Source organism: Bufo bufo, chromosome 5 (genome assembly GCF_905171765.1).
Source record: "Bufo bufo chromosome 5, aBufBuf1.1, whole genome shotgun sequence".
In the NCBI taxonomy this organism is placed as follows: Eukaryota; Metazoa; Chordata; class Amphibia; order Anura; family Bufonidae; genus Bufo; species Bufo bufo.
In genome coordinates this window covers 503,391,962-503,536,140 of record NC_053393.1, presented here as the reverse complement: position 1 = coordinate 503,536,140, position 144,179 = coordinate 503,391,962, and the positions used below count along the sequence as shown (strand labels likewise).

Sequence of the window (144,179 nt, the reverse complement as noted above, 5' to 3'; positions counted from 1 at the left end):
ATGTAGTACTGTGCAGTCTATGGAAGATGTCTATAAAATACAAGCTGACTTGAGTGATTGGGCATCAACTTGGCAAATGAGGTTCAATGTGGATAAATGTAAAGTTATGCATCTTGGTAGTAATAATCTCTGTGCTTCATATGTCCTAGGCAATGTAGCACTGGGAGAGTCACTTATAGAGAAGGATTTGGTTGTCTTTGTGGATGGTAGATTAAATTACAGCATACAATGTCAATCAGCTGCTTCTAAGGCTACCAGGATATTGTCATGCATTAAACGAGGCATGGACTCGTGGGGCAGGGATGTAATACTACCACTTTACAAAGCGCTGGTGCGGCCTCATCTGGAATATGCAGGTCAGTTCTGGGCACCAGTCCATAGAAAGGATGCTCTGCAGCTAGAAAAAGTACAGAGGAGAGCGACTAAACTGATAAGGGGCTTGGAGGGTCTTAGTTATGAAGAAAGATTAAAAGAATTTAATTTATTTAGTCTTGAGAAGAGACTTCTAAGGGGGGACAGGATTAACCTGTACAAGTATATAAATAGGCCATACAAAAAATACGGCAAAAAGCTGTTCCATGTAAAATGTGCTTAAAAGAGGGGTGCCATATACCTTCTTCCACAAAATACTGATTGATGGCTGCTATTGCTATATACCTTTTTCCACCAAATACTGATTGAGGGCTGCGATATACCTTCTTCCACAAATACTGCTCTTCTCTACGGACTTAGGCAGAGGGTAATTTTGAAAATGACAAAGCAGAGGAAGAGGCAGACCGTTACGCAGGGGTGGTAGGGGTCAGGCAGGTGCACCAGGCCGGAGCCTAAGTGGGAAATTGGAGAAGGCGCGTGCGATAACTTCAAAGGGCGCACCAGAGTTGGTTTAGTGGTTCACTCAGCCTTCCGCTTCTGCACCCTCCTCATCCTCTGTATCTGCACCCTCAAAGACACCACCACCATGACCATAGCCCCTTCACTTGAGTCACAGGAATTATTTTCCCATCCATTCCCAGACCTTACTGATGCGCAGCCATTCTTGGCATCGGATCAGGAAGAGGACGTAGCAACGGCCGCCACCCAGCGGTCTGACGACAGTACCCAGATCAGCCCAAGGTGGGTGGTCCTCACTGTTGCTGCCTACTCCGAGATCTCCAATGTCAGTGGTGGTGAAGGTGACGAATCCGATGATGACCCGTCGATGGACGTCACGAGGGTGAGAGAAGAGGAAGAGGAGGGGAGTTCAGAGGGAGAGACGGAGCAGCAGATAGGGAGGAGAAGGAGGAGAAGCAGGAAGAACTCACAGTGCACAGGAGGCAAAAAGCAGACTCCAAATGTATATGGAACGAGCCATCCACCATGCACGGTCACATCTTGCGCTCCCAGGACGCTGGCACATGGCTCCGCAGTGTGGGCTTTTTTTAATGTGTCAGCTGCTGATAATAGTGTTGCCATCTGCAGCCTGTGCTGTCAACGCTTGAGTCGCAGTAAGCCCAACACACACCTAAGGACGACCGCCTTAAGAAGGCACCTGGCCTCCCATCACCGAGCCTAGTGGGAGCAATGCTGTCAGAACCCACAAAGTCACACTCCACGTCCTACCTCTTCTCCTTCTCCTCCCATTTGTCCTCCACCTTTCACTGTGCCGTCGTCACGTTCATCTGGCACAAGGCAGGCTTCCGTGGCCCAAATGTTCGAGCGCAAAAAAAAAAAAGATGACGCTGGAGAATCCTCTTGCCCAACAGATGACCGCTGGCTTGTCGAAACTGCTAGCCCACCAACTACTGCCATATAAATTGGTGGACTCGGAGGCCTTTAGAAGATTTGTGGCCATTGGCACACCGCAATGGAAGGTCCCCGGAAGGAAATATTTCTCCCAGAAGGGCATCTCTGAACTATATGGCCACGTTCAGCGGCAAGTGAATGTATCTCTGGCACACAGTGTCGGTGCCAAGATACATCTGACCACAGACACGTAGTCTAGCAAACACGGGCAGGGAAGGTACATAATTTTTACTGCCCACTGGGTGAACCTTCTGACGGCTGTCAAGCATGTAACCCGTTGCTCCCGTCTGGATTTGGTGTTACCGCCACAGATTGCATGCAGGCCTGCCTCTTCTTCTCCTCCTCCTACTCCATCCTCCGTCTACTCCTCGGCTGACTCCTTTTCCGCTGCTACTTTCTCTTCTGCTGCACCCCACAAGCTCCCCAGAACCTATTCGATATGCCAGGTGAGACATTGCCATGCTGTGCTGTGGCTGTTGTGCCTGGAAGCCAAGAGGCACACCAGTCCTGCACTCCTTTCAGCTTTGCGGTCACAGGCCGATCAGTGGCTAACCCCGCTGAATTTGACAGTTGGTAAAGTGGTGTGCGACAACGGTGCCAATCTGCTGAGCGCGCTGAAACAGGGCAAAATGACACACGTGCCGTGCATGGCACACGTCCTGAACTTAGTCGTGCAGCGAATCGCAAATACCCCGGGGTCCAGGGCGTCTTGTGGCAGGCTAGGAAAATCTCTGCCCATTTTAGAAGATCTTACACGGCCATGGCTCGCCTTGCTGACATTCAGCGGCGACACCACTTGCCCGTCAGACATCTGATTTGTGCCTGCCCGACGCGATGGAACTCCACCTTGTATATGCTTGATAGGCTGCTCCAGCAGAAACATGCTGTTAACGACTACCTGTACGAACGCTGCAGCAGGACAGGTTCTGGGAGCTTGTTTTTTTTTCACCGCGCCAGTGGCTGCTCATGCGCGACGCATGCAGACTTCTGCGGCCATTTGATGAGATCACCAAACTGGTCAGTCGCAGCCAGGGCACCATCAGTGACATCGTACCTTACGCCTTCTTTCTGGAGTGTGCATTGCGTCGTGTCATTGATCAAGCCATCGAGGAGCAGGAGTTGAAAGATAAGGATGTCGCAATGCTGAATGAATTCCCAGGGGCTACTCCTTCTGAGACAAGTCAGCAGGAGTCTGAAGAGGAGGCTGGGGGGAGGAGTAGGAGAAGAAAGAAGAGCAGGCGCTAAACTTTTCGGGGATCCCTGGTGTTGTCCGTGGCTGGGGGGAGGAGACCGAGAACAACATTCTTCTGGGTGATGAGCAGGAGCCAGGCCGCTCCACCGCTTCCAATTTAGTGCTCCAGTGTTTGAAGAGGGACCCCCGTATAAAAAGCATAAAGGTCAAGGACCTGTACTGGGTAGCAACGTACTTAGACCTCCGGTACAAACACAAAATAGCGGACATGTTACCAGCATCAAAGAGGGCTGTCAGAATGCAGCATTTCCAGGCCTTGCTGCGAGAGATGCTGCATTCTGCTGTTGCGGGCACAGGCAGAGGAATTTCCACCCACAGAGAAACAGGTGCAGGTACCAATCCTACCGCGCCTGCAAGAAGAGGGCGGTTTGAAGATGTGTTGGTCACTTCGGATATGAGATCATTCTTGCAGCCAACCCATCAACAGCCGCCCTCCATATCCAGCCTCAGGAAACGCCTAGACCGACAGGTGTCCGACTACATCGGGTTAATGGCTGATGTGGACGCTCTGAGAAGCGATGAACCCCTGAACTACTCGGTGTGCAGGCTTGACCTGTAGCCAGAGCTGGCACAATTTGCCATAGAAATCTTGGCTTGCCCCTCGTCGAGTGTCCTGTCCTAAAGGACGTTTAGCGCAGCAGGGGGGATCGTGACCAATAAGCGCACTCGCCTAGATCACGACAGTGTGGACTACCTCACATTTTTTTTAATTAATGAGGCATGGATATCGGAGGAATTCAACACCTGTAATGACCACGTGTAATTGAATTTCCTCATGCCAGCCCACACATATCCGCCAACACCTAGAACAAAGAATGGTCCTTGCCTTATGTATATACAGCGGTGAATGCTTAATTTTTGGGGCCTGTACTGGCCGACAGTTAGATATTTATCCTGTGACTGCCTAATGTACCTCCAGCCATAGAATCCAAAGATCTTTGCTGTCAGGTGAATGCCTATTGCCTAATATTTGGGGTCTGTACTGGCCGACAGTTAATTTTTTTTCTCTCTAGCCACATAATCACACCCCTGTCTCACTCCTCTGCCTCTCATTATGGTGGCGTATAAACCACATTCACCATAAGGACCTTCTAATGTCACAGAGTCATGTGACTGTGCCCCCCACCCTGTACTGTGCTCCTCACCCCGTACTGTGCCCCCTTATACCCTGCATGTGCCCTCTTACCACACCCTATGCAGTGCCCCTAGTCATTCCCTGTACTGTGCCCTCTTATACCCTTTTATCCGGTCACGGAATGGCGGTGTTATCCGGTCACTGTACAGAGGTGTTATCCGGTCAATGTATGGCGGTGGTATCCTTTTTTAGACCTGGCTTGAGCGGGAAAAATATGCAGATTGCGGTGCTAAGGACATTTACGCCACAATTTGTGTCAGAAATACACCTAACATAAACGTATTTCTATATAATTAATGACCACCTAATTGTATTATTATTCGGGGGTAGGGCTAATATCTTTATATTATATAGATTCTAGTGTATTATACAGTGCCCTGTATTTCCCAATAGAAACTGATCCTTGGGAAGCACAGTCCTCATCCCTGACCACCAGGACCAGGTAGCGCTCTGTCAGTACATGGCGGCCTCCCCTCTCCGCCACGCTGCTCCGCTGTGTACTGGTGCTTATTCTGACACTAGGGCTGGGTTCACATCCTATTTTTGCCATCCATTTAATGCATATCAAAAATGTATGCATTGACAGATGCCTCAGACTGATGCCGTACAGTGGCGTCCGATCACCATACAGTTCCATGGTAAAAAAACATATACGTTAACGTATGCATTTTTTTAAATGGACTCTGCAGGATACAAAAACGTGGAGTGCTGCACATTTGTATACATCAAACCGATAGGAAATAAAATCTTTCTAGGCTCCAGCAGGGCACATTTTTAAGAGTTTCCCTTTAAGACGCATAAAAATGGCCCCTGATTAAAATTTATATTTTTTGTGGGAATTTTTGCCATTGATCCCCCTCTGGTATATCACCGTCCATGTTGTGGGAATATCTGTGTACTTCTAGTAAGTGTTTGCTGGCTCGCCTGCCATTAAAGTGAATGAGGCCCGCGTGGTTCGCGAACATTTGATCGCAAACTCGTCCATCACTACTGGCGCCATCTGCCCTTCTTCTTGACTGTATCCCGGACAAGTGTGATAACCAGCATTACACTCATTGACAATGGGCTGCCACAGGGGTTGATATTGGGCTTTGCTCTTTTTAACATTTTTTATTAAAGGGTTTCTATCACTTCGTATGCCATAATTAGCTCTCAGACACTAGCGATCCGCTAGTGTCTGCTCTGGCCAACCATCCTAATATAAGAGCTTTTTGGGCAGCCGTTTTGCTAAAAAAATAACTTTTATAAATATGCTAATGAGCCTCTAGGTGCTATGTGGGCGTCATTAGCACCTAGAGGCTCCGTCTACCTTCATACACAGCCACCGCCCAGCGCGTCCCTCCAGCCCGCCCATCTCCTGATGAATGCGATCCTCCGTGTGACGCAACGGACGAACTCTCGCGCATGCGCCGTGCGCGGCTGTATTCGGCGCATGCGCAGAGAATGTCTGACCACTTCCCTGCTCAGACATCTCCACTGCGCCTGTTCCTTGGAGCACTATGACGTCATCGGCGCAGGCGCAGTGGAGATATCTGAGCAGGGAAGCGGTCAGACATTCTCTGCGCATGCGCCGAATACAGCCGCGCACGGCGCATGCGCGAGAATTCGTCCGTTGCGTCACACGGAGGATCGCATTCATCAGGAGATGGGCGGGCTGGAGGGACGCGCTGGGCGGTGGCTGTGTATGAAGGTAGACGGAGCCTCTAGGTGCTAATGACGCCCACATAGCACCTAGAGGCTCATTAGCATATTTATAAAAGTTATTTTTTTAGCAAAACGGCTGCCCCAAAAAGCTCTTATATTAGGATGGTTGGCCAGAGCAGACACTAGCGGATCGCTAGTGTCTGAGAGCTAATTATGGCATACGAAGTGATAGAAACCCTTTAAAGGCAAACTTCTATCATTGTTTTTTCACATAATAAAGGGGGTTTCCAGTTACACACCAAAAAAAAAAAAACATGACACCAACATTGAACCTTGCTTTATTATACCTATCAGATGATGACGTTCTGGGTGCATTTTGACTCTTTCGGCATAATTGCTATCTGTGACCGGCACCCTGTGTTTGCATCCCAGCGCAAGACTCACAGGGAGTGCCTGTTGCATCAGTTCCTCTCCTTCCCTTCCCAGCTAGAACATTACAGATCAAAGCAGCCTCATAAGTATTCACTTTAGTGGATATGGATTGGGGGAAGGGCCCTCTTCCAGCACAAAGACATATACTAAAGAAATTATTTAGCAGGTCTTCATCATGATTTGAACCCCAAACCTTCTGTATGGCAGGCTGAAGAGTTACCATTACACTAAAGCCCTGCTCTGTTGGAAGGGCTGAATTTTCTGTTCTTAACCACCTCCGGACCGCCTAACGCAGGATCGCGTTCCGGAGGCGGCAGCGCTGCGCACAGTCACGCATATACGCGTCATCTCGCGAGACGCGAGACTTCCTGTGAACGCGCGCACACAGGCGCGCGCGCTCACAAGAACGGAAGGTAAGAGAGTTGATCTCCAGACTGCCAGCGGCGATCGTTCGCTGGCAGGCTGGAGATGTGTTTTTTTTAACCCCTAACAGGTATATTAGACGCTGTTTTGATAACAGCGTCTAATATACCTGCTACCTGGTCCTCTGGTGGTCCCCTTTGTTTGGATCGACTACCAGAGGACACAGGTAGCTCAGTAAAGTAGCACCAAGCACCACACTACACTACACCCCCCCCCCCCGTCACTTATTAACCCCTTATTAGCCCCTGATCACCCCATATAGACTCCCTGATCACCCCCCTGTCATTGATTACACCCCTGTCATTGATCACACCGCTGTAAAGCTCCATTCAGACGTCCGCATGATTTTTACGGATCCACTGATAGATGGATCGGATCCGCAAAACGCATCCGGACGGCTGAATTAAGCCTTACAGGGGCATGATCAATGACTGTGGTGATCACCCCATATAGACTCCCTGATCACCCCCCTGTCATTGATCACCCCCCTGTCATTGATTACCCCCCTGTAAAGCTCCATTCAGACGTCCGCATGATTTTTACGGATCCACTGATAGATAGATCGGATCCGCAAAACGCATCCGGACGTCTGAATGAAGCCTTACAGGGGCGTGATCAATGACTGTGGTTATCACCCCATATAGACTCCCTGATCACCCCCCTGTCATTGATTACACCCCTGTCATTGATCAACCCCCTGTAAAGCTCCATTCAGATGTCCGCATGATTTTTACGGATCCACTGATAGATGGATCGGATCCGCAAAACGCATCCGGACGTCTGAATGAAGCCTTACAGGGGCGTGATCAATGACTGTGGTTATCACCCCATATAGACTCCCTGATCACCCCCCTGTCATTGATTACCCCCCTGTAAAGCTCCATTCAGATGTCCGCATGATTTTTACGGATGCACTGATAGATGGATCGGATCCGCAAAACGCATACGGACGTCTGAATGAAGCCTTACAGGGGCATGATCAATGACTGTGGTTATCACCCCATATAGACTCCCTGATCACCCCCCTGTCATTGATCAACCCCCTGTAAAGCTCCATTCAGATGTTTGCACGATTTTTACGGATCCACTGATAGATGGATCGGATCCGCAAAACGCATACAGGCGTCTCCCTGGAGCCTTCCAGGGGGGGTGATCAATGACCCCATATAGACTCCCTGATCACTCCCCCTGTCATTGATCACCCCCCTGTCATTGATCACCCCCCCGTCATTGATCACCCCTCTGTAAGGCTCCATTCAGACATTTTTTTGGCCCAAGTTAGCGGAATTTTTATTTTTTTTTCTTACAAAGTCTCATATTACACTAACTTGTGTCAAAAAATAAAATCTCACATGAACTCACCATACCCCTCACGGAATCCAAATGCGTAAAATTTTTTAGACATTTATATTCCAGACTTCTTCTCACGCTTTAGGGCCCCTAGAATGCCAGGGCAGTATAAATACCCCACATGTGACCCCATTTCGGAAAGAAGACACCCCCAGGTATTCCGTGAGGGGCATATTGAGTCCATGAAAGATTGAAATTTTTGTCCCAAGTTAGCGGAACGGGAGACTTTGTGAGAAAAAAATTAAAAATATCAATTTCCGCTAACTTGTGCCAAAAAAAAAATATTTCTATGAACTCGCCATGCCCCTCATTGAATACCTTGGGGTGTCTTCTTTCCAAAATGGGGTCACATGTGGGGTATTTATACTGCCCTGGCATTCTAGGGGCCCCAAAGCGTGAGAAGAAGTCTGGTATCCAAATGTCTAAAAATGCCCTCCTAAAAGGAATTTGGGCACCTTTGCGCATCTAGGCTGCAAAAAAGTGTCACACATCTGTTATCGCCGTACTCAGGAGAAGTTGGGCAATGTGTTTTGGGGTGTCATTTTACATATACCCATGCTGGGTGAGAGAAATATCTTGGTCAAATGCCAACTTTGTATAAAAAAAATGGGAAAAGTTGTCTTTTGCCAAGATATTTCTCTCACCCAGCAAGGGTATATGTAAAATGACACCCCAAAACACATTCCCCAACTTCTCCTGAATACGGCGATACCAGATGTGTGACACTTTTTTGCAGCCTAGGTGGGCAAAGGGGCCCATATTCCAAAGAGCACCTTTAGGATTTCACAGGTCATTTACCTACTTACCACACATTAGGGCCCCTGGAAAATGCCAGGGCAGTATAACTACCCCACAAGTGACCCCATTTTGGAAAGAAGACACCCCAAGGTATTCCGTGAGGGGCATGGCGAGTTCCTAGAATTTTTTATTTTTTGTCACAAGTTAGTGGAAAATGCAGATTTTTTTTTTTTCATACAAAGTCTCATATTCCACTAACTTGTGACAAAAAATAAAAACTTCCATGAACTCACTATGCCCATCAGCGAATACCTTGGGGTCTCTTCTTTCCAAAATGGGGTCACTTGTGGGGTAGTTATACTGCCCTGGCATTCTAGGGGCCCAAATGTGTGGTAAGGAGTTTGAAATCAAATTCTGTAAAAAATGACCAGTGAAATCCGAAAGGTGCTCTTTGGAATATGGGCCCCTTTGCCCACCTAGGCTGCAAAAAAGTGTCACACATCTGGTATCTCCGTACTCAGGAGAAGTTGGGGAATGTGTTTTAGGGTGTCATTTTACATATACCCATGCTGGGTGAGAGAAATATCTTGGCAAAAGACAACTTTTCCCATTTTTTTATACAAAGTTGGCATTTGACCAAGATATTTATCTCACCCAGCATGGGTATATGTAAAAAGACACCCCAAAACACATTCCTCAACTTCTCCTGAATACGGCGATACCACATGTGTGACACTTTTTTGCAGCCTAGGTGGGCAAAGGGCCCATATTCCAAAGAGCACCTTTAGGATTTCACAGGTCATTTACCTACTTACCACACATTAGGGCCCCTGGAAAATGCCAGGGCAGTATAACTACCCCACAAGTGACCCCATTTTGGAAAGAAGAGACCCCAAGGTATTCGCTGATGGGCATAGTGAGTTCATGGAAGTTTTTATTTTTTGTCACAAGTTTTGGGGTGTCATTTTACATATACCCATGCTGGGTGAGAGAAATATCTTGGCAAAAGACAACTTTTCCCATTTTTTTATACAAAGTTGGCATTTGACCAAGATATTTATCTCACCCAGCATGGGTATATGTAAAATGACACCCCAAAACACATTCCCCACCTTCTCCTGAGTACGGCAATACCAGATGTGTGACACTTTTTTGCAGCCTAGGTGGGCAAAGGGGCCCATATTCCAAAGAGCACCTTTCGGATTTCACTCGTCATTTTTTACAGAATTTGATTTCAAACTCCTTACCACACATTTGGGCCCCTAGAATGCCAGGGCAGTATAACTACCCCACAAGTGACCCCATTTTGGAAAGAAGAGACCCCAAGGTATTTCGTGATGGGCATAGTGAGTTCATAGAAGTTTTTATTTTTTGTCACAAGTTAGTGGAATATGAGACTTTGTAAGAAAAAAAAAAAGAAAATCGTCATTTTCCGCTAACTTGTGACAAAAAATAAACAGTTCTATGAACTCACTATGCCCATCAGCGAATACCTTAGGGTGTGTACTTTCCGAAATGGGGTCATTTGTGGGGTGTTTGTACTGTCTGGCCATTGTAGAACCTCAGGAAACATGACAGGTGCTCAGAAAGTCAGAGCTGCTTCAAAAAGCGGAAATTCACATTTTTGTACCATAGTTTGTAAACGCTATAACTTTTACCCAAAGCATTTTTTTTTTACCCAAACATTTTTTTTTTATCAAAGACATGTAGAACAATAAATTTAGAGCAAAATTTATATATGGATGTCGTTTTTTTTGCAAAATTTTACAACTGAAATTGAAAAATGTCATTTTTTTGCAAAAAAATCGTTAAATTTCGATTAATAACAAAAAAAGTAAAAATGTCAGCAGCAATGAAATACCACCAAATGAAAGCTCTATTAGTGAGAAGAAAAGGAGGTAAAATTCATTTGGGTGGTAAGTTGCATGACCGAGCAATAAACGGTGAAAGTAGTGTAGGTCAGAAGTGTAAAAAGTGGCCTGGTCTTTCAGGGTGTTTAAGCACTGGGGGCTGAGGTGGTTAAAAAGCTATTTTCTTCACAAGCATAATAACTATAACAAAAAAGTAGTATATTACTGTAGTGAAAGAAACAAAATTGCACCATTTACAAATCACCATAAATATGTGTTAACGATCAGTGATGGTCAGTTCGCAGTGTTGGCCAGCGAACACATGCGGGCTGCCATCTTTAGTAAGGTAGACTCACCTGTCCGGCGATGCACAGGTAAGCCCTTACCTGTGCTGGTCTGAAATCAAACGCAGTCATCGGGAGCTGGCAGTTCCGAGAACAGCCCGATGAAGGCCCCCGGCGACTGTTCTCGGAACTGCCAGCTCCCGGTGACCACATTTGATTTCAGACCGGCACAGGTAAGGGCTTACCTGTGCATCGCCGGACGGGTGAGTCTACCTTACTAAAGATGGCAGCCCGCATGTGTTCGCTGTCGATCACTGTGAACTGACCATCACTGTTAACGATATTGTACAGCGTATTATGATTACAGTGATACCAAATACTGGGGCATATTTATTAAGACCAGCGTTTGAGACGCCGGTCTTAATAAAGCCCCATAGCTGGCGGAGGATCCGTCGAAGTTATGAAGAGGGGCCGTCCTCTCCATAACGTCCGCGCACCCAGGGCCAGTCTAAATGTAAGACAGCTTCCGAGCAGTCTTACATGTAGACCATTTTCTATGCCTAAAATAGGTGTAGAAAATGGTAAATCAGATGGGCCTGCTGGCCCGTGCCCTTCCCCGCCCACAATTTTATAGCTGGCATGAGCGGGGAACTGGCGTGGCCATCTACGCCTGAAATACGCCTAATTTAGGCATATTTCAGATTAGTAAATGACCCCCACTGTTTTGTGATATTTAATACTACGCGCCCCCTCCTATCCCTTGGTTGAACTTGATGAACATATATCTTTTTTAACCGTATTAAAGGATAACTGTGGTATTATTTTTTTGAAGTATTGGATTGTGGTGATTAATATCACCTTGGTGGCCCTATTTCAACTTTTCACTGTGTATTCAATTACCCCTTAATTCCACATTTTTGTTCCCTGTACTGCCTACTTTTACCTCTGCTTAAAATAGGGTTGCTAGGCATGGTCCGTCTATTTGTTGAAGGACGGAGCACGCAGCGTGCAGGGTCACATTACTGACAGCCAGGGACTGTAAGTAAATGATTAAAGCCAGGTCCTCCCCAGCAGCTGATAACAGTGCCTGGGCTGTGTGCACTTCTCCCTGTCCCTGCACTTGGCAGACGCTCCCTCACTCAGCAGAGCTGGAGAATGCAGAGTTGGTCCAGCGCAGACCAGGGAAGGGAGATCTGCCGTCTGCTCAGTGTATAAATGAAAGCAACATGTGGTAAGAGGACCCCTTTGTGCTGCAGGAGATTAACCCTTTAGGGGGAGGGCTCTGGTTACTGACACTTTTGGGGGGCTATTGTTACTGGCTAGTGAGGGCAGGCGGGATTAGCCTCAGGGTGAGGGCAGTGGCGGCCATCTTAACTGAATAGTGAAATTGCAGTTTTATGCAGACTGGTTGCTAAGGGCTGAATCTTATTAAATATGGGGTAAGTCAGTCTAATAGTGACGGATTCTGGAATATCATGTTATTAGTAACTACATATATGAAAATTTTAATTAGGGTCTAAATGTGACAGTTATCCTTAACTATATCTAACTATATTAACTATATACAGTCCTGATCAAAAGTTTAGGACCACACCTCCAAAAAAAACTAAACCCCCCCAAAACAGAAATCCAACTTCTAAACATGAACTCAGTAATGAGTAGCTCCGCCGTTATTGTTTATCACTTCCAAAATTCGTTTCGGCATGCTTGATGCAAGCGTTTCCATGAGGTGAGTGGGAACATTTCTCCAAGTGGTGAAGACGGCCGCACGAAGGCCAACTACTGTCTGGAACTGTTGTCCATTTTTGCAAACTTCCTTTGCCATCCATCCCCAAAGGTTCTCAATTGGATTTCGATCAGGGGAACGCGCAGGATGGTCCAAAAGAGTGATGTTATTCTCCTGGAAGAAGTCCCTTGTCCTGCGGGCATTGTGTACTGTAGCGTTGTCCTGTTGAAAAACCCAGTCGTTACCACACAGACGAGGGCCCTCAGTCATGAGTAATGCTCTCTGCAACATCTGGACATAGCCAGCGTCCGTTTGACGCCCCTGCACTTCCTGAAGCTCCATTGTTCCACTGAAGGAAAAAGCACCCCAGACCATTATGGCGCCCCCTCCACTGTGGCACGTAGAAAACATCTCAGGTGGGATCTGCTTGTCATGCCAGTAACGTTGGAAACCATCAGGACCATCAAGGTTAAATTTTTTCTCATCAGAGAATAAAACTTTCTTCCACCTTTGAATGTCCCATGTTTGGTGCTCTCTTGCAAAGTCCAAACGAGCAGTTTTGTGGCGTTCAAGGAGACGAGGTCTTTGAAGACGTTTTTTGTTTTTGAAGCCCTTCAGTCTCAGATACCGTCTGATGGTTATGGGTCTGCAGTCAGCACCAGTAAGGGCCTTAATTTGGGTCGAGGATCGTCCAGTGTCTTGACGGACAGCCAATTGTATCCTCCGGCTCAGTGCTGATGAAATTTTTTGGGGTCTTCCACTTGACTTTTTTGTTCCATAACCCTCAGGATCATTTAAGAAATTCCAAATGACTGTCTTACTGCGTCCCACCTCAGCAGCGATGACACGCTGTGAGAGACCCTGCTTATGCAGTTCAACAACCCGACCACGTTCAAAAAGGGAGAGTTTTTTTTGCCTTTGCCATCACAACGTGTGACTACCTGACAGAAAATGACAATGAATCCACATCTTTGCACAGATTTGGCCTTTTAAAGGCATGTGGTCCTAAACTTTGGATCAGCTGAAAAACAGCCTGTTTCAGTTTATTCGGTATTTTCAATTAATTGAATGCTCAAAAAATGTTTTGTCTCACTCCCATTTCTTCTTGTTGCATGTTGAAGCTCTACTTGGAACCTTGTTAAGATCCAGCCATGCTAAATAGGATTTTTTGACATTTTTCAAGTAGTCTTAAACTTTTGATCAGGACTGTACAAGTATATATTTTAAAAACTGTAATGGTTTTTGCTTCGTTATTTTTATAGTACCAATAACTTTGCAGAAATTTGTAACTTGTAACATAAAAAAAAGCCAGAAAGTAACAATTATATTTTTCTGCCATAACGTTTACTATAAAGATTATTTTACAGGTGTCAGTGAGAGAGCACCCAAACCTTCTGTACAGTAAACAGCTGCCTGACCCACTCCTCTATAGAAAAGCTCTGCTGTAAAGATCAGATCATCATAATAACTAGGGATGAGCAAATCAATTTCGGATGTAACATCCTAAGTCGATTCGCATAAAACTTCGTTTCAATACTGTACGGGACGAGTGATCCGTACAGTATTAGAATGTATTGGCTCTGATGAGCCGAAGTTGTTACGTTGTGAAGTCTAGCGAGACTTCGCATAATAACTTCAGAAATTGATTTATACTGTAAAAAAACATTTCCTGAACTCGGGTTCGGTTCCACTTGAAACAGAACCCAAGTTCAGGAAATGTTTTTTTACAGTATAAATCAATTTCTGAAGTTATTATGCAAAGTCTCGCTAGACTTTGCAAAGTAATAACTTCGGCTCATCAGAGCCAATACATTCTAATACTTTACGGAGCGCTCGTTCCGTACAGTATTGAAAAAAAGTTTTATGAAATTCGCTTATCCCTAATAATAACCCATACAATAATAATAACCTGTCTAATGTAGTGAACATTTTATTTATGGTGATTGGTAATCAGAGTAAATAAAAATGTTGTGGGTGTGTGAGTGAGGGGGAGGCAGTTTGCCTTTATGGAGCCATAAAATTCCAGGTGGCAGCCCTGGATCCAAACTTGTTTAAAGGATAACTGTCATATTATTATTTTTTTACTAAAGTGTAGGGCAAGTGAATAGACTTTATTTAGCCAAAACTGGGGTTGAAATGGCCCTTGGCAGCGCTCTTCATAACCGTCATCTCATCCCGCAAAAATCATACCCTACCCAAGATAATCGCCCAAAAACTGAAAAAACTATGGCTCTTAGACTATGGAAACACTAAAACATGATTTTTTTTTGTTTCAAAAATAAAAATATCACATGACCTAACCCCTCAGGTGACCACCGTAAAAAAAATAAAAATAAAAACGGTGTAAAAAAAAGCCTTTTGTCATCTTACGACACAAAAAGTGTAATAGCAAGCGATCAAAAAGTCATATGCACCCCAAAATAGTGCCAATCAAACTGTCATCTCATCCCACAAAAAATGAGACCCTACCTAAGATAATCGCCCAAAAACTAAAAAAACTATGGCTCAGACTATGGAGACACTAAAACATGATTTTTTTTGTTTCAAAAATGAAATCATTGTGTAAAACTGACATAAATATATATTTTTTATACATATTAGGTATCGCCGCGTCCGTGACAACCTGCTCTATAAAAATACCACATGATCTAACCTGTCAGATGAATGTTGTAAATAACAAAAAAAAAACGGTGCCAAAAAAGCTATTTCTTGTTATCTTGCCTCACAAAAAGTGTAATATAGAGCAACCAAAAATCATATGTACTCTAAACTAGTACCAACAATACTGCCACCCTATCCCGTAGTTTCTAAAATGGGGTCACTTTTTTGGAGTTTCTACTCTAGGGGTGCATCAGGGGGGCTTCAAATGGGACATGGTGTCAAAAAAAATAGTCCAGCAAAACCTGCCTTCCAAAAACCGTATGGCATTGCTTTCCTTCTGCGCCCTGCCGTGTGCCCGTGCAGCAGTTTACGACCACATATGGGGTGTTTCAGTAAACTACAGAATCAGGGCTATAAATATTGAGTTTTGTTTGGCTGTTAACCCTTGCTTTGTAACTGAAAAAAAAATATTAAAATCGAAAATCTGCCAAAAAAAGTGAAATTTTGAAATTGTATCTCTATTTTCCATTAAATCTTGTGCAACACCTAAAGGGTTAACAAAGTTTGTAAAATCAGTTTTGAATACCTTGAGGGGTGTAGTTTCTTAGATGGGGTCACTTTTATGGAGTTTCTACTCTAGGGGTGCATCAGGGGGGCTTCAAATGGGACATGGTGTAAAAAAAACAGTCCAGCAAAATCTGCCTTCTAAAAACCATACGGCGCACCTTTCCCTCTATGCCCTACTGTGTGCCCGTACAGTAGTTTACGGCCACATATGTGGTGTTTCTGCAAACTACAGAATCGGGGCAATAAATATAGCATTTTGTTTGGCTGTTAACCCTTGCTTTGTTACTGGAAAAAATTGATTAAAATGGAAAATTTGCCAAAAAATCTAAATTCTGAAATTTTAACACCATTTGCCATTAACTCTTGTGGAACACCTAAAGGGTTAACAAAGTTAGTAAAATCAGTTTTGAATACCTTGAGGGGTGTAGTTTATAGAATGGGGTGGTTTCTATTATGTAAGCCTCGCAAAGTGACTTCAGACCTGAACTGGTCCCTAAAAATTGGGTTTTTGAAAATTTCTCAAAAATTTCAATATTTGCTTCTAAACTTCTAAGCCTTGTAACATCCCCAAAAAATTAAATATCATTCCCAAAATGATCCAAACATGAAGTAGACATATGGGGAATGTAAAGTAATAACTATTTTTGGAGGTATTCTATGTATTATAGATTGAAACTTGAAAATTTGCAATTTTTTGCAAATTTTGGGTAAATTTGGTATTTTTTTAATAAATAAAAATGAATTTTTTTTACTTCATTTTACCAGTGTCATGAAGTACAATTTGTGACGAAAAAACAATCTCAGATTGGCCTGGATAAGTCAAAGCGTTTTAAAGTTATCAGCACTTAAAGTGACATTGACATTGGTCAGATTTGCAAAAAATGGCCAGGTCCTTAACCACCTCCGGACCGCTGTACGCAGATTCGCGTTCCGGAGGTGGCAGCGCTGCGCACAGTCACGCATATACGCGTCATCTCGCGAGACGCGAGATTTCGCTCCAAGCCGGCCCGCGCATGCGCATCGCGGGCCGGCAAAAGTTAAAGAAGTATTTCGTCACCAGCCTGCCAGCCACGATCATTGGCTTGCAGGCTGGCGATTTTTAAAAAATCCAATCACAAGCCATATAACAGATCATATTAGTAAATATGATCTGTTATATGGCTTCTCTGCTCCTCTGCTGGTCCTTTTCGTCGGTTGGATCCAGCACAGGAGCAGACTGAACTGTGAGTACACCAAACACTACACCTTAGCCCCAGATCACCCCCCTGCACCCCAATTAACCCTTTGATCGCCCCTGTCAATCACCAGTGAAAGGAAAAAAAGTGATCAGTGTAAACTGTCACTTTTTTTTTTTCACTAGTATTGGCTGTTAGGTTTTAGGGATAGTTTAGGCCCCTTGGTTAGGTAGTTAGCGTCAGTTAGCGCCCACCCCACCGCACCGCAGTCACTTTTATTCGCTGAATAGCGTATCGCTAATCAGCATTTGTACTTTTATAGTATCTGTAAGTGATCAAAACTGATCACAGTCAGATCTATAATAGTATTAGTGTCACTTTAGTTCGCCCTCCACCCAAAACGCAGTGTTTGCCCGATCAGGCCTGATCGGTCGCCCACACGTGCGTTCACCCACGCCCGCCCCACCGCAGTGACAAAAAATATATATTTTTTGATCACTGCACATTCATTTTACACGCACTGCGGCGATAAAAAAAATCAGTTTTGATATTTTTTATCAACCGCAGCGGCCTCCGGTACTTCGCTAGCCTCCCCTTTGTAAGACAGGCTTGCTTTTTTTCTTGGGTAGTCTCAGGGAATACCCCTAAATTTAGTAGTCCAAAATGTCAAACAGGGGGTATTCTTCTGAAGAGGCCTACAGGATTCTGATCCAGTCGGATGAGGAGTGGGAACCCTCATCTGATGAATCTAGCGGGTCAGAATATGAACCTGTGGAAAGCAGTGGCTCTCTGACCCAAAGTTCGGACGAGGAGGTGGAGGTCCCGTGTCGCTAGACCACAGGTTATGCAGGATCCGCTTCAAGAGCAGCAGAGTGGGGCTGTCGCTGCCGGATCACGTGGTGAGGCATACACCAGCAGCGCAGCCCTCCCTGGACCTAGTACCAGCACTGCCGTACAACATGGTGACGTGGCGAGCACCAGAAGGGCAGTTGAAGCTGGTACGGTGGCACGTGCAATAGTTACCCCGTCGCAGCCACCGCACAGACAGGCCCGTAGAGCCCCTAGAATCCCTGAGGTGCTGGCAAACCCTGTATGGCAGTCACCAACTTCAGACGCACCTGTAGTTCCCCCTTTCACCGCCCAGTCTGGAGTTCGGGTTGAGACGGCTCAAATCGGTTCGGCCCTGGGATTTTTTGAGCTGTTCTTGACTGCGGAGCTCTTGGACCTAGTCGTGGCAGAGACCAACCAGTATGCCACACAATTTATATCCGCCAACCTGGGAAGCTTTTATGCCCAGCCTTTCCGGTGGAAACCAGTCCAAGTTTCCGAAATTAAAATTTTTTTGGGCCTTCTCCTCAACATGGGCCTGACAAAAAAGCATGAATTGCGGTCATATTGGTCAACGCACCCGATTCATCACATGCCCATGTTCTCTGCTGCTATGTCCAGGGCACGATTTGAGGCCATCCTCCGTTTCCTGCATTTTAGCGACAACACCACCTCCCGTCCCAGAGGCCACCCAGCTTTTGACCGGCTCCACAAAATTCGGCCCCTCATAGACCATTTCAACCAGAAATTTGCAGATTTGTATACCCCCGAGCAAAACATCTGCGTAGACGAGTCCCTAATACATTTTACCGGGCGCCTTGGCTTCAAACAGTACATCCCAAGCAAGCGTGCCCGGTATGGGGTCAAATTGTATAAGCTCTGTGAAAGGGCCACAGGCTATACCCACAAATTTCGGATCTATGAGGGAAAAGATCAGACCCTGGAGCCGGTCGGTTGCCCTGACTACCTGGGGAGCAGTGGGAAGACAGTCTGGGACTTGGTGTCACCCTTATTCGGCAAGGGGTACCATCTTTATGTGGACAATTTTTACACAAGTGTGGCCCTCTTTAGGCATTTGTTTCTAGAACGGATTTGCGCCTGTGGCACCGCGCGAACTAGTCGCGTGGGCTTCCCCCAACGGCTTGTAACCACCCGTCTTGCAAGGGGGGAGAGGGCTGCCTTGTGTAACGAAGAACTGCTCGCGGTGAAATGGAGAGACAAGCGTGACGTTTACATGCTCTCCTCCATTCACGCAGACACGACAATCCAAATTGAGCGAGCAACCCGTGTCATTGAAAAGCCCCTCTGTGTCCACGACTATAATGCGCTCATGGGAGGGGTGGACTTCAATGACCAGATGTTGTCTCCGTATTTAGTTTCCCGCAGAACCAGATGCTGGTATAAGAAGGTGTCTGTATATTTAATTCAATTGGCGCTCTACAATAGTTTTGTTCTCTACAGTAAGGCTGGGAGAACACGATCTTTCCTCAAATTCCAGGAAGAGATCATCGAGAACCTCCTTTACCCAGGAGGTTCCGTGGCCCCATCCCCCAGTGTAGTTAGCCGTCTACACGAGCGACATTTCCCCAGTGTCGTTCCTGGTACCTCAACCCAACCGTCACCCCGAAAAAGATGTCGTGTCTGTAGCAGGAGTGGAATAAGGCGTGACACCCGCTATTTCTGTCCTGACTGTCCGGACCACCCTGCCCTATGCTATGGAGAGTGTTTCCGGAAGTACCACACACAGGAACACCTAGCATAGGGATTGCATCTCACAGGACAGGCACACAGGGCTATTAGGGCCCTTTTACTCTCAGCTGCTGCAAACCTCTCCTTTCACCTGGGATAAAGTGCATAACGTACTTCGCCACATCTTTGGGCGATTTGCGCTTTGCACATTGTCCCATGGGGAAGGAGAGGTTTGTTCTATAAAGGTAAAAAAAACTAAACAAAAAAAAAATTACCGGTAAGTAAAAAAGTTAAAAAAGTTTAAAAAAGTTAATATGTTCTGTTCTAAAGTTAATAAAGTTATTGCTTTGCGGCCTGGTTTTTAATTTTTTTTTTTTTTACCTTCCAGGTGGACCAACCGATCGACCAGCTGCAGCACTGATGTGCATTCGGACAGAAGCATTGCGCTGCTGTCAGATTACACGCAAGTCGGTGTATGCGGCGCTGCAAGACGAGATTTCTCCTCTGCAGTAAAAGATACGTTTGCCGAGGCATATGAGCTGAGGAGGTGGCGGTGTTCATATACTTTGGCAAACACTTTGTATATATAAAAAAATAAAAATCCCGGCAATGATTTATTCATCCACATCGATTGATGTGAATGGAGAAATCGGGTTTGCCAGGGCATACGAGCTGAAGTGGGTATGGATGTTGGGCGGAGGTCCTATGTCCTGGCAGACGCCTTTCCCCTCCTTTTTCTTTTTTTGGCAGAGATTTTTTCATCCACATTGATCGATGCGAATGAAGTTATCTGTGCCGTTCATTTTTTTCTTTCAGCCCAGAGGCTGAACGGAAAAAAAAAATCTCATTACCCGTATGCTCAATATAAGGAGAATAGCAGAAACTCCTAATGCTGGGCATACATGTAATGATTGCGGAGACCCTCAAATGCCAGGGCAGTACAAACACTCCACAAATAACACCATTTTGGAAAGAAGACACCCCAAGTTATTCGCTGAGGGGCATATTGAGTCCATGAAAGATTGAAATTTTTGTCCCAAGTTAGCGGAAAGGGAGACTTTGTGAGAACAAAATCCAAAAAATCAATTTCCGCTAACTTGTGCCAAAATTTTTTTTTTTCAATGAACTCGCCATGCCCCTCATTGAATACCTTGGGGTGTCTTCTTTCCAAAATGGGGTCACATGTGGGGTATTTATACTGCCCTGGCATTTTAGGGGCCCCAAAGCGTGAGAAGAAGTCTGGTATCCAAATGTCTAAAAATGCCCTCCTAAAAGGAATTTGGGCACCTTTGCCCACCTAGGCTGCAAAAAAGTGTCACACATGTGGTATCTCCGTATTCAGCAGAAGTTGGGGAATATGTTTTGGGGTGTCATTTTACATATACCCATGCTGGGTGAGATAAATATCTTGGTCAAATGCCAACTTTGTATAAAAAAAATGGGAAAAGTTGTCTTTTGCCAAGATATTTCTCTCACCCAGCATGGGTATATGTAAAATGACACCCCAAAACACATTCCCCACCTTCTCCTGAGTACGGAGATACCAGATGTGTGACACTTTTTTGCAGCCTAGGTGGGCAAAGGGGCCCACATTCCAAAGAGCACCTTTCGGATTTCACAGGTCATTTTTTACAGAATTTGATTTCAAACTCCTTACCACACATTTGGGCCCCTAGAATGCCAGGGCAGTATAACTACCCCACAAGTGACCCCATTTTGGAAAGAAGAGACCCCAAGGTATTCGCTGATGGGCATAGTGTGTTCATGGAAGTTTTTATTTTTTGTCACAAGTTTGTGGAATATGAGACTTTGTATGAAAAAAATAAAAATAAAATAAATCATCATTTTCCACTAACTTGTGACAAAAAATAAAAAATTCTAGGAACTCGCCATGCCCCTCACGGAATACCTTGGGGTGTCTTCTTTCCAAAATGGGGTCACTTGTGGGGTAGTTATACTGCCCTGGCATTCTAGGGGCCCAAATGTGTGGTAAGGAGTTTGAAATCAAATTCTGTAAAAAATGACCTGTGAAATCCGAAAGGTGCTCTTTGGAATATGGGCCCCTTTGCCCACCTAGGCTGCAAAAAAGTGTCACACATCTGGTATCTCCGTACTCAGGAGAAGGTGGGGAATGTGTTTTGGGGTGTCATTTTATATATACCCATGCTGGGTGAGAGAAATATCTTGGCAAAAGACAACTTTTCCCATTTTTTTATACAAAGTTGTCATTTGACCAAGATATTTATCTCACCCAGCATGGGTATATGTAAAAAGACACCCCAAAACACATTCCTCAACTTCTCCTGAGTACGGGGATACCAGATGTGTGACACTTTTTTGCAGCCTAGGTGGGCAAAGGGGCCCATATTCCAAAGAGCACCTTTCGGATTTCACTGGTCATTTTTTACTGAATTTGATTTCAAACTCCTTACCACACATTTGGGCCCCTAGAATACCAGGGCAGTATAACTACCCCACAAGTGACCCCATTTTGGAAAGAAGACACCCCAAGGTATTCCGTGAGGGGCATGGCGAGTTCCTAGAATTTTTTATTTTTTGTCACAAGTTAGTGGAAAATGATGATTTTTTTTTTTTTTTTCATACAAAGTCTCATATTCCACAAACTTGTGACAAAAAATAAAAACTTCCATGAACTCACTATGCCCATCAGCGAATACCTTGGGGTCTCTTATTTCCAAAATGGGGTCACTTGTGGGGTAGTTATACTGCCCTGGCATTCTAGGGGCCCAAATGTGTGGTAAGGAGTTTGAAATCAAATTCTGTAAAAAATGACCTGTGAAATCCGAAAGGTGCTCTTTGGAATATGGGCCCCTTTGCCCACCTAGGCTGCAAAAAAGTGTCACACATCTGGTATCCCCGTACTCAGGAGAAGTTGAGGAATGTGTTTTGGGGTGTCTTTTTACATATACCCATGCTGGGTGAGATAAATATCTTGGTCAAATGACAATGCCAGGGCAGTATAACTACCCCACAAGTGACCCCATTTTGGAAAGAAGAGACCCCAAGGTATTCGCTGATGGGCATAGTGAGTTCATAGAACTTTTTATTTTTTGTCACAAGTTAGTGGAATATGAGACTTTGTAAGAAAAAAATAAAATAAAAAATAAAATCATCATTTTCCGCTAACTTGTGACAAAAAATAAAAAGTTCTATGAACTCACTATGCCCATCAGTGAATACTTTAGGGTGTCTACTTTCAGAAATGGGGTCATTTGTGGGGTGTTTGTACTGTCTGGCCATTGTAGAACCTCAGGAAACATGACAGGTGCTCAGAAAGTCAGAGCTGCTTCAAAAAGCGGAAATTCACATTTTTGTACCATAGTTTGTAAACGCTATAACTTTTACCCAAACCATTTTTTTTTTATCAAAGACATGTAGAACTATAAATTTAGAGCAAAATTTCTATATGGATGTCGTTTTTTTTGCAAAATTTTACAACTGAAAGTGAAAAATGTCATTTTTTTGCAAAAAAATCGTTAAATTTCGATTAATAACAAAAAAAGTAAAAATGTCAGCAGCAATGAAATACCACCAAATGAAAGCTCTATTAGTGAGAAGAAAAGGAGGTAAAATTAATTTGGGTGGTAAGTTGCATGACCGAGCAATAAACGGTGAAAGTAGTGTAGGTCAGAAGTGTAAAAAGTGGCCTGGTCTTTCAGGGTGTTTAAGCACTGGGAGCTGAGGTGGTTAAAGGGCTTCTGTCACCCCACTAAACTGATATTTTTTTTTTTGTGTACTTATAATCCCTATCATGCGATATTGCTATACCTTATGTTATTAATAATTTTCGTTCAGTAGATTTTGCAAAAAACTCATCGCATGATAGGGATTATAAGTACACAAAAAAGAAAAAATCAGTTTAGTGGGGTGACAGAAGCCCTTTAAAGAGGACCTTTCACCTGTATAAACTATGTGAACTGAGTATGCTGCCATATAGAGCGGCGCCCAGGGATCTCACTGCACCTACTATTATCCCCGGGCGCCGCTCCGTTCTCCCGTTATAGGCTCCGGTACCTTTGCTTTTTAAGTTATAGTAGGCGGAGTCTTCCCTTGTCCTGTGGGCGTCTCCTTCTCCTAGGCTGCAGCGCTGGCCAATCGCAGCGCACAGCTCACAGCCTGGGAGGTTTTTTTCTCCCAGGCTGTGAGCTGTGCGCTGCGATTGGCCAGCGCTGCAGCCTAGGAGAAGGAGACGCCCACAGGACAAGGGAAGACCCGCCTACTATAACTTAAAAAGCAAAGGTACCGGAGCCTATAACGGGAGAACGGAGCGGCGCCCGGGGATAATAGTAGGTGCAGGGAGATCCCCGGGCGCCGCTCTATATGGCAGCATACTCAGTTAACATAGTTTATACAGGTGAAAGGTCCTCTTTAAGGTGAAATAGGGCTGAGTCCTTAAGGCGTTAAAGCCTTGCTGGAAAACCACTCGCCCTAAGACACGGCATCATTGCTGACATCACGCCTACAGATTAGGGTCCAGGAGAATGAGCAGGACACCGCCTTGAGAGGCAAATTCATTGATGATGTTGTGTCAACAGGGAACAGTCTTACAAGTCTTGCCATGCCTCAGATGTCGATGTGATGTCACCAGGATAGAGAACCAAGACCGCGGAAAATGTCACGTGACTGTGACGGAGTGCAGGAAAACGGGTCATTACAGTTAAAAAATGACTATTAGTAAGTGTTGTTTCCTGTCAATTGCTGAAAATTGCTAAACTAGAATACCCCTTTAACCACTTGCCGTCACGGTAACGCCGATAGGCGTCCGGACCGCAGCGCTCTCAGGTCTCAGTGACGCCTATTGGCGTCATCTCATGAGACCTGAGATTTCCTGTGAACGCGCGCTCACAGGATTGCGCAGAAGACAAGTTTAACTACAGCCTGCCAGCGCTGATCATTGGCTGGCAGGCTGTAGATTTTTAAAATAACCAATCAAATAGGTATATCACACGCTATTTTGTACCTGTTACCTGGTCCTCTGGTGGTCCTTTTTGCTTGGATCGACCACCAGAGGACACAGGCAGCTCTGAAAGTAGCACCACACACACACACACACACACATTACACCCCCCCTGTCACTTATTAACCCCTTATTAACCCCTGATCACCCCATATAGACTCCCTGATCACCCCCCTGTCATTGATCACCCCCCTGTAAGGGTCCCTTATCACCGCCAGTTAGTTAGCTACTTGTTAGGTAGTTAGCGCCCAGCCCACCGCACCGCACTCACTGATTAGTCGCTGATTAGCGTCATCGCTGTCGCTAATCAGCACTAGTACTATATAGTATCTGTAAGTGATCAAGACTGATCGCAATCAGATCTATATCAGTACATTAGGGTCACCTTAGGCTCTACAAAAAACGCAGTGTTCGCCCGATCAGGCCTGATCTTGTGCGCACACTTGCGTTCAGTCCGCCCCACCGCAGTGACAGAATTGTTTTTTTTTCTGATCACTGCAAAAACACCGTAAAATCGCTGCGGCGCTATAAAGATCACTTTATTAGCGATCGCAGCTTTACTTCGCAAGCACTCCTTTTTACTAGGCAGGTTTGCTCTTTTTCCTGGGTAGTCTCAGAGGAATACCCCCTAAATTTAGTTAGCCCAAAATGTCAAAAAAGGGGTATTCCGCTGAAGAGTACTTTTAGGATTTCACAGGGCATTTTTACGCATTTGGATTCCAAACTACTTCTCACGCTTTAGGGCCCCTAAAATACCAGGGCAGTTTAAATACCCCACAAGTGACCCCATTTTGGAAAGAAGACACCCCAAGGTTTTCCGTGAGGGGCATGGCGAGTTCATAGAAGATTTTTTTTTTTTGGCACAAGTTAGTGGAAATTGATTTATTTATTTTTTTTCTTACAAAGTCTCATATTCCACTAACTTGTGACAAAAAATAAAATTTTACATGAACTCACCATATGTAACAATGGAAAAATGGGCGAGCACTCATACACTTGGTAACCAAATTGACATATGCAGAAAATATTTATTATTAAATCCCCATAAAATTCAAGTAATAAAAATAATAAAAACAGTGTATTATAGCAATGACATATAAAAACTACAATCACATAAACTATAGTAGATATAATAGTATAGTCGATATTTTATTGAATGCTAAAATATATGATAATAAAATGTTCGATACTAGTCTATAGTCGATAAATTCACTGATATAAATCACACACCAAAAACTTCAAGTATTGTCCAGGTCTTATGTATGCTGTTATTGTGAAGGGGGAGGTAATTCCTCTGTGAATCTATCTCAGATTGGGAAAATGAGTGTCACTTCCCAATCTGAGATAGATTCACAGAGGAATTACCTTTCCGCAAAACTGCGGAACGGGTGTGGACCCATTATGCTGAGGTGTGAATGGACCCTTATTCTTGAAGTCGCGCAAATAACTTCGGTAGTTGATTTTTTAAGTGAAAAAACACTTTAAAACTTGGAATGGAACTCGGCTTCGGTTTCCGAGGTACCAGTCAGATCCGAAGCCGAGGATTTGGGTACGACGCGGTTAATCGCATACCTCCCAACTTTTTGAACGGTCATAGAGGGGCACTTTTGGTTCACCGCGTGAGAGATCCTCTTTTCTTGCTTATTTATATGACTCGATAGTCTTCTTTTACACACTAGCGCAAAAAATTTGCAGAATAGAGAAATTCGTAAAATCCAAATTTCATCAAATAATGAAATAACATACAAGGCGGCTCTAATACACAGAGAGGAACCAGACAGGCACTTATCTGGAACAATATTGTACGTGCAATAAAGGATCAAAAAGAAGGACTTGGGTCAAATGACGGCCACTTCGGAGGGCTGTAAATCACTCATTTCCGGTTTTGTCTGTGAGGTTTAATAAAGTTGTCAAGACTTTAGAATAAAAAAAAATAATAATAAATTACACGTCATTGCCGAGGCGCGTATGGTACGCATGCGTCTTGACGTTTCTAGGCGGTGCTGCGCTTGCTCCTTGGGAAGCTGGGTAAGGCGGGGCAGCGCATGCGCGTTCCTGCAGCCTAGACGGGAACTGTGGAGTGCGCGTCCCCGAGTGTCTGCGCAGCCGCTGCCGCCGCCGCTGTGCCGTCTGTGTCTGTGTGTGCAGGGGGGGGAAGATGGGTGACGGGCCCACGCCCCATTAACGTTCACAGTGTTACCAGTAAACCCTCATAAGCCCGAGCGTGTGTGTACAGTCTTCTAGACTGGGGCCTTCCCCCGATCACCGTGCCCCGGTACCGCGCCCGCCGGTGGACGGGTTACTGTTGTCAGCGGCCCTCTCGCGTCCACACCCCACTCACACACGGCATTGATGGTAATGTATGCAAGGAAACAAGCGAGACTCAGTGATGGGTAATGAGCATTCCTCGTTCTTCCTCTTCCCCGTCTCCTCCTCTTCTCGCCGCCATTTTCCCTGCCCCCCCCTCCTCCCAGTGACGGCGGCGGCGAGAGCTCCCCCCGCACCCGCTCCTCCGCACCCGCTAACCCGCCTTCTGTCTTCTGTCTTTCAGCTGTCACGACCGAAGGGACTCCCAACCCTACCAGGTATATACGGAGCGCAGCGGCTACTCCAGGCAGGCTTCGGCCTGCGCATTAGGCCTTAGCTGCAGTTTGGGGGTTGCTCTCCGCAGCCTGTGGCCCCGTACTGCAGGCTGTGGCCCCTGCTACATGAGCAGGGCCCCCCATTGGTGTATCTAGAGTGATTTTTATTTTTTATTTTTTTTATTTATGTGGGGGAGGGGAGGCTGTGGTATCTAGGGGGGGGGGGGGGCACTTTAGAGCAGTACAATATTATATTTGCTCCTCTGTAGACTTTAATGGACGGATGCAAAAGTCGGTATAGGACTCCATGCATCGGGCAGCCCGTATGGCGGAGACACGTATTTTGGCCTTTTTCTCCCCCCCTTCTATTGACGTCCATGAACATACAGCCGGCCACACTGTATAGAAAGTCTCCCGGCTCCAGGGGAGGTCTCCATAAGCGATCAGCCCCCCACCCCTGGATTATTGGTGGTCTGTGACGGCTCCTACAGGCAGAACCCGTCGCTTCATGATGATCAGGGGTCACCTGACCGCACTAGTCAGATGGGAGTAATTGTTCTTATCAGAGATGGTGGGGGAGTAGTACAGTTTCTGCATGTTATAATGCTGCAGAGGAAGTTTGGTATTACATGGCAAATGAATGATGGACCGTGGATGGACCAGAATCGCTTTCTACAAAATCTGTGTGAAGGAGGGGCAGCCCCCCCCCCCCCCGTAAAGGGAACCTGTCAGCATAGTAGTAGGGAGAAAGCTGTCAGCGAGGAGGACTGCTGCCTCGCAGCGCTGGGATGGCACCACTACAAATAACCTGTAAGTTCTAGAGGACCAGGAGTCACAGAGGGCCGCATGAGTTGGAAATCTGCGCATGTCTTAGTAGTGGTTGCGGAGGAGTCCCCTGAGTAGCTTGGATGGTAGGATATGAGGAGATTTGCAGCTAGACCAGGGATCAGCAACCTCCAGGACTCCAGCTGCTGTGAAACCAACTCCCAACATGCACTTTTACTCTGCTGTTCTTGTAACCTCCATAGAAGTGAAAGGAGAACTCTGGGAGCTGGAGGTTGCTGACCCCTGAGCTAGACGGTGCTTGATTCCACCCAGTTCTTCCACTAGGCCAAAATTGCAGATTGAACCTGGTACTTTTTTTGGTACCACATCCAAGGAGATTCCAAGTGAGCGAAGGTTGTACCACTGAAGGGAACCTGTCACCACAACAGGCAGCAGGTTATCGAGCAGGAGGAGCTGAGCAGATTGATGGATGTTTTTTTGTGGGAAAAGATTCAGGGAAACTTGTTATTTAGGGAACTTTCACACTTGCGGCAGAGGATTCCGGCTGGCAGTTCCGTCGCCGGAACTGCCTGCCGGATCTGCCAATTCGGACGCAAACGGATGCATTTGTCAGACGGATCCGTCTGACAAATGCATTGCAATACTGGATCCGTCTTTCCGGTTGTCATCCGGAAAAACGGATCCGGTATTTTTTTTTTTTCTCCATAGATTTAAAGGCCTGCGCATGGCGGACCGGAAGAATGGATCCGTCAATGTGGAAATTTTAATGCCGGATCCGGCACTAATACATTTCAATGGAAATTAATGCCGGATCCGGCATTCCGGCAAGCGTTCAGGATTTTTGGCTGTAGAGAAAACTGCAGCATGCTGCGCTATTTTCTCCGTCCAAAAAACGTAAGAGGGACTGAACAGATTACTCTCCATTCAGAACGCATTAGGATAAAACTGATCAGTTACTTTCCGGTATAGAGCCCCTGTGACGGAACTCAGTGCCGGAAAAGATTAACGCTAGTGTGAAAGTACCCTTATGCAGTCACATCTCAGCGGTTTCTGAGCTCAGGACGGCACATTCAGCTGTTATCGGTCATTGATGGCTTTCTCTGTATGTGTATACACAGATAGTTAGGACACCCCCGTGTACAACCAGGCACAGAAAGAGCAGAGATATAAATTATACGTTTTACGGAGTCTCTTCCCACAAAACTGTAGATGAATCTGCTCAGCTCCTCCTGCTCTAACATGCTACCTGCGAGTTATACCGTTTATGGTGACAGGTTCCCTTTAAGGTCAGGTGACCACACTGCAGACTAGTGATTGGTCAGAGCCGTCACTGCACTGATACCAGCCACTTTGAGCGGGTGCAAATCCACACTGTGAAAATAACTACCCGGTGAAAAACCAGAGTGGTGTGGAGCTGTATCATGGAGTGGAAAAGTGGCTTCTGGTTCACCCCATGTGCAGACCATACACATTAAGATCTCTGGACAACCTCCATCCATTAGTAGGAGAGCAGATACACGTTGTGCTCTTCAGTAAAAGGTGAGTGCTCACTTACCTTTCATCCTCGTGTGTATTTGTTAAACATTATTCTGATTACAGCAGAAGATGTCTGAGCTATTTTATAATGTAATGGGCTCATGTCCAAGGTTTGTTGTCTTGAGAATTTTCCTCTTAATGTGTATGGTCCCATGGAACCATTATGTAGCTGTGGAGCGATTTGTGACAGTACTGGCTGGTGGAGTGCTGACGGCTCTGCTGCCACCGGGGGGACCTCAGGCTCTCTAAAGCTGGAAATAGACATCCGAGTCAACCCTGCTAGAACTCCTTGGTAAGATGTTTTCAATCCAAAGTTCAGCTTGAGATGGGTCTTCCAGTTCTTGTAGTTTCGGCAGTGGTCAGTTCAGTCCTGTAGCAGAACACTAAAGACCTGTAAGGCTGCCTGCACACATTGCGGGAAACGCATAGAAATCCGCACGAAACGCCAGACAGATTTTCTGTTTTTAAATCTGCACTCAAGTGCGAGTAGCCTTAAACAGACTGGATTACATCTTGGCGTCAAGCCGCAATTTTCTCCCCAAAACTTTTTCTTTGAATAATAATAGTTATTAACTTCAGATCAAGCCCTTAACATCTGCACTAGGGAGGAGCGAATCGACTTCAGATTAAACATCCCGAGTTGATTTGCTTAAAGCTTTGTTCCAATACTGTACGGAGTGAGCTCTCCGTACAGTATTAGAATGTATTGGCTCTGATGAGCCGAAGTTATTGCTTTGCAAAGTCTCGTGAGACTTTGCGTTATAACTTCATAAAGTGTACTGTAAAATACCATTTCCCGAACTTGGGTTAGTTTCCGAGGTGCCGATTAGAACCGAACCCGAGTTCGGGAAATGGTTTCATTACAGTACACATTAATTTGAGGTTATTACGCAAAGTCTCACGAGACTTTGCAAAGCAGTAACTTCGGCTCATCAGAGCCAATACATTCTAATACTGTACGGAGCTCCTGCTCCGTACAGTATTGGATCAAAGTTTTATGCGAATCGGCTTCGGATATTTCATCCAAAGTTGATTTGCTCATCCCTAATCTGCACTATGTCGTTCCCCAAGGTGTAACTATTAATGGGGTGTTCCGGTTATAACATAATATATCCACAGGCTAGAGGATAACTATCAGATCATTGGAGACCCCTGATGGAGTGGCTAGTCGGGAAAGCATGCCACCGCTCCATTTCAAGCCCAGGAGCGACCCGAGCTCTGTACTCTGCTTTATCCGATGCTCCCATATAAGTGAATGGAGTGCATTTCTGACCAGCTGCTCTGTCTGTTTCAGGGCGCTTCACAGGGTAAGAGGCCCCCTTTTCATGATCGTGGGGATCCCAGCAGTAGGACCCCACTGATTTGATAGTTATCCCCTATAGCCTGTGGATAGGGGGTGTATTGTTATAACCGGAATACCACTTGAAGCATTCTTGCAGTGGTCTCCAGCCTGTGGTTCTCTACCTGATATACCAGCATTCCCTACTTTAGTGCAAGGATCCTGTGGTGTCTTACATTTCGGCCGTTGTCACATAGTCCATATTTTTCTGGTTTTGGTTGCAAATCTGGAGGGATGAAAAATACGGACCATGTAAATTAAAAAAAATCTGGAATAGGGATATCCAGCACTTCCGTTCCGATTAATGATTAGTGTAAAGGGATATTCACATGAAAATCCGTTCATCTGAATGTGGTTGTTTTGACCACATCAGATCTACCATTACCATCAGATCAGTGACCCTCCTATAATCAGCTAGCCATTGAAGCGCATAGCAAAACTGAGCACCCGTTCTTCATCATACCGCTGTGACCTTCTATGTTTTAAGATGTTTATTATAATCCTGAAATATGCTTATTCTTTTATTTCAGGCTCTTAAATATTCAAAGGGTCACCCAAGTAGCGGTGATCACCGTCATGACAAGATGCGAGATTCTACAGACCCGTCTCCCCCAAATAAAATGCGTAGATCAGATAGCCCTGAGAAATATGCTGACGGTGTTGGACATGGCAAAGCCAAAAGTGTGCACGTTCACAGGGTGCGGGAGAGGGATGGAGGTAAGTCACAGCCTGAAAGTTTCTCTTCCTTTTTGGATGTGGGGTCTCTGTCCGGATGATGCGATTGTTGAAAAATCTTCTTAGAGGTTGTAGATGTAATTGTGATCTGTACATTCGGTTGAGGCAGGTGAATTTAGCAATATCCGTGAGGCCACACATGCAGATTTTTTGGTGCAGTTTTTGAAAACTAAATCAGGGGTGGATTTAACAGAGAAGAGGTAGAATCTGTCCTTGATGCTTTCTCCCCTTTTATGAGCCACATTTGATTTTGACCGGTAACGTTTGGTTCACACTAGCGTTCAGATCCTGCAGCCTGGCGTTAATGTTCCAGCATTAATGCCAGGTTTTGGGCGGAATTTATGTCGGAAAGCAGCCGGATCCCGTTGTAGTCAATGGGGATCTAGCGGTGAATGGCAGTATTAAGCTATGCCAGATACGGTGAACTCTGCCAGAACAGCTTGCTAGATTTTAACGCTGATGTGAGTGTACACTAAGACTGCAACAAAAAAATCCTAAACGTGTGGCCGCACCCTCAGAGGCCATTTGTGAGCTGGTGCTACTGCCTGACGCTCACCTGAATGAATGTAGCTCCTCCACCAGTGTGTATAGTGATTGACTGTGTAAAGAGACTAGGGTTTTATCAAGCCCTGCACTCCTGAGTTCTGGCTTTAAAAAAAAATTGCAGGTGGGCTTATTTGATCAAAAATGTACGCACTCCAGTGTTGAAAATTGAGTGTGGTTACTGGTAGCTATGTTAATGACCATCAGAGTTAAGAAACTTAAAAAAACGCAAGTTCACTCCAGCAGGAGGGATAACCATAAGGGCTCATGCACGCGGCCATGGGTGTGTTTTGTGGATCGGATGCGGACCCGTTCACTTAATGGTGCCACAAAAGTTTCGGACAGCACTCCGTGTGCTGTGTGCATCCATATGTCCATTTCGCAGCCCCGCATTACAGACAAGGAGAGGACTGTTCTATTATGACTTGGACGTTCCGTTCCACAAAATGCGGATTGCGCGGCCTGTATCCATGTTTTGTGGATCCACAATTTGTGGACCGCCATACAGCCAACGGTTGTGTGTGTGTGTGAGCCCTAAAACTGGAGTAACATGCCTAAACATATATTTAAAGATGCAGCAAACCACTTGCAACGTTTGGTAGATTTGGTGCCAATAATGGCAGCGCAGACTCCCCCCTCCCCCCCCCCTTTTTTCCCCCAAAATTATTGTTGCTCCAATGAAACTTAAAAGGGCAAATAGTCAGGATGAAGATCTCCCACAAACTGTGTATGTCCACGGCTACAGACCACGAACAAAAGGGATGAGCAAATTTTTATATTTGAAATTCGTGTTCGGGTTGTGGTATAATGTGAATTGCGTTATGGATTCCGTTACCACGGACCATAACACAATTCCATGACGGCATGCATAACGGATCCGTCCGGTTTTCCGTAATGCTGGAGTCCTCTCCTGCATAAAGTAAACCGGACGGATCCGTTATGCAGGCCCTAGGCTTCTATTATGACGGACTGACTCTAAAGGCATTCCATTATGCATTCTGTCATGGAATTGTGTTATGGTCAGTGGTAACGGAATCCATAACGCAATTCACATTATACCACAACCCGAACACTAATTTCAAAATATGCAATTTGTTCATCCCTGCTTTCAATCCCAGATTTCGCTAATTCACTTTCGATGGTGCATGTTCACTGCAGGGTCAGATTGCACTGGATTTTTGTCTGTTACCATGGAGATGCATCAGTCTGCATATAAGCTCAGGATGTTTTTAATCAACACTATTTACTAAGTTTGTTCTTTTCTTTTTCTATATGCATTTGAACTCCAATGAAAATGAGTTGCAAAATGTACCTATGTGCCGGCATTAGCCAGTAATAAATTAAAGGGGATGTCCAGGGGGCAAAATTTGTTAGAAAGGGCTCGGAGTAGGATCAAACAAAAATAAAACCAACCAAGAGCAATGAACCACACATGTAGTATAAGGAATCTACTTTATTATGATCGTCCAAAATGTATACAATATGACATAATAAAAGTGATGCAGACGAGTGTCATGAAAAATATCCCCCCTAGGATTCGGGCAGCATGTACCCATCGCTTTTATGTCCTATTGTCATGTTGTATACATTTTGGATGATCATAATAAAGTAGATTCCTTATATTACATGTGTGGTTCATTGCTCTTGGTTGGTTTTGTGATTCTGGTTCCACACATGATTTGTAGGTTTATTTGCTGTTTTTTGGTTTTCCAAAAACAAATGAAAGGGATACTCGCCTTCCCTGTTTCATTTCCTCTCCCTATCCGACCCTACACCAGAAATGCCTGAGATGATGTGACTTTTGATGCACAGTATTTTTTGTTGAAAAACGCTAAAATAAAATTCTAGATTCCAGGCTGAATGGTCTGAATAACCTGTGTAACAGGAATCTTGACTACACGGGGCAGCACTGTTACACTGGGGGGTCACTCACATGGGCATTTCTACTTTGGTTATCCTTACTCAGGGCTGTTTGACAGAGGTTTTCCAAAACGTGTTCAAGGAGCAGCTGCCCGTAAGGCCTCATTCACACTATATTTGGTTTGCGTCCGATCAGCATGTTTTGCGGATAGCATGCGATCCCGTTCATTTCTATGGGGCCGCAAAAAAATGTGGGCGTCATCTGTGTGCTGTTCACATCCTTGCGGCCCTTCTGCAAATGATAGAACGTGTCCTGTTCTTGTCCTTTTGGCGGACAAGAATAAACATTTTGACAATGAGAAAAGTGCTGGATGCACCTGGCCGATGACCGCGGTTTACAGACTGGAAAACAGATACTGATGTGCGAATGTAGGCTAATAAACAATAAAACTGTATCTGAGTTTTGGGCAGCTGCTAATGTTGGTTTACACCAGAGGTGCACAGCCTGGGGGCCACATGCGGCCCTTGATACCATTTTGTGCCGCCCCCATCCATCAGGTAACAGACATGTATGTTGTCTTGTGGCTGCTCACATGTATTTTTCATTTATTCTACCATTAGATGGGAGTCCTGAAAGTGTAGCTAGACATGTCTGGTATATACTGTATGCTCTGTCATAACTACAGTATTCCCTTCAAGTTTTATTTTTGGCCCTTGGGATTGGCTGTCTGACAATTTGGCCCCCAACCAGCAAAGATTGTGCACCCCTGGTCTACATTATTCTGTTGTCTCATGCCTTTACACTGCTAGACTTATTGTGTAAGGCCTCATGCACATGATGTTGTTTTGGTCCGCATCTGAGCCGCATTTTTTGCAGCTCAGCTGGGGACCCATTCACTTCAATGGGGCCGCAAAAGATGCGGACAGCACTCCGTGTGCTGTCCGCATCCGTTGCTCTGTTCTGTTGCCCCGCAAAAAAATATATAGCATGTCCTATTGTCAGTTTTGCGGACAAGAATAGGCATTTCTACAATGGGCCGCCCGTCCCGTTGCGCAAATTGCGGAAGGCACACTGGCGGCTCAGTTTTTTGCGTATCTGCGGTTTGCGGGCTGCAAAAAACGGAACAGTCGTGTGCATGAGGTCTAAGGAAGAGAAGTGTTACATCTCAGTGATGGAAGCCTTATTGTATCCTAGATGTTAGGATCCTGCACCACACCATACATTGTGATCTCTATAATAGAATTTTTCTGTACATTGAGAGATACCTTTGTTTTAAATGCAGTAATGCTTGAAAGGGTTTGCCACTTTAAAGACTCCATGCTGTGCCACAGTCACCTGACATACACCTCTCGGCTCACCTGAGCTACTTTTTGCAAGGTTCCCAGCTATGCAACCATCCTACCGCCTCAGCCACTGTGTCCAAAGAAGGTCAAATGTCCGCAGTCATTTGGTGTAGGCTGCGTTCACTGTTGCATTCGCTATTCCGTTAGGCATAAATGTCATCTAATAAAAGAAAAAAAAGCGAATTCCCAACGCAACTCTGAATGCAGCCTAAATTATCTGACTGTTTCCTTACCTATCCATGAGCATATCCTCTTCTGCCTCAGTGCTGGATCAGTCACATTGCTGTCTGGTGATTGCGCTGAAGAAAATATGGAAACGGTAAAAGACAGAGTTACCCGAAACAGCATAGCTCACATGCATGGGAGTTATGGAAAACTGAAGAGCACTGCAGGCTCGGATATTCCCATCTCCGGCTGCCGCTTAGGCCTCTTTCACATGAATGTGTGCGCTCCGTGGCCGTATTACGGATCGCATTGGCAGATCCGCAATACATGGGCACAGTTCTGTGTGCATTCCGGACCCAGTCACTTCAAATAAACCTTATTAATCTTTAACCTCTAAGGGTGGGGTCACATCATGTTTTTGACATCTGTTTAATGTATCCTCTTGGGGGGGGGGGGGGAGCTATAAAAGGCAGCACACCACACTTTTTTTATCCTGTAAATGGTTTTCTTTTAGAATGGAGCTCTATGGTGAATGGATACCACGGTATGGCATCAGTCTGAGACATCTGTTAACGTAATAGGGGATGAGCTTCCCTAGCATCGCGGGTGACTTCACATTGATTAAAAATTCTCGTTAACCCGCCTTTAAAACACTTCTGAAATGTCCCTTCTAGCAATTTTGCTGTTCACTCACTATTAGGCCTCACGGACAGGACTGTATTTTTGGTTGTTGTTTGAACCGCATTTTTTTTTGGGTCCAAATCAACAACAAAAAAAGGACAGCACACGGCTGTCATCTGTCTGCTGGCGACACCCATGCCTCTGGCCTGCGAATTATAGAACCTGCCCTATTCTTGTGCGTGTTGCGGACAAGAATAGTTGTGTGTTTGTTTTTTTTTTGTTTTTTCTTTTCTTTACATTGGGTCCCTCTATACGTACAGAGTACACACTGATTGCATATGCATTTTGTTTAACAGCAATTTGCACACCACAATACTGATACGGTCGTGTGCCCTAGGCCTTACTAGGCGAATCCTGTCCTTTAGCAGCAGAGAGCTACACGGACTGAAGACAGCGGGTGTGTCTTTCTTCTCTGGAGCTCAGTCAGCTCCTGAGCTCTGTGCAGAGGCCTCTGCCCCATACAGACTGCAGAATGCTCCCTATCTCAGACTGCTGTTTTCTATGTACGACAGCCACATCTTCCCTCCAGTACATAGTAAGTGCATTTCTTACTCGAGTCATAATAGAATTCACTTATGAACTGCTTGAGTGCTTCTGCATGATTTGATTTTCTTCTGCTAGACTGACTCTGCATCAGTTTACATAGTCCCTGCCCCATCTGTGCTGTAATCAGTAGTCTCTCTTGTGTTCTGGATCGTTTCCCTCAGTTTATGCTCACAGAACAGTCTTCTGTGACCTGCAATGTTCCCCTCCCTGTGCAGTCATGATAATGTGTATTAAATCGTAGATCATTCCTTTCTGTCTGCTGTGAGCATAAACTATCATATTACACACCATGTGTTCTGAGGATAGGGGCAAGGATTAGGATAGGGCTCGCTGGTAAATGGACTAGAAGTAATGGACTAGAAGTCATGACCAGGATAGTACAGGCAGACAGGCCCCAAGGGATGCAGGAGCAGCACATCCTGATTCTAGTTTCAGACTTTTCTCACGTGTTTGTGTCCCTCTCAGTATTACATGCTGGATGTGAAGTCTGTGTGTCCAGGATGCTGCAGTCTTCACTAGCTCACAGTTTCATTCCTGGACTGATTTCCCTCTCCCTAGTTCATTAGAGGTCTCAATTTCCTTGTGCTGTTTGTGAAGGCAGTGGTGCAGTAGCTCTATGGCCTTCTCACAGTTTGCCCCTAGGCCAGTGACATCATATTCATTGGTCACATGGCCTAGGTGCAGCTAAGCCCCACAGAGGGGCTGAGTGCAATAACAAGCACAGTTGCTATACAATGTATGGCGCTGTGCTTGGTGAGCTGAGAGAAGGCCGCGGTGCTCACAGGAGCGCCAGTGCCTTGTCAAACAGCTGATCAGTGGGGGTCACAGGTTGTCAGACCCCCTCTGATCAGATATGGATGACCTATTCTGAGGTTAGGTCATCAGTATAAAAGTCTTGGAAAACCTTTTTAAACTGTGGGGGACGGATTTGATAACCCAAATATAAAATTCATAAATGGCATATAAAATTCATAAATATTTGTGCTTTTCTTGTCACTAAAAGTATTATCAGCAGGGGGCCCGGCCACTTGTAATCAGACAGATTTATCAATGACTTGTGCCAGAAATCGGCATAAATTATGGCTAAATCTATGTAGGCTTTGCTTTTCTGTCGCACCAAAAAATGAACCAAAACTTGCACCATGTATATTAAGAGGAGCATGCCTGGTGCTGCTTGGATTATGACTGGAGTTTCATATATCTCCCCCCATTGTTTTCATGTTTATAGCTGTAGCCCTTATTGCTTGGTGGCTAGATAGAAATCCTCTTTGGTTTCACTCAGGTTATATGACTGCAACAGCAAAACGTTTTCTTCTTCCAAACACATAATCAAGCAGCCTGACTACAAATTTATATGTTTGAATAAAATGGAATTAAAATATTTATTTTTCCACCTTTCTGTGGGTGGGCAGCAGCTCACATGAGACAATCAAGTACCTGCATCTACAGGAAGCATTGCTATTGGCTCTTAACCTATTCCTTCACTGCATAGAAAACCTCCTTCATGTATAGCCTCGGTAAAGCATATGTAATGCCTCCACAATTTCCCTTCAGTCTAGAGAGAGATATAGCTATATATTTCCATGAGTTTAGAAATGGGAATGAATGAAAAGTTGTGTGGACCATTTCTCTTGCTTCACTACGAGATCATTGTGACGGCCCTGAGTGGAGGAAGGGAGCAGGGAAGATATTTGCCATGTTGATCCACCACTGAATGAAATAGAAGGTGGACAAATGAATAAGCAGCAGGGGGCGCTACCAGAGAGGAAATGTATAGTAATAGTTATCATGGATTAACCCCTTTAAAGGGGTTTTCCAAGATTTTAATACTGATGACCTATCCTCTGGATAGGTCACCAGTATCTGATCGGTGGGGGTCCGACACTTGGGACCCCCGCCATCAGCTGTTTTGTCCTTCTCACAGCTTTCCCTAGGCCAGTTAGTGACTTAATCACATGGCCTAGGTCTGTGATGGCTAACCTCCGGCACTCCAGCTGTGGTAAAACTACAACTCCCAAAATGCACTCTCTTGGCTGTTCTCAGAACTCCATAGAAATGAATGGAGCATGCTGGGAGTCGTAGTTTCACCACAGCTGGAGTGCCGGAGGTTAGGCAATACTGGCCTAGGTGCAGCTCAGTTCCATTCAGATGAATGGGGCCGAGCATGATGCCAAGCACAGCCACTATACAATGTACGTCGTTGTGCTTGGTAAACTGCAAGAAGGCCACAGGAGAACGGTGGCCTTCTCAAACAGCTGATCGGCGGGGGGCCCGGGTGTCAGACCCACACTGATCAGATACTGATGGATGTCATCACTATTAAAGTCTTGGAAAACCCTTTTAATGTTCTCTTCCAAAAAGGTGTCATCAGTGTGTAAGTGAAGTCCTGACTATAAATATTTGAGCAGTTCCTGTGGATTTGCTGCTTGATTCGCAGAGCATATCTGAACTCTTGCGAAAGGTGTCCGTACACGTTAGATGGAAGTTGGCGAGCGTTCTTTCAGAGAAGGGTCTTTTGTCCACAACGGATCTTTCTTTGAATGAACGATCTTTTGTCCAACTATTGGACAAAATGTTGAACATGGCCGACTTTTCAGACAATAGCGGTCTGTCAAAGGGTTGGCAAAAATGGTCGTTGTTAAATTACGTGTTGGGTAGATAGGCTTAGGCCACTGTCACACAGTCAGTGTTTGGTCAGTATTTGTAAGCCAAAACTAGAATCACGTCTACAGCACAGAAGAGGCACAAATATTTCTGTAATGCCTTTAATTTACAGAATATAGACACACAGATCTGCAAAAAATATCCATGTTTGCATTGCCCCGGGGTCAATATGCTGTCTGCAAAAAAAGTGAATAAGGGTTCATGCACACGACTGTTGCCTGTTTTGTGGTCCGCAAATTATGGATACCGGCTGTGTGCGTTCTGCATTTTATGGGACATCTGGCCCGTAATAGAACAGTCCTATCCTTGTCCCTAATGCAGACAAGAATAGGACATGTTCTGTATTTTTGCGAATGGCATGGAATGGACAAACGTTTTGTGGACAGCACACTGAGTGCTGTCCGCATTTTTGCAGCCTCATGGAAGTGAATGTGTCCGAGCCGCAAAAAAATGCAGATTGGATGCGGGCAAAAAATACTCTTGTGTGCATGAGCCCAAACACACAGATGAGAAATTGTCGTGTGCCTGAGGCTTTGCATAGACTTTTTGAGCACTTTTAATTGATCTTAAGTATTGCCGAATATGTTGGTGCTATATAAATAAAGATCATTATTATTATTATTAGGGATTCGCATAAAACTTCATTTCAATACTGTATGGAGCAGGAGCTCCGTACAGTATTAGAATGTATGAGCCAAAGTTATTCCTTCGCGAAGTCCCAAAGTTGGGTTCGGTTCCAACAGTATTAAAACAAAGTTTTATGCGAATCGACTTTGGATGTTTCATCCGAAGTCGATTCGCTCATCCCTAATTATTATAATCTTGGCTGTGAGGAGACTGCGGCAGCGCATTCCATTGCATCCAAGGCAGTTTACTGCTTTAGACTACAGCTGTAGCTCAGTAGTAAAAATCAATTAAGTGATACAGAAAGACTACATGTAGCCCCAGCCTTAGCTGTTGTGTGAGCGTTTAGTTGTGCCTGGCTTTGCACTTTCTTGAATTACAGGCCAGAGTGAAGCTGCTAAGATGGGCTTTAGTTGAGTGTAGGACACTGATGTGAAACCAAAGCTTGGAGGAAGCACACCACGCTGAGGTAATCTCAGTATTCCTGTTAGGAATTTGTGGAAATGTGGCATGCCTCATAATCTGGAATATATTCTCTAGTAGGAGTTACCTGGAATCCTTCAATCTAATCCCACTTTATAAGAAGTGCAGAGTAGCTTTCCACCCCAGTCTAGGATCGCACTCTGACAGATAAATCATATGGTCTGGACTACAGAAAAGCAGGGCATTATCATGATTGATACTGCTGAGTGCCTCTGTGTGACCTTACTGTAACAGAATCACACTGACAGCTTTATGTCAGTACATGCTTGTGTAAAAGAGCCTAGGGTTGATTCACATGGAAATTTTTGGAGGAGGTTTTAAAGGGAACCTGTCACCGGGATTTTGTGTATAGAGCTGAGGACATGGGCTGCTAGATGGCCACTAGCACATCCGCAATACCCAGTCCCCATAGCTCTGTGTGCTTTTATTGTGTATAAAAACAGATTTGATACACATGCAAATTAACCTGAGATGAGTCAGAGCTTGAAAATATGACTCTTCTCTGGTCACACAAGTAAGATATGACTCTTATGTTAATTTGCATATGTATCAAATCAGTTTTTTTTTACACAATAAAAGCACACAGAGCTATGGGGACTGGATATTGCGAATGTGCTAGCGGCCATCTAGCAACCCATGTCCTCAGCTCAATAGCCAAAATCCTTGTGACAGGTTCCCTTTAAGGCAGATTTTCTTGCAGGCTATTCAGCCAAAGGCAGGGCTTCTCCTTCTCCTTCCTGCTGGATACACTTATGGCTTTGGCTGAAACAAAATTGGCCTCTAAACTTCCTCCAAAAACCCAGTGAACCTGCCCTCTGGTTTAAGAGGGCCTTCAGCTAGAAGAGCTTTTTCACTGCTATTTTGGACGGTGATCTCGGAGGTTTCACGGCACAGTGCATACTGGTGCTCTATATTTAACCCCTGCTTCGTGCAAAAGGATTGTGCGAAATTTTGGGACATTCTCTGCAAATTCGGGAGTGAAACTGTGAAAACTATGATGTTGGTCTTTCAGAATAAATAAGTGACTCGTATTTGGGTTATCATTTACTGTGATTTTAAATAGCTGCATGTACTGTACTTTATTAATGGGGTTTCCTTCGTTTTCAGGGACCAGTTTTTCTCCACAAGAAAATTCACATAACCACAGTGCTCTTCATAGCTCAAATTCACATTCTTCTACTCCAAGCAAGACGAGTGATTCTGTAAGTTATAACGCACCAACACAGACCTCTTAAATAGCACCTTATTCCGTTTGTTTTGGGAATACAGTATATATGATCTTTTGTTTTAAATTAAGTTTTTATAACATTTTGAAAGAATTTTTGCTGGTTATTTTTACTATCGCTATCTATACTTTCATTTTCATTATGTTCTTACAAAAAACAAACCAAAACTAAAATCCTGCAGTTTATCCACTAGGCCTAATAGGCACCGCTTTTTGTCATAATCACATGCAGGATTACAATAAGCTGTAGTGGCTTAATACACCCAAACATGGTGTGTTTGGTCTAGATCTGTTACCCTGTCGTCCATCATGCTGAATCTGGGATACAGACATGACGTGCCTTGTGACTTTATGAACACTTAAGTGTTATTCCGTGTAGAGATATTTGACCCATGACCTCAAAAAGCCTGATGTGGTTACCACATAAGACATGAGTAATGCCACAAGGGACTTCAAGAATCTAGATTTTAGAAACTTAAATTGTGCTCCCGAGAACGTGTTTTTTTAAATTTGTTGTAACTTTTATTTTGGGGGGTGGTTTTTATAGTACAAGGATTGCCAGGGGAAAACAAAAAATAAAAATGGTTCAGCATGGATGGAATTAGAGATAAGCGAATTGATTGGTCTCTAACCAGCCTGGTCAATCTACTGCCTGCACCACTGGCAGCTCATATTCAGTTTCAGGAGCAGCCGCTGCGCACGTGTCACAACTCAGAACTGTAGCACCGCGTGCGCAGTAGCTGCTCCTAAAGCCCTATTTGATCTTCGTGTTAGCGACGCAGGCATGAGATTGGCCTGGCCGGGCAAGATGGCACATGTGTTGTGATGTTATCATTACAGCAGGTATTGGGGAACGGTAAGGGACTTTAAAATGGCTCAGAATGTCCATGTCCCATGCTGAGCTATTTTAAAGATTAATTCTGGATAAAGTTGTGTAATGAAATGGTCACTGAATTAGTACCGAAGTATACGGTGTCAAAAGTAGCATGTGAAAAGTGGCACTGGCAGCATGCCTTTCAGCTTGCTGTGGTTGATAGGTAGGGTCTGTATGCCATGCCAAAGTGTTTTTAATAACTGTAGACCAGGCATGGCCAACATGCGGCTCTCCAGCTGTTGTAAAACTACAACTCCTGCAATGCCCTGCTGTAAGCTGTTGGCAGTCTGGGCATGATAGGCGTTGTAGTTTTGCAACAGCTGGAGAGCCTCAGGTTGGCCATCCCTGCTTTAGACTGTCGTGCATCTTGCTTTGTTATGGGAATGTGGTGGGAAGACGAGAGCGTCTCACCTGTAGCTGGCATTGACTCTCTTTGTGCCTTGTAGACATATGATCCTGCAGATGACTGGTCTGAACATATCAGCTCTTCTGGTAAGAAGTACTATTACAATTGCCGAACAGAAGTGTCTCAGTGGGAGAAGCCAAAAGAGTGGCTGGAGAGGTAAATGTGCGAGCGGTCTCCATTTCTGAATGTTGCATTGTCTTCTGCGGTTAATGAGTCCTGTTCAGCTGCAGATGTCTTAAATGCCACTTAGCAAAAAAGGCGATTTATAAGGTGAGCGAGCGTTCCTAGCAAAAGGGATTTCTCCGCATGTCGGCATTATTTTTATTTATTTTTTATGTGAAGGGGTTGCTTTAAATTTTACAGCAAGTGGTGCAAATTATCCACAGAAAACTGTGATCACTGTGCTACGCTGTTTCCATAAATCGCGTATCTCGCTTTGCTGTGGGCATCGATTCACTGCTATGGCACAACGTAGTGCCGTCTGCTTGGCTGTTTCTGGATCTCTGCCCAAGCCTGGCCTTTGCTTAGGAGGGTTTACAACAATGGACATCATTTGCCCACAGGATAAGTCGGTGATGGCTAACTTTCGGCACTCCAGCTGTGGTGAAACTACAACTCCCAGCATGCTTCATTCATTTCTATGGGGTTCTGAGAACAGCCAAGCAAGTGTACATCTTAGGAGTCGTAGTCTTACCACAGCTGGAGTGCCGGAGGTTAGCCATCACAGGAATAAGTGAGTCGTTGGGAGCCACACTGGTGGTGCCCTCAGATTTCTCAGAGTGAGGATCACCTATTCCTGTGAAGGCTAACCTCCGCCACTCCAGCTGTGGTAAGACTACGACTCCCAAAATGTACACTTGGCTGTTCTCAGAACTCTATAGAAATTAATGGAGCATGCTGGGAGTTGTAGTTTCACCACAGATGGAGTGCCGAAGATTAGCCATCACTACAGGTCCCCAGTGAAGATAGGTTTGGATGGAGATCAACAATTTATGGGACTGACTGATAGCCCCCAAACTGCACCTAACTGTCATGTCCTGTGAAGGAATGTGGGACCCTCTTGTTCTAACTGAGGGGGCCCCTGTCTAGTGGATGTGCTAAATGTCGATTCTGGGGAAACCCCCTCTAATGTGACAGTTTGTTAGATGCGTATAGCTTTGTATCCTATAATGACCTGTATTTCAAACATCTTGTCTATTGCTTATTTTTTTGCTGCCTTCAGTTGCCACGTCTCCCTAGTCATTACCGATGAGGCCCGGATAGAAGCAGTAATAGAAAAATACACTTTGATTCTTGCTATTTATTTATGCAGCATTTTCCTTGTGGTCTTTAGAGCAATCATTATAAAATCATGTGAAAGTATCCAGCCCTGTGACTGCTTTTCTTCCAGTAACTTAGGCTAATTTCACACTAGCGTTAAAATCTTCCTGCAGGTTTTTTTTTTTTGGGGGGGGGGGGGGGCTGTCAGTACTTGACTAGTTCCTCTGCTGCCAGAAGATTTTAATGCTGGGGTGAAACTAACTTCATACCGCAGCTTTCCTGATATTTATGAGTATGTCTGTTGATGAATATTCATTAGGGTCCTGCCCTTGACCAGCCTTTTTGCATAAAGGAATCAGCAGCTGATTGACCATCGGAGTCAGTGTAAAGGGTTTGAAATCACCTGATCAGAGCCCTCTCTGCAGCTCATTCACAACAAAGTAAAAGTTACTTAAAAATGGGACAGATACAGTATAAAAAAACAAAAAAAACAAATGTCACTCCACCAAACTTCCACAAGTGATGAACTAACACTGAATAAACCTATACAATAGATGAATGATTTATTATTCTGCTCTTCAAGTGCCCTGGAGGCGGAGCTGCACTGTGAAGTGCTCTATTGAGTTGCTTCTCAGCCCCGCCCCTCTGCTGAGTGACAGCTGCTGAATCCAACCAGAAGTCAACTGCAGCTGTCAGATAGAGGAAAGGCTGGGAAGTAGCAGAGAGGACTTCACTGTGAAGCAGTTCACATGTAGGATCAGACCCTGGCAGAATAAAAGCCCATGTTCACACTACTCCTGATAGTTAACGCTCTGTAGAAGAAATGTTTGTCCTGCTCTCCCCAGCCCCTACTTAGCACTGTGAACAGTTCAGCGTGGTCAAAACTGCTGAATAATGTGGCCCTCAGTAGTAATAATGGCCCCATGAGTAATAATATCCCCCATAGTTTCTCCCAGCACTATTAATATCCCTTAGAGTGGCCCCCAGCACTAATAATGCCCCCCACAGTGCTCCCAGTAATAGTAATGTATCCCTGAGTCCATCCACACATTCCCCTCGGAATACTGCATGAAGACTAGTCATTCTACACAGCAAAGCTGGAAAGTGTGCAGAAGTGGTCAGTTAGTGTCCTCCAATCTGTGCGTGTGTCTGCTGTGAATATTGGAAATCCTCAGGATTATTTTTTTGATGGTTATTTTTTAAATGAAAGTTGTTTTCTGCTGATTTATATTTTGAGTAGTGCCTGCAGCCAGCCTCCTGAATAAGATTCATATTTCCCTGCTCCACGCTGCCTCCGGCCTCTCCCTCTTCCAGGGCCAGCACTGTTTACATCCGTCTGTCTGTGGGCCTGATCACGTGTCCACAAGTAGCATGTCACCTCTGAAGCCAGTTATTGGCTGCAGCAGTGCATGTGACCACGCCCATAGCCCACTGGATGCCTAAGTTACTGGAAAATGGAGAGATCGGGGGCAGGGAGCAGATAGGTAGGAGTCTTCTTTTTCCAGGAGGCAGGTTCGGGGCGTTACGTAAATTATAATTATAATTGGAAACATTTGTTTAGAAAATTGGTTAATATTTTTATTATTGTTTTCAAGGCGATAGAAAATGTTTTCATTGCTATGCTCACCTCGCAGATCTCCTGCCGCAGACTGGTACCGCTCTGCTTCCTGGTCCAGAGTAATTGGCTGCAGTGGTCACATGACCCTTTGTGGGGGCTTCATCCCTGGACCAGGAAGCAGAGAGCGGTGAACTGCACTCTTTAGTGGTTTTCAAAAAAATAATTCTTAAGCCAGAAATGGCTTTAAGAAAGTTATCTTCTGGTGAAACAGCCGCCTTTAATTATTTGTTTCTTTTTGTCCTATTCTGTCGCATAGAGAGCAGCGCCAAAAGGATTCAACCAAAGTGGCAATTAATAGTTTCCCCAAAGACAGAGACTATAGAAGAGAAGCCATGCAAGCCACAGCTACAGGTGAGTTTCATCTGCCACGAAGCAGGATCCTTTGTAGTATATGGTTTTCATCACATTTATTGACTTTTTTTTTTTAAATATCTATTTTTCTTTAATTTCCTGTTGAGTAGAGAAACTTATACATGAATGTATATTTTCTGATATAGGGATTTTCCTATAAAGGGGTTATTGTAAAGAATATACATTAACACATTGAGCAGATGGCAGTTTCTTAATCTTGTGCAGGGCTTTGGGGAATTTTCAGATCCCCGATGGTTGCCTTGCGGGCACGTTTAACCCTTCAGTGTGCTGCAGACTACCGTAAACAGTCAAAAAGTATCTCCTGATAGATCTGCAAGGCAGTTTTGGCAATAGGAGGATAGTCAAGTGATGTTTTGCAGCATGTGCTCCCAGCAGTATTGTGTAGTAATACAGGACGGACAGTCCAGCTCTCCTGCTCAGTAATGCACGGAGGTGTGGAGGAATCACACGAGAACAAAGTGCAGCAGAGAAAGAAACCAGCATCCATAGACATGGAAACCTTTATTGTCACATCTGAAACAGGAGCAGGACAAAGTGTCTGGAATAACAGGAAGGCTGCCTGATGAGGAACGTTCTCCTATGACCCTATGTGGTGCAGTAACCCCTCAGTCCCTTGTACTACCAGTGAGGAATTGAGCGGGTAATGAATCCCATGGGGCAATGATTGTAGGAGAAAGCTCCTCAGTAGGTAGTTTCCAGATATTCCAGTTAAAAACCTGCATCCCTTAGGCCCCTTTCACAAGAGCTAGTTTTCTGTACGGGTGCAATGCGTGAACTGAACGCATTGCACCGCACTGAATCCTGACCCATTCATTTCTATGGGTCTGTGTACACGAGTGTTGATTTTCACGCATCTCTACGTTACGTGAAAATCGTAGCATTTTCTATATTCTGCGTTTTTCACGCATCTCTGGTCCCATAGAAGTGAATTGGGCTTCCGTGAAAAACGCGTTGCTTCTGGAAGCAGTCCGGATGCAAAGCGTTTTTCACTGATGTTGTGTAGGAAATTTTGTTTTTTATTCTTCCGTGTTTTTATTTTCCCACACGTGGAAAAAATGCATCTAAAAGTGATTGCACCCATATGGAAGAAACTGGACGCAATCGCAGACAAACTTGACTGCACTTGCGTGCATAATCTTCAGGTTTTTTTCCCCCTGAACAGATCCAGACACAATCCGTATTGTTCGTGTGAAAGGGGCCTAATGGTTATGAAGAAAAAACCTGATTTAATGTTACATTATTAAGGTGTTGTTTTCATACTGATTCTTTGTGACGTTATATTATCGCTCTAAGGATTCTCTGTTTTCTTTTGTTCGCATAATCTGGTGTTATTTTCGAATTCTCTTCTACACCTGTGATTGGCTTCATTGGCCTTCTACAGCTGTGTGTTCATATCTTGTGCATGGAATTGTCTTCAGTAAGGATCAGTTTGTATAGATCCGAAACGCATAGACGCAGTGTTTGCCCAATTCCTGGTTTTTGAGACTCGACAATAAAGGTCTTCGCTTGGATGCTGGATTTTTTTCTCTGCTGCACCCATCAGTACTGTACAGAAGTTTTAGCCTCGTCTACACTGCAACTTTTTGAAGCCTCTCAGATGAATTTTCAAGGGGTTTTTCTGGGAGTTCAATATTTATGGCCTATCCTTAAGAATTGGTCATTAAAGGGTTGTCTTACTTCAGCAAATGACGTTTGTCATGTAGAGAAAGTTAAGGCACTTACTAATGTATTGTGATCGTCCATATTGCCTCCGTTGCTGGCTGGATTCATTTTTCCATCACATTATACACTGCTCGTTTCCATGGTTACCACTAGCAGAAGTGAAGTCATGCTTGCACACTATAGGAAAAAGTGCTGGACTATGCGCATTCTCATGGTCCCGGCCCCCAGAGAGGTTGCTGCTTTTTCCTATAGTGTGGAAGCATGACCACCACTGATGGATTGCAGGGTGGTCATAACCATGGAAAAGAGCAGTGTGTAAAGCGTTGAAAAAATGAATCAAGGCTTGGCCTGTGCACCGAAGTGACGTTGCCTCTTCAAACAGCTGATTGGGGAGGTTGCCGGGAGTTGGACTCCCCACCGTTCAGAGATTGACCTATTCTGAGGATCCCGAAAAATGTCTTTCACTTTTGAGTGACAACTGCAGTCCCAAGATTGAATACAACCTGGTGGATTCCTTTGGAATGGGGCTTGATCAGCAGCACTGTAAAAAGTCACAGCTTAGCCGTAGCCTTATTGTGCAATAGAATTTGTCTGCATTTCAGGTCAGTACTAAATGCAGCCTTCTCAGGTTCACTTTCACAGGCAGTTTTAAAGGGAACCTGTCATCCACTTTATGCTGACCGTACTGAGGGCAGTATAAAGTAGTGACAGAAATGCTGATGTCAGCGGTGTGTCACTCATGAGCTAATAGTAAGTGGTTGCTGAGAACCAGCTTCATAATCATTGCAGCCCAGGCCTGGAAAAGAGTCCAATCTACCTGAGAAGAGTCCTGGTTATCCATAATCTCCTGCTCTCCTGTCCATCTGCTGATGATTGGCAGTTCTGTCCTAGAGAAAGGGAGAAAACTAGGTAGAAGACGGTCAGTCATCAGCAGGTGGGCAGGAGAGCAGGAAGATATGAATAACCAGGACTCTTCTCAGGTGGCCGGGACTCTTTCCCAGGCCCAGTCTGCAATGATTGTGATGTTGGTTCTCGGCAACCACTTATCAACTCTCCTGTCTCTACTTTATTCTGCCGTTAGTATGGGCAGCACAAAGTTGATGACTGGTTCCCTTTAATTATTAGGGTTGGTTCACACGTGCCATTTTGTATAGTTTCATTTATTCTTCAACCATAAGCAATTTTGATTGTATTTTACAAGAAAGTGTGAAATAACCCTGGTGCGTAAACTCCAGCCTTATTTATAGCACTGCTGTGACGTAATGGCATGTCACTATCCCTTTGATTTGTTAGGGGAGCTGCCTCTGATTATGCAGGAGTTGCAGAAGTGATTCACTGGTTCTCCCTGCGCAGCGGTGCGCCCGGTCACTCAGCCGTGCTAGGAGCGACATCTGGCCCCATTTACTTGAATGGGTCTGAGCTGCAGTTTCCTGACACAGCAGGCGGCCAGCAGTGCTGCTGTGCTGGGGAAGTGAAATCACCTCTGTGGCATCTGGATTCTACGGATTAGTGAGGGTCACAGAAGTTGGGCCTCCACCCAATATCTTGGTGTGAGATAAGAATGAAGGCACAGTGCTTTTTGATGAAGCTTTTTTTTCTGTCATTCACTGTTGCACCCGTCCACCTACTGCACATGAAAATGCAGCAGAGCCGATTAGCGCTGCATTGTATTCCCCTGCACAGAGGGCGGCTGCTGTGCAGAGTAACTGAAATGGGTTCTGCCCCTTCGTTCATGGTAACGAGAGGGGTGTCCGTGAACTCCCACCTTTCATGAAGTCTGGATAGTTCCCCATAATATGGCATCACTTGTTAATGGGTTGTGTGAAAAAGAAAATGGTGAAAGACATGGCAAAATATTAAAATAATCAAAACTTGTACTCTCCGCCACTGCTCAGTTTTTCCACACCGTGCTTTGTTTTTTGACTACGGTGGTGACATGCCAATACCGCACGTGACCTCTGCACCCGATCACTGGCTTCAGTGGTATACAATGCAAGACCACTTGTGTGATCCTAGTTGCCTCTGTAGCCATGCTGTCATGTTTTTGGATGCAGAGGCGCGGTGCTGGAGCCGAGGGGGCTCTGAATGGTGAGTGTAATTTATTTTATTTTTTCTATCTTACCATGCCTTTTACAAGTTGGGCAATCGCTTTAAGATGGCAATACCCCATTTAAAGGGAATGTATATTTTCTGATATTAGCAAAAGAACCTTCACTCCCTTGTCTACTGGGGCAAACCTTACCACTGGATGGATGCTTGGATAATTGTTTTAGACACAGGTAGCGATTGATTGTGTGGCTGACGTAGGAATTACTGTGAAACCAGATGTTAATAACTGGCTGTTTTCTGTGTAACACTGAGGAATAGAGCTCACTTTCATTTGGGATTACTGATGTTACTGCTTGGCAGATAGTACTGAAAAGGCTCAGCCATTCTGTAATTCTCCTAATGCCTAACTTTGCTCCTTTTCAGAGCAGGATCACATTGTCTAAGTTGTGAGAGCAAAGGTACATTATGGAATTGCTGAATATCCTCTTCCCTAGTCTATATAAGCCTGGATTGTCTGACGCTTACCTCTGACTATTGGGCGGTGTTCAGTTACCGTACGGTTTGCTTATGTAATTGGCGGTTTTTGTAACTCCTGCTGAATCGTTCTGTAAGTTGTCATAGCTTGGGCACCATTGTAATGGTTACAACCATGTGTTGTCCTTGTTTTCAGACATTTAGATGGCCGGCTATCAGTAAGTTCTAGCGCTCCTCCCATTTGTCTGTTTTAGTTGAATGGCTGGCTGCGCCTAAGGGCTCACACAGGGCTAGCCGTAGCCGTTTTTGCGGTCCGCAGATTGTGGATCCACAAAAGACTTATACCGACCATGTGCGTTCCCCATTTTGCAGAACAGAATGTCCTTTTTTTTCCATAGAAAAGTCCTATCCTTGTCCGTAAAACGGACAAGACTAGGACATGGTCTATTTTGTTTTGCGGGGCCGTGGAATTGACATTCCTGTGTGCTGTCTGCACCTTTTGTGGCCCTGTTGAATTGAATAGGTTCACATCCGACCCACAAAAAGGTGCAGATCGAATGCGGACAGGAAACACTGTTGTGTGCATGAGCCCTGACAAAGTGTTTCTATTAGCTGGAGGGGACCATTGCATTGTTCACATGTACTTGGGCTAGAAATATTTTTTTTACTTGGTCATTAAAGGGAACCTGTCACCTCCAAAACACATTTTAAACCGACATTACCTTACAGTAGCCCCCAGTGTGTTCCTAATCATGTTTTTCATTCCTCCACTGGTTGTTGTATGCTTTAAAAAAACGCTGTTTTAATCTGTGTTTTTGCTATCCTCAGTCAGCTTGAAGTCAAGGGGGCAGCGGCCTCTTTGCTTCAAGTCAAGCTAAGCCTGCCCCTCACCCGTCCTCCCTTCACAAGCTGACTCTGAGGATAGCGAAAACACTGATTAAAACTGAATTTTTTTAAAGTATACAACAACCAGTGGAGGAATGAACATCATTATTAGGAACACACTGGGGGCTACTGTAAGGCTACGTTCACACTACCGTTCAGAGCGGTTCTGTCTGATGTCTGCACAGACGGATCTGTCTGCATTATAGTTTAAAAAAAATTCTAAGTGTGAAAGTTATTCAGACGGATCCGTCCAGACTTTACATTGAAAGTCAATGGGGGACGGATCCGTTTGAAAATTGAGCTGTACTGTGTCAACTTCAAACGGATCCGTCCCTATTGACTTACAATGTAAGTCTGGACGGATCTGCTTGCCTCCGCACGGCCAGGCGGACACCCGAACGCTGCAAGCAGCGTTCAGGTGTCCGCCTGCTGAGAGGAGCGGAGGCTGAACGCTGGCAGACTGATGCATTGTGAGCGGATCCGCATCCACTCAGAATGCATTAGGGCTGGACGGATGCGTTCGGGGCCGCTTGTGAGAGCCTTCAAACGGAGCTCACACGCGGAGCCCCGAATGCTAGTGTGAAAGTAGCCTGAGGTGGTGATGTCGGTTTAAAATGTGTTTTGGAGGTGACAGGTTCCCTTTAATAAAAATTTCAACAGTTTTTCCTCTACAGCTTTGACTTCCAGTGCATCTACAGACTGTTGCTCTACAGCTCTGATGGCTGGATCTGTAACCCTTCTCTGCACTTTCCTAACCGCTTAGAAGCACTCCGATAATTTACTGTCTCTTTGATAAAAAATTCATCTGTAATGAGTGTTTATAAACAGTCGGGAGATAAGGACTATAGATCCAGTTGTCAGAGCTGCCCTGAGGGATTCATTTAGAAGGAGGGACCAGCAGTTTGTGCACATACACTGTAAGTGAAAGCTGTACAGGAAAAACTTAAAAAATGTTTAACTTTTTAATAAAGACCAACTGGAGAAATGATTTTTAGCTCAAAATGAATAAAATGCAATAATAAAAAATTGCCCTAAAAGATGTCCAAATATTCAGCAGATGACTCTCAGGCAGAATAACTTGACAACTTGGTGTTACTTTTACCCCTATCGATAGTTGGTGCCCCAATTTGGTGACAGAGTTGGTGTGTAGGGACATACCGCAAGGTATAACAAGGAGAATGGTAACAACGTTCTTAGTTTACAGTATTCTACAGGTAGAGTAAGGCTACTTTCACATCTGCATTTTTCCTTTCTGATATTGAGATCCGGCAGAGGATCTGAATACTGAACAAAAATGCTTCTGTTTTGCCCCCATTCATTGTCAATGGGCACAAAACTGAACAGAGCACACCAGAATGCATTCCGCTCCGTTTGGTTTCGTTCCCATGTCCGACAGAAAACTGCTAAAAGCTGCGTCTTTCTGTCCAGCATGGGATACAGAGCAAGACTGATCTGGCATGAAACGCAACTTACGTCAATGGTGCCGGATCTGTTTTCTCAGACACAAAAGAAAACCGATCCAGCGCCCGTTGATTAACAATGGTGTTCATGACTGATCCGTCCTTGCTATGGTAAACATAATACAACCAGATCCGTTCATAACGGATGCAGTCGGTTGTATTATCAGTAACGGAAGCGTTTTTGCTGAACCATGATAATAATATGCAGAGGTCTAAGAAAAGATGTTCCACAATTGTTGTTTTATGGGGTACCCACATATTTAGTCATGTCAGGAGGGGCTACAAGTCCTCTTTAAACTGGCCCTAGACTTGTATCTTGAATTATTTAGGATAATTTGTTTGGTCCTTTGTACTGAAATTGATGGACAGGTTGAGATCTGTTTTTGACAAACATGTTGCTGATCTCTATAATCACATTTACTTTGTTATTGTCCTGTGTTATTTCTCTACAGTAATTTTTTTAGAAGCATTTTGAGCTTTGTTTAATTTTGGGGCAAAAGTCTTTGCATCTGTTGCCTGCTTAATGGGGTATTCCCATCTCGTAAAATGGCGACCTATTAGTAGGAGAGGTCATCGCTTTTGATTGGCTTAGTGCTACGTCCCACTCCAAGTTCTTCCTGGATAGTTGTACTGCCAGCCAGCCATAGCAATGGCCGAGGTTCTGGATCCCACCAATCCTAGTGATTGCCTGTTATAGAGAGGTGCCATTGTTTTACTGGATGGGAATACCCCTTTAAATCTTCTATAACCCCTGAGCAATAAGTTATGTGAACTGTAATTACTGCAGCACAGGAGGAAGTTGTGTGCCAGTGAATATTTTACATCTGTTATTTACCCTTTAACCATTGAGGACATACCAGTTATTTCTGGTCACTGGAGGCCTAAATGCATAAAAAAATTGAATTTTCAATATATTTTTTCTGATCACAAACTCTGAAATGACAATTCGTTGTCTGCCAGAGCACCCAATTGATGTTTTCAAGTTTGGATCGTAAGACCTCTGAAATCTATCCCCTGCCCATGTTGCCCCTAGGCAATGTTCATCGTGCATAGCAGGAGTTAAATCGTATTAATGCAAATAATAAACTTTAAAATAGAATTATAATTAAGAAACTGTGTATCTTTTGCCTAAAAATGTATATTCTCTTCACCTAACCCCCTCCCCCTAATACAAAACTACTAAATGACGGGAGCGCACGGGGCGTACAGGACATGTGAAAGCTTTCTGTCTTGTCTTTGTATTTGAATACGGTTTCCACTATAACTTAAAGCTGAGCAGTTCGGCGCTTTGTACAATGTACATCATTTAACATGAATGGTCATGTCGCTGTATTGAGCTTTTTTTTAATTTTTATTTTTATTTTTTATTTTTTTTCTTTCTATAAAAATTCCCAATCAGTTGACGAGAAACATTCCAATGACGCAAGCAGCATGCTTCCACAGAATATCTTGTCGCAGACAAGCCGGCACAATGATAGAGACTACAGACTCCCCAGAACAGAGACTCACAGTAGTGCAGCCCCGGTGCAGCACACAATTAAACCGGTGGTTCACCCTTCCGCTGCCCCAAGCACTGTTCCTTCTAGTACTTTTACAGTACAGCCTGACCACCCTCCTCCAAAAAAGTCATTTGACGCAAATGGAGCAGCAGCTTTATCGAAACTGCCTATCCCTACAGCTTCCATCCCAGCACAAAAATCGGACAGAAAAGGTAATGTGTGACACTGGGAATAATTTTTGGGGAGGGAGGGAAGGTGCTCGGCTGCATATCTGCATCCCGGTGGCACCAGGGAAATTTTCTGCTTTGTGATCTTTGAACAGATTTCCAATGGCTGCCATGATGTGGCTGTCTCATTATAAGGAGGTACTGGTGTATGGGCCAAGTTACATGGTTTGTTTTGGCAGAAGGACCTGCCGTTCAGCATATCTGCTGCCATCTGCACTAGTAATAGAGTATTTCATTAGACTTTGTTTAAGCAAAGTCCTAAATTTTAGCTTCACATACCTGTATAGCTATTAGTGATAAAACATTGCTGTTCAATGTGGGCTCGGGTATGGGGGTTGTCGACAAGTGAAAGTCTGCAAAATGAGAGTTTTCAGCCCTTGGTTCTGTCAGGGCCAACTCTTTAATATATGCCCTCTAAGGGCCTGCCTCTATCAGTCTTAAAGGGGTTGTCCGTTTTAATGACCTATCTTTTAGTATCGGCTCGTATAAGCGGCGACGACTCTTTAAACTGCTGATTGGTGGAGGTGCTGGGAATCGAACCACCGCCTATCAGCTGTTTGAAGAGGAGTCGCCGCTTGTACGAGCGCTGCCTTCTCCACCGTTGACCTTGCAGTGGTGAGCAGTGTAATTACAACTAAGCCGTCCTGTTCGTTCAATGGAACGGCTCCTTACTGTTACAAGCGGAGTTGTAATTACGCTGCTCACCACTGCAATGTCAACGGGGAAATCACTGCGTTCTCTTCAAACAGCTGACGTTTGAGGGAGCCAGGAGTGGGACCTCCGCTAATCTTGACGTTGAGGTAATCAGTGTGAATAAGCAGACAACCCTTTTAATGCTACAAAATTTTGTGGCAGCTGCCACAGCAGTGGTAGGATGCAGTTGCCTTCCTTGGTGGTGTCAACTGCCACCTGGGTGTTTTACCTGCTGCACCAGTTGACATTTGGATGCCTACCTCTCCTGACATGCCTGTTTTAGTAAATATTTGCTTTCCCCATGAAATAATTCTGGATCGTCTTTTCTTAGCACTCTATGTTGTGCTGTTGTTCCTCCTAGAGATGCATGAATTTATTGACAGGTGTTGGATATTTGTCCTTGCATGCTCTTAGGCCAGTTTCAGACTGGCATTAAGCTTTTACGGCAGGGGAACAGCCTGCCGGATCCCTATTGCCGGTTTTTTATTTTTTACATGTGTCCCGCCGGAAGTCCTCCCAGCCCCATTCACTATAATGGGAACCGGCCGCAGCATGGCACTGTTCCCGAGAGGCGGCTGAACAAAAACTGCAGCATGGAGCGATATTTGTCCGGCCGGCTCTCGGCATATTTGCTATGCTGTGGCCGGGTCTCCGGACAGTCCTCGCTATAGTGAATGGGGCTAGGCGGACTTCTGGCAGCACACGTGTGTAAATGGTATTAAGGATCCAGCAGCTGTTCCCCTGCCAGGACAGCCTGTTGGAAAAGCTTAGCGCCAGTGTGCTCTGCCGGATCTCAAAACCTGAATTAAAAACGCAAATGTGAAAGTAGCCTAACCCATAATTGTATGATCAGACTGCAGACTTTTTTTTTTGTAGTCTGTAACCACGTGGGCTGCTTGGGTGAACAAGGGGTTATGTCCGAATTCAGAGATGAACCCGGACAACCCCTTTAAAGAGATGCTGTCTACTCTCCTGACATTTCTATTTTAGTAACTGCTTGCATTCCCCATCTGTTGTTGTGGCTCTATGTTGTGCCATTCCTTTATTATTCCTTCTAGAAGTTATGAATGAATTGTCAGCAGTAAAGGACTGTGCAGGGGCACAGCCTCACCTGGTAACACCCCGCTGGACCTCTAATGCAGACTGCTGGCAATTCATTCATAAATTCAAGCAGGAATAAAAAAGTAATGGCACAACATAGTCTTAAAGGATAACTGTCACACTTAGACCCTAATTTCAATTTTCATATATGTAGTTACTAATAACATGATATTCCAGAATTAGTTACTATTAGACTGACTTACCCCATATTTAATAAGATTCAGCTCTTAGCAACCAGTCTGCATAAAACTGCAATTTTACTATTCAGTTAAGATGGCCGCCACTGCCCTCACCCTGAGGCTAATCCCGCCTGCCCTCACTAGCCAGTAACAATAGCCCCCCAAAAGTGTCAGTAACCAGAGCCCTCCCCCCTAAAGGGTTAATCTCCTGCAGCACAAAGGGGTCCTCTTACCACATGTTGCTTTCATTTATACACTGAGCAGACGGCAGATCTCCCTTCCCTGGTCTGCGCTGCTCCAACTCTGCCTTCTCCAGCTCTGCTGAGTGAGGGAGCGTCTGCCAAGCGCAGGGACAGGGAGAAGTGCACACAGCCCAGGCACTGTTATCAGCTGCTGGGGAGGACCTGGCTTTATTCATTTACTTACAGTCCCTGGCTGTCAGTAATGTGACCCTGCACGCTGCGTGCTCCGTCCTTCAACAGATAGACGGACCATGCCTAGCAACCCTATTTTAAGCACAGGTAAAAGTAGGCAGTGCAGTGAACAAAAATGTGGAATTAAGGGGTAATTGAATACACAGTGAAAAGTTTAAATAGGGCCACCAAGGTGATATTAATCACCACAATCCAATACTCCCAAAAAAAATAAAAAATACGACAGTTATACTTTAAGAATAGATGTTTCAGAATTATGTGGGGAATGCAAGTATTTAGAAAACAGACAGGCGAGGTGACAAGTCAGCGTTAAGCCTCTTTATATAGCAACCTTGTAGAAGATGAACTATAATAGTTGCCTATTATGCCACCTAATTGATGTACCTCAAAGCAATTTGGATAAAATATTGATCTAACGGTCAGAATCCTCTAACCTAGGGGTAGGCAACCTCCGGCACTCCAGCTGTTGTGAAACTACAACTCCCAGCATGCATACTTGTTCTGCTCTTCTAAGAACTCAAATAGAAATTAATGAAGCATGCTGGGAATTGTAGTTTCACAACAGCTGGAGTGCCGAAGGTTGCTGATCCCTGCTCTAACCTCTTAGGGAATTAATTTGCAAAGTCCCATTCTATAACTGGTGCAAACGCCATTGTTTTCGTGTGACTCTACAAACCATGAGAGCCCCTTGGAGTCATGAAGGAATGGAAATGTAATAGATATCTATCTGCCTGGTGCCTTACAGGTGGCAGCACTTCTAATAACTATGCCCTCTGTTGGCCTGGGTTCCCCCAAGTTGGCCATGATCCGCATCAGTCAATTGTCTGGATAACTGAGGTGTTTCTGCTACCTCTTGAGAACCCAGTCTTTCCATCTGCAGATGACTGTCTGTGCATGTGCACATGGCTCACAGTTCTTGCTAGTCTAACTCCTCACACACAAAGCTTCCCATGCTTAGAATGTCATCTGTTTAGGAGCCCTAAGGCCTCTTTCACACGGGCGTCATGGATTTGGTCCGGATAAGATGCGTCGTGTGAAAATGTGTAATTTTTCCGCGCGAGTGCAAAACATTTTAATGTGTTTTGCACGTGCGTGAGAAAAATTAGCATGTTTGGTACCCGAACTTTTACAGAAGTTTGGGTTAGGTGTTGTGTAGATTGTATTATTTTCCCTTTATAACCATGTTATAAGGGAAAATAATATTCTTAATACAGAATGCTACGTAAATTAGGGCTAAAGGGGTTAATAAAAAATTAATTAAACTCTCCTCATCCACTTGTTCACGCATCCCGGCTTCTCTTCCGACTTCTGCGCTCATTACATGGTCCATCACCATGGTGATGGATCATGTGATGAGCGCAGTGACATCACCACAGGTCTTTTCCTCCTGGACAGCAAATAAGAAGTCGGAAGAGAAGCCGGGATGCGTGAACAAGTGGATGAGGAGAGTTTAATTAATTTTTTATTAACCCCTTTAGCCCTAATTTACGTATCATTCTGTATTAAGAATATTATTTTCCCTTATAACCATGTTATAAGGGAATATAATAGCAATGATCGGGTCCCCATCCCGATCATCTCCTAGCAACCATGCGTGAAAATCGCACTGCATCTGCACTTGCTTGCGGATGCTTGCAATTTTCACGCAGCCCCATTCACTTCTATGGGGCCTGAGTTGCGTGAAAAATGCACAAAATAGAGCTTGCTGCGATTTTCATGCAACGCACAAGTGATGCGTGAAAATCACCGCTCATGTGAACAGCCCCATAGAAGTGAATGGGTCCGGTTTCAGTGCGGGTGCAATGCGTTCACCTCACACATTGCACCAGCCCGGAAATCTCGCACATGTGAAACAGGCCTAAGTGTTTCAGTTGCAAAAGCTTGGAGGGACTTTTAGATGCCAAGTGGAACTGGTGATCACAATGGCAGGTGTCATACACCTGCAGATCCCTCCTTCAGCGAAAAGGATATCTACACCTTTGGGGGCATTTTTTTTATTGCATTGTACTCAATTTGAGCGAAAAATATTTTTTTCAAATGGTTTTTATTACAAAATTTTGAGCCACTGTCTCTGTGCAGCCTTGGGTTTCTGTAGTAGCAGTAACTGAACTCTCTTCCATCAGGCAGCTCAGCTGATGGCGCCTTATCTCTTTCCCTATAAACACTCATTAAAGCTCAGTTCTGATCTTACTAGATTAAATAAATGTTTATGCTTAGTAATTTAGATATAAGGGTTATTAGATGACCGGCACAAAGTGAAAGTAAAGAAATTATTTTTAGCCCAAAATGAGTAATATGCAATCATAAAAACATTGCCCCCAAAGTTGTACATAGCCTTTACTGAATAGGTAATCTGATTTCACGTAGAAACTACTGTGCCTATAAAATGCTTTTGGATTTTCATTGAAGTTGAAGCGTTCTCACTTTTCTGCCTCCGAGGAGTCCTTCTTTTCTCAGCTCATGAGGGCCCCTAATCACCAGGGAAATGATTCCTTTGCATTGATTGCTGTGTGCGGAGATCCCGCTGTGAGTATTCCCCCATAGTCTCATGAATGTTAATGATCTTGGAGAAACTGTGTTCTTGTTGCTTGTAACGACCATAGTTGAGATTTAATTTTCCAAATCGTATCCAAATGAAAGTCCAACACTCATCTTCAGGATGCTAGTTAATGAATTAAAGGGAATCTGTCAGCAGTTTTGACCATGCTAAACAATTCCCAGCACTAGGTAGGTAGGGGCTGGGAGGGCAGCACAAACATACCTTTTGTGAAGCTTTTATCATCATGAGTATTGTAAATATTCTCTCCAACCAGGAGACTGCTACAGCTGTCACTCAGAGCAGAGGGGAGGGGTTGTAAAGCAGAGAGCACTCAGAGCACTTTCGTTATTTTAATATTGATGATCTATCTTTAGGATAGGTCATCCATATCAGATTTGCGGGGATCTGACACCTGGCACCCCCGCTGATCAGTTTTTTGAAGAGAAAGTTGCACTCCGTGCCAGCGCAGCCTTCCCTTTATTGTTTACCTGCTCGCCGTCGACCATCGCGGCGGTGAGCAGGTGTAATTACAAGTGAGCGGTCCCATTTACTTCAGTTGGACGGCTCCTTCCTATTCAAGTGTATAAAAACGAGCCATTCCATAGAAGTGAATGGGACCGCTTAGGTGTAACTACTGCAGTGTCTACGGCGAGCAGGTTAACAAAAGGTATGTTTGTGCTGCTCTCCGTAGCCCCTACCTAGTGCTGTAAATTGTTTAGCATAGTCAAAACTGCTGACAGATTCGCTTAAAAAATAAATTTTTAAAAACTCCTTGATTCCTGCTGTTGAATCTGCCTATCCCATGGATGCTCAACCTGCGGCCCTCCAGGTGTTAAACTACAACTCCCACAATGCCCTGCTGTAGGCTAGCTGTTCGAGCATGCTGAGAGTTGTAGTTTTGCAACAGCTGGAGGGCCGCAGGTTGAGCATGCCTGGCTTATCCCTTTCCCGACATGTGACGTACTATTTAAAGATGGTACCCGCTACTGAGCTCTGTGAATCCTACTTTCACTTTGTACCAGTCATCTAATAACCCTCATCTTTTAATTATTTAAAGGGGTTGTCCGGGTTCAGAGTTGAACCCAGACGTACCTTCACTTTCACCCCGGCAGCCCCCCTCACTTGAGCATCGGAGCAGTTCATGCTCCGATGCTCTCCTTTGCCCTGCGCTAAATCGTGCAGGGCAAAGGCATTTTTTGGAGATCCGGTGACGTAGCGGGGCTGCCAGGAAGCCCGGTGACGTCACTGGCAGTGATGGGTGGGATTTAGTGCTAAAGCCCGCCCATCAGAGCCGGTGACGTCACCGAACACACTGCCGGGCGGAAGTTTCTGCCCGGCAGTGTGTTATTGTAAACAAAAGAGCCCGTGTCCTGCGCAGGGCGACGGATCCTATCGGAGCATGAGATGCTCCGATGCTAGCTGCAGGGGTGAAAATAAGGGTTTGTCCGGGTTCAGCTCTGAACCCGGACAATCCCTTTTAAGGTCCATTTACATGGGACGATATTACAGCAGATTGTCAAGAAGGAAGCGTTCCTTCCTGACAATCTGCTGACCGCTGGCAGTGTAGTCCGCTGCATTTACATGCAGCGATCTCCTCCAGAGTATGGGGAGCGATCTCCAATGCCATTCCTCTTCCACATAAGGACTCGTTTGCCGGCAGGAGATAGTGTTTACATTGCACCATCTGCTGTCGGGTTTGTTTCCAAGTGGTACCTGTTTCATCTAAAGACTATTAGCGATAATCCCTATTAGCGATAATCTGTGCGATTCTTGGCCTGTTTTAAAGGCCCCTTAAGAGATCATAAATACTTAAGCCACATTCTTATCAGTAAGATAAGGATTGAACTTCCCTGTCTGACAGAAGACAGAGAAAATTTTGATTCTTCTATTAGAGCATCTCGGCTCTGTACAGAAAAAAGGGCTCCATATTTTTTAATAAAGACCAATTGAAAAAAATGATTTTTAGCTCAAAATGAGTACAATGCAATAGAAAACAAATTATGAAGTGCAATCTCCCGGCAGCATGTTATGGAGCAGATTATATAGTTTTGAAGGAAAAGATTTAAAGGCTAAGTACACTTTTTGGGGGCAAATTATTTTTTTTTTGCTGCAAATTTTGATCCCCTTTCTCTGTATAAGGCTACTTTCACACTAGCGTTTTTGCTGGATCCGGCAGGGATCAGCAAAAACGCTTCCATTACTGATAATACAACCGTCTGCATCCGTTATGAACGAATCTGGTTGTATTATCTTTATCATTGCCAAGACAGATCCGTCATTGAAAGAAATGGGGAAGGATACGTTTTCTATTGTGTCAGGTTGTCAGAGAAAACAGATCTGTCCCCATTGACTTGCATTGGGGGTCATGCCGGATCCGTCTTGCTCCGCATCCCAGGACGGAAAGCAAACTACAACATGTTGCGGTTTGCTCTCCGGTATGGGAACGCAACTAAATGGTACGGAATACATTTTTGTGCACTCTGTTTTGTTCAGTTTAGTTTTGTCCCCATTGACAATGAATGTGGACAAAACTGAAGTGTTTTTTTCCGATATTGAGCCCCTATGACTGATCTAAATACTGAAAAACTAAATCGCTAGTGTGAAAGTAGCCTAACTTTGAGATTCTCTAGTAGCAGGCTCTGTATTTTTCCTGTTTTCCATCAGGCAGCTCAGCTGACGGCTCCTGATTTATGACCACCTAAACACTCATTATAGCTCAATGCATGCAGGACTTTTTTGTCTGCTAAAAAAGATATAATACTCCTGAACGTTAACAGATTTTACCCCAATATAGTCACTGGGATCTGTTGGGCTTAGTTTCTGTCCTTTATGTGCCCCATATTTTCCTTCTGCTCCTATAAATGAGCAGAACATGAATAATAGCGCTGAATGTGAACTTGACCCTACACAGTCTTTACACACCACTATATATCAGACTGCTCTGCTCATCCTACATCATTTACTTTGTGGCTTTTTTGGGGGGGGGGGCGGGGGGGCCGGTCAGTGGCATTTTTTTTCCAAAATGCAGCAAAATAAAGTTTGTTTATTTTATCATGTGATTTACCATAGGCTTCTAAAAAATACTCAAAAAATATTTGGGCCACCTAAAATAAAAGCCCATTAAAAATGCATGAAATTCATGCCACAGGAAAGTGTATGCAGGAGACCGGAGCATGCTTTAGGGAAAGTTTTGTTGGAAAAGAAAAAATTAGTTGAAGCTTTCCATCTACTTTTATCAGTCTTACTGATCACCTTATGTAAAGTAGGCCAGGCTGAGGTCACACAAGCAACATGCGGCTGGTGCCCCGCACAGGATTCTCAGCCGCTGCTGTGAGATAATGTGATTGTGCACTGGGGATTGTCACAAGCGTATTGCTGGCTTGGTCATTCAGTTCCTTCTGCAAGCATCAGCTTGAAATGCTTTCTTGGTTACTGGTGATGAGTATGTGGGTAATACTATATCTCCTTATGCAGAGCGCCTTAAATGGTGTGAGGAGTCTTATAGGCCAGGTAACGCTCCTTCAGAATTGTGGGAAGAAGGTATGCAAATGAGCTCTTAACAGGCTTGTTAAGAGCTCATTTGCATACCTTCTTCCCACAATTCTGAAGGAGCGTTACCTGGCCTATAAGACTCCTCACACCATTTAAGGCGCTCTGCATAAGAAGATATAGTATCCCCCACACCCTGACCTAGGCCTCTCATCCAGATAAGTTAGTACACTCTGCTCCGCACTGATAAGGGGCAATCACCCCGAAACAGTTGTCTGCAGATGAGATGCTGGCTTAATTATCAGTCGTGTCTCAAGGCTTTGATTTGATAGGTTAGCTACTTTACATCTGGTGGCTCATTTGCATACCTTCTTCCCGGACAGGTGTAAAAAGTCTTCGTGCAGCTTTGCACTAATGGCATCCTGTGGTAACAAATGGACAGTAGGGCCACCTGCACATATTGCAGACTTTGCAAGTTTTTTCCATGCGGATTCTCGTGTGGAAAAACTGCAGCATAATTCAGGACCCGCAAAATGATTGAGATCTGACAAATCTCATGTACACTTTACTTGCGACCTTTTGAGTTTCTCTGCACTTTTTTGAAGTGCTGAGAAGTGGCAGGACTTAACGGGAGGGCAGAAAATGGTGGAAATTATAGCTGAAGTCTTCAGATTTCAGTTTCCTGGACAGGACAGAGATGCGCCTGATTTAAGAGGCTTCTGCCTCTTAATAAATTAGGAGCTTCTCACGCCAGTGCAGGGAGATAAAGACTGGTATATGGATGTGCCAGTCTCGATAAATGTCCCTCTTCATCTTTACTTTTCATCAGACACGCAAAAATGCATAAGGGAGCATTTCACACTAGTAACATACTGTAGCAGTGGAGGAAATATATCAACAATATCTAAGACATGGAATAATGTGAGCACCTAATTACAGGAATAATCTCCGATACGTACAGAGGAAGGAAGGTGCATTTTAATGAATTAGAAGTACATTCCAGGCAGAAATTACATCCAACGAATGTCATCATCTAGAAATACCGCACCACATCAGAATGCTCTAAAGTGTAGTAAAAAAGCTGTCTTTTGCGGACCCATAAAAGTGAATGGGTCTGCATCCGATCCATAAATAATGCGGATCGGATGCAAACAAAATAGACTGCCGTGTGCGTAAGGCCTAATTGTGCTGCTGATCAGTCAATAAACAAGCTCATTTGCTTCTTTCATCAGGGTGTTAGATCTGTTATTGGCAGCAAGTCTCCCTGTGTGATCAGATATTCTGATAATGACACCCCCGTGTAGGCGATCGCCGCAAACCGCAGGTCAATTCAGACCTGTGGTGGTGCCATCGGGTCCCCGTGGGGCTGTAGGGGGGACCCGATGGCATGGAAGGCAGCGCGATGCCTTCCTTAGGCTTCGCGCTGCCTTCCGGTGACGAGCCTGTGAGATCCAGCACCCTGGATCTCACAGGCCGGAAGCTGTATGAGTAATACACACAGTATTACTCATACAGCCAATGCATTCCAATACAGAAGTGATTGAATGCATTGTAAAGGATTAGACGCCCAAAAGTTCAAGTCCCAAAGTGGGACAAAAAAAAAAAAGTGAAAAAATAAAGTTCCCCCCCCCCCCCCCCCAAAAAAAATTAAGTTTCAAGTAAAAATAAACAAAAATGTCATTTTCCCCAAATAAAGTTTAAAAATAAATTGGTAAAAAATGGGGGGGGGGGGGGGGGGGAGAGAGTATACATATTGGGTATCTCCGCATCCCTATCGACCGGCTCTCTAAACATATCACATGACCTAACCCCTCAGATGAACACCGTAAAAAATAAAAACTGCTAAATAAACCATTTTTTTTGTCACCTTACATCACAAAAAGTACAACAGCAAGCGATCAAAAAGGCGTTTGCCCACCAAAATAGTACAAATCTAACAGTCTCCTCATCCTGCAAAAAATGAGCCCCTACCTGAGACAATCGGGCTCAGAATATGGAGACACTGTCTTAAACATCATTTTTTTGTTTTAAAAACTGTTATTGTGTAAAACTTACCAAATATGTATACTTTTTTATTTATGTATCGCCGCATTCTTATCGACCGGCTCTATAAAAATATCACATGACCTAACCCCTCAGATGAACACCGTAAAAAATAAAAAATGTGCTAAAATTTTTTTTGTCACCTTACATCATAAAAAGTGTAATAGCAAGCGATCGAAAAGTCACACGCACCCCAAAATAGTGCCAATCAAACCGTCATCTCATCCTGCAAAAATCATACCCTACCCAAGGTAAAATTATGGCTCAGACTATGGAAACACTAAAACATAATTTTTTTTTATTTTTTTTTGCTTCAAAAAAGAAATCATTGTGTAAAACTTACATAAATAAAAAAAGTGTACATATTGGGTATCGCCGCATCCGTGATAACCTGGTCTATAAAAATATCACATGATCTAACCTGTCAGATGAATGTTGTAAATAACTAACAAAAAATAAAAACTGTGCCAAAACAGCTATTTCTTGTTATCTTGCCTCACAAAAAGTGTAATATAGAGCAACCAAAAATCATATGTACCCTAAACTAGTACCAACAATACAGCCACCCTATCCCGTAGTTTCTAAAATGGGGCCACTTTTTTGGAGTTTCTACTCTAGGATGCATCAGGGGGGCTTCAAATCAGACATGGTGTAAAAAAAACCAGTCCAGCAAAACCTGCCTTCCAAAAACCGTATGGCATTCCTTTCCTTCTGCCATGTGCCTGTACAGCGGTTTACGACCACATATGGGGTGTTTCTGTAAACTACAGAATCAGGGCCATAAATATTGAATTTGGTTTGGCTGTTAACCCTTGCTTTGTAACTTGAAAAAAATTATTAAAATAGAAAATCTGCCAAAAAAGTGAAATTTTGAAATTGTATCTATTTTCCATTAATTCTTGTGGAACACCTAAGGGTTAACAAAGTTAGTAAAATCAGTTTTGAATACCTTGAGGGGTGTAGTTTCTAGATTTGCTTCTAAACTTCTAAGCCTTGTAACATCCCCAAAAAATAAAATGTCATTCCCAAAATGATCCAAACATGAAGTAGACATATGGGGAATGTAAAGTAATAACTATTTTTGGAGGTATTACTATGTATTATAAAAGTAGAGACATTGAAACTTGGAAATTTACAATTTTTTTATTTTTTTGTTGTAAATTTTGGCATTTTTTTTAATAAATAAAAATGAAGTTTTTTAACTTCATTTTACCAGTGTCATGAAGTACAATATGTGACGAAAAAAACATCTCAGAATGGCCTGGATAAGTCAAAGCGTTTTAAAGTTATCAGCACTTAAAGTGACACTGGTCAGATTTGCAAAAAATGGCCAAGTCCTTAACTGGACACTGACAGGCCCTATAAACATATTTAGTTATTCCTATGCAGTCATAGATCTATTAAAGTGTATTCCAATGATATAAGAGTACCCCCTGTCCGCATTGTAAACCTTGTAAAGACAACTTTATATTGATCTGTCAATCACATTTCTTTATGCCCAAGGGGCGTTTTTTCTCCTACCTTCGTGCCCAGCCGCACCTCAACTGTCGCTTCCTAGCGCCGCCCAGCTCATTATTATTTAGCGCCGACCGAGAGAAGAGCACTGGATTCAATTACAGGCTTGGGAGGGTGCCGGCGCATGCGCAGATGGCCCGATTGAGGCATGCGCGGCAACTGACAGGATCGGGAAATGTAAGAGCCGCCCAGCGCAGTGAATAGTAATAAGCTGGGCGGCGCTAGGAAGCGACAGTTGAGGTGCGGCTGGGCACGAAGGTAGGAGAAAAAACACCCCTTGGGCATAAAGAAATGGTATTGACAGATCAATATAAAGTTGTTTTTACAAGGTTTACAATGCGGACAGGGGGTACTCTTATATCATTGGAATACACTTTAATAGTTCTATGACTGCATAGGAATAACTAAATATGTTTATAGGGCCTGTCAGTGTCCCTTTAAGGTGAAATAAGCTGAGTCCTTAAGGGGTTAATGTACTGTGAATAACTGCCATAAAAAAATAGAACATTTCCTATTTTGTCAGTTTTTTCATGGACAGACTGCCCCCATTCAATTAAATGGCCGTTTTTCAGAAAGGCATCTGTGGGGAAAAAAAACACCTCAAAAAGTGGGCCACTTTGCTGTCGTCTGCATATACTCTTATTGTAGTGTACAGTATATAACTGGTATTGACATCCCCTGTAACAGTTTTATTTTTATTTATTTTTTGCCTCCTGGATCAACTTGCAGGATAACAGGCTGAACTGGATGGACAGATGTATTTTTTTCAGCCTTATAAACCATGTTACTTTCTTACTGTCGTCTAGTACTGTACTGCAGTGGGTGACCTCTGATTTTGTCGCTTGCCCCTAATATTGCCCTGTGATATACAGTGTGGTTGTGTATTCCATATATATTTTATATGTGCTGATTTGCGATCACAGGCCCTAATCCTTTCTCTTGGCTTGAGGTCCACTTGTCAGCGAGATAGTGTCGGCAATATTAGGATAACAGCCTGTATTTATGTGCGCGCACCTACATGTGGGTGGAAGTTGTCATTTTGGTGTTCTCCGGGAATTAAGAAAATGAAACTACTTAAATATTACTTTATTATAAATATATTCCCACATAACTTATTTATAATGGCTTGTTTTGTCTGGGGAGTAGTCATCAGGGGAAACAAAATGGCCGCTGTCCCATTATTTCACACAAAACCTTTCCTGATCACACATGAGGACTTTACAACACTGAGGTAAAGAGCTGCTGCCTCCTCCTCCTCCTCCTCTCTACTTGTCAGGGATTATGATCCTGAATACATATGGTAAGAACTTTAGCTGAATCTCTGGGGAATTTAGTTCATGAGGAGACATGAAGTACAGAGGACGGACAGGACAGACTGGTAATAGAGACTGCATACAAGAGCTGCTGCTCATCAGCCACACCTCACCCTCCTCTCATGTCTCCTCAGCATCTCCATTCCCACAGAGATTCACCTGTATGAGGCAGCTCTTTACCTCGTTACCTACTGTTGTGAAGTAACTTTTCCTCCTGTGTGATTAGGACAGGTTACATGTGTACTACTAGGAAGGTGGCCATTTTATGTCTCCTAATGATTGCTCCCCAGGCAAAACAAGCCATTCTAAGTAATTAAATGTATTTGGTAATATATTTATTATAAAATAATAGTGTTTTCATTTTTTTAATTCCTGCAGAACCCCTTCAAGTAGAAACGGGTTCAGAGTACGACACGGGCGACATGTCGGCTCTGATCTGTTTAACTAAATCCTTGTATTTCCCTTGGAATAAAATTTTTAAAGCATATTTTCGTAGCGGCTTGCATTGCGCCCTTATTCTTCCTCATCTATGAATAAATGGATGTGACCAAGAAGGGACTTGTCCCGCCGACAGCCAGTGTCAATTTATTCATAAATTCCAAAAGTATTAACAGAGGAACGGTAGAGCGTAATGTTCTAGTAAAAGACTCTTCAGAATTGTTGTTCTATGGGGAATGCAAGTAAATCGGACAAGTCAGGAGAGCCGTCACATTCTCTGCTACTGCATGTAATAGAAATGATGTGATGGTTGTATTATTACCCATGATGGCCGGCACCCCTACATAAATCTATCTCGATTGTCTGAAATGCTGTGTGTATGGCTTTATCTGTGATCACCTCCAACCTTAGACATTGGAACTGACCAGATAAGCGAGTGGTCCACCACGGGGCGGTTGCTTTTATTCTAATGTGTGTGGCAGCTTTACCCTCTTATGACAAAAATTTTTAATTTTTAAATTGGTTTCTGATTTGGAATAATGTAGTAGTGATACAAATGCTGTGTTCACATCTGTATCTTGGGCTCTGATCCAAGCCGCCATTGCCGATTTTTTAATTTTTAAAAAAGAAAAATAATGCTATATTCAGCACTGTTTTATGGTAACTCAACGTAGACCGCGTTGGGACCCTGAAAGACCCCATTATAAGTATGTAGGGTACATCTTTTGGCGTTGTGAACAGAGCTTAAGGGTAGGTTCACACTTTAACCAATCCGGCAGAGAACAGCCTGGAGTTTACCTGATTCAGTCTAGCTAGATGCTGCTTTTCACTGCTGGCCCCCATTGACTATAATGGGACATGGCCACTTTCCGACGTAAATGCTGCTTTTTAGATGGAAAAAAGTTGCATGCCAGCAAAGTGGCCGGATCCCATTAGTCACTGAGGTTCTGCAGTGAACCGTAGCCTCCTGCTAGGGCGCATATGTTGGACTTTGGCAGGCTGTTCTCTGCCGGGTCGAGTTTTAAAGGGATCTTGGCCCATTAAGAATGCAGTCCCTTTTGCAACAGCATGGTATAGAGCAGGAGGAGCTGAGCAAATTGTTATATGGTTTCGTGAGAAAAGATTCAGTAAAATTTATTGATCTAAACCCCTCCTTATTCTGCTTGGGGTGGGTGGTCTTATCAGTGATTGGCATTCTTCCCTGCATTTGTTTATATAGAGATGACTGCCTGCCCCCCAAGATAGCAGTGCCAGGACCCCCCCAATCACCTTGCTCACTACAAGCTGCAAGTACTCCTAGTGTGCAATGGGAGCAGCGCTTGGCACTGTTAAGCCCTTAGATTCTGCGGTCAGTACATCCAGAGGCAAGGTCTAATGGGCAAGGGGCCATGCACACAACTGTGGTTTTGGTCCACATCCGATCCTCATTTACTTGTGTCAGTCGGGCCGCAAAAGATGCGGACAGCACACCGTGTGCCATCTGTATGTCCATTCCGCAGTCCCGCAAATAAAAAATGTTCTATTGTCTGTTTGCGGACAAGAATCGAGTTCTACACAGAGCCGGACGTTCCGTTCCACAAAAAGCGGCTGTTATCTGTGTGTTCCAGATCCACATTTTGCAGACCGCAAAAAACGGCTACGACATGAGCCCTGAGGCCACTTTCACACGAGTGAGTGCAACCCGTGACGTGAACACGTAGCACCCTCATTAAATCAGGACCCATTCATTTCAATGGGTCTGTGTACATTAGTGGTTTTTATTTTTTTTACGCATCAGTTTTGCGTTGTGTGAAAAACTCGGAATGTTCTATACTGTATTCTGCGTTTTTCAAGCAGCCCTGGCCCTATAGAAGTGAATGGGGCTACAGTGAAAAACGCATTGCATCCGGAAGCATGTGCGGATGTAATGCGATTTTCACTGATGGTTGCTAAGAGATGTTTGTAAACCTTCAGTTTTTATCACGCGTGTGAAAAACGCATCAAAACGCATTGCACCCACGTGGGAAAAACTTAAAGGGAATCTGTCACCTGCTTTTACCATTTTAAGCTGGCACCATCGCTATGTTCACTAAAGTACCTTATTTCCAGTACCTTATTTTACTTTATTTTGTTTTGTAGTTTTGATATAAAAGCGCTTTGTTATGCTAATTAGGGTCCAAGGAGCCCAAAGGCACGTTTTTTTCACTCTCCGGAGCCCAGTGATGCCCCCCTGCAGTGCCCAAAAACGCCTCCTGATCATCAAATAACCTCCCACAGCCCCGGCAAATGGTTCCGCTCCCTCCCCACGTCATAGTCTACCTTATAGAAATGCCCCGTCCTTCTTCCTGTCTGCGGCCAGAAAACTCGTGCAGGCGGAGTACTGCCAGCGGCCTGCGCGATCATCAACCTCCTGAGGGCAACAGCCTCAAAAGTCTCACTGGGCATGCGCCGAGCCCAGTGATGTGACCTGAGCGCTGTTGCCCTCAGGACGTTGATGAGTTTTCTGGCCGCATAACATAACATAAAAAGCGCTTTTATATCAAAACTACAAAACGAAATAAAGTAAAAAGAAGACTGCTGGAAATAAGGTACTTTAGTCAACATAGCGATGGTGCCAGCCTAAAATGGTAAAAGCAGGTGACCGATTCCCTAACTGAACGCAATCGCAGACAAAACTGACTGAACTTGCTTGCAAAATGGTGCGAGTTTCACTGAACGCATCCGGAGCCAATCAGTCACGCTCGTGTGAAAGAGGCCTTAATACTGACATAAAATAAACTGCAAACAGTGATTGGGTTGTGTGCTGAAGACCCTTTGTGCGATTCTACAGACCTCCACCTAGGGTTGGACGATATCAAAAATATTTCCACGATATTAAGAAATTTATCGCGATAAATGCCCATTTAGAAGAAAAAAACACTTGGGGCCACAAGGATACGTTACACTGTATGGGGGCGGCCACAAGGAGACGTTACACTGTATGGGGGCGGCCACAAGGAGACGTTACACTGTATGGGGGCGGCCACAAGGAGACGTTACACTGTATGGGGGCGGCCACAAGGAGACGTTACACTGTATGGGGGCGGCCACAAGGAGACGTTACACTGTATGGGGGCGGCCACAAGGAGACGTTACACTGTATGGGGGCGGCCACAAGGAGACGTTACACTGTATGGGGGCGGCCACAAGGAGACGTTACACTGTATGGGGGCGGCCACAAGGAGACGTTACACTGTATGGGGGCGGCCACAAGGAGACGTTACACTGTATGGGGGCGGCCACAAGGAGACGTTACACTGTATGGGGGCGGCCACAAGGAGACGTTACACTGTATGGGGGCGGCCACAAGGAGACGTTACACTGTATGGGGGCGGCCACAAGGAGACGTTACACTGTATGGGGGCGGCCACAAGGAGACGTTACACTGTATGGGGGCGGCCACAAGGAGACGTTACACTGTATGGGGGCGGCCACAAGGAGACGTTACACTGTATGGGGGCGGCCACAAGGAGACGTTACACTGTATGGGGGCGGCCACAAGGAGACGTTACACTGTATGGGGGCGGCCACAAGGAGACGTTACACTGTATGGGGGCGGCCACTATTATAGTGTATGGGGGCGGCCACTATTATAGTGTATGGGGGCCACAAGGAGACGTTACACTGTATGGGGGCCACAAGGAGACGTTACACTGTATGGGGGCGGCCACAAGGAGACGTTACACTGTATGGGGGCGGCCACAAGGAGACGTTACACTGTATGGGGGCGGCCACAAGGAGACGTTACACTGTATGGGGGCGGCCACAAGGAGACGTTAATTGTTATACTTTTATGTCATTTTTCACCATTTCGGATATCTGTAACTAGTCAATTGACTTCTAGTAACAACAAAAACATTACAGGGTTAATTCAGCCTCTCCCTCTTATCAGCCCCCTTTGGTAACTCAACCCCCCCCCCCCCCCTTAGTATTAATCGAGGTGGCAGTGGCCACAGGGTCCCCCCATCATTGGTGACAGTGGGCAGTGCCCTCCCTCCCCAGTATAAATCATTGGTGGCAGTGGCCACAGGGTCCCCCTCCCATTATTGGTGGCAGCGGGCAGTTCCGATCTGAGTCCCAGCAGTGTAATGCTGGGGCTCCGATCGGTTACCATGGCAGCCAGGAGTCAAGCTACTGAAGTCCTGGCTGCTATGGTATGTTAGTGAGCAGCATTATACTCACGTGCGCCGTGGCCGCCGGTCGCTCCTTCTGTCTGTGCGGCGCATTGCTAATGCTTATAGCATTAGCAATGCGCCGCAGAGACCTATGAGAAGGAGCGCCCGGCGGCCACGGCGCACGTGAGTATAATCCTGCTCACTGCCCCCTAACGTGCAGAGACTGAAGAACATTCCCGGCACCCGACCTCTGAGAGGACGCTGTGATCCGCGCAATTAACCCCTCAGGTGCCACACCTGAGGGGTTAATTGCGCGGATCACAGCGTCCTCTCAGAGGTCGGGTGCCGGGAATGCGAGTCACAGAATTCCTTCCCCCACGCCGAACTGCTAAGAGCGCCGCCGCAGGCGGCCAGCAGGTATTGGGGACATTTGCACGAGTACAAGTACTCTGCAAATGTCCAGTATCTGTTCATGCTGGGGCGGGCGGCCGCAGATTTAGAAGCGGTCAGCGCACATGACCGCTTCTATGACGTCACGAAATACAGTTTATTAGGAAACAGCAATATCGCCATATCGCCGTTATTTTAATACCGCGCTATATCGCGATACCGGTATATCGCTTAACCCTACCTCCACCCATAAAACAGAATAAAAAGCAATCAAATAGTTGTGTGTAGGCCAAAATGGAACTAATGAAAAAGCATCTCGTACTACAAAACACAAGCCCTCACACAGCTCCATCGTTAGAAAGTTAATATAGTTATGTCTCCCTGAATGAGGCGACTGTTCTTATAGTGCAGTGGTATAACATAACCTTTACATAATTGGTATTGCCGTAATCCAAGGATGGCTAACCCGAGGCTCGCCAGCTGCTGCAAAACTACAACTCTCAGAATGCCTAGCCTGCCTACAGCTATCAGCCTACAGCAGGGCATGGTGGGAGTTGAAGTTATACAACAGCTGGAGAGCCGCAGGTTGGCCATCCCTGCCATAATCGTTCTAACCCACAGGATAAGGGCTCATGCACACGAACGTATTTTCTTTCCCTGTCCGTTTCAGTTTTTTTGCAGACTGTATGTGGAACCATTCATTTCAATGGTTCCTCCAAAAAAAACAAAAAACGTGAGTTACTCTGTGTGCATTCCGTTTCCGTAGGTCTGTATTTCCGTTCCGCAAAAAAATAGAACATGTCCTATTATTGTCCGCATCACGGACAAGGAAAGGACTGTTCTATGAAGGGCCAGCTGTTCCGGTCTGCAAAATGTGGAATGCACATGGATGTCATCACTTTTTTTTTGCGGACCGCAAAATACATAGTCGTGTACATGAGCCCTAAAAGTAACTTATTTGCGGCACACGGTTGAAGATTTAGAATGCAAAGAGAGAGAATTGAAGAATTGCTGTTTTGTTTTTTGTTTTCTATCCCCCCATCCCTGAAAAAAAAAATGATGTAAAATTTTTTAAGTACCCCATTGTTGGGAAATTTGACAATGAAAAATAGTGGAAAAAAAGCTTGACATTAGACCTAAAATAGCCTCGGCATTAAGAGGTTTGTATGGAGCCAATACAAAAAAATGGCTGTGAAGTTGGTCATACACTTCAGTGCAGTTTCACATTCTGAGCGCTGTGATCAGCTCTCCTTTTAGTTGTCGATACCCCGAGCATTTGCGGAAATGCTTGGCTGGACACTGTGTGGCCCTTCGCAGGCTTTACAAACTTGTATAGTTAAGACAGACGTTTATTTTAAAGTGTACCTGAGTTTTTAAAAAAGCTTTGCGTAACGGCTGTGCTTCTTTGTACAGTCATTAATGTGAGGGGAGCAGCTATGTTTTGGCTCCTGTAAAATCTTTCAGCCATATTCCCTGGTTCAGCTGCACAGCTAGATGCATTTCTTTCACAAGCGGGGGCATCTCCTTTTTGTGGAATCTGTGAGCACTGTACTGCTGAGGAGTCCTTTTCCTTACTTCCCACTGTTTGTTTTGAGCTCCAGAGCTCTCAGAACACATTGACGGGGGAATCACACATGAGGCTCCTGTGACGTTCAGAAGCAGTGTAGAAGCAGTTCTATCAGGCTCACGAGCTCAGCTAGTTCTGACATGCCCCCACTTCCTTTCAGCCATTTTCTGTGCCTGTTACTAGGGATAAACAGGCAGTGGGACTGCAATTTAGGTGGAAGTGAGACCCCTAGTGGCCATGACTTTACAGCTATTTCTCGCCCAGTTTCCTTGGGGGACACAGAAGACCTTGGGTATAGCTCATCTCCCTAGGAGGCGTGACACTAAGTGAAGACTGTTAAGCCCCTCCTCCACAGCTATACCCTCAGCCTGGAGAGAGAGACTGCCAGTTTTTGCTTAGTGTCCAAGGAGGCAAGACACTCCCTGCTCTGCAGGGCTGCTTTCTCCTTGTTTCAATTTTAGTTTTTTACTTTTTTATTTTATTTTTGTTCCAGATCATCAGGGATAACAGAGACGCACTAGACCTCTCTGTTCTCCCGGGGTTGAGCTGCGCCAGTGCCGGTCACCCGCACTGCTGCCTCCCCCACAGAAGGCAAGGTGGATCAGGGCAGCCTCGCTCCCCTACATCCCGCCAGCGCAAGGGTCGCCCGCACGCCAAGTCCCTCTCCCAGCGTCCTGCCACTACGGTGCCAGTAGCTGAAGGGGCGACCCTGCTGGAACGGACCGAGGGTGAAGACGACTATGGTGAGAGAGAGGCTTCTCCAGCCCTACGTCCCCCGTCCCCCCCGGTCTCCTGCGTGCCTGACCCTATACTGGGCCTATGGACCCTTCTGCCCATGCTAGACCTAGGCTGGCTCCTGGGCTGTCGCAGGGCGACATTCTGCTCCCTCTCTCCTGGCCTCCAGGACATTGGCACCCTTCTCCCTACAAGAAGAATGCCTAGGGAGCTGCGGAGGTCCGCAACTAGCTGCCCCTGATGGAGGGGTTATGCAGGCGTCCACCCTCACAGACCCGGTCTCAGGGTCCCCCTCCCTCTTACCGGCCACTACTTCAGGGCCAGAGGGCCCGCGCCTTGCTGCCACTGACCCTCCCTACTCTCACGGACACCGTTCCAGGGGAAAGGAGGTTGTAGCTGCCGGCCATATGGAGCGCTGTTCTAGGCAGGTGCCCGCTCCAGGGGTGAAATGGCTGCCGGGTGCAGGGTCCTCACTTCCGGACAGCTGGGTGGGCACCGCGGCCTGCAAAATGAGCGCTTCAACAGCCCCGGCCGACCGTCGGAACAAAACTTGTGTTCCACTTCAAGGCCGCGATCCCGCTCTATCCGGGTCCCCGGCTCGCGGGGTGGGCACCCGCGGCCGGTATGTGCCGCTCCGTAGGCCCGGCTGGTACTTTAAGTACTGTGCGGCCCCGGTCATCCGGGCGCCGCAAAAAATTTAGGCCCCGGCTCTTACGGCCCGCGGGGTGGGCACCCGCGGCCGGTATGTGCCGCTCCGTAGGCCGGCCGGTACTTTAAATACTGTGCGGCCCCGGTCAGCCGGGCGCCGCTAAAAATTTAGGCCCCAGCTTCACGCCCTACTAGGCCGCAAATTCAGGCCTCTGTTGGAGGGGGCTGGAACTTCTCCAGGCGCGAATTCTTCCCGTCTGGAGGTTCCCCCGCCCCCAGAGGATCGCAGTGCCGCCCCCCAGGCCGGATCCCTGTTAACCCTTTGGGTACAGGCCGGCTTCCGATGGGCCTGTATGGGTGGATCTGTGCCCTGTAGGTGGCCCCCCCCCCTTTTATTTTATTTTTTTCTGCCTCAGTGAGGCTGTGTGTTAAAAAAAAAAAAAAAAAAGTTTTTATTATATATATGACTTGTGGGCTGCGCAGGACGCTGCAGCCTCATCTCAGAGTGCTGCCTGTATACATGCCCCCCTTCCATAGGCGGCATGGTGTCGCGCTCCCCGGCTGCGGCGCTGCCAGGGTCTTTTTTCCCCTTCTAGGTGGTTTTCTTGCCCTTTCCGCGCTACGGCGCTGGTCAAGTGCATGCCTTTTCTGTAGGCAACATTCGTCACCCTCTCCAGTTATGGTGCCTGCCATGTGCAGGACCCCCCTCCTGGGCGGGATACTGCACTCTCCCTAACTGCGGGTTGGCCTTGTGCATGATCCCCCTTTCATTGGCGGCCTACTGCAGTTTCTCCGGATACAATGCTGGCCATGTGCACGACCCCCTTCCATAGGTGGAACACGGCACTCTCACTGGGTTCGCTGCTGGCCATGTGCGTGCCCCCCTTCCATAGGTGGAACACGGCACTCTCACTGGATTCGCTGCCTGCCATAGGCATGACTCCCTTCTGTGGACGGCATTCGGCACTCTCACTGGATTCACTGTCAGCCATGTGCATGACCACCTTACATAGGCGGTATGATGTACTCTCATTGGATTCACTGCCGGCCTTGGGTATGCCTCCTTCCCGGGTGGCGGCATACATACACTCCCTCGGTCGGTGGTTGTTCTCTCGCCGGTACATTGTTGGCCATGTGCATGACCCCTATACATAGCGGGGTGCTTGCACTCTCTCTGGATCCGCGGCCGGCCATATGCATGACCCCTCTTCTGTGGGCGGTGTACGCACTCTCACTGGATTCGCTGCCGGCCATGGGCATGCCTCCTTCGGTGGCATACACACTTTCTCACCGTCTGCTCGCATTCTCCCTGGATGCGATGCTGGACATGTGCATGACCCCCCCCCCCCTTCCTTTTCTGGGCGGCATACTACACTCTCACCAGATACGTTGCTGGCCTTGAGCATGGCCTCTAACATGGGTGGAACGCTTGCGCTTCCATTGGATACGGTGCTGGCCTTGTGCGTGACCACCCCTCATTCCATGGGTGGAATTTTGCACGCTCACAAGATTCAAGGCTGTCCTTGTATGTGCTGTACTGGACTTGCACATGTTCCCCTTCATTGGCGGAGTAGTTACACTCTCACGAAATTTCGGGTTGGGTGAATTGTTGCACACTCACTTAATGCTAAGATAGCCCTGTGCATGCCCCCCTTTTTCACTAGGTGGACCTCCTGCGTTCCTGCTGGATACTGTGTGGCCATGTGCATGGCGCCTTTCTGGGCGAAGTATGGTATGCCCTACTTCTCTGACGTAGGTACGGCCTTGGGCATCACCCCCTTTTTGGGGCAGGCCTTTGCATTCTTGCCCACTGCAGTTTGCCAGGTACATTTCCCCCCTTTTTCGGGGCGGTCAGTTTGCGTTCCATCGCATACCATACTAGTCTTGTGCATAACTCCTTTCAGTTTGCACTCCTGTAGATACTGTGGCACTCTGTGGCTGGCCCTCTTCGCTGAGTGATATTTTTGCAGTGAGCGGACGTTCTTGTGCGTTGTTTCCTTCTCGTCCCGTAGGTGGGTTGGCCTTCTCACTGCTTACGGGGCTACTCGTACGTATGCCTCCTTTCCTCCTGCGACATACTTTTTCTCTTGGGATACGATGATTGCCGCAAGCCTTGCACTATTCTCTAAGGAGATCATTCTGTCCATCTGTGTAAGCCTAAGGTGTTGTCCAATAAACAACAAATGAATACCTTATATTTAAGTAGACGGGCTCTACTGTTCGCTACTGCACAGAGCTGGGTGGTACTCATTCATTTCGTTGGCCCATTTGTCCTTCCGCGGCATTGTTTCCCTGTGCTAGTGGTCGCATGGTCGAGAGCGCTGTCTGCAGCGCCCTTCGCATTTTATGTTGGCTCTGGCGGGACTACGGTCCCCTCGCCTAATACCATTTCCTCCTCTTCGGGTGCAGTGTGGTATGATTCTTTCCGGATTGGCGCCCTCGGTGCTTCAGTCTGATCTGCTACCAGGTTCGGGCCGCTATTCTTGGGAAGGTCACCCAACTTCTCTTGGGTGCTCGCTTATACAGGTCTGGGGGACCTCCACCTTGGGTTCTTCAGGGTATTCGCCTTCTGCGAGGCGGTGAACCGGGCGTCTCTGTGTAGCGGTGTTCTGCTTTTGAGCTGTCCTATGGCCTCTCTGTTGCCCACTCCCCCTTTCGGTTGGAGGGTGTTATACCGGCCTCTGTCTCGCCTGCCTTTTCTCGCCGGCTCTGTTTGGCTCCCATTCGGTACAGATCATTCCGATGTGGCGTCTGTTCCGGCCACGCTTCAGAGGCTGTTCCTTCACTGCCCTTCCCTCTGGGGAAAGCATGGTTGTTCATGTGGATGGTTCTGGTGTTCCTTTTGAGTCTCCCTTGTCCACACTGGCTGTACTAGCTGTGTGCCTAGTTACCGGGTCTACCGTTTTCTGTCCTCCCGCTGGGTGCAGATTGCGTTTTTTCCATTTTAGGCAATGTTTCTGCTTTTGGATTCACCTTCTCGGTAACTTGGGAGGACTACCATTTGGTCAGGATTGTCTTTTAAATCTCCCACACCGGAACTGTAGTCCGTCTTCCTGTGGTGGCTACATTGGCTTCGGCTTTAGCCTGTCTTGTCCTGGCGGTTGCTGGGGGACCCTTCGGTTCCTGTCCGTTTGTCCTTCTGCTTCCCCACTCTGGGGGGATACGGGACAACCTTGCTCGGGGGCCGACGGGACCAGTTCTACCGACTGTTCTACCCGTGTTACGGGTCTGCGCCTGATCATTGGGTTTTCACCCGCTTGCCCAGGCAACTCTAGTGGGCTCGCTAGTGTTCGCTTCTAGCCGAGTTTTTCGTCCAGGATCTGTGGTAGGACTTAGGGTTTTACCTGGGGTTCTGTGGGAAGCTGGGCGTTCCCCCACTCTGCCTTTCTCCATGGTTCTGTCTTTCTCCAGTCCGGCCTGGACCTGGGGCTGGGACTCTGTTGCTTGAAGTATCAAGTGTCATTCCTGTCCTTCCTCTTTCAGCGTTCCCAGGCCCTCTGGGCCTGTCAGGAACTTCTTCCATGGAGCGGCTCTTGGGTTCCTTTGTACTGTCCTCCGGTACCGTCCTGGGAACTACATACTAGGCTCTTGGCGCTCCAATTTTTCCTTGGAGCCGTTACAGAAGTTCCCTCTACTAACAGTTGGGTTTCTGTAGCCATCGTGTCTCTGATGGGTGCCTGAGTGGCGGCCCTTCTTGTTCCGAGCCTTCTGTCTTCCCCCAGGACAGGGCTGTTCTCCATTCCGTCTCTTCCTTCCTTCTGAAGATGGTGTTTGTCTTTCATTTCATTGAGGCAGTCGTCCTCCCCTTCCCACCCCAGGGAACGGACACTTCACCGATTTGGACGTTGTTTGGACCTTGCAGTTTTTACTTGGAGATCTCCGACTCTTGTCGACATTCGGTCTCTTGTGTTTCCAGGAGGTCCGCGCAAAGGGTTGACGGCCTCCAGGGTGGCTTTCCTCCGCTTTCTCAGAGTGGCTCTTGTTGTGGTTGCCGCACCAAGGGCAGGGTTCTGCTTTTGGTGTCACCATTCATTTGGCCAGAGTTGTCGGTTTTTTTCCTGGGCCGGAGGCATTAGGCTTCGGCCATGCATTTGTGCAAGGCGGTCACTGGTCTTCCTTGCACACCTTACCGAGTTCTACAGGGTGCATACTCGGGCTTCGGCGTATGCTGTTTCGGGCCGCCTGGTCTGCAGGCGGCGGGGTTTTTTGATGCCTTCGGGTGCTTCGCCTTGGTGCTGTGGTCCCTCCCCCTTTGGACTGCTTTTGAACGTCCCAAGGTCTTCTGTGTCCCCCAAGGAAACTGGGCGAGAAAACGAGATTTTTGTATAACTTACCAGTAAAATCTCTTTCTCGCTCTTTCCTTGGGGGACACAGCACCCACCCATTCTTTGTTCTTCTCTGACTGTTTCCGAGTTTGTTTTACCCTTTGGGTAGTTGGCTTGTTGGTTCCAATTTTTGGACTTTGCCTTTTCTCACTACTTGGACACGCAACTGGCAGTCTCTCTCTCCAGGCTGAGGGTATAGCTGTGGAGGAGGGGCTTAACAGTCTTCACTTAGTGTCACGCCTCCTAGGGAGATGAGCTATACCCAAGGTCTTCTGTGTCCCCCAAGGAAAGAGCGAGAAAGAGATTTTACTGGTAAGTTATACAAAAATCTCGTTTTTTCAGGTGGATGCAGGCAGTTTTTTTAAATGAAGTGATTTAGAAATGGGCTTTTTACACCATTGTCTATTAAATGAAATAACATTGTGTGAAAGGACTCTTTTTAAAGATGTGTCTAACAAGTCTCCTCTTTCTACCCCCACAGACTCATCATCTGCTGAGAAACCATCCTGTACTACTCCCTCTACATCATCTGCCCCTGGACTAAATCCCTCTTCCGGGCCTCCCGCCGCCTCCTCCTCCTCCTCCTCCTCTTCTACAGTCCCCGTGTCACCGGTGTCACAATCACCAATTTCTTCACTATTGCAGGACCCCAATCTCCTGCGACAGCTGCTTCCTGCCTTGCAAGCCACTCTACAGATTAACAATTCTAATGTGGATATCTCCAAAATTAATGAAGGTACATAAAGCCAGCCTCCTTCCTTTAAATGGGTTTTCTGGTCATTTGAAGTTATTCTCTATTCACAGGATAGGGGATAACTATTTAGATCAGTGGTGGTCCTACTGCTGGAACAGATCACGTGGAAGGGGTCCCGATGACGCAATGGCAGGTTAGAAGTTGTGCAGTTCCGCTCCATTCATCCCTATGGGACAGCGGCAGACAGTGTAGTGCAGTCCTCTGCTGTCTCTGGCAGGCTTATAGTGTGTGAATGGAGTGGCAGTAAGAATCCTGGACTGTGACTCCATTCATATGGGGGTCCCAGTGGTCTGGACCCACAGATCAGGCGAGGGTCATAATCTGTGATGTGTCAAATAGAGATGATATGTGCTCCATGACTGACAAAAGTGAAACAGGGTTAGAAGATGAGCAATTCTTGCAGCCAACAAGTATATTTTTTTTTTACATTTTAGGGCTATGTCCACATGGGAGGGACACACTCAGGGTGTTTTACAGGACCAGCACTGTGGATGCAGAGTAAAGTGATCTATGGTCTTAAATCATCAATATTTCAATTTATGCTCCTTTTTTCTACCCCTAGATTTCATTCTTGTATTGGGTAAAATCTAAGGCAAATTTAGTGACAAGACTGCAGGGGAATTTCCACTATGGAATAGCGACCAAATCTGCCCTGTTAAAGGAGACCATAAGAAATGAAACTGGATGCGAAGTAGAAAACCCCTTAGGGATCGTTCACTCGGCGTCTTTTGCTGCAGAACTTTGGCTTGAGACATGCACCGAGATTTCGCCTGAGGTTTGGGAGGTTTCTGTCTCCCATTCATTTCAATGGAAGGCAGCACCGAGATCGTTAAGCTGCCGCTCCACGATTCTCAGTGCTGCCCACTATTAAAATAAAAGAATGGGAGGCAGAAACCAGGGTTGGGGAGGGAGGGGTTCCACATTACTATTTTTTGTTTTTTATAAATTGTGGCATGCTCTGGCTTTAGTGTTTTTTTTTTTTCCCTATACGCTAATATGCTCTATAGGGGGAAAAAACATCGGTAAAAAAAAGTGTGACCAAAAAAAGCGTGGAACATGAAAATCAGGCGTTTTTAAAGGCCTTTTTCTTTTTTACCACGTTTTCCTTGTGAAGGACGCATGACAATGTCTTCCCTGAATCTCCCCATTTAAAAAAAGGTGCCAAAATGGCTTAAAGAGGACCTTTCACCGATTCTTACCCTATGAACTAACTATACAGACATGTAGAGCGGCGCCCGGGGACCTCACTGCACTTACTATTATCCCCGGGCGCCGCTCCGTTCTCCTGCTATGCCCTCCGGTATCTCCGCTCACTAAGTTATAGTAGGCGGAGATACCAGTCCCTAAGTTATGGTAGGCGGAGTCTGCCCTAGCGCTGGCCAATCGCAGAGCTCACAGCCTGGGAGGTTATTTTCTCCCAGGCTGTGAGCTCTGCAATGTGATTGGCCAGCGCTAGGGCAGACTCCGCCTACCATAACTTAGGGAACGGAGATACCGGAGGACATAGCGGGAGAACGGAGCGGCGCCCGGGGATAATAGTAAGTGCAGTGAGATCCCCGGGCGCCGCTCCACATGTCTGTATAGTTAGTTCATAGGGTAAGAATCGGTGAAAGGTCCTCTTTAAGAAATAAAAACTCACTCCCTGGTCCCTTTTTGATGTAGGAAAGTTGTTTTTAAAAACATTTTTCCTAGCAGTCAACCCTTTATTAGATAAAACTCTCTCCTCTCATCCATAAAATCCCCTTGCTGGAGAGGGGAGCTGAGGGTAGTTTTAGTTCACCTACTACCCGTTTTACTGGCAAAACTGTCAGCAAAATTATTCTGATATTCTGTCATGCCTGTTTATTTATGGGGTAAGAAGTGTTGGGTTTAAGTATGGTCCAGCTAGAATATTCCTTTATAGTTTTATTTAATTTTTGCAGAATTTTTTTAGATTTGGACACTCTGTAGAAGACAGTGCTATGTATCTGGAGTCCTTTATCTGGAAAAACGTGGCTTTGCTGCCCCCAGTTGCATGATTTATTTTAACTGCAGTGTCAATATGTAATCGGAAGCGGATATCTTTCATTTTCACTTTGCAGGGTGCAACTTTTCTTTGGCTTGTGTTCGCATGCATCGCCGCAAATATTATAACCCAGATGTGTGTTTCAGTCCTTACAGCTGCTGTGACACAAGCTTCTTTACAGTCTATACTTCACAAGATCATCACTGCTGGGCCCTCCGCTTTCAACATCACATCGCTAATTTCCCAAGTTGCACAGCTGTCTGCACAAGGTGAGCAATGTCCTATGTGTATCCCTAGGCTTGAGTGGATTGAGCTTCCGATCATAGATGCGATTCGTTCGAAAACTTTGTGGTTAATGCAGCGTTAACATGTATTGGCTCCATGCAGCCAAACTTCATCTCTCTCGAAGTCGTGCGACACTTCAGTGCATTATTACTGTCTTGTGTATTTAAAAACATTTTAAAATAGGAATCTGAATTTGGCATTGGTACCAAGGTGCCAGCCAGTACCAAAGCCCAAATATGTTTTTGCATGCATCAATATGAATACAATAGTAATTCACTGAAGTCTTGTGCGACTTTGGGCGAGATCAAGCTTGGCTCTCTGGAGCCAATACATTTTAATGCTGTACGGAAACATTAATCACAAAGTTTTTGAATGAATCGACTTCGGATCTTTGATCCAAAGCTTGATTTGCTCAAGCCTAGTCGGTGTCCTAGATTCTCCCTGTAGTCAGTCCCCAGGTTTGTGTGTAGATTAGTGCTGAGTTCCAGAGTCTAATTTTATTTTATCTTTCTTTTATTTATTTTTTAGCCACACAGTCTAATCAGTCTCCTATGTCTCTGACATCTGATGCCTCTTCACCGAGATCATACGTATCTCCCCGCATCAGCACACCGCAGACGAACACCGTTCCTCACAAACCCCTGATAAATACAACGTCTGGATCTTCACAGCCAAAGGTAACACATCGGCTGATTGTCCCTTGTCTGCTGAGCTGTGGCATGAGACAATTAATAGTAAAGCCTCATGTCTGTATTTCATTCTGTGAAATCTGATCAGCAAAAAAATGGATAGGCAACATACGGATAACTTCCATGTGCATTACGTATTTTTTTTCACTCCCATCATTGAAAGGGCTGTTGTCATCCTCAAATACAGACAAGAGTCGGACAAAATTACCGATGTGTGCATGGCCTCATAGAAATGAATGGGTCAGGGTGCACATGAAGCCTTAGGGCTCATTCAGACGGCCATATGCGGTTCGCAAAAATGCGGATCCGTTTTTGCGGATTAGATGCTGTCCCATTCACTTCTATGGGGCACTTTTCTTCAATTGCAAGGCTCAGCAAAAAAATGGAACATGTCCTATACTTGTCAGTGAAAATCAGGACATGGCCCTATTGAAGTCTATGGATCAGAAAAAAAAAAAAAATAATTAAATGCAATCCATTTTTTTTGCGGACATGCTGAACTGTCCGCAAAAAAAACGGATCCACATTTTTGCGGACAGCATACGGCTGTCTGAATGAGCCCTTACTATAAGACCTCATTCACATTTCCCTTTCTCAGAGGTGTGCTGTCCTCTTTTTCGGCAGACGGTATACATACACTTTGATTTTAATAAGTTTTTTTTTTGTACTGACAGAAGTTCAGTGAAAAAAAATAATGGAGACATGCTCTACTTTGGCCCGTGATGTGGACCAGACACGGTCATTAAAGTCTATGGATCCGTGAAAAATCACTGACACAACACGGATGGCTTCTCTGTTTGGTCTGTTTTTCACGGACCACTAATAGGAGATACTCTAGAAAAAAAAATTCAGCATAGCAGCGTCCGTGTAATATGGAGGGCAAAAAATGAACACACGGACCAAACGCCGATTCTTCACGAATTACAAACGGACTTTTGTTTTTGTCATGGACGTCAAACATATGGAAATGTGAACAAGCAATTAACAATGGGCTTGTTATCCAAGCTTCGTTATATTGGAATTACCAGTGACAAAAGGTTGGTTACAGGTGCCATCTTTCTTACCAGTTCCATAAAGCATGGTTGATCTTCCAGCTGCTGTATCGCCTATATGTTGTATTTTTTGCAGAATGCTGCTTTTTCAGGTTTTTGTTTTTCTTACCAGTGAAAGTAAAATAGTCCGTGTCTTTATAGGCCAATACCACGGTTGGTGCAAAGCAAGGACCATCTACACAGACTGTACCTCAGCAGACTGTGACTGCTGACAAGCCCCAAGGACATGAACCCAGCTCCCCCCGAAACCTTCAGCGACAAAGGTTAGTAATAAAGATGAGCGACTTTCATATTTTGAAATTCGTTCACACTTCGTTTGGTGGTAAAAGCAGAATTGCGTTATGGATTCCTCTCCTGCATAACGGAAACCCCAACCGGTCCATTATGCAGCCCATAGACTTTTATTATAACTGAATGCCTCTAAAGGCGTTCCGTTATACATTCCGTCATGGAATTGCGTTATAGTCCGTGTTAACGGAATCCATAACGCAATTCTGCTTTTACCACCAAACGATGCGTGAACGAGTTTCACAACATGACTGAGTTTAGTCAAGGTTAGGCTAGGTGCAGACTGTTTGGTCTGTACGTTCTTCACCATATACTTCCAGTGTATCCCACTGTAAACTCGTACAGGATAGGTTGGGTGCAAAATGTGCTGTGTTTCTCTATAGGAAAGTGCACCCTCCTGTACAGTAAAAAGAGAAAAAAATGATGTCTACGCAATTCAGCCCAACAGAGGCATAAATGGGGTGAAAAAGGACCTATGGCTATATTTCACATATTTGCTGGTAGCTTGGTTAAAGGGGCATCATGGAGTTGCATTGTACTGGTCATTGCAGGACACTTTGGGGACCGTGTTAAAATGACAAATGTAAACTAATTTTACTTATTAACTGGACAGATGTTCTCGCTGGGGTTTGTAGTATTACTCGTTGCCTTTCCAGATCAATATGTGGCGGGAGCCTTTCTATCTAGTGGCGCTCTGCCCTGGCTCATTGAGGGTGGTCCTCAGGGGAACCTATGACTTTTCCTATCTGACATCTGAATAAAATAGCTTCCAGTTTTTGGATACCTAAGGGCTGTTGTAACGAGCCTGTGGAAACATGGCCTCGTGGGTCAGGAAGCCCCTTTTATTTCTGCCTGCGTACAGCACTGCTTGATTAATAGACCTGTTATTAACCTGCTTTATTGATCTTCCTGTAGTAGTCAGAGAAGCCCGTCTCCCAGTCCAAACCATACCTCCAGCACTTGTGCATCCAGCACATCATCGGTCTCACAGAGCACGTCTGCACGATCGTCCTCGTGTTCACTGACGCCAACGCTAGCTGCCTACTTCAATGAAAACCTTTTAAAGCATGTCCAAGGCTGGCCTGCAGATCATGCAGAGAAGCAGGTAACACAGAATCTTCATTTCCTGTACACTCCTCGTCTGCAGATGTCATCCGTGCGCACTTAAATCTGGGTACATACAGTTTTCTTGAGCTGAAAAAAAAATAAAAAAATTCACACTGATATTAAGGTGGAAATCATCAGAACAAGGAGCTGTGTGAGCAAGGCATGCTGGGAATTTTAGCTCAGAAGCCACAGGGGGAGAGATGAGAGCAAACTTGGGTAGCGGTGATGTGCAGTGGGATTGTCTCTGTAGTTCCCTTTAGCACCATAAGCAACGGGAACGTCGGTGTGAACAGATTTAGCAAATTTAAATATGGCAGCACAGTGGCTCTTTGGTTAGCATGTATCTTGCAGCCCTGGGGTCCTCTGTTTCCAATCCCACCAAAATACAGCATCTGCATACAGTTTGTAGGTTTTCATATTTGCGTGGGTTTCCTTCAGTTATTCTGTCTCATCTCCCACAACTTACTGATGCACGAATTATTAGACGCCAATAAGCAAAGGGAAACTAATCTGCAACCTTTTCTCCCCCCTGTCCCTAGGCTGCGCGGTTGCGTGAAGAAGCTCACAACATGGGGAGCATTCACATGTCCGAAATTTGTACAGAGTTGAAAAATTTAAGGTCTTTAGTTCGAGTATGTGAAATTCAAGCAACTTTGCGCGAGCAGAGGTTAGTATGGCTTTACGTACTACCAATTTTCCGATCAGACGAGCGTTAAGGCTGTGTTCGCACCAGCATCAATCCATTTTTATTAGAGCTTTGACAACGTTGACATTTCTATCTTGAAACCTTTCTAAATGGACCCAAAGTTTCCCACTTATCTTAACCTTTTTTTTTTCCTGACAAGAATAGCCTTTTAGGCGACACTATTCTTGTAATTGATATGATCGTGTATGTTACTGTCTTCTTTCCGTTTGCTTGTACGCTTCGTCTAAGAGCTCCTTCACACTTGCATAGGAAAATAGGCACGTTCAGGTTTTTTTTTTTTTTAATTCACTTTAATTTTTGTTCCATATTCTGAGTTTTCCGTTTTATTTATTTCATTTCTTAAAGGGATAAAAAAAATTGCTGTTTTTCTAACATTACAGAAATATAGATGATAAAAAATGGAACAGATGCTCACACTTTGCAGACACAGCTTGACTTTTTTTAAAGGGCTTTTCCAGCTTTTTATAAGTTCTTAAAGGAGTTGTGCAGGCAGCATATATTTGTGACCTATCCTCAGAATAAGGCCTCTTTCACACGACCGGGTTTTTTTTTTTCAGTTTTGCGGGCCGTTTTTTGCGATCCGTATACGGAACCATTCATTTCAATGGTTCCGCAAAAAAACGGAATGTACTCCGTATGCATTCCGTTTCCGTATTTTAGTTTTTCCGTTCTGTTAAAAGATAGAACATGTCCTATTATTGCCCACAAATCACGTTCCGTGGCTCCATTCAAGTCGATGGGTCCGCAAAAAAAACAGAACACATACGGAAATGCATCCCTATGTCTTCCGTATCCGTTCCGTTTTTTGCGGAGCCATCTATTGAAAATGTTATGCCCAGCCCAATTTTTTCTATGAAATTACTGTATATGGCATACGGAAAAAAGAAACTGAAATTACTGTATACTGTATATGCCATACGGAAAAACGAAACGGAAACAAAAAACGGAATAACGGATCCGTTTAAAACAGACCGCAAAACACTGAAAAAGCCATACGGTCGTGTGAAAGAGGCCTAAGTCATCAATATCTGATCGTCGGGGGTCTGACACTCGCCATGGCTTGGACCCCCAGTGATCAGATAATGATGACCGATCCTGACAATAGGTCATCAGTATATACTGCCTACACAACCCCTTTAAATGCTCCACCCTGGACCGGTGGATTTGAGCATAGTAAACTGCCCCCAATTGCTCTGTCCCTGCTCCTTTTGACCACTGTTCTCTTTGCCGATTTCTGGTCCCCAAATGTAAACTCCTGTCACGGACGGTGATCACGTGTGCTGCTGCGACCAATAACTGGCCACAGCCCTGATGTGTTTCACCAAGCGGACGTTTACATGCAGGGAGCGGTGGTTCAAAGTTGCTAAAACCAAGCAACATTGAGCAGGTAAGTATGTTCGAATCCACAGATCTGGTAGGGAGGATTTAAAAACGTACAAAAAGATGGATCCCTTTAACTGCAGCCCATTGCATTCAATATGGAACCATTGGAAGATGACGCGTGTTGAAAAAGAAGCCACGCGCCTATAAAGATGCATGTATAGTAAAGTGGAATGGGAATACGGTCAGCTAAATGTATTGCCAATGTCTTTCGGTGACTGAAGGCAGACTTTGTAGGAGTTCTTAATTTCCAGGCATTTCTCAATGTGTCATTAGTCGGCCCTTGTGACGCTTGTTCTTTTCTCTCCCCCTCCTTAGGATACTGTTTTTGAGACAGCAAATTAAAGAACTTGAAAAACTTAAAAATCAGAATTCCTTCATGATGTGAAGAGTTGTCTTGCACGTGGACTTGGGACTGTAAAGCGGAGCGAGCCCGGTCTCAACACTTTTGAGCTGCAGACGAGTAGACTTTGGACCGTTGAGCCGGGCAGTGGACACTTCAGGGGGAGCGGGACTGGAGGGAGTGTCAATTCAGGGGGCAAATACAAGTGTGATTTGTATAAAAGAAAAACAAACAAAAAAAAGAAAAACCCCTTGAAATGTAGATTTCTTGTAGATGTATCCTTCACGTTGTAAATATGTTTTGTAGATTGAAGCCATGGGATGCCCATGTGTATCAGAGCTTTGACATCCAAAACTAATCAATGCAGAGGTGGTAAACAACCCTAGCCTTTTTCATGTAAGCTTGTCTGCTAAATTAGCCGTTACTATATATATATATATTTTATTTTTTTTTCTCGTTAATTTATCATTCAGAAATCTTGCTCCCCCCCTCAGAAGTTAGATAACCATCACCAAGCAAAAACGTATCTGTGTCTGAAGTAATCTCCAACAGTTTGGGCAGTGTACAAAACATTTGTGCTAGATGTCATACTCTCACCCCGGCCTTGTTTGAGAACAGTGCTTCATTACTTTGTGTGTATATATTTTTTTTATTTTTATTTTTTTTTCTGCAAGGAAATATATTCCTGGAAGTGTTCCTCCTCCCAATTTCTAGATGAATTTTTCATCCGTTTTCTCCTTAACGCACTGTAGCTTTGGCACTTTTTTTTTTTTTTTTTCCTTCCATGTATTTTTTTTTTTCCATTCCGGTGTACAGTAAGCGTAATATTGCAGTGATTGATCGACAGACCCACCCGCTTGTATAAATTATTGAACTTCTCTCCACATGCAGCCTACGATTACTGCCGAGCCAGACCCGCGTCCTGTGCTTTACATGTACAGTGCGCGCTCAGTCATACAATATACAAAAAAATTTATTTTAATTTTTTTTATTTCAAATTATTTTGTTTATTTTTTTGCCCCTTTGGAAATAAATAAATAAATAAAACTTCAAATGTTTGTGTGGGGGAACAGAGGAAAACAAGCTAGTCAGATGTGAACTGTATCTGTTGTAATAAACCTGTTTAAAGAGATGACCGGTTTGCTTTTATTTCACGACGGTAAGCTTTTCAGATTGTGTAATGTAAAAACTTACTGGGGGGGGGGGGGGGGTAGATTATGAATTATTTTTGAATGTTAAAGACACGCTCTTAATTTTCTTCCCGCTCCGAACTCTGACAGGAATAAGCCGGTTGTAGAGACAGTCAGAGCGGGGAGCGCGCCAGTGGCAGGGGCAGACTGGGCATGCGCTGCTCTTGTTAGGAAAAGCAGCGCATGTGCAGTTAGAATAAAGCGTGCAGCCATGGACGAACTGGCTGCACGCAGAGCTGGGCTCATTATAAAAACATTACCATTCTGATTTTTTTAATAAAGTATATTAGGAAACTCTATTTTCCCTACCTCCCACTATATAGTGGAAAGTACTTATATAAAGGCCAACCCCTTTAAATATGGGTTGGCAAGTGATCGCCATTTTCTGGAAAGGCTTCCTGATCCCGGTGTTACGGACAGCTTTTCAAGGACTTGCCGTTCTTCATCGTGGGGGATGTTGTTGCAGTTCGGCTCCCAGCCCCAACCGTAGCCGATTAGGCTGCTTTGTTACATATACGTTGACCCGATGGCTAAGCTGTGGGAGTTCTGTCTGGTCATTTTAATTTCAAAGGAACCCATCCCATCTCTTTGGTTCCTCCCATGTTGCGTCGGCCAGCCGTTGTCTTGTGTTCCCGTCTTGATGTCCTGCTTTTCAGTTTAATGGATGCTTGTGATGTATTATGGTGTTCCAGTTTGGTGCGGACTGCTGCTCTCACCACCGCAGACTTCTCACAATATCTGTGATCAATGCCAACCACTGTTGCCTTTCACTCATGGAGAATCTCGGCTTTGTAAATTGTTTCCTAAACTGTTACCAATAAAGAGGAGACGAAAATCAATTGCTACTATATTACCAATCTGTTCATTTCCCTGAAAGTTTAATGTACCCACCCTCCTTTTGGTTTTAATTGAAGGGCAATCTGTCAGCAGATCTGTCCCTATGACATTGGCTGACCTGTTACATGTGCACTTGGCAGCTGAAGGCATCTGTGTTGGTCCCATGTTCATATGTGTCTGCATTGCTGAGAAAAATTATGTTTTAGTCGTTTTTGCAGATGAGGCTCTAGGAGCAACGGGGGCGTAACTGTTACTCCTACAGTCTCTGCTCTCTCTGTAACTGCTGCTCCCTCTGCACTTTGGCAGGACCAAGAAGAGTAAACGTCATCACACCTGACCTTGTCAAAGTGCAGAGGGTGCGACTGTTGCAGAGAGAGCTGAGCCTCTAGGTGTAATGGTAACGCCCCCGTTGCTCCTAGAGGCTCATTTGCATATATTACAACATTTTTCTCAGCAATGCGGACACATATGAACATGGGACCAGCACAGATGCCTTCAGCTGCAGAGTGCACATGTAACAGGTCATAGTTCCTTTTTAAAGGGCATCTGTCAGTGATTTGTACCTGTCCCCTCTTCTGTTTTTTCTTATTTTTTTTAGTAAATGCTTGCATTCCCCATGAAATAACAATTCTGAAGCATCATTTTTTTTCCCTCATAACTCTGTATTGTCCCTCCGTTATTCATCTTGGAAATGTGTGACTAAATTAGTAACTGGTCAAATAGGTGTTCCCCTAATACAGTCTGGCACTGATTGGATCAAGTCAGTATGTAGGGAGACCCCTGTGTGAATTTATTTATACATTTCTAAGTGGAATAACAGAGTCCACACAACACTAAGAAAAGAGGCTTAAGAATTGTTATACAATGGGAAATACAAGGAATTTACTAAAACAGACATGTAACTGCACCCAGCTATCTCCGGCGCTCCCATAGAATGAATGGGGAGGCAGAGCACAGATGCCAAACCTTTCACTCCATCCGATTTTGGGGGGGAAAGGGACAGATGTGGAGTCCCAGTGGTTGGAACCCCAGCAATCGGTTATCCTTTGGATAGCGGATAACTTCAAAACTCCTTTAGGGCTCATGTACACATCCGTATGTATTTCGTGATCCTCAAAACATGGATCTGCAAAAAAATCGGATGACATCCGTATTGCATAAGGTTTTTTTTGCAAATCCATTGTAACAATGCCTGTCCTTGTCCGTAAAACGGACAAGAATAGGATATGTTCTATTTTTTTTTGTGGAATGGACATAATGAAACAGAATGCACACAATAATTTCGGTGTTTTTTTTGCGGACCCATTGAAGTGAGTGGTTCCGCTTACGGACCTGTAAAAAAAAAAAGGAACACAAGCGGGAAAAAAAGTTAGTGTACATGAGCCCGTGTATTCTACACTGTGCTAAGGACAGATGTAGCAGAGCTGAATGTTACCCTACATCTCTTTAGACTGCATTATTTGTGTATTATTTCTCCCTGATCCAGAACAGACAGTTGGGGTCCTCGTTCTCTACAAATGTGGGGGTCCCAGGGATAGATTTTATGATTTGACCTGGCTTCTGCCTCCTCTTGCTGAGCCTTGCTGTAATTTGCACAATGCGGTCACCTTCCAGCTGCACCATGTCTGGCATGTAAAACAGTCAAGCGAGATATTGAAGCCTTCTGGTCTGTTCTGGTGCCTCGTGTTTTTAAGGGAATCTGTCAGCCGCAAACAGCCCCCCAAACTAGCATAAGCGGTGTATAGTGTAAATGACGCTGAATCCTATTATGTAATTCTTTTCTTCGTACTCTCTTGGATTACGATGCTGTGCTCTGACAAACCAGCCGTAAATTACATTGAGAGGGCTCCTCTGCTCATGCACATAAGGGTGCATTCACACGACTGTATAAATGGATCCGCATCCATTCCGCAAATTTGCGGAACGGTTGCGGACCCATTAATTTCAAATGGGGCCGCAAAAGATGCGGACAGCACACAGTGTGCTGTCCGCATCCGTTGTTCCGTGGCCCCGCAAAAAAGATGAAGCATGCCCTATTCTTGTCCGCAACCGCGGACAAGCTTAGGCATTCTCTATATAGCGCTGGCCATGTGCGGTCTGAAAAATTGCGGAACGCACACAGCCGCTATCTGTTTTTCGGATCCGCAATTTGTGGAGCGCAAAACGCCTACAGTCGTGTGAATGCACTCTAATGGAGAGGACTCGGAGGAGTATGAAGATGAATATTGCATAATAGGATTCAGTGTCATTTACACTTCACTGGAGCGGACAGATTCCCGTATTGTATAATCTAATTTTAAACCCTTCGAAACAAAAGCTTTTCGAGTCTGTGAATGAGAATGTCAATTGCTTACACTGAATCTGAAAACCAGCCCTGGTAATGTGATGGGGACACTGGTGCGCAGGTCTTCAAGTGTGTTAGAGATTTCCAGGTGCACCACCATAAATCAGAATATCATTGAAAAGTTTATTTTAGTAATTCAAAAAGTGGAACTCTTATAAATGATGGCTTACAGCTAATGAAAACCCACAAGTTAGTATCTCAGAAAATTAGAATATTAAAGACCAATTTTAAAAAAAGTTTTAATTGCAAAATGTTGGCAGCTGAAAAGTAGGTCTAGTATCTGCAGTTAATACTTGGTCAGGGCTTCTTTTGCATGAATTACTGCATCAATGCGGCATGGAAGCTCGAGTTGCTTTGATAGTGGCCTTCAGCTCGTCTGCATTGTTGCGTCTGGTGTCTTTCTCTTGACAATACCCCGTAGCTTCTCTGAAGTTTAGGTCAGGTGACTGCTGGCCAATAAAGCACAGTGATACTGTGGTTATAAAACCAGGTATTGGTACTTTTGGCAGTATGGGGCAGGTTCCAAGTCCTGCTGGAAAATGAAATCTGCATCTACATAAAGCTTGTCAGCAGAGGAAAGCATGAAGTGCTGTACAATTTACTGGTAGATGGCTGCGCTGAATTTGGACTTGATATCAACACAGTGGACCAAGACCAGTAGATGGCATGGCTCCCCAAACCATCACTGACTGTGGAAACGTCACACTGGACCTCAAGGCTAGTTTCACATTACTGATTCAGAGCTCTGGCAGGGAGCAGTATGCTGGATCTGGCATTGCTGGAAGCTGCCTGAATGCCTGCTGGTGTTCCGTTAGATTTCCCTACCCTCGTCACTTCCGGCCGCATCGGACATGACGTAAGGAGGTGCGCCGCGCATGCGCACAACGACGGGGTAGGGAAATTTCACAGCAGTTAGCTGGACACCGGCCGACACTGCACATGCGCCGGGAGCCTCACCAGCGTTTAGGGTATGGAAAAATTACGGGCCAGTGCGCAAGCGCGGTGATCGTATGGATGTTCTCAGCTGGACACCGGCCGACAATGCGTATGCGCTGGGAACCTCACCAGCGGTTAGGGTAGGGAAAAAGCACTGGCCCGTAATTTTTCCCTTCCCTAACCGCTGGTAAGGCTCCCAGCGCATGCGCAGTGTTGGCCGGTGTCCAGCCGAGAACATCCATCCGATCACCGCACCTGTGCACTGGCCCGTAATTTTTCCCTACCCTAACCGCTGGTGAGGCTCCCGGTGCATGCACAGTGTCGGCCGGTGTCCAGCTAACTGCTGTCAAATTTCCCTACTGCGTCGTTGTGCGCCTGCGCGGCATGGCACACCTCCTTACGTCATGTCCGGTCCGGTGAAGTGACGAGGGTAGGGAAATCTAACGGAACACCGGCCCTCTGACCACAACCTGGCAAATGTGCAGAGAATCGGCTGGACAAATGTTTGCCAAATTTGCTGGGTTGTGGCCGGTGGACATTCATTAAGCTTCCGGCAATGGTGGATCCACAGAGCTCTGAAATAATAGTGTGACACGTCCACAGTCAGTGATGGATTGGGGAGTCATGTCATCTGCTGGTGTTGGTCCACTGTATTATATCAAGTCCAAAGTCAGAACATCCATCTATCAGGAAATTTTAGAGCACTTCATGCTTCCCTCAGTGTGCCTCTCCACTCTTCCTCCAGACTCTGGGACCTTGATTTGCAAATGAAATGCAAAATTTACTTTCATCTGAGGAACAGTCTGATCCTTTTTCTCCTTAGCTCAGGTAAGACGCTTCTGACGTCTCTGGGTCATGAGTGGCTTGACACAAGGAATGTGACAGTTGTAGCCCATGTCCCGGATCCATCTGTGTGTAGTGGCTCTTGAAACACTGACACTCCACTCCCCCAAATTCTTGAATGGTCTTTTCTTGACGATCCTTTAAAGGCTGCTGTTATCCCTGTTGCTTGTGCAGCTTTTTCTTACCACACTTTTTCCTTCCTCTCAACTTTCCATTAATATTCTTGGATGCAGCACTCTGTGAATAGCTTCTTTAGCAATGACTTTGTGGAGGGTGTCAATGACTGTCTTCTGGACAACTGTCAAGTCAGCAGTCTTCCCCATAATTGTGTAGCCTACTGAACCAGACCGAGGGACCATTTATAGGCTTAGGAAACCTTTGCAGATGTTTTGTGTTGATCATCTGATTAGAGTGTGACACCATGAGTCTAAAATATTGAACTTTTTCACAATATTCTAATTTTCTGAAACAATTAACTTTTTTGGGTTTTCATTAGCTGTAAGCCATAATCGTCAACATTAAACACTTGGAATATAGCACTCTGTGTGTAATTCTATTGAATATGAATTTTTCACTTTTTTTTAATTGAATTACTGAAATAAATTAACTTTTCTATGATATTCTAATCTATTGAGATGCACCTGTATATTTTTGAGACTGGGTTTTATGTAAACCCCAAAACACACTTTTACCTAGTTATACATGGTGCCATACACACACAAAAATAGATTTAAAAAAAAATAATCAACATTTGGTTTTAATTTGTAAAAAATAAATAAAAAGTGGTGAGTCCATTGTGTCAACGTACTTTTCAGTCCTTATACAAATGAGCAGTTAAGTGCACTGAGGGTGGGTCTAAAGCACTGCACACCCTTGCTTGCTCCTCCTGCTTCCTCTGCCAGAACTTCTCCTCATTGATTAACAGGAACATGCAAGATGACTGTGTGGGAACCTCACCCTGTCAATCAAGGAGAGGGAGGCGTTGGCAAAGGAAGCAGCAGGAGGAGGAGTGCACAGAGTGGCTTGGACCTGCCCTCAGTGCACCGAACTGCCCATTTGCATGTGGATTAAAAGTATTTTTGTCTACAGAAAAGGTATCATTACATTCAGCTGAGCTAGCCTTGCATGGTCTTGTGCCTGGTTTCACTGGGATTTTCCTGGTGACGTTCCCTTTAAATCAGCAGCAGTATACACAAATGCAAAGCATTAATTGTCAGGCTTCATGCACACGACCAGATTTTTCATCCGTATGCTGCAGCATTTTTAGCGGACAGCGCACTGACCCATTCATTTCTATGGGTCCATGCACACGTCAGTAACTCTTGCAGATCCGTGTGACCGTTCTCGTGAATTATAGTCTATTGGGAATGAGAATAGTTATTTCTATTGATGGGAGTGAGAACAATGTGGAGAGCAAATGGAAGATATCCGTACTTTTCGGACCGAAATACAGACGTGTGCATGAGTGAGGGCACATATGAAGACTATAAACCCATTGCGTGAAAATGGTTTCAGAGGAAATGTACACTGCTCAAAAAAATAAAGGGAACACAAAAATAACACATCCTAGATCTGAGTTAATTAAATATTCTTCAGAAATACTTTGTTCTTTACATAGTTGAATGTGTTGACAACAAAATCACAAAAATTAAAAAATGGAAATCAAATTTTTTAACCCATGGAGGTCTGGATTTGGAGTCACACTCAAAATTAAAGTGGAAAAACACACTACAGGCTGATCCAACTTTGATGTAATGTCCTTAAAACAAGTCAAAATGAGGCTCAGTAGTGTGTGTGGCCTCCACGTGCCTGTATGACCTCCCTACAACGCCTGTGCATGCTCCTGATGAGGTGGCGGACGGTCTCCTGAGGGATCTCCTCCCAGACCTGGACTAAAGCATCTGCCAACTCCTGGACAGTCTGTGGTGCAACGTGACGTTGGTGGATAGAGCGAGACATGATGTCCCAGATGTGCTCAATTGGATTCAGGTCTGGGGAACGGGCGGGCCAGTCCATAGCATCAATGCCTTCGTCTTGCAGGAACTGCTGACACACGCCAGCCACATGAGGTCTAGCATTGTCTTGCATTAGGAGGAACCCAGGGCCAACCACACCAGCATATGGTCTCACAAGGGGTCTGAGGATCTCATCTCGGTACCTAATGGCAGTCAGGCTACCTCTGGCGAGCACATGGAGGGCTGTGCGGCCCTCCAAAGAAATGCCACCCCACACCATTACTGACCCAATGCCAAACCGGTCATGCTAGAGGATGTTGCAGGCAGCAGAACGTTCTCCGCGGCGTCTCCAGACTCTGTCACGTCTGTCACATGTGCTCAGTGTGAACCTGCTTTCATCTGTGAAGAGCACAGGGCGCCAGTGGCGAATTTGCCAATCTTGGTGTTCTCTGGCAAATGCCAAACGTCCTGCACGGTGTTGGGCTGTAAGCACAACCCCCACCTGTGGACGTCGGGCCCTCATATCACCCTCATGGAGTCTGTTCCTGACCGTTTGAGCAGACACATGCACATTTGTGGCCTGCTGGAGGTCATTTTGCAGGGCTCTGGCAGTGCTCCTCCTGTTCCTCCTTGCACAAAAGCGGAGGTAGCGGTCCTGCTGCTGGGTTGTTGCCCTGCTACGGCCTCCTCCACGTCTCCTGATGTACTGGCCTGTCTCCTGGTAGCGCCTCCATGCTCTGGACACTACGCTGACAGACACAGCAAACCTTCTTGCCACAGCTTGCATTGATGTGCCATCCTGGATAAGCTGCACTACCTGAGCCACTTGTGTGGGTTGTAGACTCCGTCTCATGCTACCACTAGAGTGAAAGCACCGCCAGCATTCAAAAGTGACCAAAACATCAGCCAGGAAGCATAGGAACTGAGAAGTGGTCTGTGGTCACCACCTGCAGAACCACTCCTTTATTGGGGGTGTCTTGCTAATTGCCTATAATTTCCACCTGTTGTCTATCACATTTGCACAACAGCATGTCAAATTGATTGTCACTCAGTGTTGCTTCCTAAGTGGACAGTTTGATTTCACAGAAGTGTGATTGACTTGGAGTTACATTGTGCTGTTTAAGTGTTCCCTTTATTTTTTTGAGCAGTGTACTTTGTACAGCATAGAAAAAAAAAAAGTTATTCTCTGGCTGCATCAAGGCTGCTTGTTTTAAGACCCAATTTAACAATCCAAGACAGTTATCCTGGGCTTTAGACTTGTCATGTACTGTGCTGCCCCCTTGTGTACAAAGTGCTAAATGTGAAAACATGTTCATTACTGCTCAAAATTGCCATGAAATATCCTCTAGTGCAGGGTTTCTCAACTCTGGTCCTTGGGACCCACCTACCGGTCAGGATTTGAGAATATCCCACAGAATGAATACCTGTGGTAAGTCCTGATGCATGGACACTAATTATATCACCTGCTCTATATTAAGGAAATCCTGAAAACATGACTGGTAGGTTGGTCCCGAGGATCGGCGTTGAGAAACCCTGCTCTTAGAGCATGTGGAAAACTCAAGCCTTTCAGGCTGAATATGGCCCACTATGGTATTTGTGGCTGAATGTGGCTCACGTGCGGTGGTGGAAAGACTGGAAACCGCTGCCAGGAGTAGCAATTCGCTATACCCGACAGCGGTCCCTTTAAACCTCAGGGCTGCTCTGGGGCCGGCTGCGTGCGACATCACATGAGGGAGAAACGTTGTGTGTTGCCCAGTCCACTGAGGCCTGAGGGAGAAGACGGGACATGCCTGCCTGGCTATTTCTGGTGGCGTGGTCTGGAGTCTGTGGAAGTGACTAGATAAGTACAGGTACACGAGTCTGCTCCGTCTGACGCCAAGTAATATGAACGGTTGTGGTTTCATAGGACAAGCTAATATCAACATAAAATGTACTCAGAATTATAACTGTTTTAGGGCTCATGCACATGACCGTGTGTACCCCGTGCACGTGCTACGGTCCGCAATGCATGGGCGCCGGCTGTGGGAATCTCATATTGACTTGAATGGGTCCGCAATCCACAATATATGCCAAAAGAAAGGATATGTCCTATCTTTTGCGGTGTGGAGGCGCTCCGTAGTGCTTCTGTGGGATTCCAATCCGTGCTGCACCGCGCGGTGCACCCGTTCAACTCAATGGGTCCTTATCCCTGATACGGATTCACACGACTGGTGCCCGTATATTGCGAGTTATCAGTGTGTTATCTGTGGTGTTACATAGGACTGCAGGTGACATCTACTACATTATCTCTACTCAGAGTTATCACTGTAATCTGTGATGTTACATAGGACTGCAGATGATATATACAGGGAGTGCAGAATTATTAGGCAAATGAGTATTTTGACCACATCATCCTCTTTATGCATGTTGTCTTACTCCAAGCTGTATAGGCTCGAAAGCCTACTACCAATTAAGCATATTAGGTGATGTGCATCTCTGTAATGAGAAGGGGTGTGGTCTAATGACATCAACACCCTATATTAGGTGTGCATAATTATTAGGCAACTTCCTTTCCTTTGGCAAAATGGGTCAAAAGAAGGACTTGACAGGCTCAGAAAAGTCAAAAATAGTGAGATATCTTGCAGAGGGATGCAGCACTCTTAAAATTGCAAAGCTTCTGAAGCGTGATCATCGAACAATCAAGCGTTTCATTCAAAATAGTCAACAGGGTCGCAAGAAGCGTGTGGAAAAACCAAGGCGCAAAATAACTGCCCATGAACTGAGAAAAGTCAAGCGTGCAGCTGCCAAGATGCCACTTGCCACCAGTTTGGCCATATTTCAGAGCTGCAACATCACTGGAGTGCCCAAAAGCACAAGGTGTGCAATACTCAGAGACATGGCCAAGGTAAGAAAGGCTGAAAGACGACCACCACTGAACAAGACACACAAGCTGAAACGTCAAGACTGGGCCAAGAAATATCTCAAGACTGATTTTTCTAAGGTTTTATGGACTGATGAAATGAGAGTGAGTCATGATGGGCCAGATGGATGGGCCCGTGGCTGGATTGGTAAAGGGCAGAGAGCTCCAGTCCGACTCAGACGCCAGCAAGGTGGAGGTGGAGTACTGGTTTGGGCTGGTATCATCAAAGATGAGCTTGTGGGGCCTTTTCGGGTTGAGGATGGAGTCAAGCTCAACTCCCAGTCCTACTGCCAGTTTCTGGAAGACACCTTCTTCAAGCAGTGGTACAGGAAGAAGTCTGTATCCTTCAAGAAAAACATGATTTTCATGCAGGACAATGCTTCATCACACGCGTCCAAGTACTCCACAGCGTGGCTGGCAAGAAAGGGTATAAAAGAAGAAAATCTAATGACATGGCCTCCTTGTTCACCTGATCTGAACCCCATTGAGAACCTGTGGTCCATCATCAAATGTGAGATTTACAAGGAGGGAAAACAGTACACCTCTCTGAACAGTGTCTGGGAGGCTGTGGTTGCTGCTGCACGCAATGTTGATGGTGAACAGATCAAAACACTGACAGAATCCATGGATGGCAGGCTTTTGAGTGTCCTTGCAAAGAAAGGTGGCTATATTGGTCACTGATTTGTTTTTGTTTTGTTTTTGAATGTCAGAAATGTATATTTGTGAATGTTGAGATGTTATATTGGTTTCACTGGTAAAAATAAATAATTTAAATGGGTATATATTTGTTTTTTGTTAAGTTGCCTAATAATTATGCACAGTAATAGTCACCTGCACACACAGATATCCCCCTAAAATAGCTAAAACTAAAAACAAACTAAAAACTACTTCCAAAAATATTCAGCTTTGATATTAATGAGTTTTTTGGGTTCATTGAGAACATGGTTGTTCAATAATAAAATTAATCCTCAAAAATACAACTTGCCTAATAATTCTGCACTCCCTGTACTACAGGTGAAACTCGAAAAATTAGAATATCGTGCAAAAGTCCATTTATTTCAGTAATACAAATGAAAAGGAATTGCATTAATGGAGCTTAAAATTAGAATATTGTGAAAAGGTTCAATATTCTAGGCTCAAAGTGTCACACTCTAGTCAGCTAATTACCCCATACCCCCTCAGCAAAGGGTACCTCAAAATTTAGACTTTGGGGTTTCATAAGCTGTAAGCCATAATCATCCAAATTATAACAAATACCGTATTTTTCGCCCTATAAGACTCATCGGCCCATAAGACGCACCTAGGTTTTTGGGGAGGAAAATAAGAAAAAAAAATATTTTTAACCAAAAGGTGTGCTTTTGGTGGGTTTGGAACTAATAGTGGTCTGTGGATGGCACTATTACTGGGGATCTGTGGATGGCACTATTATGGGGGATCTGTGAAGGACACTGTTATGGGGGGATCTGTGAAGGACACTGTTATGGGGGGATCTGTGGATGACGCACTGTTATGGGAGATCTGTGGATGACGCACTGTTATGGGAGATCTGTGGATGATGCACTGTTATGGGGGCATCTGTGGATGATGCACTGTTATGGGGGATCTGTGGATGACGCACTGTTATTGGGGGGATCTGTAGATGACGCACTCTTATTGGGGGGATCTGTGGATGACGCACTGTTGTGGGGGGGGGGTCTGTGGATGACGCACTGTTGTGGGGGGGGATCTGTGGATGACGCACTGTTATGGGGGGGATTTGTGACGGACACTGTTACAGGGGGGATCTGTGGCTGACACTGTTAGGCCTAATGCATTTTTTTTTCGCGGACCCATTGACAAATCGGAAAATGCACCGTTTTGCAGCCGCATCCGTGATCCGTGTCCGTCAAAAAAATATGACCTGTCCTATTTTTTTGACGGACAACGGTTCACGGCCCCATTCAAGTCAATGGGTCCGTGAAAGAACACGGATGCACACAAGATTGGCATCCGCGTCCGTGATCCGTGGCCGTAGGTTACTTTTTATACAGACGGATCCGAAGATCCGTCTGCATGAAAGCTTTTTCCGAGATGAGTTTTCACTTCGTGAAAACTCAAATCCGACAGTCCGAGTTAATATACCATAGGATCAGAGTTTTCTCCAATCCGATGGTATATTTTAACTTGAAGCGTCCCCATCACCATGTGAACGCCTCTATGTTAGACTATACTGTCGGATATGAGGTTACATCGTGAAACTCATATCCGACAGTATATTCTAACACAGAGGCGTTCCCATAGTGATGGGGACGCTTCTAGTTAGAATATACTGAGAACTGTGTACATGACTGCCCCCTGCTGCCTGGCAGCACCCGAGCCAGTGTGGGGCCCCCCCTCTATTGTATTAATATCATTGGTGGCCAGTGTGCGGCCTCCCCTCTCCCCCCCCCCCCCCCCTGCCCGATCATTGGTGGCAGCGGAGATTCCGATCGGAGTCCCAGTTTAATCGCTCTGGGGCTCCGATCGGCAACCATAGCAACTAGGACGCTACTGCAGGCCTGGTTGCCATGGTTACTTAGCAATATTACAATATTAGAATTATCATACTTACCAGCTGGGCGGCTGCTGCGATGTGTGTCCGGCCGGGAGCTCCTCCTACTGGTAAGTGACAGATCAATGCGCCGCACAGATCTGTCACTTACCAGTAGGAGGAGCTCCCGGCCGGAGACAGACATCGCAGCAGCCGCCCAGCAGGTAAGTATGATGATTCTAATATTGTAATATGCTAAGTAACCATGGCAACCAGGCCTGCAGTAGCGTCCTGGTTGCCATGGTTACCGATCGGAGCCCCAGAGCGATTAAACTGGGACTCCGATCGGAATCTCCGCTGCCAACAATGATCGGGCAGGTGGGGGGGGGGAGAGGGGAGGCCGCACACTGGCCACCAATGAAATTACAATAGAGGGGGGGGGAGGCCGCACACTGGCCACCAATGATATTAATACAATAGAGGGGGGGGCTGCACACTGGCCACCAATGATATTACAATAGAGGGGGTGGGGTGGGGGAGGGGAGGCCACACACTGGCCACCAATGATATTAATACAATAGAGGGGGGGCCGGGGGGGGGGGGGGAGGCCGCACACTGGCCACCAATGATATTACAATAGGGGGGGGGGCCGCACACTGGCCACCAATGATATTCAAACTGGGGAGGGAGGGGGGTCTGCCCCCTGCTGCCTGGCAGCCCCTGATCTCTTATAGGGGCTATGATATGCGCAATTAACCCCTTCATGTGCAGCACCTGAGGGGTTAATTGTGCGGATCACAGCCCCCTGTAAGAGATCGGGTGCTGCCAGGCAGCAGGGGGCAGTCATGTACACAGTTCTCAGTATATTCTAACTAGAAGCGTCCCCATCACTATGGGAACGCCTCTGTGTTAGAATATACTGTCGGATATGAGTTTCACGATGTAACCTCATATCCGACAGTATAGTCTAACATAGAGGCGTTCACATGGTGATGGGGACGCTTCAAGTTAAAATATACCATCGGATTGGAGAAAACTCTGATCCTATGGTATATTAACTCCTGACTTTACATTGAAAGTCAATGGGGGACGGATCCGTTTGAAATTGCACCATATTGTGTCAACGTCAAACGGATCCGTCCCCATTGACTTGCATTGTAATGCAGGACGGATCCGTTTGGCTCCGCACGGCCAGGCGGACACCAAAACGACTGTTTTTTCATGTCCGTGGATCCTCCAAAAATCAAGGAAGACCCACGGACGACCCTGTTTTTGCGGACCGTAAAAAAAACCGGTCGTGTGCATGAGGCCTTACAGGGGGGATCTGTGTCTGACACTGTTACAGGGGGGATCTGTGGCTGACACTGTTACAGGGGGGATCTGTGGCTGACACTGTTACAGGGGGGATCTGTGGCTGACACTGTTACAGGGGGGATCTGTGGATGGCACTGTTATGGGGGATCTGTGGGTGGCACTGTATATGTGCCACCCACAGACCTCCCCCACCCCATAACAGTGCCATCCACAGACCCCCCAGGCCTTAACAGTGCCTTCCACAGATGTTATAAAACTGTCATCCACAGATTTCCCCCCCCCCCCCGCTCCAGTATACAAATATAAAATGTCTCATTCAATTAAAAGTGATTAAACATGCCCCCTCACTCCTAATTTTACCGTACATCCTAACAGCTTCTGTACAACGCAGGCAGGCCGGGCGGCCAACGCGTCACTCACTGACGTCACGTACCTGCGCCGCCTGCTTCATTCATAAAGTAGGCGGCGCAGGCACGTGACATCAGGGAGTTATGCTGCTGCCTGCATTCTGCAGAAGCTGTTAGGGTGTACGGTAATATTAAAAGTGGGGGGGGGGGCATGTTTAATCACTTTTAATTGAATGAGACATTTTATATTTGTATAGTGCAGCACTGGAGCGGCGGGGCCGGAGTACAGTGACTGCACCGCCCTGCCGCAATTGCCGGCCCCCAGCTCCTCCTTCCAGTCCCTCCCCGCTCGCTCATACATCGCAGTCTGCGATGTAAAAAATGTCAGCATTCGCCTCATAAGACGCAGGGGCATAAGACGCAGGGGGGGAGGAGTGCGTCTTATAGGGCGAAAAATACGGTAAAGGCTTGAAATATCTCGCTTTGCATGTAATGAGTCTATCTCATATGTTAGTTTCACCTTTTAAGTTGCATTACTGAAATAAGTGAACTTTGCACAATATTCAAATTTTTCGAGTTTCACCTGTACATTATCTGTATTCACTGAGTCATCCCTGTGTTATCTGGTGTTACATAGGACTGCAGGTGACATCCACTACATTACCTGTACTCACTGAGTCATCACTGTGTTATCTGGTGTTACATAGGACTGCAGGTGACATCCACTACATTACCTGTACTCACTGAGTCATCACTGTGTTATCTGGTGTTACATAGGACTGCAGGTGACATCCACTACATTACCTGTACTCACTGAGTCATCACTGTGTTATCTGGTGTTACATAGGACTGCAGGTGACATCCACTACATTACCTGTACTCACTGAGTCATCACTGTGTTATCTGGTGTTACTTAGGACTGCAGGTGACATCCACTACATTACCTGTACTCACTGAGTCATCCCTGTGTTATCTGGTGTTACATAGGACTGCAGGTGACATCCACTACATTACCTGTACTCACTGAGTCATCCCTGTGTTATCTGGCGTTACATAGGACTGCAGGTGACATCCACTACATTACCTGTACTCACTGAGTCATCCCTGTGTTATCTGGTGTTACATAGGACTGCAGGTGACATCCACTACATTACCTGTACTCACTGAGTCATCCCTGTGTTATCTGGTGCTACATAGGACTGCAGGTTACATCCACTACATTACCTGTACTCACTGAGTCATCCCTGTGTTATCTGGTGTTACATAGGACTGCAGGTGACATCCACTACATTACCTGTACTCACTGAGTCATCCCTGTGTTATCTGGTGCTACATAGGACTGCAGGTGACATCCACTACATTACCTGTACTCACTGAGTCATCCCTGTGTTATCTGGTGTTACATAGGACTGCAGGTGACATCCACTACATTACCTGTACTCACTGAGTCATCCCTGTGTTATCTGGTGTTACATAGGACTGCAGGTGACATCCACTACATTACCTGTACTCACTGAGTCATCCCTGTGTTATCTGGTGTTACATAGGACTGCAGGTGACATCCACTACATTACCTGTACTCACTGAGTCATCCCTGTGTTATCTGGTGTTACATAGGACTGCAGGTGACATCCACTACATTACCTGTACTCACTGAGTCATCCCTGTGTTATCTGGTGTTACATAGGACTGCAGGTGACATCCACTACATTACCTGTACTCACTGAGTCATCCCTGTGTTATCTGGTGTTACATAGGACTGCAGGTGACATCCACTACATTACCTGTACTCACTGAGTGATCACTGCAGACACTGGAGTTTCAGAAGCTGGCTCTTCGAAGATAATCATAATGCTGATGTGGCCCTTGATGATAATAAGTTTGACACCCCTGCTCTAGAGGGCGGCTTCTCAATGATAAGGGTTAAAGCGGTTATCAAATTCTAAAAATGTCCCCCAATGCCCCGGCCCCTCCTATAAATCAGAGTTACCCTGCTCCCCAGCACCCGCCTTGCTTCGGATCCCTACATGGGATTTTTTATGTGCAGAAGTTGACCTGCCATGTGGATTCCACAATAAATAGCATGTCATTTATGTTTGCGGTTTTAGCTGCACCAAAAACCGGTTAGAAATTGTGGATTTTGGTGCGGATATGCTGCAGAAACGCACATAAATCTGCATGGAAATTCATGCAGATCTTATGCGCCTTCAGCCGCACTCATCTGCAGGTGGCCTAAGGGCCAATTCACACAGACTTATTTTTGGCGCTGATTTTGCTACGTTTCTGCCCCAAAATTAGCTTTAAAAAATGCTTCAAAACAGTCTCCTATTTATTTTCAATAGGAAGCAGCACTTAGGCTATTTTCATACTTGCGGCAGCCGATCTGGATGTGACTGAAAGCATTTGTGAGACGCATCCAGATGCGGATCCGTCTCACAAATGCATTGCAAGAACGGATCCGTCTCTCCGCTGGTCATGCCGGTATTTTGAATGCCGGATCCGGCACTAATACATTCCTATGGGGAAAAATACCGGATCCGGCATTCAGGCAAGTCTTCAGTTTTTTTTTCGCCGGAGATAAAACCACACCATGCTACGGTTTTCTCTTTTGCCTGATCAGTCAAAACGACTGAACTGAAGACATCGGGAGTAATCCTGAACGGATTACTCCCATTCAGAATGCATGGGGATATGCCTGATCAGTTCTTTTCCGGTATAGAGCCCCTGTGACAGAACGCTATGCCGGAAAAGAAAACCGCTAGTGTGAAAGTAGCCTTACTTATATATAGAATCAGCGCGCCCTATCTTGGGGCAGAATCAGCGCTGAATCTCCCATAAAAATGAATGGGAAGCATTAAAAAAACCTCCATGTAAATTTGCGTTTTTTTTGCGTTTTCCACAAGTTTTTTGGTGCATATCAGCGTCAAAAACCTCAAGCTGAAAATAGAGCTTTGTATTGAAGTGAAAAAATATGCATTAAAAAAGTGCTGAAAAAAAACTAGTTGTGTGAACTGACCTTAAAGGGGTATTCACATCTCAGGCAATGGGGGCTTATCGCTAGGATATGCCCCCATTGTCTGATAGGTGCAGGTCCCACCTCTGGGACCCGCACCTACATCGAGAACGGATTCCTAAAAGTTGTGGAGGGCGCACTGCGCATGCACAGCCGCCCTCCATTCATTTCAATGGGGCTGCCGAAAATAGCCGAGCATTTTCTCGACTATTTCCGTCGGTTTCATAGAAATGAATGTGAGCGGTGGCCGTGCAAGTGCGGTGCGCTCCCATTCACTTCTATGGGGAAAGCTCTTGGCGATGGACGGAACCCGGGAAATCCGGGGTCCTCCAGCCACTACCTTCCCCGCTCCGTTCTCGGTGTAGATGTGGGTCCCAGCGGTGGAATACCTCTTTAAGGCTACCTCCAGTGTAGTAAGTACCGGAGAAGTGTGTGTGGAAACTGACCTGCCGTGTGGATTTTAATATTCGCAGTGTGTTCATTCTTTCCGTGGTTCTTTTATGCGGATCTCACCCTTTTCAATGCAAGGGTGAGATCTGCGGCAAAACAGTACAAAAAACTGCCAGTAACACATGCGGCTTTTGGTGTGGATTTGATGCAGAATCGTTAAATTACGCCTCACACTGCACAATCGACCGCATTGTTCGGTGCAAATCCTGCCGTTTAAAACCAAATTCCTGGTGCGGTTGCTCTTTTAGGCCTCATGCACACAAACGTATTTTCTTTCCGTGTCCATTCAGGGTTTTTTTGTGGACGGTATGCGGAACCATTCATTTCAATGGGTCCGCAAAAAAACACGGAAGGTACTCCGTGTGCATTCCGTTTCCGTATTTGCGTTCCACCAAAAAATAGAACATGTCCTGTTTTTGTCCATATTACGGACAAGGATAGGACTGTTCTATTAGGGGCCAGCTGTTCAGTTCCACAAAATACGGAATGCACACGGACATCAGCCCTATTTTTTGCGGATCTGTTTTTGCGGACCGAAAAATACATATGGTCGTGTGCATGAGGCCTTAGGCAAGGTTCAGCAGATTGAGATCAGTGAAATGTTCCAGGGCTGCACGGACTTGCAGAGCTCCGAGATAAGAGGAGCAGATTTCACATGCGCTCCCTGTATAAACTTCCCGCTCTATAGTCCACAGCTCTTGCCGGCTGAACGTGCACAATCTTGATGATATGAAATTGCAAAAAAACTATAATACATCAGTTTAGTCTTGAACAGACAGTTAATTAAACCATGGGCGCCAAGCTAGTCTTTGGTTCTCGCGGAGCTGCGCTCTAATCTCGCTGTTTAGCATTGCTTTCGCCATCCGGCTGCATTATCTGTAGAACAGCTTACATTTTCCCCCCTCTAGCATCGAGATATAGCTGAACTTGAAAGCAATGTTCACAACCTGACGGCATTTTCCACTTTTTTTTCTGTAATTGTTGGAATAAACATATGGGCTGGTATGTTGCATGTAAAATCAGATTTTTTTTTACATACAGTTGCAAGAAAAAGTATGTGAACCCTTTGGAATGATATGGATTTCTGCACAAATTGGTCATAAAATGTGATCTGATCTTCATCTAAGTCACAACAATAGACAATCACAGTCTGCTTAAACTAATAACACACAAAGAATTAAATGTTACCATGTTTTTATTGAACACACCATGTAAACATTCACAGTGCAGGTGGAAAAAGTATGTGAACCCTTGGATTTAATAACTGGTTGAACCTCCTCTGGCAGCAATAACTTCAACCAAACGTTTCCTGTAGTTGCAGATCAGACGTGCACAACGGTCAGGAGTAATTCTTGACCATTCCTCTTTACAGAACTGTTTCAGTTCAGCAATATTCTTGGGATGTCTGGTGTGAATCGCTTTCTTGAGGTCATGCCACAGCATCTCAATCGGGTTGAGGTCAGGACTCTGACTGGGCCACTCCAGAAGGCGCATTTCCTTCTGTTTAAGCCATTCTGTTGTTGATTTACTTCTATGCTTTGGGTCGTTGTCCTGTTGCAACACCCATCTTCTGTTGAGCTTCAGCTGGTGGACAGATGGCCTTCAGTTCTCCTGCAAAATGTCTTGATAAACTTGGGAATTAATTTTTCCTTCGATGATAGCAATAAGTCCAGGCCCTGACGCAGCAAAGCAGCCCCAAACCATGATGCCCCCACCACCATACTTCACAGTTGGGATGAGGTTTTGATGTTGGTATGCTGTGCCTCTTTTTCTACACACATAGTGTTGTGTATTTATTCCAAACAACTCAACTTTGGTTTCATCTGTCCACAGAATATTTTCCCAGTACTGCTGTGCGGGGCCGGTGCAAGGATTTTTGCCACCCTAGGCAAGATAAAAATTGACCATATCATGTTCCACCCCTTTCTCAGCATTTAAATTAAAAGAACTGCTATGTTTCCCTTACCCCGGGTTCACACCTGAGCGTTCTGAAAGGAGCGCTCTGTATGCGCGATTGTACGGGCGTTTACAAGCGCGCATACAGAGACAAGCGAACATACATTGTCGCGCGTTCCCGAAAGTCTATGTACGGGAACGCGCGACAAACGCCCAAAAAAACGCTCAAGTACTTGTTTGAGCGTCGGGCGTTTTACAGCGCGATCGTACGCGCTGTAAAACGCCCAGGTGAGACCCATTCCCATAGGGAAGCATTGGTTTCTCCTTGTTGTGCGTTTTACAGCGCGTAGGAACGCGCTGTAAAACGCTCAGGTGTGAACTTAGGGTTAGGGTTAATCAAGCTTCTTGTAGCTGCCTCCCTGACAGCCGCTAGAGGTGCTTCCGCGATTCTCACTGTGAAAATTACAGTGGGAAGACGCGGAACATAGTTTTGAATGAGTGCGCATGCGCATTCGCAGCAGAGAGGAGGATCAGGGAGAAGAGTTCCCAGTGAGGGGTTTTAACCCCTTTCAGCCCAGTGGGAGGGGGACACGAGGGTGCCCCACTCCTAACAACTATATAGTGCCAGGAAAAGGAGTTTGTTTTCCTGGCACTATAGTGCTGCTTTACCACCAGTACTGCACAGTGTCTTTTCTCTGCAGGAACAGGCTATAGACACCAGTACAACTACATTAAACTGTACTGGTTCTGGGACTATAGTGTCCTTTTAGGCTCCATTCTGCATTTTGCGGAATGAAATTGCGGACCCATTCATTCCTATGGGGCAGCATGATGTGCTGCCCGGACACGGAATTGCGGATCCACACTTCCGTTCTGCAAAAAAATAGAACATGTCCTATTCTTGTCTGCAATTGCGGACAAGAACAGGCATATTCTATTAGTGCCGGCAATGTGCGGACCGCAAAATGCGGAACGCACATTGCCGCTTTCCGTGTTTTGCGGATCCGTGGCTCCGTGTATCCGCAAAACACGTTGCGGACGTGTGAATGGAGCCTTAATGTGAGGTAAATTAGTTTCCAATGTAGTATTAATAACAAAACAATTACATAATAAACATATTGCATTGTCTACTTACCACCAGGACAATAAGATGATCTGGTCTCTGGCTGCAGTCTGGCTCTTGGTCTGGCTCACGGGACTCCCTTGTCACTCTCTTCTCCCCCCCCTCCGTCCCTTGTCACTCTCATTCCCCCCTCCTCCCTTGTCACTCTCATTCCCCCCTCCCTTGTCACTCTCATTTACTCTCCCCTCCCTTGTCACTCTCATTTACTCCCCCCCTTGTCACTCTCATTCCCCCCCTCCCTTGTCACTCTCATTCCCCCCCTTCTTTGTTACTCTCACCCCCTCTCCCTTGTCACTCTCATTCTTCCCCCCACTCCCTTGTCACTCTCATCATTTCCCCCCCTCCCTTGTCACTCTCATTCCCCCCCCACTCCCCTGTCACTCTCATTCCCCCCCCCCACTCCCTTGTCACTCTCATTCCATTTCCCCCCCCTCCCCACCTCTAGTGTAGCGTGGCCGAGCTCTGTTCGGTTCGCGGTACAGGAGCATTTGTTTCCTGTACCCGGCCAGACTGAAAGGAAGTGCACACTAAGTGAGCACTTCCTGTCAGTCCAGCCGGGTACAGAAAACAAATGCTCCTGTACCGCGGACCGAACAGAGCTCAGCCACACTACATTAGAGGCGCTTCCCTCCTGTCAGTCCCTCTCTCTGGGCAGTGCGGCAGCCGCCCGGTACGGGGGAGGGCTCGCCGTACTTAAAAAAAAAAAAACTTGCGGCAACGCTTTTTTTTAAAACCGAACGAGGGTGGCGCCCCCTGCTAAATTGCGCCCTAGGCGGATGCCTAGGTCACCTTACAGGTGGCGCCGGCCCTGCTGCTGTGGAACATCCAGGTGCACTTGTGCAAACTGTAAACGTGCAGAAATGTTTTTTTTGGACAGAAGTGGCTTCCTCTGTGGTATCCTCCCATGAAATCCATTCTTGTTTAGTGTTTTACGTATCGTAGATTCGCTAACAGGGATGTTAGCATATGCCAGAGGCTTTTGTAAGTCTTTAGCTGATTCTTCTTCACCTCATTGAGCAGTCTGCGCTGTGCTCTTGCAGTCATCCTTACAGGACGGCCACTCCTAGGGAGAGCAGCAGTGCTGAACTTTCTCCATTTATAGACAATTTGTCTTACCGTGGACTGATGAACAGCAAGGCTTTTGGAGATACTTTTATAACCCTTTCCAGCTTTATGCAAGTCAACAATTCTTAATCGTAGGTCTTCTGAGAGCTCTTTTGTGCGAGGCATCATTCACATCAGGCAATGCTTCTTGTGAATAGCAAACCCAGAACTGGAGTGTGTTTTTTATAGGGCAGGGCAGCTGTAACCAACACCTCCAATCTCATCTCATTGATTGGACTCCAGTTGGCTGACACCTCACTCCAATTAGCTCTTGGAGATGTCATTAGTCTAGGGGGTTCACATACTTTTTCCACCTGCACTGTGAATGTTTACATGGCTTGTTCCATAAAAACATGGTAACATTTAATTCTTTGTGTGTTATTAATTTAAGCAGACTGTGATTGTCTATTGTTGTGACTTAGATGAAGATCAGATCACATTTTATGACCAATTTGTGCAGAAATCCATATCATTCCAAAGGGTTCACATACTTTTTCTTGCAACTGTAGTTTTATAATTAGGATGGACCTACAGCTATCAGCTGGGGAAAAGGGGTGATCTAGCAGAATAGTACCACCTAGTGGTTAAAATATTGCGTCCCCGTGAAGAGTGCAACTGATAATATGCAACTTTAGTTTCTCATATGAACTTTATTGTCAGCATAGAATTATACATTCACTTGTGCATTTCTTATCTGCATTGCAGCATCTAATCCCTTTAATTTAAAGGCATTTTTAAAGGGTCAGCAGCCTCTAACATTCTAGCTGTTGGGAAACTACAACTCCAAACGTGCTCTATCTACTTCTATGGGAGTTCCTAGTAACGCTGAGCTAGTGGGCATCTTAGGAATTGTAGTGTCACAAAAGCTGGCGTGCCATAGGTTGCTGAGCCCTGATTGTGCAACGTGCTGCCCCCCAGGCCCAGTAGTATACTAGGTTTATAGGATTGCCGAGTGGTGTGGTGCGGCCCTTAATAGTCTCTGTGTGTGTCACGGTGCTCCTACCTGGAGACCGTCGATCCCCAGGGCTTGGCTCCGAAGCAATAAAAGGGATGAGTAATGGAGGTGGAGAAGAAGTCGAGCACAGACCTCTATAAAATGTATTAAATTACAGCTTTACTTGCATCCAAACAATATTTAGGCTCTTGGTTCCAGCAGGTTTTGGCATAAACTGGCAGGCAGGCAGAGTACTTCACTCTGCTTTCTCTCTCTGCTGTGCTAAACTCAGCTCTATTCTGGCAGCTGGACTTTCAGTCTGTTCTCTATCTGTGGAGTGGGGTGCCTTTGGCAGTTGACCCCCTCGTGAGTCATGTTGCTCTATGAGCTGCTTCCATCTGGAGAGACTCCTGCTGCAGCAAGGGGCCTCCCGTAGCTGCTACATCACTCTGACGCTGCCCTGGCTTAGACTGACTAGACTCTTCCTGCAGCACTTCCCTTGGTAGGCAGTGGGACTAGCCCACTTCTGCCCAAAAGGGGGAGAATGGAATGGTAAGTTCCATTCTATCTAAAAATGTATCTGCCACATATCTGCTGCCACCTGCTGGTGGACCAGGCACATTACATGAACATAACAGTTACATAGAAAGATTATGAATGCACAGTGTAAGAGGACCTGGATTAAATACACAGATGACATTATGGTTAGCCTATTAGAGAGAGTAGCAGGGTGTAGGAATAGTAATACCATTCTGGGGTATTATAATTGGCCATTTACACAATTATGGCTTAAATTCACGTGATATTTTAAAGTCAATGTCCAGTTTTAGGGCTCATGCACATGACCGTAGCCTGTTTTGCGGTCCTCAAATTGCAGAACCACAAAACACGGATACCGGCCATGTGCTTTTTGCATTTTGCGGAACGGAACGTCCGACCCTTAATAGAGCAGTCCTATCCTTGTCCATAATGTAGACGGAGAATAGAACATGTTCTATTTTTATCTGGGGCAACAGAACGTAAATCTGGATGTGCATCTTCTTTTGCAGCCCCACTGAAGTGAATAGGTCTGCATCTGACTTGCAAAAAATGCGGATCGGATGCGGACAAAATATACATTCGTGTGCATGAAGCCTTATCATCATGTCTTTTTTTGGGGGTCTAACTTTCTGTGCTGGTTTTCAATCGGTATTGCTGTCAGAGCTTTGTTTTTATGAGACAGAGCTCCAGATCCCTATATACATGATCAATTTCTGTTCTCCTGCAGAAACCACTAGAGGGAGCCCATGAGCTTAACGAATACTGCAGTACTATTGAGTTCAATGTTCAATGTTTAAAGAGGTATGCTGGGTGTGACTAATTAATATAACTATTGGATCAGGGGAGGTCCTTCAGCTGGGACCCACACAATCATGAGAACGGGGACCCTATACCCTTTGGGGACACCAAAATGATTGAAGTGGTAGGTCAGGCATGCACACTGACGGCGATTAGCAGCCAATAGCAGGCTACTACGTGGACGAGCCTCCCTAGCATGGTGGGTAATGCTAGGGAGGCTTGTCCACATTGTAGCCTGCTATTGGCTGTCTCCAACGCGGAATGTTTTGATCCTCGCGACAAGAGATGCAGCGACAGCCATGCCAGGATCAAAAGCAACGCAGGTTCCGGGGAGCGGGGTAAGTATAACCTATATGATTTGGATAACCCCTTTAAACAGAAGTCAATTTACAGTGCATATGGAAAGTCTTTACTTTTTCACATTTTGTGGCCTTGTGCTAAAATAAACAAAAAAATGTAGTTTTTCATTCTGCAGTCAATGAAAACAGAATGTTAGAAATCTTTGCTAATTTAGTGAAAAGGAAAAACTAAAATCTTGCATTCCCATAAGTATTCAGATTTCAGACCCTTTACTCAGGACTTACTATATGTATTGTCATCAGTGAGATAATAGATCTGTATTTATACATGATGCCTATTGGGACAGTGTATTAAGGTGTCCCCTGAGGAGCCCAAATAATTACTGTGGGCGAAACACGTTGAGATTTGGCGGCCTAAAGCGAGGTGTTGTCAACTGCAATGGCTTAGGTACCCGTGGTGTAGAATCTAAACTGGTGAACAGTGTACTTGGCATCCACTGGATGATTGTGATATTTTCTATTGTACATCTGTACATTGTAGAAATTATTGGAAAAACATTGTGTACTCAGCATTTATTATTTTATGTATCTAGAATAGGCCACAGAATATACGCATGGGGCATACCATTTAGGTTTTGCCTGGGTCAACTGTCTCCAGGGCCATCCTAGGGCATACAGGAGGTTCCTGAATACGGGATCGCCCCTATCGGGGCGGCCATTCCGTTCTTTAGGCAGGGATTATCAGAGCTAAGGGTAAGCATTAGGGAAAGGTCCCGAATTTATTGCTATAACCCTACCTGAAGAACAGTCCCCTCCAGTATCTTGGAGGATTTAGGACCACTGTGTCCCTATCGTATCCATCATTATTTGTTTATCTGTTTTTTTGTGGGGTTGTTTTTATAAAAATAGAATAAAGGCTACGTTTTAGAATTGGTGGTACTCTGTGAAGAAGAATTATTAAAAAATATATACCACTCATTATTATCTTCCCTCTGATGGGTAATTGTCTTAGCTGTGATTATAGGGTAATAACAGGTAAGGTGTGGCAGTTTAGTTGTGCCCGCCAGTAGGTAAATTACCCCAGTTTCCTCCGGAATCCATCGGAGGGCGCCGTGCTGTGCAGCACAAGGGTCTCAGCCTTTGGGCTGGGTGTATGTAAATTTATTGTGTGTTCCCAGCATTTGTGGTTGTGTTTATTGCCACATTTAAGTAAAATTCTGTTTTGGTAAAAGCTGGTATTGGGGTTGTTTTTCTCGTTTGTGACTTCACTGTATCCTGGGGAGCCCACCCCGGTACACGGCTTACAATGGGGCAGCCGGTTCTAGGAAGAGTCCTGGTTGTTCCAAACTTCTTCCATTTAAGAATTATGGAGGCCACTGTGCTCTTGCGAACAATGTTTTTGTACCCTTCTCCGGATCTTTGCCTCTACACAACCCTGTCTCAGAGCTCTACAGGCAGTTCTTTTCTTGTCATGTCATGGTTTTTGCTCTGATATGAGCTGTCAGCTGTGAAACCTTATACAGACAGGGCTGTGGCTTTCCAAATCATGTCAAGTCAACGGACTTTACTACAGGTGGCCTCCAATCACGGTGTAGAATCATCTCAAAGATCTCAAGAGAAATGAGAGACCCCCAGAGGTAAATTTCAAGTGTCATAGCAAAGGGTCTGAATATTTAAGTCCATGAGAAATTTAACTTTTTCCTTTTTAAAAAAATTTGCCAACATTTCTAATATTATGTTTTCACTTTGTCATTTTGGGGTATTGAGTGCAGATTGATGGGGACAAACATGATTTTTTTTTAGCACAAATCCGCATCATAGCAAAAAGTTAAAAAAAGGGTCTGAAAATGTTCCGTATTGCATTGTACACGTTTCTGTTGGGGCAATACAATAATGCCTTTAACTTTACAAGGGACGGAATGATGTCCCATAGGACAATAATTATTCCTACAGTAAAATATATTTGTAGGTATGGTATTAGTAGGCACTCCAACTACAAATAAACTTTATTTCAATAATTTTAATGGGCAAACAAATGTTTTTGTAAAACTAAAAATCTGTAATATGGGACATTGACCACTAGATGGCAGAGGTGCTACATAGCCATTTGCAGCTTTACTATGTGCTAAAATCTACAGTACATTATAAAATGTGTGTCATGTGCTGCATCATATGCATTCAGTACCGGCATAGACTGTAGTGATGAGGACATTTTATGACTTTTATGATAAATACATAGATCAGGTCAGAAGATGTGTTTTATTTTTTATAGCAAAAATGTTCCTGTCGTGGAAAACACTACCCAGATTTCCTATGGGTTAGACAGGGTAGACATCTAGACAGCATTAGAATTATTTCAGTGGCTCAGGTTGTATGATAGATCTGGCGCATATATAGACTGTCTGTCTAAAAGGTGAGGCCGAATTTTAGTTGTCTTACTTTAGTTCAGATTTTTCGATGCGAAAAAAGGTCTCATTTAAAGGGGTTGTCCAGGTTCGGGGCTGACCCTGGACATGAGCTCCCTTTACTCCTTTAGCATGTAGGATAGGAGCATCGGAGCATTTCTAGGGCAAGGCCTGTTTGTTGTGAGCCGGTGACATCACATCAGTATGCTAGGCCTTGACTACCGCCTAGCAGGGAGCCCGGTGACATCACCGGCTCAACGTATAGTACCGTTCTGGGCAGTTTTAGAGGTGGGTATCACTCAGAACAGTGCTATACACCTCCCACTTGAGCTGGTGACATCACCAGGCTCCCTGCCAGGCGGAAGTCACGGCCTAGCACAGTGGTCAGCAACCCGCGGCTCTAGAGCCGCATGCGGCTCTTTTGAACCTTTGCCGCGGCTCTGGCATGTGCATGAGCAGTGTGTGTGCGGCGGCGGCGGTGGGGCAGGCACTGTGCGGCAGCGGCTGGGCAGGCACTGAGATGAGCGCTTCCATTGTGGAAGTGAAGCTCTCATCTCCATAGTGATCTGTTTGCATCGCCGTCCTCAGGACAGCGATACAAACAGAAGGCTGTGCGGATGAGCAGGGCAGGGAGGTGTGTCCCTTTCCTGTTCCTCTGATAGGCTGCCGGCACTACTAGGCCGGCAGCCCATCAGAGGCTGGCGTAGGTGGCGCGATGACTTCATCGCGCCACCTGAGCCGTACAGCGCTGGAGTCGGGACACAGGCCCGAAGAGGCCTGCATCGCATCGCTCCAAAGAGGTAAGTATAAGTGTTAATTATTTATTTTTTTAACTGGCAGTCTGGCACATAATGGTATTATACTGGCACATGATTGGGGAATTTGGGGGGGGCCCTGGAATTACTGGCACATGATTGGGGGGGGGGGGTCTGGTATTACTACTGGCACATGATTGGGGGGGGGGTCTGGTATTACTACTGGCACATGATTGGAGGGGTCTGGTATTACTACTGGCACATGATTGGGGAGGTCTGGTATTACTGGCACATGATTGGAGGGGGGTTTGGTATTACTGGCACATGATTGGAGGGGGGTCTGGTATTACTGGCACATGATTGGAGGGGGGTCTGGTATTACTGGCACATGATTGGAGGGGGGTCTGGTATTACTGGCACATGATTGGAGGGGGGTTTGGTATTACTGGCACATGATTGGAGGGGGGTTTGGTATTACTGGCACATGATTGGAGGGGGGTCTGGTATTACTGGCACATGATTGGGGGGGGTCTGGTATTACTGGCACATGATTGGGGGTGTCTGGTATTACTGGCATATGATTGGGGGTGGTCTGGTAAAGGTAAATTAAATATTTTAATTAGCTATTAATTTGCAAAAATATATTTTACATTGTTAAGTGAAAAAGTCCTTTTTTTCTTCAGATTGACAGCTGACTGCACGATCCTGTATATAGCATTAAGGTAAGAAACAATATATGCAGTGTTATATTTGTTTTAAATGTCGCAATGGTTTTGCGGCTCCCAGTTTTTTTTTTCCTTCGGAAACGGGTCCAAGTGGCTCTTTATGTCTTAAAGGTTGCAGACCCCTGGCCTAGCATAAGTCACCGTCTCACAACAAACAGGACTTGCCCTGCGCGATGCAAAGGGAGCATGCTCCGATGCTCCTATCCTATATGCTGAAGGGGTGAGGGGGAGCTTATGTCCAGGTTCAGGCTTGAACCCGGACAACCCCTTTAAGGCCACACTAACTCACGGCCCCTTGTTAAGCTTTGGTAAAAGAAAAACAAGATGCAACATTTTGCGCCAAAATCGAGGCACAGAGTCAGTAGCGAACCTGGACCATTGTCCTTGGGCCCTGCTGTCAGATTGATCAATGTCAGCACTGATTGGACAATTTCAGACATTGTAAGGACACCCCCCCCCCCCCAACTGGTAACACCCAGTTGTCAATTTATTCATACATTTCCAGGCGGAATAACAGAAGCACGGTGTAAAGTTTTGAGAAAAGATGCTCCAGAGTTATTTCATGGTGAGTATGTACTAAATCGTACATGTGATAAGAGGCGACAAATCTTTTTTTTTTTATTTTGTCTCTGTAATTTAAAGTGGAAAAGCCGGCTAGTCATGGATAGTGTTGAGCGCCAATATTTATTACGAATATTTATTGCGAATATGGCAACTTCGAGAATTCTCAAATATTTCGAATATGCTATAAATTTGTTTTTTGAATATTCGTCATTTTTTTATTACTCGAAAAATCAGCAAGGTAATGATCGAGTAATATGCGAATATTACGCATTGAAAACAGGCGTGCGTCAAAAACGAATATATTTATTTGTTTTTTAGAATATTCGTCATTTTTTTCCATCTGAAGTCATGATTCCTCTCTGCTTAAGTTACTTATCTAATCATGACTTCAGATGGAAAAAAATGACGAACATTCAAAAAAACGAATATATAGCACTAGCAATATAACGAATATTTGAATTTGCGAATATTCAACGAATATTCTACAAAATATTTGCGAAATATCGCGAATTCGAATATGACCCCTGCCGCTCATCACTGGTCATGGAGACTGTGATTAACTGGTTGACCAGTCTGTGACCAGTAAATCTCAATTGACTACATGGTGACCCTTATTTTAAAGTGGCCCTCCAGAAAAAAAATGCTGCTTTTTCTAAAAGGGTAGTGGCCCACCTTGTAAATTTTCCTTTTCAATACATTTGCAAAAAATTTGTAAAATTCTGTTTTCATTTTCTCATTATGGGGTATTGAGTGCAAAATGATGGGAGGAAAACTTTTATTTTTATTATATTTGAGTGATTTACCTAGTCACTGCCTTTCCAAATATCCATGGGGGTCTTCACACTGGCTGCAGTGGTTGTCATAAGCTGCCTAGGAACCTGTAAAAGTGCAGACTAAATACGGTAAGTAGAGCTTTTTTCAGATCGGTGGGGGTCCAACACCCGGCAGCCCCCCCCCCGACTAATCAGCTGTATGAAGAGGCTTCATCGGTCACCTGGCTTATGTGCAGCTCAGTCCCATACAAGTGAACAGGCCTGAGCTGCAATACCAAACACAACCACTATACAATGGATGGCGCTGTGCTTGTGAAGCTGTGGAGAGGCTGCAGCGCTCACTAGAGCACCATGGCCTCTTCAAACAACTGGGGTGCTAGACAACCCCTTTAACAATGTCTGTATTAGAACTTACAAATATGTGAGACTGGTGGAGATAACATCAAACAGCAAACCATAGAGGAACCTGGCAGCCGGTGTTCAGTTCTCTAGCGCCACCACTGGAGAAATGAAGCATTACACAGTGACCATTGAAATCAATGTGCTATAAATGTTATGCACAGATACTTCATTGTACCGTGGCTTTAATTGTTTTTCCTTCAGTCCTGTAAATCTCGTCTCCATCCTAATGTGAAATTGCCATCACTGATGGAAATATTCCCGAAATCCTGTATGATAACAGAGAGCGGCACCGTGCATTCCCCCTGAGAGTCCGTCTGTCCTGCCAGCCCCTTCACCCGATGCCCCTTAAAATCCTTCTTGAGCGCTGCTCCGTCCTGCAGAAGGCATCTTAGGACATGAAGTCTCGGCTACGTGGACAGAGGCTCTTCTGAATGTTGACACGCGGCCATGTCTATAAAATGATGGTGACACTGTGTCTCACACACTTTCCAGTGGAGCACGAGTTCTGAGAAAACGACTTTTGTCCTGAGCGTGGCGTCCGGCCAGCAGTATGAATGGTGAATGCAGCACAATGCCGCTTCCTGTCTGAGGTGTGAATTTGCCGGAATCCTGTGAAATGTTCAAGAAAATGTCATAATATATCACCAATAGAAAGGACATATCCCCTTCTTTCCACTTTGGAGTTTTACCTTCTGATATAAGGGCATCGTGGGGCTCAGCTGCAGTACCAGACGTCACCTGTGGACAAAAGGGGAGCCGCCGCTTCTACTCAACGTAGAATGAAATGTTATGCTACTTTCGAATACACTTCGTTTTAGCAATTTCTTACAGTTTTCCAGATCTCTGATTGCTGTCAGCGAATGGGAACAATTTTGTCAGATTGCTCTGTTACTGCTCACAGGGGCAGATTTGGCTACCACGCAGACCACATAATTGTGTAAGACCCCTGGCAGCTGGGTTCCCCCTGCAGCAGCACCAGTGTCAGCTTCCTGGTGAAGGAGGGAGACAGGCGATGTGGTGCTGGTGGTGTGATGAAGTGACGTCATTGTGCCTACTACATTTAGCCACCCGGCCGGCCTGGAGCAGTGAGATCCTCTCTGTTAGTATTGGGAACACAATGACGGGCACGTGCATACTCATTTTGGAGAGACTAAAGTGGCACTGTATTGTGTTGAGGCATATAAGGGGGCACCTACTGTGTTGGTAGCCCATACAGGGCACCATATTGTGTTAGGAGCACATTCAGGGCACTATATTGTGTTGGGATACATAGGGATACCATATCATGTTGGTGCAAATAAGGGGTACCACATTGTGTTGGGGGACATAAAGGACACCATATTGTCTCAGGGGACATAAGGGACACCATATTGTGTTGGGGGGCACATACAGGGTTCTATATTGTGTTGGGGGCACTTAGGAGTTAATATATTGTGTTGGGGCACATAAGGGGTACCACATTGTGTTGGGGCACATAAAGGAAACAATATTTTGCAGGGGGCACATAAGGGACACCATATTGTATTGGGGGCCACATTAAGGGTCCCATATTGTGTTTGGACACATAGGGGGTACCATATCATGTTGGGACATATAAGGGGTACCACATTGTGTTGGGGCACATAAAGCACACCCTATTGTGTTGGGACACATAAAGGACACCCTATTGTGTTGGGGCTCATAAAGGACACCCTATTGTGTTGGGGCTCATAAAGCACACCCTATTGTGTTGGGGCTCATAAAGGACACCCTATTGTGTTGGGGCACATAAAGCACACCCTATTGTGTTGGGACACATAAAGGACACCCTATTGTGTTGGGGCTCATAAAGGACACCCTATTGTGTTGGGGCACATAAAGCACACCCTATTGTGTTGGGGCACATAAAGCACACCCTATTGTGTTGGGGCACATAAAGCACACCCTATTGTGTTGGGGCACATAAAGGACACCCTATTGTGTTGGGGCACATAAAGGACACCCTATTGTGTTGGGGCACATAAAGGACACCCTATTGTGTTGGGGCACATAAAGGACACCCTATTGTGTTGGGGCTCATAAAGGACACCCTATTGTGTTGGGGCACATAAAGCACACCCTATTGTGTTGGGGAACATAAAGGACACCACATTGTGTTGGGGCACATACAGGACCCCCTATTGTGTTGGGGCACATAAAGGACACCCTACTGTGTTGGGGCACATAAAGGACACCCTATTGTGTTGGGGCACATAAAGCACACCCTATTGTGTTGGGGCACATAAAGGACACCACATTGTGTTGGGGCACATAAAGCACACCCTATTGTGTTGGGGCACATAAAGGACACCACATTGTGTTGGGGCACATAAAGCACACCCTATTGTGTTGGGGCACATAAAGCACACCCTATTGTGTTGGGGCACATAAAGCACACCCTATTGTGTTGGGACACATAAAGGACACCCTATTGTGTTGGGGCTCATAAAGGACACCCTATTGTGTTGGGGCACATAAAGCACACCCTATTGTGTTGGGGCACATAAAGGACACCCTATTGTGTTGGGGCACATAAAGGACACCCTATTGTGTTGGGGCTCATAAAGGACACCCTATTGTGTTGGGGCACATAAAGCACACCCTATTGTGTTGGGGCACATAAAGCACACCCTATTGTGTTGGGGAACATAAAGGACACCACATTGTGTTGGGGCACATACAGCACACCCTATTGTGTTGGGGCTCATAAAGGACACCCTATTGTGTTGGGGAACATAAAGCACACCCTATTGTGTTGGGGCACATAAAGGACACCCTATTGTGTTGGGGCACATAAAGGACACCCTATTGTGTTGGGGCACATAAAGGACACCCTATTGTGTTGGGGCACATAAAGGACACCCTATTGTGTTGGGGCTCATAAAGGACACCCTATTGTGTTGGGGCACATAAAGCACACCCTATTGTGTTGGGGCACATAAAGCACACCCTATTGTGTTGGGGAACATAAAGGACACCACATTGTGTTGGGGCACATAAGGGACACCCTATTGTGTTGGGGCTCATAAAGGACACCCTATTGTGTTGGGGAACATAAAGCACACCCTATTGTGTTGGGGCACATAAAGGACACCCTATTGTGTTGGGGCACATAAAGGACACCCTATTGTGTTGGGGCACATAAAGCACACCCTATTGTGTTGGGGCACATAAAGCACACCCTATTGTGTTGGGGCACATAAAGCACACCCTATTGTGTTGGGGCACATAAAGCACACCCTATTGTGTTGGGGCACATAAAGCACACCCTATTGCGTTGGGGCACATAAAGGACACCCTATTGTGTTGGGGCTCATAAAGGACACCCTATTGTGTTGGGGCACATAAAGCACACCCTATTGTGTTGGGGCACATAAAGGACACCCTATTGTGTTGGGGCACATAAAGGACACCCTATTGTGTTGGGGCACATAAAGGACACCCTATTGTGTTGGGGCACATAAAGGACACCCTATTGTGTTGGGGCTCATAAAGGACACCCTATTGTGTTGGGGCACATAAAGCACACCCTATTGTGTTGGGGAACATAAAGGACACCACATTGTGTTGGGGCACATACAGGACCCCCTATTGTGTTGGGGCACATAAAGCACACCCTACTGTGTTGGGGCACATAAAGGACACCATATTGTGTTGGGGCACATAAAGCACACCCTATTGTGTTGGGGCACATAAAGCACACCCTATTGTGTTGGGGCACATAAAGCACACCCTATTGTGTTGGGGCACATAAAGCACACCCTATTGTGTTGGGGCACATAAAGCACACCCTATTGTGTTGGGGCACATAAAGCACACCCTATTGTGTTGGGGCACATAACGGACACCCTATTGTGTTGGGGCACATAAAGAGTTGCCATACTGTGTTGGGGCACATAAAGGACACCCTATTGTGTTGGGGCACATAAAGGGGTACCATACTGTGTTGGGGACACATAAAGCATCACCATATTAGCAGTGTGATGAGGCAGAGCTTAGCAGCGCTACTGGGCAGAACATAATGGTGCAACAGGGGCCCTCAGACATAGCTTTCATTGGGGCCCCAGAAATGCCAAATGCCTGAGTGTTCACACTTTGTTTGCCGTGTATGGTGGAAAATACTCCCAACGTGTACTTCTGACATGCCAGTGTATACAAAAAGGATATGTTGATGTATACCAACCCATGAGAGGCCAAAAAGACACCCTTTTGCCACCCATTGGATTTATAGGGCCCTATAGATATGTTTGAAATATGTGGCACATACACTGTGTGAACGGAGCCGTACAGTGTATGACTTCTAGAGGTTCTATATGAATCTACCCCAGTCTCTATGAAGTCGGCTGTATACAGCAAGCCCCATAAACTGCTATAGCTGCCATATTGTGAAATATATCCCGGAGCATGAGCCGGTAACGCCATTCCTCCAGGGACAGGACAGCAATGCAGACAAGTGAACTTTATACTTGATTTATACTGATAAGACTTTGCCAATTGTTGACTGTGATGTTGCTCTGTAATCTGTAAAAGTCACTTAGGCCAAATGCAAATATTTGGAAGTGACTCGCAGTTTGCACAGACGACTCCAAAAATCCTAGGCCTCACTTATCGCTATAGTCAGCTTTGATTAATTAAATTTAACAGGAAATCTTCATTTACCACAAGGAGACTTGGGGACCCTGTCAGGGCTCCTGCACTGGTCTGCCAACTACTACGATCAGAAGTGTAAGCGGACCACCCAATGCCGTTTTGACTGATTTGCTAAGAAGTTGACATATAAGGCACAATAAACAGTCGTGCATATAGGGTTAAATCAATAAATAAAAGAATACAGTGCCTAGAAAAGTATTTACCCCCCTTGAGCTAATCATGTTTTAGTGTACAGTAAAGGAGTTGTCCCCTTAGGACCACCCATGTCCATGTGCCTCGTTAGGGCTTATGGATGACATAGAGGGGACCGTTCCATAAAATACCATCGTCAGCACAAAATACATCAGCAGAAGCTACTCTTCTGTAGTGGCCAGCAAAAGCTGCCACGTTGTGTCCTCCTCCAGTTTTCTGTAATGGAGGAGGGGGCTGAGGAGGTGACAAGTAGGCCACAGCACTGTTCCATCCTTCAGCTTCCACCAGCTGCAGCAGACAGGACGCGCCCTCTGAGAAAGGACATGCCCCCTAAGCTGCCAGCTTCAAATAAATCTAACAGAACAAATAGAGCAATGAATGGGGAAATCCATGTGAGGTACAGGGATGGGTCTAGCTTTTTTTTAGAAAGAGGTTATCATGTACTATATGATGTCTGATTTTAATTTTTTATATCAATCATGGGATAATCCCTTTAGGCACTTTCTCCTGGTTCTAGTTTTCTGCAAAGATGTGCCATAGCTTGTTTGTCTGCTCCATGTACTGACTTCTGGACTTGACCCTTCGCTGCCTGACCTGACCTCTGCCTGATTTCCATACTGACCTTCAGCTGCCCGCCCTGACCTCGGACTGTTTATCAGATCACATGAACTCTGCCTGCCCTGACCTTGGTCTGTCCCTGTTTATAATTTTGCCTGATCCATACGTCGGTGCTTGTTAAATATTATGTGATACAATATTAATTTTAATGGTATGTAATATAAAGGATTTACTACATACTTTACTGACTTTACTTTTTAATGTTTGGTCTGAGGTCTGATGGGGTCTGATCTGAGGCTGATGGGGGTCTGATCTGAGGCTGATAGAGGTATGATCTAAGGCTGGGGGGTGCTGATCTGAGGCTGATGGATGTTCGGGAAGGGGGGGGTCTGATCAGTGGCGTACATAGAGAAGTCCCATAGCAAGGATCAAACCAGACCCCCACACAGGACAGAAGGGTTTCCACCTAAACCCCTTTCAATGACTCTTGGGCCATTTTTTCCACTGTCTCATTTGCTGAAAGTTTTTCCTTTAGAGGGTAGAGTCCTGACCAAGTTTTCATCCCCAGTAGAAGAGGAGATAATCCCAACTGGCCCCCTCATGCCTTGGGCCCCATATCATGTTGCATGGTCTGCCACTATGGTAATTACGCCCCTGGGTCTGATCTAAGGCTGATGGAGCTTGGGGGTCTGATCAGAGGTCTGATGGAGTTTGGGGGTATGACTTTCGGGTCTGATGAAGAAGAGTGAAGAATAGGGGTCTGATTTGGGGGTATAATGAGGATTGGGGGTCTGATTTGGGGGTCTGATCTGAGTTCTGATGAGGATTGACGGTCTGATATGAGGTCTGATGAAAAATATTTTTTTTCTTATTTTCCTCCTCTGAATTCTAGGTATGTCCAGTGCATCTTAAGAGTCTGAAAAATACGGCACTGATGAACTTTTCTATGTTATTCCTGTAATCAGTCAACTTTTATGAATACTGAAAATAAATCTCATTATTATTATTTTTTATAAAAGTCCTTGTGAGTGAGTCCTGGTAAATTCTTTGCTTCAAAATAACGCATACATTACATTTGAAGACGTTATCCGAATATATATTTTTCCACACATATTTTATAGTGCTCTGCATCAGCGTCTCTTGACCCCTGTGGGTCAGCGATGACTTCAACAGAGACTACTTCAAGAATGATCAGCCTGGTGGTTCCCCGCAGTGGAGTCCAGATCCCTGTACAGGGGTTAAAGGTTAAAGACTTGGTGAAGGCGTAGCCCCAAGCTAGATCTGTTCAAGTGACCCAGGGAATCCACATCCACTTAATTATTACTTCAATGATTATAATAGGGTCATTTTGCTAAAAAATATAGTGCAGCATACAGTTAATGGAATCTGAGATGTAGGATCCAGGCTGAGCCTCCAATGCATATGTAAAGAAAGCCTTAGCCTCTTGTAAATGATTATGTTCCATTGTCTAAACCTTCATGTTATATATACTATGTATGCAGCACATGAGCGACCTGGGAACCTAAAGTAACCCTGGAAAAAAAACTAAAAGTGGCCCCATCTTGTAGGCAGGTCCAAATTAACAGAAGGTGGGGCAACAGAAGTAGGCAGGGGCAACAATACCATAATGCAGAACAAAATACCGCCCCAGCAGACCCAAATACCAAATAACAGCTCAAAATACTGCCTACATTATATAATGCTGAGAGCATCAGTTTATTATGTACCTGGCTGGCGGCCAAGAAGAGGACTTGGGCAGCCCCTGAGCATCAGCCCACTGGGAAATATCCCTGTAGGGTCTATGGCCAGTCCGCCCATGATGCAGCGATACAATAAAAGAGCTTAGGTCATATGCTGTACAGTTTTTATTTTAAACGTGTGGCTCAATATGCACCAATATCTGCAAACAGTGGAACCTAAATATAAATATCTGGTCTAAGGGCTTTAATACTATGGAGGCTGCTATGAGACCCATGACAATAATGGGTCCAAATAAGGTTTCTTCTCCATTGGTAGTGTGAAGCAGCCCAAGGCTCCATCTCTACAAAGATTTCTATGTTAACAAAAGAAGGGAAAGGAAAAGCAACTGCTACATGAGCCTGTTCAAGACTGTAACCACTAAGCTGTTTGCCTGCTAGACAACTGTAACCACTAAGCTGTGTGCCTGCTAGACAACTGTAACCACTAAGGCTACTTTCACACTAGCGTTCGGGTGTCCGCTCGTGCGCACCGTTTGAAGGGGCTCACGAGCGGCCCCGAACGCATCCGTCTGGCCCCAATGCATTCTCAGTGGAGGCGGATCCACTGAGAATGCATCCGTCTGCCAGCGTTCAGCCTCCGCTCCGCTCAGTGAGCGGACACCTGAACGCTGCTTGCAGCGTTCGGGTGTCCGCCTGGCCGTGCGGAGGCGAGCGGATCCGTCCACACTTACAATGTAAGTCAATGGGGACGGATCCGCTTGAAGATGACACTATATGGCTCAATCTTCGAGCGGATCCGTTCCCCATTGACTTTCAATGTAAAGTCTGAACGGATCCGCTCAGACAACTTTCACACTTAGAAAATTTTCTAAGTTTTAATGCAGACGCATCCGTTCTGAACGGATGCGAACGTCTGCATTATCGGAGCGGATCCGTCTGATGAAACATCAGACGGATCCGCTCCGAACGCAAGTGTGAAAGTAGCCTAAGCTGTTTACCTGCTAGACAACTGTAACCACTAAGCTGTTTGCCTGCTAGACAACTGTAACCACTAAGCTGTTTGCCTGCTAGACAACTGTAACCACTAAGGGTAATTTCACACTAGCGTTTTTCTTTTCCGGCGCTGAGTTCCGTCCTAGGGGCTCAAATCCGGAAAAGAACTAATCAGTTTTATGCTAATGCATTCTGAATGGAGAGGAATCCGTTCAGGATGCATCAGGATGTCTTGAGTTCAGTCTTTTTGACTGATCAGGCTTTTCAGAAAACCGTAGCATGTTGTATTTTTACCTCCGGCCAAAAATCCTGAACACTTTGACTGAACGCCGGATCCGATCTTTTTCCCATTGACTTGCATTAACGCCGGATCCGGTGCTCTGTGTTCAGTCAAACCGGATCTGGCTTTTGCATGTTAAACCCGAAAAATGTGAAAAAAAAGTCCATAAATGGCTGAGCCATTTTTTCCAATGCATTTTTTCATTGTGATCAAAATCCTAATCAGGATTCAAATGTAATCAGTTTTCACACGTTTTTCCAGATCCGGCGGGCAGTTCCGGTGTCGGAATTTAACGCCGGATTTAAACAACGCTAGTGTGAAAGTAGCCTAAGCTGTGTGCCTGCTAGGCAACTGTAACCACTAAGCTGTGTGCCTGCTAGACAACTGTAACCACTAAGCTGTGTGCCTGCTAGACAACTGTAACCACTAAGCTGTTTGCCTTCTAGACAACTGTAATCACTAAGCTGTTTGCCTTCTAGACAACTGTAACCACTAAGCTGTGTGCCTGCTAAACAACTGTAACCACTAAACTGTGTGCCTGCAAGACAACGGTAACCACTAAGCTGTGTGCCTGCTAGACAACTGTAACTACTAAGCTGTGTGCCTATTAAAGAACTGTAATCATTAAGACACCATTCTACTGTAACCACCAAGCTCTCTACCTACTGTATTTGTGACTATAATCGCCAATCCAAGTGCCTGTGTGTGTAACCATCAAGTGTTGTGCAATATGCTACAGATTCGTTGAGCTTAACTGTACTGTGTCCACCTCTTTGTCATGCCATCCTTGAGTGGGGTCCCATGTCAGAGTCAACGGTTACACATGGCACTGGCACAACTAATATGATGAACAGAATTACTTATTAGGATTAGACATGGCCAACATTAGTATAGATGCAGTGCATTACTTACAAAGCAACTAATAGACCTACTCCACCTCCACCACCAGCCTGGCTATTTCATGGTCGAGCAGGTGAGTACCATTCGTATCGTAATCATTTTTATATTACCTCTGGCCTGTGAGATGACGAGTGGACTTCTGAGCTGCTGCCATCATCTTATTTTCAATCCTAATTATTACACCATGTGATAATACCATTTTGTTTTTCTAACTTGTGAAATAGTTGTTGAATTTCTATATTTTAGAAGGGAGGATTTATTTTCCCACCGATATCTTAGAGTCTAATCAAATGTAAGCAATCCCGATGAAAATAAGCGAAAAATGTGTTAGAAAAGTTTATTTAACAAAGAAGTTGAGACAGAATAAATATTCCAGTAGTACCAGAGCTACTGACGGCGTGTAGATTTTAAGCTGATCTTCAGCTATTTAGTACTTACTGTGTGGGGGGTAGAAGGTCAATAAATGACTTCAATTTTTCATTAACCCGGATTATGTAGACCTGATGACTAAATGTTGAAGCTATCAAAAGCAACAATATAAGGTTACCTTTATTATTTTTTATTAATCTAAGTATATTAAATCTTAAAGAAACAGCGCCACTTCTCTCCATGGGCCGTGTCTGGTATTGCAGTCAGTAATCATTCTAAGGTGCGTGGCATGCAGCTCACTAACTCCCTTTGATGATCAGATACAACAATCATGAAACACTCTGCCCAGTCATAGAGAGAACTCTGATACAGCTCCATGGTTCTCGCATTACTTTCCCTCCCTGCAGTGATAATAGAGATGAGGACAGGAAGGGGATAGAAGGTAGCTATCACTTTTTTGGCCTGGGGAGTTGAGTATCCACTGGACCCCAGGTATTCAGCATTAACTGTTCCATTGTTCTCCCATGTAGAATCTTGAATTTACCCATTTAACTTCCATAAACTACCAGAGATGTTTACATTAATCCATGCACTATCCCACACCACCAGGAATACTGTAACCCCCCTCACTTACCTAGACCACCAGGAATACTGTAACCCCTTCACTGACCTAGACCACCAGGAATACTGTAACCCCTTCACTGACCCAGACCACCAGGTATACTGTAGTTAACCCCCTTAATTCTATAGGGCACATTGTATACACACGTTAACCCCTTCATAGATCAAGACAACCGGAATATTAGATTTAACCCCCTGAGTGTCCTAGATAGATATATTGATATTGACATCCTTCACTGCCCTAGACCACCAGGAATATTGATATTTATCCATTCACTGCCCTGGACACAGCTAGCACCATACTCTATTAGCTAGGATCAGAGATAACTCTGATGACCGTCGCATCTATGTGGTTAAAGAGAGGAAGGGGGCTCCCTCTCTCATGCCATCGCCTCCATGATGTAGTTACAGAGTGCCAAGGGGCTGCCAGGACAACCAATGGCCTGTCATGTATGGATGCCGAAAAGGCAGCCTGTCAGAGTTCCTTTAATTGACATAATATACTGCAATACAGAAGAATTGCTGGGCATTATAGGGGTGCTCAGAAGATCACAGGTTCAAGTCCCATACTAGTAGTTAAAAAAATAATCCAAAAAAGTAAAAATTAGATCATTTATTTTATTTGTTTACAAAAGCCTTCATTTTTCTTAAAACTAAAAATTTAAATACTATACAGAATTAGTATCACCACATCCATGATCGCCTATGCAATAAAATTATCCCATTATTTATCTTGAATGTTGAAAAAAAAAAAATGTAAACGTCCAAAATTTTTGTTGTTGTTGCATGTGCCTTAATATGGCACCAGTGAGAGCTACAACTAGTCCTGGAAAAACAAGGCCTAACACATCTCCTTGGATCAAAGGGTAAACATGGAGCAAATGGATCAGGTAAGTATGATTTTTTTTTTGTTTCTTTTAAAATTGTTCACAGTGTTATGTATATTAGATGCTGCGATCATGTATGAATGCGGCATCTGAGGGGTTCAATGACGGGGGCGGCGCATTCACCGCTTCCCCTCATTGCACCCACTACTTACAAAGATATTTGCTTTGTGACAAAGTAATTCGTCATGAAGCTAATTTTTTGTCAAATTCGTCAAAGCAGCCAAATCGAATTTTCCAATACTTCGCTCCTCTCTAGAAGCAATCATATTTATACCATAGGAAGAGTATGTTATTCTCCTGTTCTTCAAAATCTTGATTTAGCTAATTTTTTGTTTCAAAAACAATATACTCCATTCATAGAAACCACTCCCATTCTCCGCGATGTTGGATATTTCTGTTCTCACTTTTATCCATCATAGTCGTACATTTGCACTAGCTTTGCTTTAGCTGTGGACCTCATTTTTCATCGCCCCTTAAAAAAAAAAAGCTAAAAACATTTCTGTGTTTAATCATACTGACTAAACCAACATCAATAGCAGTAGTTATATTATAACACGACTCCTGGAAAGTGGCTTTCTCCAGTTATCCATCAATCATGACCTACAATACATACAACAGTGCTTGGATCCCCTTGTTGGCCCCCATACGTATGTTACTGCTGCCCACTGGAAGGACCACCAGCACCGGGTAAGATGATAGCTCGCAATTCATAGCTTTTCACTTCAATGGGGTCTCTGCTGAGCTGCCATATGTTACCGTGGTCTTGTGATGTAAACATATGTCCACAATGTAATGGACTCAGATGACAAGTCGTACTTGTACGTAAGTTTCTGGGACTCTTAGAAGCTGCCACAAGATTCACAGAGACTTCACAAAACTACCATATTACCATTAAAATACTGAAAGTGGTAAATAGTTGTAGTCCTAGTAGTAGACCAGCAGATCCATCCTGGTAATTGAGACAAGAAGCAGGTTTTTCGACATCATAACAGCAAATAGGTTGGGCACCTACAAGAGAAGACAAATGCCAGATAGATAAGGAGACCACATGAGAGTGCTTAAAGTGAGTAGTTCTCAAATTTGACTTTGATTTTGTAAGACTAAAAAAGTATCTCCAGCATGACCTCAAGGTGATCTCATTTCAGACCTATGAAGATTTGTGTTGCTGATAATCTTACTAATGGGCATGGCACATTAGGAGAACACTGCTGATCGGATTATTTTCTGGTGTGAATTACTATTGTTTTCTAGTATAGCCATGTTCTGTATGTAATAAGGGTTTGAGCTAAATTATTGGTAAAAAAACCTTTTATATTAAGATCATTGTATTAATGAATGGAATTTTTTGCAATACACTGGATACAATGGACGCCCTGAACCAATAAGTACAAGCTTTAAGTTGTACCGAATCATATTATGGCACCCATAAAAATCTATGGGGCCATACTTATCTTAGGTTGGTTCCTTGTACAGTTCCTTCTATATGCTCCCCATCTATGGCTTATCATACAGTATTCTCATAAGGTGTTAAAATACCAATGTCCATGAGGTGAGGGGTAAGCAAAGTAGATGGCCATATAGAGTACCATTGAAGAGGGGCACAATTTTTGGATTAAAGAAATAATGCTCTGCCATTACATTTCTTTCTACCATCAATTGGATGTTGATTCCAAGTTGCTGATAATTCTGTAGGAGCCAGGAAACAAGGAGCACATCTATATAGAGGTGAGGAACGGAAGTGGACCTATGATTACAGATACATGGTATGGTGGCCATCCTCCACTGAGCATGGGAAAACTTAGGGGGTGAGAATGGAAGGAAATATGGAAAATGTATTCTAAATAAGATTGGTGCACTAGTGGGGAATGGGGCGATGGGACAGTTCAATGCAGTGGCGTAACAACAATTGAGTGGGCCCCACAGCAAATTTTTGAACGGGCCCCACCTGCCCCAGCAAGTTCTTCGCAACCTCCAACTCACGTGCAACCCCCACTCCTGTGGCTAGTCAAGATGGTTATCTCAGAAAAGGCCCGGTAGCTGCTCCGTCCGTTTCCTACAGTGTCACTGTATATAATGTCATTGTATAATACTGTTGAGGGGCTCTGACAATAAAATCTTTTAGTCTTCCTCCTGAGGGGGCCCCTTGTGGGACTGGGCCACAAAGCAGCCGCTTCCCTTGCAACTACACCCCTGGCTAAATGAAAGATAGTCCGTCAGGTCAGTAAACCAAGAAATGTAGCTGCATTGGTTACAGTATGACGTGTTGGATCGGGTGCTGAAGCTCTGGGTTCCCAAACCATCAGGGTCAGTGGTGCTCACTTCAGTAGTGACAGATGAGTAACCCTGTGAGACTGCGCAAGTCGCACAACCCTAGGGCATGGCCTAACCATAATTCTGATTTCATACAAGGCATGCTCCATGAAATGCCATAGTAGCCACTTTACGTTTTTTCTAGGGCCACTTTAAATTCCCATTCTGCCCATGTCTACTCTTGCAAGAGAAGACTCTCTGTGGTTTTCTTTAAGCTAAGACAAGCAAAGGATCATCTTCTCTGTATATTTGTTCTACCGCGCTGCTCCTCCTTGCATATAGATACTGAAACCCCATATTACAGTCAAGCAGTGTCTACTTTGGCAGACAACTTGTGCTGAAAATAAAAGGAATTTTTTTTAAAAAAATCATGAAATAAGAAAGTCAGACCCAGTAATCATACACTGCAGCGATTGTTCTGCTGCGTGGGAAAAGCCTCTATTCTGATAATACCCTGCAGCTTCCAAAGCGCCATCTCTCTGTTGGAACTGCCATTATCAAAGTATTTATAAAATTCCAGGTCCTAGATCTAGAATCCAGAGTAAATAGAACAGCACAGGTTTAACCTTCCGAAACTGATACAAATTTGTACAGAGAGACCACAAAAGTGCGGAGGCTGTCACCATGAAATTCACTATTAAACTTGGCACAATCCTTCGTAGGACTAGAGAACAGCTGAATGTAATGATACCTTTCACTTAGCGAACCATTGCTTCATTCTGGAGAAAAAGTACTTTTTAATCCATATGCAAATGAGCAGATAAGTGCACCGAGGGCGGGCCCATGCCACCCTTGCTCCTCCTGCTTCCTCCACCAGTCGACCTCTCTCGTTCTTGATTGACAGGGCCAGGTTCCTGCATAGTCATCTCACTGGCATGAGGAGATGCAGTTGAGTCTGCAGACAGACTCCAGGGCTTGTGATTCTTTACCTGGTGCCCTGGATCCTCAGGAAAGCAACACGTTTATCCTTTTCTGCATTCTCAAGTCATTCCTACAGTTTGGAAGACGCTAGGCAGCCATCCTTACTGTGTAGACAGGCCTAAGGAGGGGGGACACGTAGGGGTATCCTTACTGTTTAAGGCACATTGTTGCTACATAGAGGCACTATTACTATGTGCTGCATAAAGGAGGACACTGCAACTGTATGGGGGAAATTACAGTGTAGGAGAACTAATACCGTACAAAGGAGAGCAGTATTACTGTATAGGGCCACTATTACAGTGTAGGGCATTATTTGTTTGCCACTAATATTTTTGGGGGCACCATTTGGGTGTCACTAGTTTTTCAATAGTATAACACAGTAGGTGCTACAAAAATGAAGCCAAAGACATCACGGTAGCAAACTCTGTCGAGACAAGATGTTGCCAGAAGAAGTTGTCATGGTGGTCCGGGTTGGGTAGAAAAGGCAATGTGATCATTTTGCGACAAAGATGGTGTCACCTGTGAGTCATTGGACTGTGTGATGATACCCTGCAGGGCGCTGCATTTATGAGGGCAGATGCATTTACAGATACAGGTTCCAGGCCCTGCAGTGCAGCAAACTCTATCATGTGTTCGAGGAGTTGTCACTTAGCTATAGTCTTACCCTTTCATGTTCCAAGCAGTGATACTACTCTCAGGTAGAAGGATGAGCTAGGCCAGGGATGGCCAACCTGAGGCTCTCCAGCTGTTGCAAAACTACAACTCCCATCATGCTCAGACTGCATACAGCTATCAGCCTACAGCAGGGCATGGTCGGAGTTGTAGTTTTACAACAGTTGGAGAGCCGCAGATTGGCCATGACTGAGCTAGGCCAACCTAGGAAACATAAGTGCAAGACTTCCAGTGGTCAGAGGTGTATACTAGGAGGGGGAAGTCGCTGATTTTCCCTTTCCTATTCGGTCCTCCGTCCACGGTCTATCTTCCCATATCTACATAGCACCCTGGGAAAGAATTGCGCTACTTTCATGACCAGTCCCATTGGCCCTGTGCCATTTCCAATGTTTTCGCCTTCAACCAGTGATTAATGTACATTGGCAGGGTTTATTGGAATTAGCAGATCAGGGACAACTACAGTGGCGGTGTTATTACGCGTGTCGTTTCTCCATTATCAGTTTTCTGTTCCGCCTAGTAGGGAGTTGTAAAAAAAAAATGTTATTTAAGAAAGCAACGCACTTGTGAGCTGTGACCCTGCATCCAATAATCCCGCCATTGCACGTTCATGACTCTAGGGTGCTGCCGTTCCTCACCCGGCACCCTCTTAAATGAAAAGAAAACACTGGCTTAGCCTTTTTTTTTTTTAAAGAAGAGAGTAAATAAAATAATGGCCGTGAAAGCTGCCGAAGTTTATTTACCGATTAAAGGTCCAAGGCTAATGAAGTTACGTGAGAGAATAGTTCATGTGGACCAACTGGGTTTTCGAATGCAATTCCCTAGATGGATTTAGGAAAACTGATATTGTATCGGGCAAAAGTGGCCAGATGGTTTGCAAACGTAACAACTGTTTTACCTGTCAGTTAGCTGTCCATTAAATGAGAGCAGTCTTGTGTTAACGTAATTTAATTACCTGCTGAGCAAAGGGGAGGAAAGGGGAGAGGTCAAGAGCAAAATATCCCTGGAGGCCTCTGTAAAGAGCTTTGTGAACTGCCGAGTAAAAGCGAAGGAAAATAACTACCCGTAATTATTTGTGTCAGAGGAGTAGAAACTCAGAGAGCCCATTACAGCCGTATAACCTGGAGTGTAGACCACGTGAACAAAGGCCTATTAACCGATTTAATGGCGCAATCCTTCCAAAAAAAAAAAAAAAGGGGGTCTGCGTTCCTGATGGAAAATAACATTTGGCAACCACAGCCCTAGAGTGATATAAAGTCGTAAAAATAACACTATTATGCTCTTACATATGATCTTAGCGTGCATGTGCCGAGCTAGAGGGGGTGAGGGAGGGTTATTAAATAATGCTGAAAATTGCTAAAATATGCTATATGCCATGCCTTCCACTTACTTTCAGGATTCTGATTGGCACCTTGTAGATCAAAGCGAATAGCACTGTGGTTACGTTGGTTACGAAAGATGTTATGGACGCTCTTGAATTAGTCTTAAAAGCTCATAGATGACGTTTCGTGAAAGTTAATACTGGGAACGTAGAAGACATTCAGGTTGGTTGTTGTCCGCTAAATGGCTTCAATGAAAGTGTAGATATTGGGAAACATTTACCGCCTCTTAGAAAAATAGTCAACCAACAGTTTTAAGAGGATATGATGAAGTCACTGGCTTGTCGTATTACTCGGGAGTCTTGGGTGGTCAATATGGGCTTGGGTTAAGGTTGTAAACTTTTATCTATGGAATTGTTTGCCCCACAGTGGTGACATGCTGTTACACGGCCACTGCTCTGCTCACCTTTCCTAGTGGCCTGGACTCACCTGCTGCTGCCTCTTTCTTCCCGCAGCACCCGGCTTCTAGGCTTGCTCTGTCCCTCCAGGTACCTGGCGGCCTGCTTGCCAACAAGGCCCTTCTCCTCTGCTCATAGAGAGCAAGTGTGCGCTGTCTACAGCTCTTAAAAAGCCAGAGCCTATGCACCCGAATCTTCACCAGCCAATGGCTGGCAACCCTTAGGTACTTAAGACACCTTCCCTTGTGAGAAGGTGCCTGAGCAATAGGTTGTCTAGCAGGCTAGTTCCTTGCAAAGGTGCCACAGAGTCGTTTGTCTGCCCATGTACTGACCGTGGCCGTGTTTTCTGGATTTGACCCTTCGCTGCTTGACTTGACCTTTGCCTGACCTCTATATTGACCTTTAGCTGCCTGCTGTGATCTCGGCCTGTTCCTGACTATGATTCTGCCTAATCTCTTTGGGCTCTGCTCCAGTGTCTCTTGACCCTCGTAGGTCACCAGTCAATCACGCAAAGACTACTGCAGGAGGCAGTGGCCTGGTGGTTCCCCTGCAACAAAGTCCAGATCCCTGTGCTGGGGTTAAAGAGTGAAACCCAGGGGACCAACAGGATAATGCAGTTAAGAGTAGCCCAAAGCTAAATCTTTTGGTTGACAGACACAGTGGATCCCCACCCAGTGCCATAACATTGGCTTATCTTAAAGCTAATATCTACATTGAAACACACATTGTGGGTTGATTTATTTCTGAATTAATCTTTATACATTTTTCTGATATGAAGTACCAAATCCCCTGCATCGGCATATACTTACATAGATTATACGGTTGAAAGAATCCCAGGTTCATAAAGTTCAACCTATAATTGTACCATGTTACTCCAGAGAAAGGAAGATAACCATATCAGATGCCTTTTTTTGTTAAACCTTTTTTTTTTTTTACTTTTTTGGTTATTTTTGTTTTAATTTTACAAATCTTTCTATATAAAAAAATGCATTAACCCACTCCTATGGGCCTAAAATATGTTGAGACTTCCTGTCCAATACAAATAACTTTTCAATAGCCATCTTATTATCATCACAGGCAGGAGTTCAATGACAGATAACACCTCTATATAGATAACACGGAAGCCTCCATTCACAATAGGTGATATCCCAGCTTGTCTACTCCCTCAGGTCACAGAGCATGCCTACAACACTCTCCCACAGAGGTCAAGGAGGTCCCCTCCTGACCATTGTGTCTATGGCCCATGTGGCTGTTTTCACAGAACAAGAAGTCTTGACCTAGCTTAGTACTTATGGCCAGTGTAAAAAGGTTGAAAAAGGTTTTTAAAAATCCCCCAAAATTCCAATAAATATGTTTCACCGATTTGAAGGATAGGCCATTTTCTGATGACACGTTCCCTTTAAAAATCTCTCATTATTGGGTTCTTGTTCTATAACAAAACAAGAAGTCAGAAATAATCGATGTGGTAAATGCACGTGTGCTAAAAATGTAAAAGAAACTTACAGATTGAGTAAAAGCTGAAATTTAATTAGCTAAATCCACAAAAAAAAGTAAAAGGGAATGATAAAAATGTGGTCAGTCTATACTGTGTACAGTAACTAGTCCTTGTGTATGTATATTACGCTATCGGCCTTTTAACCTTGTATACATCTACGTTTAGCGTCTTTCTTTGAACCATAAATGAGAGGTTTGAATAATGATTTATAAAGCACAGAAGCAAAACAAACCAAGCAGCGTTTGCTCACGTCTTAGGAGATGTTAACCCGCATATATTTACACAAGGGTTTCCCTATACGAGGCGGTGGCGACAGAGACGAATGTCGGTATTTACCATAATAAATAGCTGCCTTATATAAATGTATGTGGAGGAGGGGGGCGTCCACATGGAGGGAGGGGGGCTGCTTCTGCTACGTGAAGAGTAAAGACAGTAAATATTTAAGGACTGGGGTTGGGAGTTCACTCGCCTCCTAAATAGATGTCATATTCCTATAGATCCGGCCGTAGAAATGTTCTCTTATGGTTAATTGTAGGCTGATCGGTTTTCTTAGAGCTGGAGATGTTCATATTAGTAGTCGCACACACTTTATCCCAAATTCAGGAAAACTAAAATCTCTGCTCTGTTCTACCTAAAAACACCCCCAAACCAACCAGAAAAGCCTGCCTGTGTGCACGGTTCACAGGACAGTCCTACAAAAACCAGGACTTGTATGTTCATTTTGCTGGAACAGAAGCTGTCCCCTCACCGGACATGTCTGTTTTAGTAGCAACTTGCCTTACCCATGTAATGACAATTCTGGACCACTCTATGGTGTCTCATTCCTCTATTATTCCTACTAGAGGCTCATGAATGAATCTGCAATAATGGTCCATCTGGGTGTTACCAGTTGGGGATGTGTCCCTGCACAGTCAATGCATCCAGTGTCAGACTGTGCAGGGACCCCCCCAACTGGTAACACCCAGATGGACCTTTATGGCAGATTCTTTCATTAGCTTCCAGCAGGAATAATGGAGGAATGAGACAACATAAGGTTATATGAAAATGATGGTCCAGAATTGTAATTTTGTGGTGAATGCAAGTAGTTACTACTTTAGACATGTCAGGAGTAGTGATGAGCGGCAAATATTCGAATTCGCAATATTTAACGAATATTTGGGCGAATATTCATCATATATTTGCAAATTCGAGAATTCGCGATTACTTTCTTGATTGCGAAAATCGGCAATGTAATATGCGCGTATTGCGCACGCAATACAGGCGTGGGTCACTGATGCTACATTTTTTCAGGCTGCTAGAAGTTTCCTGAGACTGGAGAAAAAGGTTGGCAGGGCAGAACATTACGATAGCTTTATATGCAGATAGAGTGCTCCAATATATTTGCGATTGCGCAAATCGGCAACTAATGATGCGCATATTTTGGCTCAATACGTGCAACTTCGCATTTTATCAAGTCTGAGTAGATATTACTGATTGGTGCACTAAGTATTGTTGTGACATCACAGCACTATGTCTGCAGCATGTATGTACACTAATCCCTATCACAGCACAGTAATTCCTATCACACTACCTAACACCCTGCACTGGATCAGCTACACTATATCACTATCTAACCTACACTGACTATCTCCCACTAACTATCTGTATTATATATATATGAGCTACTAACTATCTAATGTAAATGGATAAGGAATAGGATCCAGATGAAAGCACAGAGCACAGCAATGTCACTGCTCTCTCTCTCTCTCTCAGAACTGCAAAAAACAGCAGAAAATGGCTTCTGGGGAGGTTCTTATATAGTAAAGGGTAGGCAACTTTCCTATTGGTTGCTAGGGATGTTGCTAGGCTCTGACAAAGATATTGCAGCCTTCTCATTGGCCCACAAGCAAGAAGGGAGGTTACTGATGAAAAAAAAATCTAGAATATTCGCGATTACGAATATATAGCTCTATATTCTACATCTTTGCAAATTCTCGAAGTGGCGATATTCACGATTAAAATTTGCAATACAAATATTCGCGCCCAACACTAGTCAGGAGAGGTGATAGGTAGGGATGAGCGAATTTGCTGTTTGCAAGTTCGGGTTCTGGGTGAATTCCATTATGGATTTCGTTATCACGGAATATAACGGAATTCTATGATGGAATGCACCATGGAAGCCTATAAGAGGCTTTCTATTTTCCATTCCGTCATAATAGAAGTCTAGGGGCAGCATAAAGGAAACCGGCTGGGTCCGTTATGCTGCCCATTGGCTTCTATTATGACAGAATGCAAAACGGAATGCCTCTTATAGACTTCTGTGGTACATTCCATCATAGAATTCCGTTATATTCTGTGATAACGGAATATAACGGAATTCACCCAGAACCCAAATGCCGAACCCGAACTTGCAAACAGCAAGTTCGCTCATCCCTAGTGATAGCCCCTTTTTAATAGTGCTTAGTTCTGGGATTGCATGCGCCATTTGTATTCACCCGAGAGGTGACTTATATTTTTTTTTTGTAGGGTGGGGAATTTTTTCTATATCTATCTTACACTTGATATGTGCTGGGTATGGAGTCTTCCCGATGACCCTATGTACTTATTATACACTTTATGCAGTAACCTCACAGTGATTTAGCTCCACCTGCTTTGATAGGTGTTTCCTGATCTGACAGTATAGCACTGACGGTGGCAGCTGTCCATTAGTCTTTTCACCATCATTTGGATTTTTATTTTATTGTGTTTTTTCTTGGTTGATTCTCTTTCTTGTCTATTATGTGCAACATCTTTTCAACAATTTTGCCACATTTTGTTTCCTCCCCAGATACAGCCAGATACGAGTCCACGTGTGATGGAAACGTCATGGTATTGATATCTGGATCTTCTCTCATGTACCGTATTTTTCACCCTATAAGACGCACTCCCCCCCCCAAAGTGGGGAGAAATAGCAGTGCGTCTTATGGGTCGAATGCTGCATTCTGCCGAATTTTCAATGATACGCCGCGATGCCGCGCGGCGGGTGTATCAGCTGAGAGGGAGGAGGAGCTGGGGGCCGGCATCTGCTTTTATAATGACAGCGGGGCCCGTGCAGTGACTGTATTCTACTACACGGGCCCCGCTCACTGTATATAATCGTATCTGTAATTGTAGGCATTGTTAATGTATAAAAATTATGTGTAATCAGCGCCTGTATTTCAGTACTTACAAGCGCTCGGTAGCAGAGAGGAGGCAGGCCGGGAGGACGGGCGCTGGCAGCGTGAGTCACTACGTCACGTGCCTGCGCCACCCACTTTATGAATGAAGCAGGCGGCGTGGGCGCATGACGTAGTGACTCACGCTACCAGCGTCCTCCCGGCCTGCCTCCTCCCTCCTCTCTGCTACCAAGCGCTTGTAAGTACCGTAATACAGGCGCTGATTACCGAGAATTTTATACATTAACAATGCCTACAATTACAGATACGATTATATACAGTGAGCGGGGCCCGTGTAGTAGAATACAGTCACTGCACGGGCCCCGCTGTCGTTATAAAAGCAGATGCGACCCCCACCCCCTGTATTGGGGGTCATTCACACTACAGGGACACTGTTATGGAGGGGATCTGTGGATGACACATAGCATAAGATGCTATATATGTGTCATCCACAGATCCCCCCCAGATCCCCATAACAGTGCCATCCAGAGACCCCAATAATAGCCATCCAGAGATCCCCATAACAGTGTCATGGTCTTACAGAGATCGCCTTGACGTGTGGCAGACGGGCCCAAATAATTTTGTACTAAATGTATTTGCCAAGAATCTCATATTTATAAAATAAGCGTAGCAATAGCACCAGAATGTTTTCTATTACCATGGCATTATTGTACTTTATTTGGTTTGTAGAATGCTGTTGCATTGTATTTTTTTCTTTGTGCACATCTTAACATTCGTGTCCCGTGTTTGTGCCCTCTGTTTGGTACAGTTGCTGCTGCGGAAGCCAAATGAACATAGAAATGGATGACTCAAAAAGTTGGGAATGGCGCCTGCACAGAATAAAATTGAAGAAGCAGGCAAACATCGTGCTCATGCGCTGGTTCTCTTCTGTGTAGAGCAGCGTGTGGATGACATAGGAGGCATCATCCAAGTCAGATTGAAGGCAAGTGAAGCCAGTTTTAGTGCATATAGACCAGGAAACTTGCAAGATCTGGATATGCCCAGCAGACACTTGAGAACTAATTTGTACGTAGTGCTGGAATCTGTAAAGTACTTCTACTGGGTAGTGGTACTGGGCACTGATAGTTATAACTTTGGAATGGTACAGCATGTTCAATATAATAGGTAGACTCAGTGTTATTGCACTTTGCGTATTTTTTGTCAGTCCCCCTTCTCTGACGGTGTTTTCATGAATATATCTTCCACTGATGTGTGTGCAGCCCACATTCTGCAGGAGACCCTCATCTGACTGGTTGTAGCTCTCCAGGTCGGAGCGTGCCGATGACATTGGAACTGCAGCTCAACCACATTCACTCGAAACCTGCAGTACCAGATGCAGCCCATGGACAAGAGTGGCGCTGTTTCTGAAAAAAAAAAAAAAGCAGACCCTTTATTCTCATCCTAATATTCCTTGCAGCCCTACAGCCTCATACCATTATAACATAAAGACCTTATATTAGGGAAAGACCAGTAATGTCATCTCCGAGGATGGGCTTCCCTGGAATGTTTTGCATGGAACATATCGCATTTTTTTTTTTTTTTACAGTGGCCAGAAATGATTATCCTGTATCCACCTTTATTATAAGGGAGGTAGAAAAATTTACCTTGAGAGGTGAAAATAAATGTAAGCCTTTAAGATGTAAGTGTTTGCAAGGTGTGTGTTTGGCTTGATCTAGAACAGGGATCAGCAACCTTCGGCGCTCCAGCTGCTGTAAAACTACAACTCCCAGCATGCACACTTACTCGGCAGTTCTTGTAACTCCCATAGAAGTGAAAGGAGGGTTCTGGGCAGGCTCGGACTGGCCCACAGGGGAACAGGGGAATCCCCCGGTGGGCCCCCAGTCCACCAGCATCTCAAATAACCTATGGCAATATAAAAAACTGGGTAGACTATCCAGTTTATTATTATAGATGCATCGGAAGGTTAAGATGGCCTTTTGAAGTTGTTGCAGAGAACCCCAAAATCAATCATCTTGTAGCGTCTTGTTGCTGTCTGTGTGTGCAGGTAATATTTGCAGCATGTCGCTGTACACTGCGTGCAGAATTATTAGGCAAATGAGTATTTTGACCACATCATCCTCTTTATGCATGTTGTCTTACTCCAAGCTGTATAGGCTCGAAAGCCTACTACCAATTAAGCATATTAGGTGATGTGCATCTCTGTAATGAGAAGGGGTGTGGTCTAATGACATCAACACCATATATTAGGTGTGCATAATTATTAGGCAACTTCCTTTCTTTTGGCAAAATGGGTCAAAAGAAGGACTTGACAGGCTCAGAAAAGTCAAAAATAGTGAGATATCTTGCAGAGGGATGCAGCACTCTTAAAATTGCAAAGCTTCTGAAGCGTGATCATCGAACAATCAAGCGTTTCATTCAAAATAGTCAACAGGGTCGCAAGAAGCGTGTGGAAAAACCAAGGCGCAAAATAACTGCCCATGAACTGAGAAAAGTCAAGCGTGCAGCTGCCAAGATGCCACTTGCCACCAGTTTGGCCATATTTCAGAGCTGCAACATCACTGGAGTGCCCAAAAGCACAAGGTGTGCAATACTCAGAGACATGGCCAAGGTAAGAAAGGCTGAAAGACGACCACCACTGAACAAGACACACAAGCTGAAACGTCAAGACTGGGCCAAGAAATATCTCAAGACTGATTTTTCTAAGGTTTTATGGACTGATGAAATGAGAGTGAGTCTTGATGGGCCAGATGGATGGGCCCGTGGCTGGATTGGTAAAGGGCAGAGAGCTCCAGTCCGACTCAGACGCCAGCAAGGTGGAGGTGGAGTACTGGTTTGGGCTGGTATCATCAAAGATGAGCTTGTGGGGCCTTTTCGGGTTGAGGATGGAGTCAAGCTCAACTCCCAGTCCTACTGCCAGTTTCTGGAAGACACCTTCTTCAAGCAGTGGTACAGGAAGAAGTCTGCATCCTTCAAGAAAAACATGATTTTCATGCAGGACAATGCTCCATCACACGCGTCCAAGTACTCCACAGCGTGGCTGGCAAGAAAGGGTATAAAAGAAGAAAATCTAATGACATGGCCTCCTTGTTCACCTGATCTGAACCCCATTGAGAACCTGTGGTTCATCATCAAATGTGAGATTTATAAGGAGGGAAAACAGTACACCTCTCTGAACAGTGTCTGGGAGGCTGTGGTTGCTGCTGCACGCAATGTTGATGGTGAACAGATCAAAACACTGACAGAATC

The 144,179-nt window shown here is 45.1% G+C and overlaps 1 protein-coding gene across 2 annotated transcripts; it reads left to right on the top strand.

Moving 5' to 3' along the window:
- Positions 1-26,484: 26,484 nt before the first annotated feature.
- On the top strand, positions 26,485-89,636 carry WAC (WW domain containing adaptor with coiled-coil). Of its 2 annotated transcripts, XM_040434337.1 has the most exons (14): positions 26,485-26,847; positions 27,006-27,039; positions 31,228-31,414; positions 41,450-41,544; positions 42,888-43,003; positions 45,982-46,076; positions 54,027-54,338; positions 80,377-80,631; positions 82,801-82,923; positions 83,468-83,616; positions 84,822-84,943; positions 85,884-86,073; positions 86,615-86,742; positions 88,480-89,636. In XM_040434337.1, the coding sequence occupies exons 1-14, from the start codon at positions 26,807-26,809 to the stop codon at positions 88,547-88,549; spliced, it is 1,917 nt and encodes a 638-aa protein (XP_040290271.1). In that variant the 5' UTR covers positions 26,485-26,806; the 3' UTR covers positions 88,550-89,636. The 2 variants fall into 2 exon arrangements, with proteins under 2 accessions (XP_040290271.1, XP_040290272.1); XM_040434338.1 differs by lacking the exon at positions 54,027-54,338 and having other exon boundaries at positions 26,488-26,847.
- Positions 89,637-144,179: the final 54,543 nt, after the last annotated feature.

What these genes read in the sequence shown, in the direction of transcription:
- WAC (XM_040434337.1), top strand. Translation starts at nt 26,807, where the DNA reads ATGGTAATGTATGCAAGGAAACAAGCGAGACTCAGTGATGG. An exon ending in CATGCAAGCCACAGCTACAG is followed by an intron (nt 46,077 to 54,026) that starts GTGAGTTTCATC and finishes ATTCCCAATCAG; the next exon opens with TTGACGAGAAACATTCCAAT. An exon ending in ACAAAAATCGGACAGAAAAG is followed by an intron (nt 54,339 to 80,376) that starts GTAATGTGTGAC and finishes CTACCCCCACAG; the next exon opens with ACTCATCATCTGCTGAGAAA.